Below are 144,179 nucleotides of genomic sequence, written 5' to 3'. Positions count from 1 at the left end.
AACTAACAATACAATTCTAACTTTTAAAACTAGTATAATGAATCAAAACAAAACTAAGCAAAATTCAAACTTTTTCAATTTAATGTAATGAATCAAACCTAGACTAAACAAAAATCAATTTTTTTTCAATCTAATATAATGAATTGAAACTAAAGTTAAACAAATCTCAAGTTTTTTCAAATTGATGTAATGATTTGAAATTACAACTAAAAAAAATTCAAGGTTTTTCAATTTAATACAATAAATCAAAACTAAACAAAACAAATTTTCTAACTTTTCAATCTAATGTAATGAATCAAAATTAAATCTAAACAAAATTTAGTTTTTTTAATTTAATATAATTAATCAAAACTAAACTAAACAGATTTTCTAAATTTTCCATCTAATATAAAGAATCAAAACTAAAAGAAACCAAAATTCTAACTTACCTTTTAAACAATGCGTGTGGGCTATGAGATTAAAAAAATGCAGCCCATTTTGGTGTTCTTTGTCTTCTAGAATGCGGTTGTTGTCGTGTCTCTTGAGAGTGCAACTTGTGTGGTTCCAAAAGGTGCAGCCCATGGGATCCTTTTATGGTGTAGCTATGAAGAGATTCTTCAGTGCGTGGTTGTGAATCCCTTGTCGATGGTGCAGGTTGTTTGTGGTTGAGAGAAAGCTTTCAAGTGGTAGCCGCATGGAAGCTTCTTCGAAAAGGTGATGCCATTTTTAAATTCAATGGAGACTCCCACTTTCCTTTATGCGTGGCTTTGTGATTCTAGGAAAATTTGCATGCGGGTTGTCCTCTATTGAATGTCTTGTGCGTGTTGGGAAAAATTCCTCTTCAAAGGTGCATGCTCCCTTGGAGAATGATCTCCTCCTGAAAGGCAGTTGTGTACATGGCTCCTTTGGAGAGTGATTTCCATATTCAAAGGCGGTTGTGTGTGTGTCTTCTTATGGTGGATAGAATCCTCTCAATGCATGTTGCTGGCCTTTTTAAAAATGCAGCTTGTGTGGAGAATCTCATGCAAAGTGGAGATTTATTCCTTGAAAAATCCCATGCAATAATAATAATAATAATAATAAAATATAAGTTATAAATCATGTAACTGAAAATAAAAAAACAAACTACGCAATTGAAAAAAATAGTAAGCCACTCACAAGCATGTACACAGAAATTAGAATATCAATTCATGCATTATAGGAAATTAGATTTGACTTCATGCAGTTGTTCTAAAATAAATAAATAAATGAAGCACACAAAAATATAAATATAAGTTTCAGACATATATATTCAAAAAAGATTAAAAAAAAATATTGTTCTAATGCAATAGGTAATAATAAAAAAATGAAGCACCGAAGTCTCACCACCAAAGATTGGTATTCTCATGCAATCCTAAAATAAAAAACAAGCCAAATACTCACCTAATATCAAAATCAAGCAATCAAAAATCAAGAAAAAGTCTTGGACTTCATTCATATACCCGATGTTTTTCCACCTGACCACCCCCATACACAAATCTAGGCATGAGAAAAGTATGGGTTTATTTTAACTAAAGGGTTGTTAGGGTTTCTCTCTAAAGGCTCTCTTGAAAAAAAAGATAGACAAAAGTTTAGAACTCTAACACTAAAAGGGGTATTTATAAAGGCTTCCTATAAACTTGAGTGTCTTGAGCCTAAATTGGGTTCAAGTCACCTAATTTAGACTACTTAAGCCTTAATTAATTAATTAGTCCTATTAGGCTCTAATTAACTAATTAGCCTAATCCAAAAAGACAATTCATAAGATCTAGTGCAATATGATGCTTTTACCAAAATAACCTTATGCACACTTATGAACTTGAAACTTAAATCTTTTAAAACAAATGTGTCACCATGAACTATGAGCTCAAGTGGGGATCACAAGGACTCATAGGAAAATATTGGCTCCCTTATAATCCAATTCTAAAGTTGACTTAACATTCCAATAAAGAATATCAATTACAATCCAATATTCTATGTAATTAAAACAAAATGAAGCTCGGGTCCATACCCTACTATGTACTGCATGTAGACTCCCCATAAATTGGTTTTTATAATTGAACAAGATAGTGTTATCAACTTATCAAGATTACTTATCTAATCCTTAAGTTACAAATACACCTATTATGTGATCAAATTGACACACTATAGCTCTAAGGAGCATATGTCAAAATCCCATTAAAGAAAATGCTATAGTCATGGTCATAGTCTTTTTGATCGCATGTCCTTTATATCACCTAAAAGGACACTGTCTCAATCCCATTAGATATCATGATATTGAGAATATCAATTGTAACAAACCTCCATCAACAATAACTCAATCTATAAGGATATATAACCACATCAAGGTTTCACCATTAGGTCAAAGCCTCCTATTGATTTTGGCATAAACTCAATATTCTCTCAAGGTTGAAAATCCATGCGATAAAATAGTATGGTGAATCATGAAAATAGATATCCTTATGTCACGATTCACCATAGGTCATGTCCAATGGGTAAACTATACACACTAATGCTCTCACTATGAGAAACTCATCTTACTGGCGAAGACAAACCATCCTTACAATTAGGAGGCAATATATTACAATACATTACAATCTTTACTAGATTTCCCAAATTTATGAACTGATTATGAAGAACTAATCACCTTGTAAAGAACCCATGACATGTGTCCTCTATACAACTCCTAATATACCTAAGTCATGTACAATGCAAGTGAAATGGGTGTGTATGCTCAAATAACCAATTAATGCAAATGAGATATTAAGGGAAATAAAAACATAAATAAATTAAATTTATTAATGAATCTAAACATGTTACGTTATGTCGTGCTTTCTAGGACTCTATCCCAATAGTTAGAAATTTTCACCGTATGGATTTCTTGGTGCTATTTTAGACAATTGAATCTTTCATTTTCAAGAAACAAATATCAAAACAACTATTTTACAACCCTAAAAATTTCTCTTGAATCTATCTTAAGAAAGAATCCCTATGGGATGATACCTAGTATTCACTAGTCTACAATTGAAATCCTCACACTACAAGATTTGACATATACTCAACCTTCTCAATACACTTATCTTTTAGAGGGACAACATGGTTTTTGGCACTATTATCGAAGTTTTTCCCCTTATTTCTTTGGAGAAATCTTTAATTATCACTTGGAAAACCATCTTTGAATCCTTTTTAATTGTTTTATTTTTATTTTTATTTTTTTACTTGTTTTGTTGTGTGTATGTTGGGTTAACCAAGAGGTCTTAAAGGGAGATTGATAAGAATTCAACATTTTAACTACCTAGCTTCTTTTTAACCCATTGTACAACAAGGTTTACAACAAATAGAAGACATTAATGTACATGAACGAAACATCCCTAGTCCTTAAAAAAGAGGAGTGACCATGATAGAGATGTGAATGAAAATTTCAATGAAGAAGCTCCCCTTGTTAGAACTCCAAGGGATTGCTTTTAAATCCCTAAAGTTAGTGTTCTTTCTTGTATATTATTTCCATAAAATGCTCCAGCTATTAGTATTCAACCTTAAATGATTTAACTTTTACCTCAATTTTATGGAATGAAGGGTTAAAACCCTTATGTCTATTTAACTAAGTTTGAGGAAGTTTGTTAAGCTTTTAAAGAGTTTAACTATAGCTTCAATCACTTGATGTTGAAACTATTTGCATTTTGCTTTGAAAAAATTTATGCATCCTTAGGAGTATGTTTAAGCATAATTAAATGGCTTTCAATGCATCCAAGTAGAGAACACAATGAATAGCTTAAAGCAAGCTCTAACTATATTAAATGTTTGCCGCATTGGTTGTGAAAGGTCGCAATTCAAACAACCTTGGGAACAAGTTTGAGTTGAATGAATGGCTTAGTTTGAGTTAGACATAGTATATTATGGTGCAAAACCTATATTGGATCACAAAGTTGCTATCAATGGTTTAGAAATAGTTTTCCTCAATTGTAAGCCCAAAAAAAAAAAACATTGATATGAAGGCTTGGTAGTTGAAAACTGTGACCTTAGTGGATTTATTACCCTTGATGCTATTTTAGACAATTCCATATTTCATTTTCAAGAAATGTATTTCAAAAAATTTATTTTATATCCTTCAAAAGTTTTCCCAAATCCATCTTAAGTAAGAACATATTTGCAGTGATACTTAGTATGCACCAGCTTGTAATTGAAATCCTTGCACCTGGGGATTTGACACACCCTCAACTTTCTCAATAGACTTATCTTTTAGAGAGATAATTAGTGAGTGGGAGTGATATTGTAATGTTGAGCTCCCATTAAGAATATGGCCAAAAGGCAACTAAGGGTGAGAGCTCCTTTAAGGGTGTACGCAAAACAAATGCAAATCTTTAGCTCTATCGCACTTTTACACATGGAGTCTAGAGTCTCTTTACATTACGGGTTAGTAATAAGATTAGAATGATCACCTTACATGTCCCCTACAAAGCCCTTCATGAATATCTACCAATAAACACAAAATTATCCCAAGTTGAGGGACCATATGTGTGGTCTCATAAATGATCATGTGGGCCCACATTTTTCACGTGTGCCCCCACTCATCTATGAGACTTGCTTTTTAATGGTGAAAACTTAGTTTTAGTAAAATTGGAGTCGCCACCTATTTTATTTTATTTTAAGAGGGAAAATAAAATAAGAAAGAAAACCCTAAAACAAAGTGACTCCAAAGTTTTGGAAAAGCATGTTCTCAAAAAGCCCAAGTTTAGGTCCGGGGATCAGGTTACCTATTAGGAAGGTACCTCAAAGAGATAGCACCCCTTTAAGCTCTAAAAAGGTCTCCACTAGCTAAGTTGAGGAAAGTATGCCAATTAATTAATTGATTGAGGATATCATAGTGGGTTAAGGTGATTACAAAACTAGCATGCCAACCAAGAAATCAAATCACAATCATAAAGAAAAGTTAGGATGTGTACCTGGACTACTTCTCAAGCACTATCACAAGACGTCAAAGTTAGTTAAAAAAAAAATAATAAAGCATGGAACATGCCAAAAATAAATATAGTTCTCACTAATACACATACTCATAGAATTTTGAAATTTGAAGGATATGAAGTGTACTTGGGTAGCAAACAGAGTGCTTACACAAGGTTAATCCATCAATAGGAATAAAAAAATCTCATGTGTATCACAATATAAATCATAGTCAAACAAATATCAAACAAATCGTATTACTTGAATCATTATCTTAAGAAAATATCATGGATGTCAACCCCCACCAAGGCCCAATTTATTTTTTCATGAATTAATATTACGAATCCCGTTATTTTTAGGATCATAAAGTTTATTCATGCTTTAAAAAAAATCAATAAAATAAGAATGTATGCCGAGATGACAAGTGGAGGCTAATTAATTTTGAAAATGGGATTTATTGACCTAAGAGAATTTCTAGGGAGAAGCAAAAAGTTAAGAAATTAAAAGTTATTTGAAAACAAGAATTTTGAGAATCAGATTTTTGAAAGCAAGGAAAAGAACAGGGGATGAGACACATGGGTTTTAAAATGATGCACGGGAGGATGGCCATGCAAGAGTGAGGCTCAGGGTGCAACCGAGATTGCATTGCTAGTGCTAGGTCCTTTAGCTTTGGATGTCCTAAAACAGCATAGCTTGGTAGTCAATGATAGCCTACTGGACTCCAACAGGTGATGATTTCAGCTTCAGATTAAGCCATGTTCTGGAACCCTGTAGGACCTATTTATGTGCACCCACAAATCGTCTTTGACGTCCCAATGGATAAAGCAAACCCGACCCAGCCATATAATCCAGCTCCCCAGACCTGCCATAGCAGAGCTTGATTCACACAGCCTAAGGTGAGGCATATCGTTTCCCGCATTCAACTCTATCATAATTTCCAATAAAATTCCCGTGAATGGTTCGATTTTATCTAACGGTAAGAATCTGCAATTATAACTGATGGCGTGAAGGCTGTTAGAAATCTAGAACGGTCTTTCTTTCCAGTCTGATCACAAAGCACAGACTCTACGTATGCCTTTTTCCAGCATGGATGCAGAGAAGTTCCTTTTGTAATGCATACGCTATACTCAGAAGTGAGGGGCCCAGGATCCTTTGCCATCTCCCTTGCATAAGATGATGCAGGATATTCTCCACCGACATCAGGTATGAATCCGGGTTACTCAGCACTATGATCTTTAAGAATGGCGTTGAACCTCTCTATGTCCTCTGCTTGGTAAATGCAGGATCAAAGGCACTGGGTTCGGTATGAGGGATGTAAATCTTGCAGAATTTATGCTGCGAACTACCGGCAGAACCACCTCCAAAACTACAGGCTTTTCAGATCAGTCATAGGGTAGGATCTCAATCTTTCTAACTGGACTGAGCAGAAGACACAGTGGCAGTGGCCATGCAGAATAAAAATGCATGCATATGGAAAAGGTTGTTGGATAGATAGAACTATATACATATGATAGGGTGAAAGTCTAGGAAGTCCAGATATTTGCATGGGCAACTGAACATGAATTCCATTGCTAAATGATGATAAACTTGACCAGATCATGGGACTCGAAGAGTGAAGCTGAAACGAGATGGAGTTTCCCCATACGCGCACGTGAATAATCCTGAGCCGACATGTAACTATGCAACAAGCTCTGCCAAAGCAATTTGACTACGTTCTTGAAACCTCTCACTAATTTCGTCTGCTACATTATCCCAATATGAGTCTAATACTATTTTTCCTCGAACTAATGCAAGACCCGGATCATCAGTGACCATACTTTGCGCTTGCTTTTCAACATGATAGAAATCAACTCTAGTAATGTTCGCAAAATCAATCAAAGAAACACGTCTTAATTTCATGATTTCCGATGCCATTTCATGCCTTAATTTCTCAAAAGTGATAGTATTCTTTTCCGGAGACGGTGCGGAAAAGGTCGAAGTCAATAATGATTCGAAGCTCGTGGAGTTTCTGGACCATTTGTTCAGATAAACTAATACTCAATGTCACTTGCTGTGCAAACTTCAACTGTCTCTGCAATTCCAGCAATTTTTCGTCCATGATTTTGGATATTTGGTCGGGTTCAGAGACTTACACCGACACAGGAAGATTGTAGAGTTGGTTTTTTTTTTTTTTTTTCCCTTAGTTTTTCTTCCAGAGAGATGATCAGGTCCCATTTCACATGCACCTTTCTCCAAAGAAGTGAGAAAAGCCAAGATAGGGTCAGGTCTTAATCTCTCACCCATGTAGAATGATAGATGAACTCATCATTTTTGGACACAAGAAATTCTCTTGAGAAGGACAAACCTGTTATTCCCACATATTGACCACCAATCATTACGCAGAGTAACTCCAAGCAAACTGGTTCTCTAAACACATCTCCCACAACAAGCTTTTAGCCAGAAAGCTCCTCATTCATCTTCTTTATTTTCATTTCCCTTGCTCTCATCTTTTTCATTTTCAATTATTAAGGATCAGACCCCCGCTACTGCTCCTGAGGCACCACTTTAGAATTTGACTTGGACTTGTTGCTGCTGTAAGCAAACTCTGAATCGGAGTATGACAAGAGTTCAGTCAGGTGAAGGATATCCCAATTCAAAATATCAAGAGTGGGATTTATGGCATCAGCTTCATCAGAACACTTGACATCATCAGCAATGATTCAGAGATAAGGTTTACCCGAGGTTCAAGAAGAAAGCTTCTGATCATCTAGAATAGAACAAACTTTTCGGAGAGCTTTTCTGATCGGGGACCACCAATTAGGACAGGATTCTTTCCAGGTATTATACAGTTTCAAGATGGCACGTGAGGGGTGATTGGTGGGCATGATGATGGGGGACAAATTGATGGCCGTGGGTATGGTGATGATTTTGGTTGTATGAAGGTTAGAGATATGGTCGGCTTGTCCTGAGGTTTTAGGTATGGGGTTGTTTGGCTTGGGATTTGGATTTGATGAAGGAAGGATTTTGCGGGAATGTTTTGCAAAGGCTTTGGGTAACTATGCATGCATGGATCACATGCACATGGGGAGGACCTTCTCGATGAGGGATACTTGTGTCGTGGAAGGAGTCGATGCTGGATTGCCATCAGCTTTGCCATCGTGTTGCTGGCCCTCATCCGGGATCAGATTTTAACTGTGCTTCATATTTAACAGTCTATAACCAGGCTGGAAAACCTGGGTTGCCATCTCCGACATCTCCTTAGTTCAGGAATTCCACCGATCATCTTGGAATTACAAAATCTCTGCGCACATCTGAAACTCAAGTCCTGCATCAAAGTGCATGATTTTAGCACAGAAGGGAACATATTATGATCCGGGTACTTGCCAGAAGTCCGAATGAAGAACGGTAAAGAAAGGAGAAAGAGGCCATGGGAAATGGCAATGGTGAAGATTCTGAACTTGGAGCTCCTGGTGTGTGCCTCTTAGTTGTCTGAAACCAACCATCTTGGTGCTTAAGTTCAGCAAACTCGCTCATCCAAAGTTTGAGATTTTTTTTTGGCTTTAAATCTCTTATTGAAGAGTTATCCTTGAAAAGATGTTCAGTAATGACACCCAACAACGAACAGTAAGCCCAGGGATTGTCACGTGTCTCACAGAAGTTAGAGTGTTATCAATCATCAAGCCGAATCCACAAGAATTTATCAATTTGACCAACACTTGGACCGGTTCCCCAACGATCCAAATCAACTCCTACTTACCGGCATCATTTGGCTCTCCTTCGTTGAACAGTGCATTATGTAACTTTGTTCCTTGCCAGTACGGTTTCATCGTTCAAGACCTTTCCATTATGAATCGATAACTTTTGACCATATAGAAATTTGTCCCTTCCTTACACATCTTCACTGCTTCTTGAATGTTTCTTGACCCAAGTTACGTTCATTCACAGCTTCAAACCTGATAAGAAGATCTTGGCATGAGAAACCCAAACCTACTCCACAAGCTCCTTTGACAAGGGCATTTTCTGTTGCCACATGCAACCCCCAGAGGTCTAGTGGTATTCTGGAATTTTCGTTTAGGATCAATTACATTCAGGTAACTTGAGATCAAATCAAGTGCAATAGCAGCAGACCATTGGCAGTGGTTTTGAACTTGTAATTTCTAGGGGCTAGAGAGGGGCATAGAGAGAGTTTGCATGGGAAACGGTCATCCGATACAAATAGAGTAGGTTGTCAGTCACATCCAAAACCCATAGAACCAGACCCTTCAGACCAATTACCATCGAAAGCAACCATGCCATATATTGCCACCAGACTCAAAACCACATCAGCATTACCTCGGAATCTTTCTTCACTATCAACATATCTGTTCCTCTCGCATGGTAGGTCTCAACTTGAACCGAAAACCCACTGATCCATAGAAACAACATTTATTGCTAAACAAAGGCAACTCTTAGGTATTCAACAGGCTGCAGAAAGCAAAAGACGACTGGAAGACATCCAACTAAAGTCCAACGCGTGAGACAGGTGGAAACTTGGATCGGAACGCCGGTACAAAGGAGAAAAAGCAGAGATAGGAGCAGATAGAACTTGAGGGGAAGAATACATGGGAAAACAAAGCAAATAGTGATTACATAGAGAACCTCATTTCAGGAGACATCCATGAGCTAAGAAAAACAGGTGGGTTTACCAGAGTATAAGAACATGATTTCGGATATCGATTTCAGCAATAAATCCCTGAATTAGTCAGGTACAAGGGGAAAGTGGAAACCAAAGAAACCCAAAACAGAGCCTATATCTACATAAACATATTCAGAAAGATTTACGAACAACTCTTGACGTCCGCACCAAGCAATCAAATAACACTCAGAAATATACCAAAAAACAATGTAGTATCAAATAGAGGCAAGAAGATAAAGATGTCAGGGTAACCATACCTGGAAGAAACTCCCTTCAAGTGATAATCTGCCTGGCTTCAAATATTGTGTTTCCTTCCTCCCTCTGTTGTTCCTCGTTTCTTCCTCCGGAAATCAGAGTCCCCCTCTGCTCCTTTCTTCCTGTCAGAACCCCAAGTGCTTCCCCCTCTCTTAGCTCGCTTCCCTCCTACCCACTTCCCCACCCTAAAGAATCAGCCGAGATCCTTATTCCCAACATGATCCTCTCCTAGTATGGGCGTGGGTTGCTCGTACCTTTCAATGGCTTCAGCAGCTGTCCAGATGCAGCGCCCGCCCCGCTCACCAACCCCCACCCCCCCATCTTTTGACTTTATTTTTCCTTTAAAAAAATTCTAACCTTGATTTTGCTTTCCAAAATATGTAACTCGTTTCCTCATGCAAAATAAATGAGAAAAATCAAAATACAAATATCAAACTCATACAACCAAAATAAAATAAATAAATAAAATAAATAATAATAAATAAAATAAAATAAATCAAAACTCAATTTTAAAATCAATCAATAAAATAAATAAATAAAAACAAGAAAAAAACTCTAAGTGAAACTAAGTCTAGAAAAGTACCTAAGTGCGCCAGATGTGCCTAGGTGGGCCTAGGTGAACCAAACAGGCCTATGTGAACTAGATGGGCCGAGGGCCTAGGTGGTGCCTAAATGGGCTTGAGGGTATTTAAAGAAAAGTGTACCTAGTTATACCTAAGTGACCTGCGGTGATAAAAAAAGTGTCTAAGTAACCTAGAGTGTGTCTAATGGTCCTAGAAATGTATCTAAATAAACTATCCTAAAAAGAAAAAGGGAAACCCTAGATCTAACTTGAGGCTGCCAAAGTCATAGTAAGGATCCAAATGAGTCTTTCAATGAAGGGCCCCTGAAGGTGGCTCAGAAAAAAAAAAAAAAAAAAAAAAAAAAAAAAAAAAAGTTATATAAGTGTCGATGGGCCACCAAGGGATGACTACGAGCCAAAAGAGAAGTATAGGAAGGAACCTAGTGTCACATGTCTTAAGAAGAAAAAATGGAGAGTCTATAGATCACTTATACAATTTCCCATTGATTAAGTTGTAATAAGTAATCTTCTTCTATACCTTGTTTGTTAATTTGCTAGTTCCTTTCATTTTACTAAGAATTAGATATAAGACTCCATATACCCCCTTACATGCATAGTAAACTTCTCAAGTTTCAAATATTCTAGGTTACTCTAGCCATTCTAATAAGATGGATTCTTCTAATAAAGTTTTGGTTAAGGCTCCAATAGTTGAGGTGTCAGGATCTTCATTTTGCTCTCATGGAACTTATGTGAAGGCTATATCTATAAATCTCTTCAACATTCATTGATTTAGATGTAGATATATTTTACATGGCAAGGCTTCACACCTTAAAAGGGCCTAAGATTTCCTGACCACCATATATGAGTGGCTATAAATTCTTAGAGTTCTTGTCCATATTCTTTTTATAAGTCATAATTTAGTTAAGAATGCCTCATGTTTGACCTTGTTATTAGTGGCTTTGATGGCTAGTTTTATGAATTGTTGAAGTTAGACACTATTACATGATGTTAAGACGAGCTCACATCGACTAATATTAAGGTAAAAGATCTAACAACTTAAAATATCCATATAATACCTTGTTCCAAGGTTGATTCATCTAATCCTTACTAGTCTCTAAGGTTAATGAAGTTAGCTAAAAACTCAAATGATTTTTTATGTTATTAAAGCAACAAACTTCCACATCAAACTCATTAAGCTTTACTAATAATTTCACAATTCTAGGAAATGTTTTATTTTCCTAAGGTCAACTTGAGTAGATGTTTAGAGACCACTTTAATCATGTGCACTTGAAAGTGTAGCCATAATCTCTTAGCTACTACCCTAAGCGACAATGCAATTCATTTGGCATAAGGGTACCAAGCTTCAACTTCAACCTAGGCATTGTTGATATAGTAGATCGAATTTTGTACATCTTTTTAGTTATTGCAAACTAAGATGACTTTCTTTTCTATTATGGAAGCTATTAAATGTAGTGACACAAGTCCCCTGGATCTAGTTTAGCCAAAATTAGTGAGGATGAGAAGAACCTTTAAGCTTCAAGAAGGCTTCTTTGCAATGATTAGTCCAACCATGGTTAGATTTCTTTTTGCAAGGAAATGATAGGATAACTATGGTCAAGTAACCTAATGATCAATCCTCTTGGTATTGCAAGTTGTTTTATCAAGCATTATATCTTCTTCAAGTTCTTCAAGGCCTTTATTTCTAGTGTAGTTCAAATATTCCAAGGATTTGCTTCCATTCCATATTGTGTCACTAGGAAACCTAAAAATTTCTTAGATGCTACCCTAAAAGAGTAGTTTCTAAGGTTTAACTTCATATAATTGTTTTTCTTTTTAGCATAAGTTCCTTGGAGCTCTATTTGTATTAATGCTATAATAGATAACGGTAGTTCTAATGGTAGGAATGATGTTAAAAAATTCCTTAAGCTTTCCCTTCTTATCAAAATCATCTAGATGTTTCATCAAATTTCAACATTCTTCTATTCTGTGGTCTCGATCTTAATGGTAATTATGGTGCTTGTGCAAATTTCTCTTAGCTAATCTTGAAGGCAATTATTTTGGGGTTATAAATCCCTTCATCTCATGATTGTTTGCAATATTCTCATAGTACCTTTAAAGTGGTTTAACTAGGTTTAGGTCTAGTTTTCTATCACTACTCATTGTCCATGGTGGTACTTTGTCTGTAATGTCCTTTCTATTTTGGTCTTTTCTTTTTATATATTCTTTTCAAGTCCATCCAAAGATCTCATGGTTAGTGAGTCCACTATTATGGTTGATCACCATAATCACCTTGCCTTAAGATCTTTTTCTAATATAGCGTACTTATGAGCCTTAGCAAGCAAACATTTTACTATAATGGAGGATAACTTATAAAAGGACCCTAATAGTTCCAACTCCTCTAGTAGCTCCTCCTTAAAGGTTATCACTACCACTCAAGTAGTGTATCCTTGTATTTACATCAAGTCAAAGTTGAAATAGCATAAGTATAACCAGAATAATTCCCTTAAGGCCTTACATATTGGAAAGAACATCTCTAGTCCTTAAAACTCACAATTGAATAAGGTGGCAATTGGAGCAATAGAAGGGTTAATCCTTAGAGGCTAAAAAAGAAGACCTTGCATAGAAGTTGGTCAATGTAATGTGCTAACACCATCATCTACCTACTAAGGATCAAATTCTTAAAAAGATTTATATTGAACATGTTGAATTTGAGGGAATAAATCTTGTTAGCCCAAGGGTTCTTCTAATCGTGTTTTGATGATAACAAATCATGGTTAAGTTGCTAATTGGTTTAAATTATAAAGAATTTCAAGTGTTAGTTTGAAAATTCATCAAATGACTCAATGGATGCAAGATCAAGACAATTAGAAGACTCTTTAATCATAGGAAACATATGTAAGATGAATGCATAGGTGCACTTAGGATTTTCATATCTTTTTCATGCATCTATAAAAACTCAGTTTATGCATTAAAATTACATTTTCATCAAAACCTAAGTTTTACCAAATGAATCTTAGGCAAATCATTTCTAAATTGGCATATTAGTTTACCTAAAGACCTTCCCTAAGTGTTAGAAGGAAAAAAAACATAAAAATATAGGTTTTAGGGCAAAAAATGGTGAACCGGTCGAGGCACTGGTCAACCGGCTCAACTGACTAGGGTACCGATTGACTAGTTATACCTCCCCGATCAAGGACTAACAGTTACCTACTATGCATTTATCGCCCAATGGTTAGTCAATCGGTCGACCCCCAACTCGACCGATCGAGACTGTTTTTTGACCTTTTGGCTCTCAATGCTATAAACCTATAAATTGAGAGCTCTACTTCATTTATGAGCAAAAAAACACATGCATTTATTTGTTTACCTACTTATTCTTACCTAAAAAGCTCTCATTCTTTCTTTGGTGCATTAAACCTCCATTTGCATATTCATTATTGCACCCTTGTGATTCATCTTAGCATTTGAGTTGTACTTGAGCTCTTGTTGAGCTAGGTTGAGATATTTGCATTAGTTATTTGAGTGTTAAAACCTTTAAGTGAGTAGAGACTTGAAGAGATTGTGTAAGAGCCCATTGGATCTGGAATCCAAGTGTAAAGGCGATTAGAAACTTGGTTGAAGTTTCAAGTATAGTGGAACCCTTACTCGGTTAGAAGCTTAAGGAGAGTGGACATAGGTAAGAAAATGTCAAACCACTATAAAATCTGAGTTTACTCTCTCTAACTTTATCTCTTCATATTTTTGTTTCATTTGCTTCAATTTGTTGTGTTTGAAAAATATTTTTTAAAACCCAATTCATTCTCTCTCCATTTCCCTTCTTGGGTGTTTTCTCTATTAAAATTAGTCTTTATTTTCTCAAATCCCTTTTAAGCCTCCTCAATAAGATTTTGTTTTTCAAAGGGATAGCCTCACCTCCTCATATAGTATGTAGCGATTCCAGTTTTATTCCTTTGGAACAATGAATTGGGATGTTTCCTCTCATTAGACTTGTTTCTTACTACTATCTTTCTTTTGTGAAGGGCTTAGGGTAGTCTACCACTCTCCATTACTTTGTTTGCCTAGTGTCAATTGAGTTGATGAAATCTTTTTCCTTATCTTACTACTCATTTTCCTATACATGACTTCTCCTTGATTGTGGATGAGCTACTAACTAACATCATTCAACTAGATCAAGTTTTTTTAGCTTCCCTTAGGCTAGTTGTTCCTTTCTCTTTACCAACTCTTCCAATATTTTCATCATCCTCTCCCTGTCATCACTAATCTTGTTTCCATTGTTGTTGTTTGATCTTGTAGTTGTATAAAATATAATGGATTCTTTGTAAATGTTGTCCTCCTTATGCATGTATGCACCATAGTGCATTGATAGCATGTTTTTTCTTAGTTTCCCATGACAACAACAATCTATTGCATTTTAGTCTACTGATAAGGGAATCAAATGTGGGGAATATGAATAGAATGCTTTGGTCTTTCAAAATAATGATTAGATGTTGTCATAATGGAGGTGCCAAAATGGCCTCTACAGCTTTAATGTCCATGCCAGTCACTATCTCTATAGAATAGGCAACAATTAAGAAAGATATAAAGAAAAAAAATCACATTTTGGTTATGTGTGCAATAATGATCAATCTTAAGGAATTTATAGGGGCATGTTGAAAGGTTGGACAATGATAGCCATGTTGATAGACAAGTAATTTCTCTTCACCACTCCTAATTAATGTGTTAGAGTTAATCATTGTTTCCTCCTTGATTTTTGAGTATAGATTTTTTCATGCCATAATTATGAATGGGAGTCTTAGTGCATTTAATGCTAGTCATGTCATAATATATCAATGGGAGGAGACTTTGCTTTGCCATGGAGCAATGGTAAGGAGTTCATCCTCAATGCTCTTAGCCTACAAGCCTAAGGGCAAGTTTATCACGTGTCTAAGTTTTTTCATGTTCTAGGGTGCCGCATGTTAAGGTGATCTCATCCCCACCTAGTTCTAACTCAATCTTGTGATCCTTCTTAATTTTAGTGGGTATTTCTTAAGATGCTTGGGTGGAATTATGTCTTTGAACTATTCAAAGACTCCTATATTTGTGGGTAGCATTTTTTTTCAAGGCATTATTCACTACCTTCTTATTTATAATAGATAAGAATATTTTCTTTATTCAATTACATATCTAGGACTAGGGTACTTTTTGTCTTACCTCTAAAATGTTGAGATAAAAGCTCTTAAAAGCATGACATGATGCAATAAAATAAGATTTTAATAATATATTTATATTATGATTTTAGGTTCCATTGTTATATCCATGATTGACTATTACTTATCTGAGTATTTACACCAACATAACTTGTATTGTACATGAATTTAATGCATTAAGAGTTGTATAGAAGATTATAATTAGATGTTCCTTGCAAGTTGATGATTTTTTCATAGTTGGTTCATGGACTTAGGCAATCCATCTGAGATTGTAGTACACTAAATCCTTATTGAAATGATGACTTATCTTAGTCATCAAGATGGGTTTCACATGGTGAGTATACACTGGATAGAACCTATGATAAGTCGTGACATAAGCTATCAAGTAGTCCTAAGTTCACCAAGCTACTATACTGCATAGGCTCTCAACCTTGAGAGAGTATTGAACAAGTATTGATAAAGTCTTCAATGTCTTTAACCTATGGGTAAGACCTTAAGGCGATCATATATATTTCCTATAAATTAGGTTGATGTTGATTAAGGTAAGTGGTAACAAGTATTTTAAAAAATATACACTATGATATCTCATAAGATCGAGATAATGTGTCTCCTTAGGTGATCCTAAGAACTTGTGTTCATGAAATCTATGGTCATAGTAATTCCTTAATTAGAATTTAACATATATCATTTGTAGACTAAAGAATGTCAATTGATCACAAAATAAGAGAATTTGATAGTCAATGATTATAAAAGTAATCTTAAAAGGCTAACAACTACTACCTCGTTAGATTACAATCACTAGTTTTTATAGGAAGACAACAAACGGTAGATAGTAGGTTACAAATCCAAAAAAAATTATCAAATTGGATGCAATTAATTTTGTCTTAATTTAATATTACAAGTTATTAGAGTACAATTGACTATCTTTAGTAGAATATTGAATTGAATCAAAATTAGATTGTGAGAGAGTTAGTATTTTCCTATGGATCTTAGTGGTCCCACTAAGGCTCATATTCTTTGTTGGTACAAGGTTTTAAGGAAAATTGGACTTAATCATGTGTCTGTGCATAAAGTCGTTTTGGTAAAAATGTAAGGTTGCATAAGAACTTATAATTATTTATTTTAGATTTTTTGGATTAAGTTTAATTAGAGACCATCAAGCTAATTAATTAATTAAGACCTTGTGGGCTAGTTTAAGTAACACAAGTCTATGATGGAACCCCATTAAGCTAATTAATTAATTAAAACCCTTATGTCAATTTAAGTGACACAAACCTATGATGGACCTAAGTCACTTAAGATCATAAGAGAATCTATATAAACCCCTTTAGGGTTTAGGGTTAGACACTCTAGACACTTTGTGTTCTTCCATTTCCAAAAAAGAAAACCCTAGTCTCCCTTATATCTCTATCTCTCTCGGGGTTGTTTAATTACTCTACATTCATGCCAAAGAGCAAGGACAAAGCCATTGGGTGGAAAACACACCTAGTTTTTGAGATCTCTACGGTGAAAGATTAAGAATTTTACCACCTAGATCTAAAATTTTTAAAAATATATATATTTACTTCCTATGTGCTTGGATCTAATAACCCTAATATCTTAGAGAGCATACAACCACTATCCCATCCTCACATGAAGGTCATTGGAACTATGCAAGGTGCCTCATATCCAAATATAGCTATTAAGGAAATATCATGCTATCATCTTCACCTTATTTATGAAATCCATCTCAAGTACCACTTTGGAATCATCTCTCTAATATGGTTAAACTTTCTATGCATACCATGGTTTTAAAAACCGGATCGGACCGGTCGGTCCGACCAGTTGGACCGTTGGTCGGTCACCGTTCCGGTTCGGTCTAGTCATTAGACCAAATGGAGACCAAACCAGGATTGGACCGCTTGAACCGGCGGTCCAACCGGTGAACCGGATGAACCGGCCGATTCTGAGGGAACCAACCGGTTCAAATGATTTTAATTATTTTTTTTAACAACATCAAATGACGTCGTTTTGGTTGCTTATATAAGGAAATTAAAACCAGACTGCAACCTTCAAGCCTCCAACCCTTCCTCCTCCGGCCGCCGTCAACGCGATGCCCACAACAGCCCCGTCGGCAGTCGCGACGCCCACAACAGCCCCGATGGCAACCGTAACGGCAGCCACGACGCCCACAACAGCATCGCCGGCAGCTCGCAACGCCCACAAGCCACAACAGTCCCGTCGGTAGCCCGCCCTCTTCTCTCTTCGCAACCTCCATGGCCTTGCTCCTCGTCAAGCGCTCATTCTCAGTTTGTTTCCATTATACAACAATTGGGGTGTTTGGTTTCTCTCCTATGCTTGATAGATCCGATCGGCGACTGAACTGGTCTCTATATACATAATAATCATTTTTTTGTGGATCTTTGCTTTTTCGTTGGGTTTTTTTGTTAAAATTTTATTTTTAATTTGAATATTAAATGAAGTAACTGTTGTTATTGTTAATTCGTAATGTCATTCCCATTTGGTACCTGAGGTTGATTGAATTCTGACTTTGTGCCAATTTATATATAGAATCATAGATTATCTATCCAGTCTTCATGTTAACTTTCTTCTTGAATTTTGTAATGGTGGATTTTGATTTTACAATTGTAAACAAAATATAAAACCACAAACATTTAAACTTCTCATTTCTTTGGGAGATTGTCCATCTTAAACAAGGTCATCCTAGTTTGTGCATTATGATATTAGATTGCAATTCAACCATAGATTCATGTGCCTAAAATGTGATAATGATTTGATGTTTGATTATCTAAGGGATCATAGGTGAAAAAGTATATTTTTTACTATCATTAATATGTGATATGTGATTGTAAATTGTTGATGACTTGATTATAAATCATTAAATTGTTGATGACTTTCATTCTCTAGATTGATGTGGGATTTTTGTTTCTAATTTGATAGGAAAATAAAAAATGGCATCAAACTTGACTCCATCCTCTAGTCAAGATTCAACTACCCATTCTCAATCAAGTAAAAGTAAGATCGATCCTGCATGGGAGCATGTTTCTGAAGAAAGATATGGAAATGGAAGGAGAGCTCTTATTTGTTTGTATTATAAAAAGATTACAAAATGTGGAGGTATTCATAGAATGAAACTACATCTTGCTGGAGTGAAAGGAGATATTGGTCCATGTAAATCGGTTCCACCTAATGTCAGATTTCGCATGGAAAATTCTTTGCAAGAGTTTGTGAATGCTAAGAAAGCAACCAAAGAAGCAGATAAATATAGAAATCCTTATGGTCCTAATGTGTCACAATTTGAAGGGGATATGGCAGAAGGTGAAGAAGAGGTTCAAGAAATGCAAAGTCCTATGGCAGCTAGTAGTGGAAAAAGGAAAAAATCAACAGTGGGTAAGTATTTTGCACCAAGAAATACTGAAGGAGCTCAACTTTCCATGAGGAGTGTGCTAGTTGGGAAAGAAGCTACTTGGAAAGCGGATATGGAGGTTGGGAGATTCTTTTATGATGCATGCATTCCTACTAATACTGTGAATTCCTTCTACTTCAAGCCAATGTTAGATGTTATATCTGCAATTGGTCCTGGATATAAGGGTCCAAATTACTATCAGTTGCAGATTAATCTTTTAAAGGATGCCAAGAAGGAAGTTCAGTTACTTGTGGACTCTTATCGTGCAATTTGGGCAAAAGTTGGGTGTACAATAATGGGTGATGGTTGGACAGATAATAAACAAAGAACATTCATCAACTTCCTTGTGTATTGTCCTGAAGGAATATCGTTTGTGAAATTTGTTGATGCTTCGGACATTGTCAAGGATGCAACTAATTTGTTTCAGTTATTTGATGAGGTGATTGAATGGGTGGGTCCACTCAATGTAGTTCATGTAGTGACTGATAATGCAGCAAATTATGTGGCCGCGGGGAGATTGATTTCTCAAAGGCATAAACACATTAATTGGTCACCTTGTGTAGCTCATTGTCTTAATTTGATCTTGAAGGATATTGGTAAGATAGACCATGTTGCTGAACTTGTAAGACGTGCATCAAAGGTGACAATTTTTGTGTATAATTATGTTGCTTTGTTAAGTTGGTTGAGAAAAAGGGAATGATGGACAGAGATTCTACGACCTGGTGCAACTCGCTTTCATTGCACTCAAGAGTCTTCATGATCATAAACATGACTTGCAAGCTTTGGTGACTAGTAAGTTCTTTGTGGACTTTAGATATTCAAAGGATTATAAAATCCAAGTTGCAGTTTCCATCATCTTGGATAATAGATTTTGGAATAATTGTTTGATTGTTGTGAATCTTATGTCTCCACTAATACGTTTATTGCGTATTGTTGATTGTGATGAGAGGCCTTCAATGGGATATGTGTATGAAGGCATGTATAGGGTTCGTTTGGGCATCAAGAAATTGTTTAACTACAGCAAAAGACTATACAAGCCTTATACAGAGATCATAAAGCAACGTTGGGATCAACAACTAAAGAAAAGCATTCATTCAGCAGCTTATTGGTTGAATCCATGTTTCTAATATGATCAGGAAAACTTTTGTAATAAGCCAAATGTTATTGGAGGTGTCATGGATGTTATTGATCAAAAAGTTTTGAAAGGCAAGCTTGAAACAATGAATGAAATGAGGTTATTTCGTGATTGATTGGGAAGTTTTGGAAGAGACCTTGCTTATTCTTCACGTGAAGTGCTTTAACCTGGTAAAATATTATTTTCATTTATTAGTGTGTTTGTTCTTTTTTATTAGTTACCTACTTACTATTTAATATTTTAAACTTGCTAATGTGTTTTATTTTTTTTCTTATTTTTAATGTGAAACGGTAACTAGATGAATGGTGGAGGTTACATGGATACAGTGCACCACATTTACAAAAGTTGGCCATTCAAATATTGATCCAAACCGCATCGTCTTCTGGATGTGAGAGGAATTGGAGTGTCTTTGAACGTATACATACCAAAAGAAGGAATAGATTGGAACATCAAAGGCTTAATGATCTTATATACGTTCATTACAATTTGCGGCTAAAAAATCGGTATAAATGCTTTCTTAGTTGTTTTAAATTTAAATTCTTCTATTCACAATTATGAATAATTATATGCTTTTCTTTTTTAGGTTTTATAACAAGAAAAGAATCTATGATCCCATTGACTATGCATGCATTGATGAGACCGATTTTTGGGTAGTTGATGACGATCAGCCAATAGAGCTAGATGTTGAAGAATTGGAAAATCTTCTATATGAAGAAGGGTCAATTCCAATAAATGAAGTGGAAGGTTCAAGTTCTCACATTGGTTAGTAAAATATTTAAACTTATAAAAGTTCAATAATTATATTTTTTTTTTCTTCAAAAATGATTTCTTGTTGATATATATTCAATATTTTTGTAAATGATGAGGATGGTGGTGACATGGCTAGAGGATGATGATGATGAGGATGTGGAGAATTTTGGTTTTCCAAATGCTCATTTTCAATCTCCATATTCCAATTTCCAAAATGAATGAAAACATGAATTTTATATTTATTAGTATGCAAAAATCTTCATGAATATTCAAACATTGACATGTTATGTTTTTATTTTGAGTAATTATTTAAGTGTTGTGGACCTATGGTTGACATTTGTATTATTTGTTATGGACAATGTGTTAAGTTAACAACTCTTTATAATTTGGTTATTATAGGATAGTAATAGTTTGATTATTTGATAAATATTGAGTTTATTGACATTATGAATGTATAACATCTTATATTGTGTTATAAATATCATATATGATAATTGATGACTTCTACAGGTAAAAAATTTTGTGACAAAACTCAAGTTACTCAATAAACAAAGTAGATGTTGTCAAAATTTACATAGAATTTATTAATTTTTTATATTATATAAAATAATAAAATATATATTTATGACGTCAGCGGTTCGACCGATGGTCCAACCAATGAATCGTAAACCAGTAACTTTTCTGGTTCAATGACCGGTCCGGTTTTTAAAACATTGATTCATACTCCAATTAATTAATTCCATTTTCTAGTCATGCGTTGCAACGATTGTTTACCATAGCACATGTAGGCTTCCCCATAGATGAGTGTCCCCAAGCACATGAACACTTTGTTTGAGGTGTTTTTGTCTTTTGTTTAGGCCTTAGGATATTTATTAGTTATATAGACTCTACCTACTCCTCTTTCTCCTTTCCCTCAATCACAACATTGATTTTCTTAGGGGTTAGTTCTATCCCTATGCACCAATCTTATGAGAAGTAATCCTAAGGCTCTAACACCTCTCTTTTGTCTATATTGTTACCCTATCTGTTTGTGGGGCATTTGAGCCTTCTTTCGTGTAGGTGTTGTGTTTCACTCTACAAATGGGGAACTTCTTCTCATCATCACTAATTAATGTGATCATGGGTAACTATTGTTTTTTCGAGATTTGGGTAAAAATGCCCAATTTATTTAAAAAAAGAAAAAAGAAAAAAGAAAAAAAAAATGTAACCACTTTTTAAAACTTATGTTCAAATTGGCCTATTTGGTGCCACGTAGGCGTCATGTCAAAAAAAAAAAATCATCATTTTAATTAAAACCTCAATTGGCAACTAAAACTTCATTTTTTAACAGAAGCTACAGTTACCAACTGAGGCTTCATTTTTAAACTAAAACCACAGTTGTCAACTAAGACTTTAGTTAATTTTTAAAAAAAATTAAAAATTATTAAATTAAAATTTATTATTAAAATTTTAAAAATATACTTAAATAATAAATTATCTATATTTAAACTTAAGAATCTAGTATTATTTCAATAAACATAAATTGATAAATAGAATATATTATAAATGAATATTTTATTAATAAATTAATAATTTTAAATATAATAAATTTATATAACATATAAATAATATATAAAATTGTATAATTTATTAATTTAAGATATTTAATTTGTTATTTTTTAAAATATTAATTTATTTGTATTATGACAAATTTATTTTATCGAAATAATAGTATTTTTTTAAGCCGCAGTTGCTAACTGAGATTTCAATTATAATTGAAATTTCAATTAACAACTACGGCTTAAAAGTATACTATTATTTCGATATTGAAATTTCAGTTAGTAACTGCAACTTAAAAGTATATTATTATTTCGATAAAGATAATTTATCATAATACAAATAAATTAATATATTAAAAAACAAAAAATTAAATATCTTAAATTAATAAATTATACAATTTTATATATTATTTATATGTTATATAAATTTATTATTTTAATATTATTAATTTATTAATAATTAAAATATTCATTTATAATATCTTCTATTTATCAATTTATGTTTGTTGAAATAATACTAGTTCTTAACTTTAAATATAAATAATTTATTATTAAAGTATGTATTTTTAATTTCAATAATAAATTGTAATTTAACAGTTTTTAATTAAATTTAAAAATAAAAAAAAATTATAATTGAAATCTCAATTAGTAACTACGGCTTAAAAGTATACTATTATTTCGATAAAGATAAATTTGTCATAATACAAATAAATTAATATATTAAAAAACAATAAATTAAATATCTTAAATTAATAAATTATACAATTTTATATATTATTTATATGTTATATAAATTTATTATTTTAAGATTATTAATTTATTAATAAATAAAATATTTATTTATAATATTTTCTATTTATCAATTTATATTTGTTGAAGTAATACTAAATTCTTAAGTTTAAATATAACTAATTTATTATTTAAGTATATTTTTTAAATTTCAATCATAAATTGTAATTTAATAATTTTTAATTAAATTTTAAATTTTTAAAAAATTTAATTAAAGTCTCAATTGATAATTGCGACTTTAGTTCAAAAATAAAACTTCAATCGACAACTGAAGTTTCAATGTAAAAATAAAACCTCAATTCACAATTGCGACTTCAAGTATCAGTTATCAATTAAGGCTTTAAAATGATGAAAAAAAATATTTTTTTATTACGCCTACGCTTGTATGTCACCGAATAAGTTTTGGTTATATCTTATATTTTTTTTAATAAATGTATTATTTGGAGTAAAAACTCTATTTTTTCCTTATTAAGGATATGACTTCTTTCGTACCATAGTTATGACTTATGGTCATATCACATTTAATGCTCGTCGTATCTCATTAAATGCACCGGTGGAAACGGATCTACTCTACCGAACAGTCGCAACCAATTGACCCTTTCCAAGGGTGTCGTGCCAATGGGAAGTTCCTTTTCTAGGACAAGTTTGTCTTATACCCTAGTCTTTACCTGTCTTGAGAGCACCACACGTTATGTCTAACTCTACAGGACCCCCTCACCTTTATCATGGTCCCATTTTTTTTGTTATTGGTCACATTTCCTTTCCTCCCAGAGTCAGGTTCCACCCGTCACGACATCCAAGTTCCTTCTCAACTGAATTTCGGCAACTATTCATGAAAGTAAAGAGTCACATACATATTTAAATACACTCGTATAGACTTGGAATCCGCGGTAGTGATCATTGACAGTGTTTCTAACCTCTCATACCTTGTAAAAGGTGGAAATCCATACCTAGCCTTTTGAACCATGAGGAAGTAACACTCCATATGATATAGGTATTCTTAAGCTCCTTAGCATCCCCTTTGCTATCAAAAGCTTTCAGAGTGGGCACCTCCGCCTTTAGGCCTTCCATAGGAGGCACAGCTCCCTATAGTTGCTACATTCTTACTCGTGGCCATGGGTGTCAAATTAAACAAGACGAGGCAGAAAACAGAAAAACATGGGTGCTTATCATTAATATGAATCGTCATCACATTCATGAATTCCAATTAAGGGGACAAATGATATGTTTTCCTTTGATTCTGCACCAAAATTAACCCATATAGCAACAAGCATTCTCTACTTAAGTTGCCTACAATAAAGTATAAATTTTTCTCTTAATTTGTATATTGTTATTTTTTTTTTTTCCCACTCATACAGTAGTTTGATATATCAATTGGGATAGGAAGTTAACATTTACAGATTGTAATTCCAAAATTACGGAGAAGAATCAGCAAAACTCATCATACTAGCCATCTCTACCCTCAAAATGAGCAATTGAAGGAAATACAGATGCCGAATCAACTGAGAATGGAGGCTCAAATCCCAAATGTCTATATAGGAACACCGAGCTCTCATTATCAACTTTGTTTTCAAGCAGCAGTATGGAATTTGAGTCTTGACAATCAGTTCCATCACCACATCAATGGCTATTTGCAATTAACCACCAATATTCTCTTCTTTCCTCTGCTGATAGACTGGTATTCTGCCATTCATCACCTCTCTGCAGAGGAGCAGGGAAATCAGATAGGACGAAGCAATTAACAAAAATGACAAAAAGGCATGTACAAAAATCAAATCATATTCCAATATATGCAAAAATATCTAGGCATATAGTATAGCTACCTTCCTGATTTCTTTATATGTGACATAATCATCTATCCCTATTTATAGAGGTACTTTAAGAGGAGAATATATAATCTAACAAACGGTAGTAGAGATGAATGGCCAATAAGATTCATGTAGCTAACACAAGCAGTTAGAATTTAAGATTTCATTGAAGTGATTTGAATTAAGAAAGACTGTTGAATTATTGGATACTCATTGAGCCTTGGAAGTCTAAAAACGATATAGGCGCGAAGATCTTAAAGACCAAGCCAATGCCCAATCAATGAAAGAAAAACACTCTAGTGCCAATGTTAACAGCTAAAAAAATATTTTGAAAAGCACCAAGTATCTTATTGTCAAACTCATGACTAATACTAAAATGTTTATGGAAGAGATTAAGCAGAGACCAAGATATGAAACCAGTATTTCAGAAACCAATTTAGCTTTGTTACATAGAGACCGATGCAAAGATTTAGAATGAAAATCAGTGTTTATCAAGTAAATATCACCAAATCATACAGTTCCTGAACAGAGAATTTAGTGGATTCTGAAAAAAGAAAGCCGTATGATTTAGATACACCATTGTTACAAGTAACGAGCATTTTCCCCCCTCACTCTCACACTCATACACAAATGAGTATGTTAGAGAGAAGGGGATTATTAGGTGTTAGAATCAATTCAAAACCAGGAAACGAGCATCACATATAGGTAATCAAACAAGGACATTATATGCTATAACCATAAATTGTGAAACCAATGAGCACCTGAGAAAGTTCCATATTGAATCATAATGAAGAATAGCAACAATGCTGCGCTTTCTTTCTTTTTTTGGTTCACCACCACGCTTAACCACAGGCAACTGCTTGATTCCCTTAGCTTCCATTAGCTCCTTTGCACTTGCTAAGTCAGTGTCTGGATAACAAGTTAAAAGTCCACGGGCTCGCCCACGGTAGCTCATCCCTCGAGTACACACAGAGGAAACAAGACTTGCATTTACCTGTAAAAGTTTTGAGGTTTGCAAATCTTTCTATGAGAGACCATAAAGAGGAAGAGTAAAATATCACATTTTAGAACTAGAAACATGAATAAAAAAAAGGAAGGTATCATGAAACTCTGAATAAATAGAACCTTCTCTATCAATGTAAAAATTTTATACCACCGCTAGCAGCATCTCATCATTCCAATAGAAATTCAAATCTGGCTCTAGTAAATTTTTCTCACACAAGCAACCACCAAAAAAGGATGGAGATGAGAAACACACACAGAGGCCTGCCTTGTTGCACCCAAGCGTGTGCACACACACACACACACCATGGGCCCACTTTCTAACTAGATGGTTTCCCAGGCTCCTATTGTAGCACCCAAGCACGCGTGCAGACACACACACACACACACTATGGGCCCACCTTCTAATTAAATGGTTTTCCAGGCTCCCCATTGTAACCCCGTCTTATAAGGTCAGGGTCCAAAGCCTGCTTCAGATTCCTTTGAGCAGAAAAGCTACCATCTTGACTTCTTATAGATCACCTAAAAGAATCTAAAATCCAAGACACATGCATACATTCACACACGTTTTTTTTTTTTGTCAGAGGAACCTTTCATGGTCAAGCCTTTATGATGCACACACACATGTATTATAATTATAAAATAATAATTTGTGACTTTAAAAACAAAAGTTATAACTGTGGTAAATTTTTTAAATATATCAGGAATAAAGATGGTACAGTTCAAACAGTACATACATCAGGAAGTGATGAATCACCCTTAGGAGCCTCCTTGGACTTCTTGGACAGATAACGTTTAATGTCGCCATAAGTTAGGATTCCCTCCAGAAAATCTTCACCATCAACCACAAGCACACAATTCTGCTGCCGGTCATGCATACATTTTGTTGCTTCTTTCAAGGTCATGGTTGATGAAACCTTCACAAAGTTCTTTGACATGGCTTGGGAAACCTGATACAATCAATAGTATGGATAAAGGAACTAGGGCCACAAAGCAAAAACAAATAACGGAAATTATGCTCCAAGCTACTACATGGTAAACTAAAACGATCAAATCATGATCCAGTTGATCAATATTCATTATCAGTTGGGAAAAGAAGAAATTAAACCTTCAAATCTTCCAGAAGTACATCATCATTAATTGCTTCATTGTCGGAAGAATTTCCTATAACAGAGAGTTCTAGACTATCTCCATCACCAGTTTGTCTCCAAATGCCCTCATTTTTATCTTCAACCGGCGAAACAAAGGAATAAGCTCTTGATGGACTCCTTGTATCAGATGCTTCAGTCTCCTTGGCCTGGTTTGCCACAGAAGGAACCCAAATTGCTAATCCAACAGCTCCCTAATTGCAAAATTCACACAACATAAAATCAAACATTAAAATAACAACTTAATCCAAGGTTCTAAAAATCTAGTGTTGTGATGAATAACCAAACCAAGCCAGGATATGTCAGATATTGATTTAAAGCCACCATACTGGGCATATATTTTCCTCAATATAGCTTCTTTCCTTCCTTTTTCTTTTCTTTTTCTTCTTCATTTTATTTATTTATTTATGTATTTGATGGATGAAAATCATCCCGAAATAGGCTATAATATCACTGGGAAATTCTAGTATTTCTAGATTGCTTCAAAACAATAACATATTTCCTTCCCATACATGAGTCACACTGCCAGGCACAAGAAAGGAAAGAAAACAAGCCACGGAGAAAAGGCTGTAATTACTGCTGTTTTTTATCACAGTAATTACTGCTTTTTTGCAAGCAGCAAACTGAAAAGTGGTGTGATAGAATAGAATAAAGCATCTGTTGCTGCAATTATATACTAAACCTTAGGCATGCAGAAAATTTATGTATAAAAAAGAAATTAGATTAAGCTGATAAACAAGGATGTAAGGAAAGAATCTGCTCCAGGGAGCGAAAGCAGCTATGAGCTGCTTCCAAATCTTTAGCCAGTCCAGACAGCTTATGCTATGGAATAAGCCTGAATCATTATCAAGAAAGAACATGGAAGAATTACCATGAGAGGAAGCAATATCCTATAATCTTTTGTCAGCTCAAACAGAAGTAGAACTGATGTCAAGGGTACAGAACAAACTGAAGCTAATGTAGCAGCCATCCCAACCTGCATTAAGAGTTTGAAAAGATATGCATCAAATTCAATTGATCAAAAATCACCTTTACCAACTGGAGAAGAAATAAGACCAGATCCTCGTTCAAGTTAACTTGGCCAATTACAGAGGAAAAACTTTACCAATGCATATGCCTGTGGCTGCGCAACAGCGGCATTTCCCGGAATAGCTGAATTGATAAGTTCTGCTGCTGAACCCCCAAAGACTGCACCAACAGCAGCACCAATCATCAAACTCGGAGCATAGAGGCCACCTACAAGCCCAGATCCCTTGCACAGAGCTGTTGCCACAACTTTGGCTGCTGCTAGTTGAGCTAATAGCCCGATTCCAGGCGCTGAAGCACTCTTCCCAGTATGTAGAATTTCTTCAACATTTGTGAAACCCCAGTAAAGTATTCCAGGATACTTAAGAGCTATTATCCCAGCTCCCAAGCCACCTAGAGCAGGGCATACAACAGCAGGAAGGCCAAATTTTTCTTTGATAAGTTCAAATGATTTAGAGTACCATGCGACCAAGCGGGTGAATGCTACACTAACAACCCCACATAGCATACCTAATATCAGGTACAAAGGTAATTCTGCAAGGCAACATCAATGAATACCAAAATTTAGGCAAACATTCATCCATCAACATAAGTTTATCAAGACTTCATTTGGATCGCAGAAAATATAAGGGAAGGAGAAAGGAAGAAAAAGTGGAGAAGAAAAAAACAAAGTTTAAACTCAATAACTTTTCTATATTATGTTTTTCCAATTTGTTTTCTCTTTTATATAGAGAATGAAGCATATAACATTGTATAAGTTCTTAAATATTTGTATATAATTCTCATTACATTTCACTTTTCTTCATATTTTCCATGATAAACTAAGTGAAAGAATTCAAGATTCCTTCCTCTCCTTTCTTTTTCCTTGGTATTTTCCAAGATCCAAAAGGAGCCCAAGTATTTACATTTGTTTCAGAAAAGGTGCAAATAGGAGTTGATCAAGGCAGTCCAAACAGAGAATATAAAGGAAGGAGAAAAGAAAGAAAATGAGGAGGAAAAAAGGAAAAAAAAGTTTAAACTCAATAATTTTTCTATATCATGTTTTTCCAATTTCTTCTCTCTTTTATATAGAGAATGATGCATATAACATTGTATAGGTTCCTAATGATTTTTAAATAACTCTCATTACATTTCACTTTTCTTCATATTTTCCATGATAAACCAAGTGAAAGAATTCAAGATTCCTTCCTCTCTTTTCTCATTACATTTGTTTCAGAACAAGTGCAAATAGGCGTTGATCTATGCAGGTCCAATCTTAGCACACAGTTATTGCCCCATATTACATTCATACATGCATGAACTTGCATAGCACATGCATACATGCATACACTTCACACCCATACTTTCATACATAAAGACATACAAACAAGGGAAATGCAATATGAAGTGCAAAGTTTCATATTCTACGCATGTGGCCCTATTTGGATCAACTTTTTTGGAAGACAAAAACTCCTTAAACCTAAAAATTGCTTTTGTATACTAAATGCATAGTTGTTAAAGGTGCACTTAAAGTGCGTCTAAGCCAAAGGCGCAACCACTCCTAGTTATAGTGCCTTGCTTATGCACCTTGGTGCACAGGCACGGCCTCATCTACTTTGCTCTTTCTTTTTAAACACTTTTATTTTTGGAATTTGTAATTATATATTGAAATTCATATAATTTTATTATTTTTTTGTTAAATGCTTCTTTTTAAATGTTTGGAATCTTAAATTTTTTGTTACTTGGATTGGATTTTGGATCATATTTTATAAAATTAACATGCATCCTATACCGTGTTTCACTTCGCTCAAGTGTGCATCTTGTATTGCGCCATGCACCTAAGTCTCAAGAGACTTTCATACCTTAGGTGTGGCTTGCGCCTTTTAAAACAACTAAATGAGCTTCTTGCTCAAAAAAGAGGTTTAACATGAAAGTAAAACCAATGTTGTTTCTTCAGAAAATCCTTTTTAGCTTATGCCAGATGCTCTTTCATGTTTAATAAGACTTAAAATGATAAATTCAGCTTCAACTTCATTTTCTAGTGAAAGCCAAAAGCCAAAAGCTATTCCAAAAACAATTCTTGTTTCTGATTAAAATTAATAATAATAAAATTATAAAAATAAAAATAAAATAAAAAAAATTGTTATTCCAAACATGGTTCATATAATCTGTCTTGGCATCAAGCGAGCAAGATTCACAAGGAGGCTGATACAGAGAGACCATGTGGTGGTTGCATCCTTAAAAGCTGATGCCAGTGGATGCAAAAATTTTTTGAAATAGATTCAGGAAAAGCAATATGAAGATTTGAAGCAAGATATAGGAAGAGGCAAAAGCTATTCAAGGTGGTTAAAAGTGAGTAGAAAGATTTGGAGTGATTGCTAAAAGTCCACAAAAGCTGCTACAAGGAAATTGGAAAGCTGTTCTTTGGTGAAATAAAGGAGAAAGGAAAGTGGCTCAAACTAGGGATGTCAATGGGGCAGATTGCCCCTATCCCAACCGTACCCCCACAGCCAAAGTACTTCTCCATTCTCAGACCAAACCAGAGGCAGGGCGAGAACTGTTCCAATCTACTAAGAACATTGGAATGCCGTTAGATTTGATCCCTGTTCAGGCCAGATCAGGTCAAGTTCTGCACTTTTAGATTCAAAAAGCAACCACGTGTGACTAACCTTTGAATGCTTAAAAACAGGGAATTAAGCTTATGGCATCAAGCAAAAGAAAAAAGAAAAGTAAACAAAAGATAAAAAAGGGAAAGATAGGAAAGACTTGGAATTTAAATAAGCCCTTTTGGGAGTCTCTGCTAGAAGAGAGAGAGAGAGAGAGAATCACACCATTGATTCTTTAGCAAAGTAAACAAAAATTGATATCATTCGACATTTTATTTATTGTTCTCTTGGTTTCATCAGGTAACCCTATTTATAGGCTTTGAAAAAATTCAAAAAACCAAACAAGCCACTGAGAACAAAACCTAACCTATAAGGTAACTTATTATCACTCTTAGCTCTTTCCTCAAGTACTAAACTTTTCGAACAATAGGATTAAAAACTAAATAAGTGAATACTTTCAGAAAATAGAAACTTTTTAAAATGTAGAAACTTTTAGAAACTAGAGATTTCCATAATCATCATTTAGAAAACAAAGAAGAGTTTAAAAGTATAAAGACTTATTAGCAAAGAAGACTTTCTAAATTCTAGATAGGACACAAATAACGGATTACCAATAATTCTTTTTTATAAATATTGATTGTATTAAATGGCTCAATGAAAAGTACACAGAAGTATATCTGATGCATACAAGGATGCCAACCAGCCAAAAAACCAAGGCGAGGGATGCATAAAAAACAACAACCACGCCTTACTTAGAGTCGAACAACACCACAAAGGCCATCATGGACAAAGAGCAATCACACCCATTCCTACCAAATATACATGAAAGTTTGTTTAGCAATCCACTTGTAGAAACCTCCCACCAAACTAATAGGCCAAAAGTCTTTCAAGTCCTCTACCTATTCCTTCTTTGGAATCAACACCAACACTCTGGCATTTTAAACTTCTTTCAAAGAACCAAAATCATAGAACTCTTTGAAAGAACTCATCACTTCATGCTTTACAAAATCCCAACAATGTAGCCAAAACACCATACAGAAAGCGTCAAGCCCTAACACCTTATCCACATGCATCGACTAGAGAGCAAACAAAACCTCCTCGAAAAACAGAACCTCCATAGCCTCAACAACATTTCTACTCAAGCTCCCCAATGACAATCCACCAATACTTGGTCTCCAATCACTAGAATTAGATAAAAGTCTACGAAAGGGCTAAGTTAGCCCCTCCTTTATCTCCTCCTCCTCAGAAAGCTAGCAACCATTTAACTTAATCTTGGCTAAAAAATTCCTCCTATGAGCATTTGTCATTTTATGAAAGAATTTAGTGCTATGAGTGTTAGGAGTTTCTGTTTTCATTGTTAGGTAGCATTGGTTTTGGAGAAAAATGGATTGGTCAAATTATGTCTAACATTTCAACAATTCACTTTATTATGCTAGTTAGTGAACTGCAACCAGATTCTTTTGGAGCTGGAGATAGTTGAGGCAAGGGCATCCAGCCTCTAGTTTTCAGGGCAACCGTCTATCAAGTGTTAGGTTTGCTTCTTGGGGCTTCCTTTGAATGCATCGCTGTTTGGGATTCAGTAGAGAAGAGTTTCAAAGAAAACATTGTCTTCATGCAAGAGGTTTAAAACCTTCCAAAAGGAGTCAAGCTTACAATGTTGAAAAGAACTCCATTTACTTTCCTAATTTTCTTATTGTCACCCACACCCACAGTTAGCAATTGTCACGCATAGTTTTTCCTAGGAAAGTTCAACTTAAACTTGAAAAAAGTTCAAGGAGAGTTTCTGTGGAGAAGTGGGCCTTCTGATAGTAAGATCCATATAATCAATGGCAATGTAGTATGCTCTAAAAGTGTAAAGAATAGTTGGCAATTAGAACCTCTCAATGTTGAACAAGGCATTGATTAGGAAAAGGTTGTAGAGATACACTAGTGAGAAGAATAGTTTGTGGAGTGACGCAGGACTATAAAAACTCCAGCACTATAAAAGTTGATTTTTGTTATATTAGTGTTTTCAAAGGTGTGCTTCAGGGGCACACCTTGAAGCACACTTCAGCATGATGTGAACCCAAAACACACAAAAGAAAAGCGAAGAACCCCCAAAGGCGCGTACACCTTAAGAGGTCAGGGCATATGTGGCATGCTTCTGACACAGTCATGTTTCAGAATTTTTTTTTTTTTCATTTAGGTTTTTAAGTCCCACTTCTTCTCAATGCATTCACATAACTTCTCTTCTCACACATGCACCTCAGTCCAACATTTAGGTTTTTTTCTATTACTTCAATTTATATGTTTAGTCTGTTTTTATTGAGGTTGTTAGTTATTTATGTCACTCTCATTGTACATCATTTAGGCAATTTTTTTAACTCCACTGATTTCTGTGTTTTTTTTCATGTAGCAAAAATTTTATACAATTTAATTATTCTTGTTTTTCATATAGCAAAAATTTATGCAATTTATCTTTTTCATGTAACAAAAAACTTACAAAAAAAAAAAAAAAATCATTTTTTTTCATATACTTGTAGCAAAAAGTTTATGCAATTTAATTTTTCCTTTTTTAATGTAAGAAAAAATTTATTTAATTCAATTATTTTATATGTAATTTATATTGACTTATTATGAAGTATATCATATATTTTATTTTAAATTTTTTTATAAACTATTTTTAAATATTTATTAATTATGAAAGTCAAAGTTCCAAGGCTTATGCCTCAAAAGTCTCGAAGCTTACACCTTGCCTCAAGGGCACAAAAACACCTTATTTTATGCTTTTCACCTTTAAAAACTTAGTGTTATATAATGGTATGAGAGTTCAAAGAAGACAAAAGACATATAAAAGAAAAAATGATATATCATTGGCAATCACAATTAAGCAAAAAGGAAAAAAACAAAATAAATCCCTCATAATCATACCAAGGTTCCTAGATATCACACCTTTAAGAAGTTCCATTACTACTAAATCCTCAATTTCTTTTTTTCTTTTTTTTTTTATAGGCAAAACAGGATAATATATTACATGCACCTGAATAAGGGTACACCAAAGTACACATGATTTATATAAATAGCTCCAACAGGTGAGCAAAAAGCAAGAGAGCAAACAAATGCTATTAAATTCTTGAAAAACATATTTATTTAAATTGAAAGACTATGTGGGTTTATATACACTCATGGAACTCATTCTCATAATCAGAACAAGACTATGTTTCCAAATAGGAATATGACTTCCTTTTCTAATCAAACTAGAAATTAAAACAAATAGAAATTCAACAACCTATTTTAATAAAATAAAAAATAGGTCCAATTAAAAAATTGAAATGCTAAAATTGCTAAATTATTGTTGCTGAATGTTATTTTCCATCATAGATGCACATCATTTTGTAAAACTTGGGAGACACAACAAATGTTTGATGATATAGGGTTAGTAGAAAGGCCTTTGGAAACCCATAAGCAAAGAGTGAGATACTTTTGCATGAACAATAGCATTTCCATTGGTAAATGATTCATGGACATAAGTATGGACTACATATGGTGAAATTAGATGTCTTTCAGGGATCATTTTCCAATCTTGTTAAATGTAGCAATGCAAAAAAATGCTAGGGTGGTGGACCCATATAGGGATCAAGAAATAGTTCTTAGAACTCTTACATTCAGTGGTGTAAGTCTGTCCTTAGAAAAAATGTAGGGAAAATGGTGGTGGACCCATTTTCCAATCAAATTTTCTTTGATTGGGAGATGGAGATGGTGGAGCATTTTTTGCAACTTTTACATTCAGTGTCTCTCCATGTTAATTCCAAAAATAAGTTGGTATGGACAGCATCCTAGAAGGGTATCTTTTCAATCAAATCCTACTACAATTATTTGTGTCAGGAAAAAGTCTAGTCTTTTTTGGTCAGAAAGATTTGGACTTCTAAGGTGCTGTCCAATATTTGCTAGCTTCTTCATTTAGAGGAACTTTGAGGGAAAATTCTCACCTAATGAGGAGAGGTTAGAGGATGACAAGTATTGTCTTAGTAAGCAACAAAAAGAGTCAACTGACCATATTTCCTTCAATGTGAATGGTCTTCTATCCTATGGTCGTTCTTGTTTCAGAGTGGCCTAGGTTCTTCCATGGAAAGTTGTTGAAGGTTTAGCTGAGTTGTATGATAGTTCATAGGTCAAAGTATAAAGATGCCATCGAAGATGCCAGTCTTTGTTCATTCTAGACAATTTGAATGGAAAGGAATAGAAGAAACTTTCAAGGAGAGGAACGTACAACGTTTCTTAGAGTTTTCACTTGCATGAAAAATTGTTTTGGGGGGGATACTAATTGCTCCATGATAGATTTTGTTGGTAGTTCATGCAACGGGTAATCCAAGGCAGTTCAGTGAGGCTCTTTCCCTGTTCTCTTTTGTGGCCTTGACAAGCCTTGTATACGTTTCTGAGTACTAGGGTTGCACCCTCATTTTCATTAGATGTTTTTTTAATGAATCTATTCTTATTTCCCTATCAACAAAAAAAATAGGTGCAAAAGCAACTATTTTCTACCCTCAATTCAGTAAGTAGATAAACAAAACTCTGTAAGGGTAACTTGAAAACAATCAAATCAACATGTTTATCAAAGGATAGAGAAAACTAATATTTTATTCAGAGAAACCAGAAATTTTTTGAGAAAAAGGGTAAACTAAGAACAATCAGTTTTATTTTTTTTTATAGTTAAAAGAATCGATAAGATGAGGATCATCAGATGGGGTCAGTTTACATACACACATAGATACAAAACAATAAACAGCACATACGTATATACATATAAATATAAATACATATCTTAACAAACCCAGTTAGAGTAAGATAAATACCAGCTGCAGATTTCAGTTCATACACAGGCACTGTAAAAGCTGGTTTCTCCCCAAGTAAAACATTGGACACAGTAGATGAAATAACAGAGGCCAATATTATCATTGCAGTTGTGAATGGAGGTGAGTTCTCTGCACGAAGAGGCCTTAACACCGTTTCAATGGCAAAGAAACAACCAGCAACAGCTGCATTAAAACCTGAAGGGGAAAAAAGAAAAAAAAAACAATGAAAAATAAATAAATATGGACACAATTGAAGTAAAAGAGAGAAGAAAAAATAATGTAGTTTTTCCTGTTCTCTAAAGATAGAGAATAATGTAGTTTTTCCTGGCAAGGAGATTTGGGGATCCCATGCTCCTCTCAGAACTTGTTTTGCTTGGGAAACTATTTGGGGGAAGATTTGAATTGTAGATATAATGAAGAGGGGATGGCAAATGGTCAACAAATATGATCTTTGTAAAGATGATGAAGAATCAGCAAATCACTTTTTGATTCATTGTGCCAAGACATGAGAACTATGGACCTTTTTGTTAGTCCTTTTTGGATTGGTTTGGGTATTTCCAGACTCAGTGAGAAATCTCCTTCTACAATGGAAAGTTAAGGGGTTTTAAAAGAAAAAAAAAGCAGTTAGGCATTTGGCTCCCATTTGCTTATTTTGGTATATTTGGAAAGAATGCAATCGAAGGACCTTCAAAGATGAAGAGCTTTCTGACCAAAGATTAAAGGATCCCTTCATTCAGACACTTTTTGAGTGATCTAGGGATTCTTTGAAGTTGGAGTTTCCCTCTATGTTGAATTTCCTAGATACTCTTTATTGTGGTTAGCCTTGCTTTCCTTTGTTTGTTAGTGTAGATCATCTTTGTTTGAGGTGTGTCTTGGGATGTTTCTGTGTATACTACTTGTATACGTAAAACGTGCCCCCTCCTTTTTGGCGCTTCTTAATACATGATCTTGTTGTCTATCAAAAAATAAAAAACAAGGGGAGAAAAAAAAAAACATGCTTCTATAAAGAACTAGATATTTTTATGGTCAAGTGAAGGAAGCCAAACATGCTAACAAAGTTGAATATGAATCAGAGAATATCTTTCATTGAATGAAGTGCTAAATTTTCCACACAGAAATACAGAAGTGAGACAGATCTCAAATTAGCCCCAGGCCAAATTATTGTTGCAACAATGCAAGTGGATGTGAAAAGAGGACAGGAGGCATCTCCATGCAACTATTGTAACTCTTCACCCCACTCCTAAGATACACTACCTGCTAAAGCATACTAACAAATTAGAGCATATTCAAGCTCATTCAAAGGTAAAACTTGTGATATTATTAATCACATGCAGAAGTTGCATGGTGAATTACCTACCGCAAGAAAAACTGCAACAACCTCAATCTTTCATCATCAAGATCTTATACCTTTGAAGCAATATATGTCTAGACTTCTATCAATTAATAAATTTTTTAGTATCTTATCATTAGTTATTGGAGCGTTAAGTGTACACAGTTTTGTTGCATTAGGCTATCCTTGAGAAAAATGCCATAAGCTGAATTGCAACACAGGGAAATCCAGAATCGCATTAGAAATCTACTCTTTCTGGGTTTATCTTAACAACCAAAGCACAGACCCAATAAATCATTTTGGAAATGTGCCAATCAACAGAAGAAGAAGAGAGAACTTGTATAATTAAAACAATTTGCAACCAGAGACACATGATACCTGAAGCAATGCCAGCTGCGGCCCCGGCGGCAACGAGAGCTATCTTTCGTTCTCTATTGTTTTCCATCATTACTGAGAATCCATTTGCACATGATTTACCAATATCTACACTAGGGCCTTCAGGACCCAAGGAACAACCAGTGCCTAAGGTCACAGCAGCCTGGATGGCCTTGATTGTAGGGGAGACAGCAGCAAGCAAATCAAAACCTTGCCTTTGAGAAGAACTGGACTGCTTTATTTGGTCTAATATTTCAAGTAAACCATGCATCATGCCAACAACAACTCCTCCAGTGACAGGTATTAAAAGTATCCGATGCCAAGTATCAGCTAGTCTTTGTAACCGGAGCCAAGCAGCACCCTCATTTGGAGTTCCAGCCCAAGCCCATTCATGTATTACATGCACCTAGATAAGTTGCACTTTGGAGTCAGTAAATGTAAAGAAGAAAAGAAAAAGATTTGGAGTGACAACAAAAGGTTTAATATGTAAAGATAACAATAGAGATCAAGCATATTAATATATGATAGAAGGGCCACCATCTGCAAAGAAGAGAAAATGATCTGCATACAAACATAGATGAAGGATAGTGGCATATAAGAAGATTAGAACTTTAATTTATTTTAATCTTCTATCACAAGAGATTTTAAATGATTGTGTTTTGTGTTCTTCCAAATAAGGAAAAAAAAAATGAGCATTGAGACCCATCATGTAAAGATCAATATCCATGATTTACATAGAACATGATCTAATTGGTTTCCACTCTTTTCCCCTTTCATCTGGTTATAAAGCACCATCTATCGTCTATCAAGTATCAATATAAGTGTAATTGCACGATATATTGAGCCTAAGTTACCGAAGAATAAATTGGAGAGAATTAGAAAACAATATCATCTTTCAGAACAAGAAGAGACCACCACAATAAATTGGTTATTAGTTATCTTGACCTCGTTCATCAGAACTAGAAATCCTACAATTGATTCCATTCAAAGACATGTGATAGTCATTCCAGTGAATTCAATCACACATCAAAACTTGATTCAAACCAGCCTCCTAATCAAGTGCTAGCATAACTTTTCTTACTAATTGAACCCAAAGTGCTCTTTAGTCTTCCCCTTCAACCAGAACCACCAACTCACAGCATTGAACTGCCTCTAATCTACTCACTTTGTTGATATGGGATTATGATTCTATGGTGAAGTGCTATCTCTTCCTTTAAACCCTGAACACCAAATTCCAAAATTTTTTTTTTGGGTTTAAAGTCTATTCTTATGTTCTCATAAAAGATATTCATATTTTTCCCAAAAAGACAAGAAACGAATCAGTATTGAGAAAACACGAAATAACAGATCCAGATCAACAAAAATGAAAAAAGGAAGCTAACGAAGAAAAACGGACCCCACGATTGAAGGCTGCAACACAAAGACCGGTGGCGAGGCCGAGAAGACAGCCAATAAGGAGCAAAGCCCATTCGGGAGGGGCGCTGTCGCCGAGGGCATCGCCGAGGTCGGCGTGATCAAAAGAGGAATGGTGATGGTTGTGGAGGTCTCTCTCCCTATTACTCTCCAATCGCTTGAAGCTGAGACGGCGTCCGGAGAATCCTCGATCCAGGTGATGCTTCAGTAGATCCTTAATACCTTTACTCTTGCTGTTGCCCCCTCCTCCTCCTCCAACTTCCACGTCCCCTTCTCCGTTCGATCTCAGGAGATGACTCTGATCGCTCAATTCCCCTCCCGACATTTCCATCCCCTTCCTCCCCTTCTCATATCATCATCACGCGCTTCCACATATATGAAAAACACAACCTTCCTCGACAATCCTAACTGTAGCCTACGCAACAAGCAACACAGGACAAAAGCCCACTCCTCAATTCAGAATCGAAACCCCCGCGTTTGATCTCAAGTTATAAAACAAATCAGCAACGTTTTCACGTGCTGTGTTTTGTGCAAGGACGACAACCGGCTTGTGCACGTAATTCCAAAGCCTCTACCCCTTTCCTTCAATTTCTCGCCAGGCAAACACGTCCTGGGTCAACTCACAAAATTTCCACCGGCTCTGTTAAGGCATCCAAATTACTTTACCATTAAAAAAAATAAATATTCGAACCCAATCATAAAAATGTCAAAATATGGTAAGGGAGTCGCTATGATTTGAAATTTATGATGGAAAAAGACATTGACTGAATTTTGACATCAAGTAACAGATACAAAATAAATAAATAAATTGAATTTTTATTCCTTGTTTCATCAAATGTTTTGGGATTCTTTTTCATATCTACTATATACTCTTGAAATTAACTAATATTTAGAATAAAAAATAAAAATAATATTTTTAAAGATAATTTAAATGTAATTAATACTGTAACACTCTGTACCCGAGACTAAGGGTAATATTACCAATTTTAAATATCCAACATAAAGCTGAAATATATCTAGATGACTAAATAGTAAAAAAGAACAAAAGTTATAGATTCTCCTTTAAAAGTAAGTTCATAAAGTCGAAACTATCTTTTCAGCGTGGAAGTTTCATGTTTTACATAATTATGAAACACTAATTTGATTCAAATTAAACTCGATAATTAAATTTAAAACATAATCAACTCAAACATTTGGTTTAATTTTATTTATATTTGAACGATATATAAACTTAACTTATATGAGTTGAATTTTAAAACTTATGTATCAAATTATTGCTAGAGGTGACAATTTTATATTATTGTTTTCATGTAAGAAAATTCTTGAAAAGCGTAGGGTTAAAAATGCAAATCCAAATTCAATAAAATTAAAAAAAAAAATTATGATATATGTATAATAAAAAAATATATAATAATTTATATTTATCTCAATTTATGCCATGTCACTATAATATATAAATAATAATAAATTATAGCTGCTAAAAGCTCACATTAATGGTGAAAAATAATTGTCACTAAATTTTATTCTTTAATCCAAATTGTGAATTTTTGTGGTAATTATAATTTAAAATTGTAGTAGTAAATAGTGTCACCAAAAAAAACATACTTTAACCTACAAAAAAATATAGTATGGTTAAAGCTATAATATTTAGTGATAATATTTTAGAATGATGGTTATAATATTTAGTGACAGTACTTATAGCACCAATGTTGTGGCAACCAAAATATTATTATTAAATCTTTTAACCGCAATTTTATTTATAGTTAAAAGTCTAATTTCTCGTAGTAGATGATATTTTTTTAGATATAATGAATGCTTATTTATGAGATATAATTCATTTTTTTTTTTAATAAGATCATTTATGAGCAAAATCTTTTAGCTGCAAATAAAATTGTGACTAATAGTTTAAAAATTATCACTAAAAGTATTGTCATAATGTTGTCACTATAAGTACCGTTACTAAATGTTGTAGTTACTACTTTAAAATATTATTGCTAATTATTATAATTTTAGTGCAATATATTTTTGGTGGGTAAAATTTTGTGTCAGGTGACAATACTTATTATCACTATTTCAAATTATAATTGTCACAAAAAGTATAAAGTTGCCGGTAAATAATAAAATTTAGTGACAATCATTTAATGTGCTTTTACTCGTGATAATATTTTATCACTAAAAAATTATGTTTTTAGGGATAAGTTTATATTGCAATTAAAAAAAAAAGTTTCAGTGATAATTATTTATTAGTACTATATATATATATGTTTTATTAGAAATTGTATATGACATTAATGTACACTTTTTGCTACAATTTTATATTGTTTTTAAATATATATAGTTTTAGTCATAATGAAGTATCATTGACACACATGTCCAATTTATTATTAAAATATATTATCATCAATAATTTGTATTTAGCTTCATTTATACAATGTCACTAACCATAATTACTTGTGATCAACAAAAATTTTCATCACTTTTATTGACTACATATGGAGATGAATGAGAATATAAAATTTTACCACAAAATAATTAAAAATATGCATTTTTCATAATCAATTCATGTAATCCTCTTAAATAATTGTTTATATATAAACATCACTATGTTGAATAGTTTAGAGGGATTACAATTAGAAACAAAAAAAAAATATAATGCCATAATTAATAAACTTTTTCACTAGTATAGTATCTTATGTCTCTAATATGCAAGAAAACAAATGAAGAATAATTGAATTGCTATTACAAAAAAAATACTGCATATAATATTTATTCATGATTATATAAAATTAATATATTTGAAGTGAAAGATTAATTTTGATGTATTATAAAATTAAAATTTAAGAAAAAAAAGTGTAATTAAGATTAATTACTATTGATTCATATATTTAAAAAGGTTAAAAACTCGAAACTATCAAATGAAAAAAACGATTAGTATTATTTACAAAAAATACAAAATACAAAATTTTGTAGTATAAAAAAAAGAAAAAAAAAAAAAAGAAAACCTATATACTGCCTTGAGCTTTAAGGTAAGAGATATGAAAAAAATAAATAAATAAATAAATAAATAAAATAATTTGTGTTTGAAAAATTACTTTTAAAATGAAAGAGATAAAACTATAGCAAATCTCTCTATAAAATAATTTTATAATAAAGAAACTTTTTTCAACCTTCCTTCTAATACAACTAAAGTTTTGAAAGGAAATAATTGAAAACTTTGACAAAATCACTTAATATAATAATTTGTTTAAAGAAAGTTTTTTTTGCTTGATATGCTAAATTTCTCAAAAAGACAAAAAAAAAATGGTAAGATATTATAATAAAAGAAAGTTTTTCCTTTTTCTTTTTGTTAATATATGGCTTAGCTAGAGTATCTTCCCACATGTCATAACAGTAGTAATTTCTTATATTTAAAGTGCATAATAAATATACTAAAATATACTATGAATAAGATATAAATTCTTATTTAGTCCTTCATTTAAATTATCTTTATTTAAATATAAATTAATCTTTTAACTCATTACAAATATGATATGTATTCTTACTTTAATTTTAGTCACAATGACTCTTAAAAGGAAATTTGAGAGAATAAAAAAAAATCCAATTAAATATCACAATTATAAATTAAATGTAGAATTAGAAAAATGTTGTCCTAAATGTGAAATTTAATTATATGATAATTTTTGTACAAAATTTATATAAATATAAGGAATATAATATAAATTCTTGTTTGAACTTGCATTCAAATTATTTTTTATTTTTAATAAAATTTTATATAAAAAAAAAAGATTTTATCTAAATATAAAATTTAGTTGATATATTCTACTACTAATTTAAAAAAACATAAACATAGATATAATATATATTATTGATCTCTTTAAGTTTGTATTATGATTGTCTTTTATTTTTTATTTGTAAAAACTCTATAAGTTGTGGTTACAATAGTTGCCATTAAAAAAATAACATTACCAATAATAAATTATAGTTGTCACTAATGCAGGTTCCCTACATTATGTGCATCAACAAATTGATAAATAATTCTTTGTTGGGATATTATGATTGTTAGTAAATAATAATTTTATAGTATTTTTAGTGATAACATTTTTAGTTGTTATTAAAAGCAATAAAGTGAATATAACATATTTAGTGACATTATTATAATCTTGCCACAAAATGTTAATATTTAGTGGCATAGAATATTTTGTTGTTACAAAAAATAATGAATTTTATTTTTAATGGTAGATTATAAGTGACAATAACAAAATAATTGTCATTAAATAATTTTTTCCTCCAAATTAGGTAGCACCAAAAACTAGCATCAAATAATTAGTGACAATATTTTCCTACCACATTTATGTTATCATCCAATATAGTTATTATTATACTTTTAGTGTTGATAATATATTTATGTCATGTAGGGTTTTAGTGGTGAAATTTCAACTACAGCTAAACCTCTTGTCACTAAAAGTCATTTTTTTTATAGTGATATCCTCATTTGGTAGTAGAAGTTGTTAAGTAGACATGTGGCTTGCCATTTTTCTAATACACTTTCAAACCTTTAGTTGACCAACTCATTGTAATGAGTCGATCCTACATCATATCATGAGCCACATTTTCTTGCTTAAGGGATGACATCACAACGATATCTTTTTCCTAGAGGCTTTATTAGTAGATAGTATTCTTGTTGGGATATGAGTTAACCATGGGTATATCATATTCCAACATATGAAATAGTGTTGTGAGAACAAGTCTTTAGTGTTATCATAAAGCATGATCATCACTAAGATCATGTGGGCTTACAATATTAGCTTTAAAAAGTAAGTCTAAGGTAGAGTAGTTGGGGACTATGATACTGTAGAGCCCAAAATTTGTCCCAAACTCTTTTATTTTTGTTTTTGTTCTTATTTATTTATTTATTTTTATCTTAAGACTTTTGGTCAATAATTATTAGACTTATTCCATTTAACTTTTAACCTAATTTCTATTAGAGATTTAATCTTAGCCTTTTTTTTTTCATCAAATCCCCACCATTCATTTCAAGCAAAACCCTAACCTTCTCATTTAGATCCCATTTTCTCACACCCACTTCCCTTTTATTCTCTTTCATTTTTCTTCTATTTGCATTTTCTTTCTTTCTTTACGTTTTCTTTTCTCTTCCTTCCTATTTTCATACACATGATGCTACCCCTCTCAATGCTGGCAACGCCACTATTGGACAGTCCTCTCCAGCCACATCTTTTTCTTTCTTTCTTTCTTTTTTTCTCTTTCTATTTTCCCCATATTTTTTTCCTTTCATTCTCTCATAGTTTCTTATATGAAATCTCGCATCCATGGCTGTTGCCAAGAGCATTCATCCCTTTTTGCTTTCAATCAAGCAACTCATGGCCACTATGCCCCTCAACTCCATTGCTATCATTTCTACTATCATTGTTTCTTGTCTATGGGTATCAAGGTGGGATTAATGGTAAGAAGGAGGTTTCCATCTTGATTTACATAGTAACTGTTTTAGGTTTGAATTCAAGTTCGAGCTTACTTTCAATATTATTTAGGCTTTGGATTTATTGGCATTTAGATTCCATTTTGAGTTGGGATTGTTTTCTTAATTGGACTTGAATTTTTATTTGAGATATTAGGCTTGCATAGTTATTGATTTAGGTTGCTAACTTATGTGATTTGGGCTTGATTAAAATATTTTAAATGGGTTGTGACATTTTTTTTTATTTCTTCATGTTTTGGTTGTTGCTGAGAGTAGAAAAAACGATATGGGAGCAATTGGGGTGGTTGAAACAGGGTATGGGCATGGCCATAAAGTGGGTTGAATCTGATTTGGGATAAGAAGATCATTGGCAGCAAGGAAAATGGGAGGAATGAGGAGGACGAGCTCTCTCTTGGTGTATTTTTCTATGAGTGTTTTGTGAAGGTTGAAAGTTTGGATATGTTTGAGCTTCATTTTGGAAGCTGTGGGAGAGTCATTATTGATCCTAGGATTGCATTGTAAGAGTATACATATTCATTTGTTCTTTCCTCTTATTTATATTTATTTCTATACATACTTGTATTTGTTTTTGTACATATTTGGGTATATGTTTTGCTCATTTTTATTATTTGTCTTGTAGCTATGTAATTGTTGTAAATATATTGTAATTATTCTATTATAAATTTTGCTTATTATTTATTTATTTTGTTATAAAATATATATATACATGTAATAGGTATTTGAATGAATAAGGATTGTGGGTTTGTTGGTTCACCTTTTCAAGATATTATAATAAATAATAATTATATTTTTCTTTCTCTTTCTCTTGTTTGAATAAAGTCTTAAAGTTGATTTTTTTTTTTTTTAATAAACTAAAGTAATGGCTAATGAATTTGGGAGACATTGTTTCTAAATTGTAAACTTAAAATCCTTTTGTTTAAAATAAATAAAGTGAAACCTTTTTTTTTTAAATAAAAAAATTAAAATAATTTTTATTAAAGAAAATAATGTCTTTTTATTTTTTTTGTATAGTTTGGAAAACTTTTTTTTTTTTTTTCATAAAATAGATTTTCTTTTCTTTAGTAAACATTTTTAATGCTAATGAAAAACCATTACTTCTAATGAAATCAGAAACATTTTTATTTTATTTTATTTATCTATATTTTTTAACAATATAGAAGGTTTTTTTAATAAAATCTTTTCCAATAAAATTGGGTAAGTTTCTTTTAAATAAAATTTGAATTGAAATTTCCTTTTAACTAAAATTTGTAAAAAGAAAAAGTTAAATATATTTTTTAAAATAAAAATTGAATGTACCATTTTGGAATAAAAACTATTTTGGAATATCTACATGAATTTGTAAAAATTTATTTTTAAAATAAAACTAAAAAAAATCATTTTTTTTTTCATAAAAGTTCGGTTGAAATATCATTTCTAAATAATTCTTAAAATTCAATTTTCTAAATAAAGGTTATAAAAAGTCTTTTTTTTTTTTTTAATATAAGTAAAAATCCATTTTCTAAATAAAAATTGTAAAAAAAATTGTTTTTAGGGAAAGTTGTGTTTGCAGCGGCCCATTTAAAGGTAATATGAAAATCAAACCCAAAGAAACTGGAATATGGGCTTTGACCGTTAATGACAAAACTATTATTATTCTTGTGCACTATATACTGTTTCGGTAAGCTATTCCAAAATTGCCCTTTAGTTTTCCCTGTCAGTAGCCACCGGTCTCCATGTCAGCAGGCCGATGCGCAATTTTAGAAACACTAAAATGTGAAACTTGAAGTTATGAAGCCTGAAACCCACAAAGCACCCAACCCAAGAAACATTTGAAACTTGAAGTTATCTCTATCACTTTATCTCGTTTTGCCCTAACCCGATCTCAGAAAATTTCCATTTTCATAGCTCATTTGATACAATCGATCTATTTATTGAGGTCTTGAGCAGGCGATGGATACCCATCTTCCGAAAGTCGGCTTCGTCTGATTTTGCCCTAACCCTAGCGTGTTTTTTCACAAGTTGACGACCCAAACCCGATAGGTTTCTTCCAAAAACCTTCAAGGAAGCCAAAGTCGAGGCAGATCTTCATATTTCTTCATCAAAGGTTGATTTTTTAAAGGTTTCTAGAAACCGAAGTGGAGCTTCCTCAATCAATCATAGGTGAGTTTTCCATTTAAGCATTTGTTTGGGTGTTGAGAACATATTAGGGCCGAAGGTGTTATCATGAGCATCAGAAGAGAAACTAGTCTATTAACAAATTGAAACTAAATATTATTTTTTGTGATGATTAAATCTCAACTTGTTTACTGTCTACATCTATTATCCCTATGATTCTATATTCATATACACCTTCAAGGAAGAAAGACTTCCTTCTTAACTTTTATGAGAAATTTCTATGAACTTGATAATTGCACGTTCTAGTTTAGCAATATCCAGAAATTTCACTTATAAAATGAAGCCTAATTCACAAATTTTATAAATTTTTTGAGGCAACTATGAATGGTCTTAGGGGTTGGGGTTAGATAGGTAATATGTTCAGTTCCCATGGCCAGGCACACTCCATTTGCAATTTTTTTTTCTTGAATGATGACTGGAAAGAGGGGTCATTAGCCTGCATTCTTCCTTCAATAGCTTAATATATCAAAGTATTTACCTCTACATAGTATGCATGTTCCATAAGTCGTGGAGTTGCCATAAGGAATGCAGAGTAGGCCACTCGTTGACACCTTTGTATGTACCATGTATGCCCTAGTACACCCTTATGTTTAGATGTTGTTTTTATAATGAAAAAAATGATTATTTGCCTATCAAAGAAAAAGATAAATTCTCTTTCTAAATAATTTGTAAGCATATTTCAATTCTCTTACTTTTAAAGGATCAAAGGGGTAATTGTTGATGACTTTCTAACCCAACCCAACCCAAACCAAATCCTTGTCACTTGAACCAAACCCTAAGAGCTTTTTGGTTTTAATTTTTTGGTTCTGCTTTTGGATTTAATGTTTTGCATGATGGTGTAATTTCAATACTATTAACATGCAAATCTACATATGGATGCAGATATTGATGTTTCTATTGAACCCAAATTCAAGCACAAAGAGAAAAATGGAGAAACTTTAAAGATTATTGTTATTATTGTTATTATAAGGAGGTATTGTTTTCATTAAGTGTTTGAACATCTTTTAAAGGATTCTTTTTTAACATTATAGATTGTTGATTGGTTCAACATTTTTTCTTCTTCTCTAAAATTCCCAATCAATTCAGGATAAATATATTCCTTCAGATCTTACTCAAGTTCTTATAGTTAGAAAAAAAAATTTAAATAGCTTGGTATTGTACGTATTCCAACTAACATTATGGTTCTAATTCAAATGCCTTTTGATCACATAGCAGAAAAGGTCTGAGAACTTTTCAAATTTCTTGCAACCATTTCATTTTTCATCTTTAAAGTTTAATTTTTTTTCTTTTATACTATTCTCTATTCTTTGTTTTCGTACAAATTCTAACTTGCTTCAACTCTTCCAATGAGCCCTGAAGTTTAACCACTAAATAAACACTTCATGAAGCCACCACATGAGGAAGAAGAAACTTTACATTTAGAGTACAATCAACACAAGGGCATTTTATCCCCCTCTTACTTTTCATGATACATTAGCTAAACTAAGGAAAAAACAAAAAAGAAATAGAATGGAAATATATATTTATTGACCACTTAGAATTGGTTTAAGTCATTTTTTTTAAAACAATGTGAGTGCTTCTAAGAATACGAACCAATCAATTCTTTTGCATTCCCATGAATATGTGGGTGTTTTTAATAATGAAAACAATGAATATGTTTTTTTTTTCAAAAAAAAAAAAAAACACATCAATTATTAGATTGCTTTTCTTTTTCCCCAATTTTCCTTTTTGAAGGTTAGGTTCCAAAGCATGTTTCCTATGTTTCTCATTTGATTTATTTTAGAAAATGAAAAATAATTCTACCTAATAAGTCATATACATATATGTTTAAAACTGAATTTGGATTACCCACTTTGGTTTGAGTTGCAATGATTCCATTAATAATCTCCTCATATTTTGAGTTAAAATGTGGGTCACAAGTAAAATTATTGATGACATTTAATTTTATTTTATTATTATTCTATGAAATAGCTAATCAATATTTTTGAAGTTTTTTACATAACCTTAATAGCAGTCTTTAGTTAATCTTTTCCACTAAGGATGTTATTTTATTTTTGTATAAGTTAGTTGTATTTTATTAATTAAATTATTAGAAATTGGCTTTGCAATAATTGCAATATTATTTACTCTAAATTAGTATTATTTATATATTATTGGATGACACTTGAGAAGGATAGGATATATGATTTTTTGAGGAAGTTTAATTAACTAATTCTAATATTGATTATGTGTTGTGTTGTGTTTATGGTTTGTTTATCCAGAGATTTCAACACCAACTACATGACTCTCATTACGAGTGGAATAGACTTGAGGTACGTAGCTAAAATTAAATTCTTATTTAAGTGAAATTTGGATGTCTCTTGCATTTATTATAATAATGATAAATCATGACATTGTTTTGATATAATTCTTTTTACTAAAGATGTTTTAATTTCCTAATATTAGGCTATATAATCTTATATTATTCATTATTGTTATATTTACCATGGAATGGTTGATCAATACGACAAGATGTTTGAGCATATAATAAACAATTCAAAAAAACTATTTCCCATAGCAATAAATAAATAAAAACATGCAAACCTTGTTTTAAAAAAAAACATATTTTCCAAATAAGTTCTTTAAAAATTATTTTTTATGGTAAATTATTTTATAAAAAAACATATTTTGAATTATATATATTTGTTCTAAATGATATATAAGGCTCTTTTCAACTTTAAACCTTGCTCCCACCATTCTACTTAGCTTACCTATTCTATTTTATTTTCTTTTCTCGAAACTAATATTTTATATATACATGTGTGTGTGTTTATATATATATATATATTCAAATTAATTGGTTAAAATGGATGAAATAATCCCCATATTTGTGAATTTGACCCATCTCATATTTTTGTTTGAAGAGTAACCTATTTTTTTTATATATAAATGTCATTGATTATTTCAAGCATTTACATGTATGTTTTAAAAGAAAACATTCTTTTATAAGAAAATTTTGAGGGCATTTTTGTCAAAATCAAGCAAAAAAATTATGAAGGGTTAGATTTCCAAAATTAAGTTTTCAATTACCCTTTTAATTAAATAAACCTATTTTTTAAAAATATTTTAATTTACCTTTCTTCCTTCTTTATGCGTTTATTTTCCATTTTTATTTTTAATTTTTTTGTCCTACAACAAGAGGAAGGGAATCTAATTAACAATTATAACAAGCAACATTGTCGTGCTTAGGAATTCATGGTACCTAGATTTTGTATATGCTTTACTTTCATCCAAATGGACCCCGCATTTTGGCTCATGCGTTTCCCACTCGATGGCGAGCTCGATTTTTATTTGAAAAATTGATTTTATTTATTGTTTGAAAAATGACTTGGAGTCGCCACTTATTTTTGTTTTATTTTTAAAGGGTAAACAAAATAAAAAAGAAAACCCTAAGTGTGACTCCTTATTTTGGAAAAGGTGGTCTGTGAAAAACCGGATTGGGTTCGGGGGCCAAGTTACTTATTGGGAAGGTACGGTAAAGACCGTAGCACCCCTCTAAGTCCCTAAAGTCGGGTCTCTACTAATGAGATGAAGCAATTCTGGCAATGATGAGGAAAATAATGAATACTCGAATCGATCATGCACATATGAGTATCAAAATATGCATAGAGAATAACCAAAGTGGAAGTGGATGCATACTTGATCAGCAAACGGCAACGTGCTATCACAAAATGGGGTTAGTGCATAGTAATGAACATAAAGTGTATCACTCATATCACCCAACCAGATAAAGAAGCACCAATATCATGCATGGTATTATTTCAAATTCACTTTTATTTTGATGAAAATTTATTTGATGTGGGGCCCCCACCAAAGCCCGTTTATTTTTGTATGAATTAATTTCGTAAATTCTATCACCAAGAATTACGAAAAATAAATTCACACTTATTTTAAAACATTTTGAAAATCAAAGAAAATTTGAAAGTGGCTCGCCAAAAAGAAAAAGACGACCAAATTTTATTAAAAATGAGATGTTGGTATCTAAAAACCCTAAGGATGGAAAATTTGATGACTTGAAAACATTTTAAAAACCAAAAGTTGGAAACTCATTTCAAAACGGGGTTGGAAATTATTATTTTGAAATCAAAGGGAAAGAGTTTGAGGGATGGCACGTGGCCTAGAAAGTGGCCATGCTAAAGGTGGCCATGCAGTGAGTGTCCTCTCCTGTAGCTCCTCTTTGCATCTTTCTCCTATTTGGCTTGCAAACCTCTTAAGAATTTCTTGGATTTCAAGCATTGTTTCTTCAAACCTCTAGCGACTTAAACAGATGCAAAACCTCAGTCTGGTCCACCTCCAAAAGCGTGCCTGTCACTTTAACTGCCATCTCATGCTCTCACTGATCCAAGAGAGGGTACAAACTTTCACCCATCATTGTTCTTTGCTGATCAGATGCTATATTTGCGTGAGTTGAAGCCAAAGATGAAATGGGTATTGGCTGTCCAGTTGCAGCATCACGGAGTGGCATGCCACCCATGTCATAAGGAATTGAAAGCGTGCCTCCAGCCACATCTGGCATTGGAACATCAGGCATATTGAGGCCAGGAGAATGGGGGTAGGCTCGTCCCCCCCTTAGAAGCATCTGCTGCTGTGTTTAGGGCATTGGCTGCTGATCCTGCTACCCAGAACTTGCTCCACGTCTGCCCTCTTGGTGTTAACCCTGCTGACCTTGCTGAAATCTACCAGGTTGCTGATTTTGGCCCTGGAAGTTGTAGTATGTATTTACTAGAATAGCAGACATTGTTCGGGAACCAGGCCCATGAACCCACATTGCTGAGTTCTCATTCTGCTGCTGAAGAGAGATCAAGTGATTGCCATTCTTGTATACACCCACAACATGAAACGAACCCATGAGGATGCCACCAGACTTGATGGTTTCAAGGAATTGGACATCTTTGAAACTGAATGGGATTGATAATGCTACTCCTTCACGTACAACTTTGTCAAAAGATTCAGTATGTCGGCACAAAATACCCTCTCTAAATCCCATCACATGTGGCCAATCAAGCTTTAGGCGCATCAAACATCTCCATGTCTTTTGTACTCCAACTGTTACAGAAATAGTGATGAGAAAGCCACTAACAACGCAGTGTAGATCGCCATTGACATCACTCTACAGAATTATCTCCAAAACAAGCAGTCCCCGCAACACCAATAATTCCTTCCTCTTCTCCTTCAAGATCGCTAGCATGCTTTCCTCTTTTCCTTCATGTCTGCCTCGTGCCAAGCCCGCTTATTATCATCAAAACTAAGAGATGGATTTCCAAGGCATGGTGACATGGGTATGGTAACAGAGGGTGATAATTGGGGAGAGAGGTATAATTATGGGCATGCAAGGGCAAAGACATGCATGGACGAGTGGCAGAATGTAGAGATATAACGGGTATGACAATGTGTATATGCAAGAATTGGTGATATGCATGGTATGGAATGGTAGTGGGCATGAGGACATGAGGGAAATGGGCGTGATGAGGTAGGCAGTGGGCATGAAACAATAATTTGGATGGAGGTTAGCGTGAGCGGAAGGTGAAGGGTGAGGTGGATTTGACGGTGGATACAAGGGCACGGCGAACTCATACATTGAGGAGGTCATATTTCAGTCATACTGACGAACCATGGCTGCAATATTATCTTGTAATGGTCCTCAAATGATAACTGAAATGCAGCAATCAAGACTGATGGCATGATGATGAAACCCTGCAACTTGATTTGTTATTGGGCCCACATCAAGGCTAGACATCAGAAACTCCACAACAGCAAGGCCCATGGATGACACGAGGTTTAACCGGTCCTATTTCACAAGCTTTCCTTCATAGAAGGTTTCTTTCCAAAGCAAAGGATGGCACCAGTTCTCACAATCTTCTCTAATTTGACACCATTCTTCATTGAGGCAAAATATGCAAACATTTTTCACTAACAATTTCTTCATAGCGAACAGTAGTCGTCCTTACCTTGTGGGCAGGACTGTTAAGGTCTTTGTTCTCCTCAATAACTCTCCAGATTTGCTGAGCATCAAATGAAGAACCTGAAGTAGATACATCAGCTGACCGATCTCCAGCAGATTGCATTGAGAGAGATGATAAGTTTATGCCATGAGCACACCTTTCACGACACCTCAATGTATTCTCACTGTTATTGCCTCGGGTTCATGAAAAGGCTATAATGGTCCTGCAGGATCTAAAGCAAACAAGAAGGATGAGGATACAAGCTGTTCAGTCGACATCTAGGTGTTGCTATCCACACCAATGGGCAATCCAGTGCTCTATAATGATGTCGTTTAGTGAGGAAGCCAACTGAGCGTTTCTTCAAACCATGATCTATTCTCATCATATCGGCTGCCTTCAAAAATAATCACTGAAGAGGCCAAAGTGTCGAATCATCTTAAGGATTTTCTAATCGATTATGTTCTTCCATGTCATCTAAACCTTGAGAACATGTACCCTTGCAGGAGTTTGCAGTCAAACCCAGATCTCCTCTCTCACAGTCCATGCATTGAACACGGTCCAGGAACAAGGAGTCTATCATTTACTGTACAAAGTTCTTCTATTGTGAGTCCATTTCGTTCTCACCAATGTTTGCCACAATCTCAAGCAAAGACTCCTGGAATACCAAAAGCTACGGATACCCCCTTCAGACATTTTCATATTTAGATTCAGTAGCTGCCAACCTCCTCTTCATATCATCATCATTCTCAATCAGCCAATCCCCCCAGATTTCTAGTCTTAAGGCTTGAAAGTCTCTTTCAAAGGAAAACAGAGGAACAAGAGAAAAGGAAGCAGGAACAGAGCATGGAATATTTAACAAATATGTAGAAACCATTCCATTATTTTATCCATGGAAATAACAATTAGTGGGTCAAGATGGAAGAGGTTTGCTGGGTGTAAGACATTAAAAACGCAGCGAACTCTTCAAATATTAAACTAATAAACATCAAAGCACAGCAACCCAACAAATAGAGTAGCAATCACAGAGAATGAGACATAAGAGATATGAAAAAATGAAAGTACACGGGGAAGCCATAACAACCATACCTGAAAGCCTCTTCTTCAACCTGGTCTCCGGCTGCCACTCGCTGCCCTCTCTCTCAAAAACTCTTTCTGAAGCCTCCTCAAAAATCTCCCCCTCACAGCTCCCATGAATCCCCTTTTCCAGCTTGCTTCCTCCCTAGCTCTAGAAATCCCTTTGAAAAAAATATCTCCTCTTCCCTCCTTGAAAAGCACCTCCCCTGCCTCACACTTAGCATCCTCTTCTTAGCTAGAGAACCGCAGCCCCCCAAAAACCCCCTCTGCAGGAGACGCTCCCCCTCTAACAGAACGTACCCATCTCTGAATATTTCCCTCCAGGTGTCAACCATTCAATGGCTCCTTCAACTCCACTACCTGATTCACTGAAGGCCAATTACGAGGTGACACGTGGTTCCTTGAGATTGTGACACCTGTCCAAAATTAACTGTAGAAAGTGAACCCCAAATGGGGGTCTACAAATATGCCCCTCTTCGGTAGAGTTCACGAGTGTAAGGAATATGAACACTGGAGTGAAAAGCAAGTGTGAATAATGAGTGGAATGAAGTGAACTCTACCAAAGAACCAAGGAGACCCCCATAGGGACACTAGTGAAACGCAAACTCACTCAGGCTAGCAAACGAAAATAGAGGCTCTAATCCTAAAAGAAAATGTGGGTGTCTCAAAATGTCTCTGAAGCCACACTAAGGATCCAGACTCCCTCTAAGATATCTCCAAAAATGACTCGAAAAACCAAATGCTAGAGGTGAGTAACGGTCGAACCACCCTGGAGTACGAACAAGAATGCGTCTAAAGGAGACTGCCCTATGTGAACTACGTGATGAATATGCGATAAGTACAGGGTAATGAAGTGAGGAAAACCGAGGACGAATGCAAAACCGTGAAGGTGAGATGTGCAATGCCAGTGAATATGAACGTCAGGAGCTGTGACTCTGAATGACAAGACTAACTCTAAACGCTAAACTGAGAAAAATAATGGCTCTGGAAGCCAAACCAAAAAAACTAACTCTAAACACTAAACTAGAAGAATAATGGCTCTAGAAACCAAACCAAAAAACTAACTCTAAATGCTAAACTAAGAAAATAATAGCTCTGGAAGCCAAACCAAAAAACTAACTCTAAATGCCAAACTAAGAAAATAATAGCTCTGGAAGCCAAACCAAAAAGCTAACTCTAAACGCTAAACTAGAAGGCCCATAGGTGAAGACCTATAGTGGTGATACGATAAAAAAATGCCCATAGATGCCAATCCATGGTGGTGAAACTCTCAAATGCCCACATATAAAAATCTATGGTGGTGATAATCTCAAAAGCCCAAAGATGAAAATCCATGGTGGTGAAAACTGAAATGCCCATAGATGAAAATCTATGGTGGTGATAATCTCGAAAGCCCAAGGATGAAAATCCATGGTGGTGAAAACTGAAATGCCCATAGATGTCTGATCTATGGTGGTGATAATCTCGAAAGCCCAAGGATGAAAATCCATGGTGGTGAAAACTGAAATACCCATAGATGTCTGATCTATGATGGTGATAATCTCGAAATCCCAAGGATGAAAATCCATGGTGGTGAAAACTGAAATACTCATAGATGTCTGATCCATGGTGGTGAAATCTGAAATGCCCATCGATGTCTGATCTATGGTGGTGATAATCTCGAAAGCCCCAAGGATGAAAATCCCTGGTGGTGAAAACTGAAATGCCCATAGATGTCTGATCCATGGTGGTGATAATCTCGAAAGCCCAAGGATGAAAATTCATGGTGGTGAAAACTGAAATGCTCATAGATGTCTGATCCATGGTGGTGAAATCTGAAATGCCCATAGATGCCCGATCTATGGTAGTGAAATTACAAAAGTACCCATAGATGAAAATCTATGGTGGTGAAAACTGATCAAACCCCATAGACGAAAATCTATGGTGGTGAATCCGAAATGCCCATATATAGCTGATCCATGGTGGTGATACCGAAATAAGGGGAATGCCCTAAATAGACTGATAGTAGGGGGATGCCCGAAACAAGATGATAGTAGGGGGATGCCCTAAACAAGATGACAATAGGGGGATGCCCTAGACAAGATGACAGTAGGGGGATGCCCTAAACAAGATGACAATAAGGGGATGCCCTAAACAAACTGATGGTAGGGGAATGCCCTAAGCAAATTGATGGTAGGGGGATGCCCTAAGTGATAACTCGTAAAGATCAACAAATGGGTCTGACAACCATGAAATCAACACGAGACACGGTAAACCCAAAGAGAGGGGGTATGCCCCAGTAGAAAAGCGCTAAAGAGGTATGCCCCAGTATAACGACTAGCAAAGATCAAGAAATATATCGAGCAGTGAGAAAAAACCGCAAAAGATCTGGTGAACTCAAGGATGGGGGTATGCCCCAGTGTGACGACCCATAAAAATCAAGAAATAGATCAAGTAGTGAGAAGAATCTGCAAAACATCTGATGAACTCAAAGATGGGGTATGCCTCAGTGTAGGACCCACAAAGATCAAGAAATAGATCGAACAGTGAGAAAGTCCGCAAAATATCTAATGAACTGAAGGATGGGGGTATGCCCCAGTGTAAGATAGTAACCAACATAAGACATAGAATGTCACCAAACAAGACACTCTGGGATATGCTCAATGACGATGCAATGAAAAACATGTACAGAGCCTCAATGAACAAAGGCTAAAACAAGATTAAACATCACCAAAACTATGCTGACAAAGCAAAACCAAAATAATGGATCAAACAAATGCTGACCAAGACTCAAAGTCTGAAATGTAAGCAAATCAAGACACGACATGTCAACTATCAATAATGAGTACGTCATCCCAAATGCATCAACAATCTAACAGGCCCTACTATCATGGGAGATGTTGAACCTAATGTCCAAAGGCATGTGAAAACTCGACCAAAAAGCCCGAGACTGATCTGCATCCTCCTCTGATCACAAGAGAAATGGATAAGGTCATGTAAAACGATGAAATATGTGGGCTCAAAAGATGTAAGGCTCTGATAAGATGGGTGCAGGTATAATAGTGTCCAATGTAGGATGAATGGGTGTGTAACAAAGATAAGTGAATATCCAAATCAAACTAGGTACGCTAAGAAGACTGAGCCCAAGGTGTCAATGACTCTATGATCCATCGAAAGCAACAATCATAAACAAGAGATGGAGTCTCAATGTCAAAATCAGCAAGGTGGCTATGCCCCAGTATGAATGCATCATCTCGAAATGGGTAAACTCTCAGTGCAAGATAATCTCTGGAAAGTGTGTGTCTGGCATAAACTGTCATCTCACAAAATCATCATCGATGAGTGGGCTATGCCCCAGTGTAAGCATCTCCGAATCAAACATCAATGAGTGGAGTACAACTAATCACACATCAATCTCCGCTCCTCGAAGTCACCATGGTAGTGTGAAGAGAATATCTGACCTCCTCTAAAGAAAAAAAAACATGTCCCAATGTGAATTGGTATCTCTAAGATCAACCGCCAATGAAAGGGTTATGCCCCAGTATAGGGCAAACCCTGAAATGACTAAACTCCGCTGCATGCTCTAATAAGTGTCTGTGTCCTGATCCAATCATCTAAAAAATCTGTCAACAATGATGAGAAGGCTACGCTCCTGTAATCACATCAAAGAAATCACCCAATCATATACTCCAATGTGAAATGAATCTAATCACCTCCAAGGAACAGGTATGCCTCAAAAACCATCATCAACCGAAAGGGGTATGCCCCTGTGTAAAATACACTGGATGAAATACGTCAATCATGTCTCATGCTCCAATGTGAAAAAGGACATCTGATATCCTCTGAGGAATGAACATGGCTCAAAAATCTATCATTGACTGAGAAGAATATGCCTCGACATAATGGTCATCCGATAGAAAAAAAAACTCTCTGAGATGGCTATGCCCCAGTGTAAGGTCATACCATAACTCCTGGTCCATCACAAACAGAATGCTCCCGAATCAATCCTAAATATCGCTCACATAAGAGTTATCAAACACAATGTGTGATGTCATGGCCTCAGGGTGGTCTTAAGACTCAGGACGTAACGAAGGTTAGGGTGATAGGGTGATAGAAATGAATGGAAACTAGGCCCAAATACCCAATGATCAAAACCCATGCCCTCATGTATAAAATGCAACATATATAGAAAATATCGTGAGCCATGGACCTGAAGATGTCTACTGTGAACATGGTAACAATGATGATGCAATGAAGAAAAACCGAACTAATGACGAGATGTATAATGATGGTGCGAAGAGAGTATCAAACCCGAAAATGAGGTCACTGTAAGAACAAAATAAGAGGTGAAATGAAAATGATGAATCAGAAGTGAAAACGAGGATAATGGTGAAGCATAGAATACGAGAATGAGTGATGATCCGCTCAAATCAAATATGAAAGGGGGTCACGTCAATAACGTACACAATGATGGAATGGACAATGAGCCAGAGCTCCTAAGAGAAGGCCACTCATCTCGCTCTCAAAACATACAACAAAATGAATACGAAGAATGAAAGGTCTCGGGGAGCTCACATACGAACTCTCATCAATAGACATATCCAACAAAGCGACCCTCAAACACTAATATACACACTCAATGATAGAGAATATCATACACCCATGCACCTATTTATTTTTCATTCATTTTTTTTTTTAATCATTTTTTTTTTACATATATACAACTATACATGCTCTGAACGCAAACCAAGAAGCCACAAAGATGAGATCAAAAATGGATAAACATGCTCTCAAATGTCAATGTAACATAAACTCTCTCTGATGAAGTGACCCTCTCAAGCTAAGGATCTCTGGATCAACGTCCGTATGATAGATAGTGGAAATGACGTGACTACCCTCCATGTAATGAACCGAGGGGGATCACCACTCGGGGTGGAGAAAGTGATGCAAAACGAGCAACATATAGGATAAAGGGCATAATCGATGAAGTGTGATGAAATGCAATGATGTAATGATAGGAAAAGATAATGAGAAAGATGCGTCCCTAGGTCCAAGGCTCATGAAACTCCTAAACAATGCATGCATACACTGAAAGGGCCCCTATCCCAGTGTAGAAGGTGAGTAGGGATATAAGAAATAAAAGGCTATGACGCTCTTGTGAGGCTCAAAGGGCTAACAATGGTCTAGATGTCAATAAAGGTAATAAGGTGTGAACTAACCGAAATGAAGGCCACCCATCCTGCAACCACGGTCTCAAACATCGTGCTCTCAAGCCCTCAAATGATCAATACTAGAGATCGATGTCCATCTGATATAACCACGTCAACCCTATAGAATCATGCACCAACTGTGCTCCAAATGCTCTATGATAATCTCAAAGATGATCATCTCAAGGCAAAGTAAGCGGTGATCTCATCAGACACGACTGCCCATCACGAGCCATCTTTCATCATACAATATCAATCTCTATACTCATGACAAAATAAGTGACAGTCTCATCAAGTAATCGACCAATCCTCATATCGTAAACCATCCAAAGATCATAAGCCAACCCTTGTCATGCGAGATCAACCCCGGACTCAAACTTCTCACACTCTACCCGGTCGGATCAGAGAGGGGATGTGCAAAACTAGAAAAACCAAGGATGGAAATGTCATATAATGGTCTCAAGGGTGATGTTGTGCAAAGCTCATAATGGATGGATGTAGGTCAAAACAAAGTTAAGGTGCGGGAAGTGAGCAAGGTACTACTCTGATCATAAGAAGATGTGTCACAATCTCGAACTCCCTACGTCAAATCTTTGATCCTAGGCTAATAGGCTCAATATCCTCCATGATAGGTCAAGCCTCAAGACTACAATGTGCAAGTGAAGAGATGCCCTAAGTCAAAAGTATAACACATCATATCACAAAAACACAAACACATGTCCATAAAGGAAAATGCATCCAATGGGATAATCCGATGAGTACATCATGCAAAAGAAGGATAACAAAGACGATACTTAAGAATCACGTTATAGTCTCTAAAAGTCAAAAGTAAAACAAGAATAAACAAACAAAAACAAAAACAGTGACTGGTCCTGTCATCATGTCTCTGGCCATAGAAGGAACAAAATCTGAGCACCACTGTACCAAGGTAAGCCAATCATGAGTCAATCGCCCAAATCAATAAGATCAGGGACTGCTGGTGAAAGGGCGTCTGCATGCATGGCCTGAGCTGAGGTAGGAATAGGAAACATATCAGACTGAGGATGCCCAAATGTCCAAGAATCAATAATGTCCTGTATGGCATGTCGTAGAGCAGTGCAACGATCAGTGTGATGTCCTGCTGACTGATGGTACGTACAATATAAATCAAGCCGAAACTGTGAAGGCACGGGATCCGGAAGTGCCCTAGGAGCCAAAGGAGCCAAAAATCCCATGGCCTGGAACGTCTCAAAAACTCTGCTCAAGGGTATGCTCAAATCTGAAAAGTGTCTCCGACATCGTCGACGAGAGTGAAGTCGCTCCTGAGGAACTGTAATGACCGGAGGACCGCGAACCCAGGATGGAGGTCGTGTCGACGTAGCCAATGAAATGGATTAGGAATGCTGTTGGAGCATTGAATGTGGGCGAGGTTGTGGATACGAGGCACCCAAAGTAACAGATGTCGATGAAGTCAAATGTGGCAATGAAGGCATCGCTACTCCTGGAGCTCCTCTCGATGACGATGGATACTCTGACAAAATAAGCTCAATCCTCTCAACCCTTCATGTCAAATCCACCATCATCTCGTAAAGAGTAGTGAGAGTAATGGGTGTGATCTCGTCCGACATGGTGAACCTCAACTAAAGAAGTCTAATCTCAATGTACTCTGAAAATATCATAACCATCATGCCATCAATCTCTGCTCGAGGACTAGTCACGACATTAAAACTGTCCAAGACTCTAAAACAAACACATGCAAGAGACAAAAGCAAAGCAACACACAATGCTACTCAAAATAACAACACATAAAATGCATGATACGAAACAATGATAATAATAAAAAGAAGATAGAAACACATACCCAAGAAAGCAACAATGTCACTAAGTGAAATGAGAGTACATCATGCAAAATGATAAGACAATAAGGTCTACCCTCGAAACACAGGGTACGAACTCGAATCACTAAGTACAAAAAAAGACTCAAATATAAAGTAAAAGAGAACAAAAACCCAAACGACTAACTAACAATGTTGTCCCAAAATACACCAACAAGGTATCAAAGTGTCCTGTGAATATCAGTGCCCTGGGTGTCCAAAACGTGATGGTATAAGCCCAAAGGAGGAGGAATTGCATGTGTGGACTAGGCTGGAAAGGAATCAACAGTCATATCTGAACCGAGATCAGTATCTGTGGTCGATACGAGAAAGCTAACTGCACCACTATCAATAAGATCCTGTATGGTATGACGTAGAGAAGCACAATAATCAGTACAGTGGCCTACCATATGGTGAAATGCACAGAACTCATGAGCACGAAAACGCGGAGGTAAGGTACTCGGGGGTGGCCTAAGGGCCAATGGTACTAAAAAACCAGTAGATCTAAGTCGCTCAAAAGCTCTATCCAAAGGCATTCCCAAATCTGAATAAGTCATCTGATGTCGCCGATGGGGACGAGACTGCTCATGTCGTGGGATACTAGTCTATGGACGCTGAAACTGAAATGAAGGTCGTACGGTGACAGTATGAGGATGCATAGAAGGGTACTGCTGAACTAATTGAGGATGACGATGTTGTAAAGGTGGGAGATCACTCCTGGGTATTTGCAATGATCTCGCATAGGGATGATAACTAGGTCGTCGATGCTGAAAGTCCACAGAACATATGTCTCCATAGCCCTCAGATGATCCACTAACTCCCTTCCCCTCAGTATCTAGGGAAGGAGTAATATCTGACCATAATCCTCTAGATATGCCATCATCTACATCGAACAAAGCCTGAACCAACGATCTAAAATCCTGGAATGGGACTCCTGTCAAATGCCGAGCAAACCTAGGATGCAAACTCCTCAAAAACATGTTCATCCGATCTCTCTCAGTAGGTCGCTCAATCATCTCCATGGCCTTCTCCCTCCAACGGGAGATAAAAGAAGAAACAGGCTCATCTGATCTCTGTCTAAGAAACTCAAGCTCTCTACGTGTAAAGCTCGTATCACCACTGAATGAATACTGTCTCAGAAACTCCTGTGCTAAGTCCTCCCAAGTTCTCTGACGAGATGACTCTAATGAAGCGTACCATCTCTGTGTCGTGCCGCTCAATGACAATGGGAACAAAGTGAGCAACTGTGCCTCATCTAGACCAAGGGCCCTCATAACTATGCTATAAAGTCTGAGATGAATACGAGGACATCCAACACTTGTATATCTCTCTATATCAGGCATCCTAAAACCGATCGGCAAAGTGGCCACTGGCACATCGTCAGGGTCATCCCACGAAATCATCTCATCAGGATCTCTCATCTGTCTAATCCTCTGCTCGAGTTTGTCCATACGAGAACGAAGATCCTCAATAATGGTAACTGGTGTGACAATGGGTGGAATGACAGCAGCCTGATCATGTGAAATAGTATGCAAAGTCTGTGTAGCTGGCATCTGAACAGGTAACATAGGTGGTGGCACTGAATCAGATGGCGTGTCCCCGAGCACTACATGCCTACTCTACTGAGTATCCATCCTCTAACTCAAACTGGTCAATGCCTCCTGAATCGAAACCACAAAAGCGATAAGCTAACCAATCAAAACTGACTATGAATCCGTCTATAGCAGCCCAATGATACGAATCAACCTCTCTCTCACTCAACCCAGGGCACTGAACTAAGACTGAGACTACAAACAGACCCCTACAAAAGAACCCGAGCAAAACGACTCAAACACGACTCATGCAACGACACGAGATGTAACGAACAATGACCAATGCATGATACAATACAACCCAATACATGACAGGGTGCGATACACAATCATATGGTGACAATAAAAAATTTGGATATACGATAGAATCTCTAGAGTCATAGGAGTGTCCAACATGAGATGACTACAAATATGACTAAAGAATTTCTATCGATGATCCAGAAAATGATCGAGGTGTGATGAAAATGAATGGGGTGTGAAGAACAACACTATCACAAGATCGATACTCAATCTATAACAAAACATCCTTGATTCGACCTTCAACTCGAGCTTTATAAGAGAAAAAAGAATTATAAGGTGATCCAGACGAATCTCTCGAAAAATGTGTAAATATGAAAATATGCCTTTCACCTTTCTGTAATGAAAATATGAGCATCAAGTCGAAAATCGAACTAAGGATCAAACAAAGAATGAGGTACTGAGCCCGTGATAGGTGTGTAGTGTAAAAAGATGATCAATGAACATATCCCAAAGTATCGAGTGAGTGACAACAAAGTGAAGGGGTGTGTCGAGCCAAGAAATGAGAACGAAAACCCTAGGGAGAAAACATGCTAAACTCATCAAGTGAAAAACACAAACTAAGGCGACAAGACGAAAGGTGATCCAACCGATACTCAAACTCATACCGATCTCCGAGCACTCTCAACTGGAGACTAAAAAGAAGGAATATTGGATCCGAACTGTAACTAAAGAGGCTCTGAAGGCCCTCAAATGCACCCACGTGTAGGGAGAGAGTCCTAATAGAAGGATTTACGGCTCAACCTACGAGATCAAGGTGGCTCTAAATGGATATGGGTGGACTTTAAAGGATCCCTAGCAGAAGCGATCGTACCCTCCGACGGTACACAACCCTCTGCACGCCTCCGAAGAGACGGGGTGCTTCCATGCAAGGTGGTCATCACCTCCACACATGCACTACCTCGCATCCTAGGGGGCTCCTATGGTGAAACCTCTCAAACTCTCAACGCTCAATGGTTAACTAGAGTGCACAGTGAATGGTGTGGGTGCATATGAAAATCCTAGGAAGCTAAAACGGGAAAGGAAATACACTGGCCACACAAATATCCATGAAACCTAGCTCCGAGCTATACAGGTCTTCAATGATCGGACTCCAATCGACATCAGTGTGTCAGTCACCTCCAGGATGCTCCCGTACATCAATATAGCCCGTCGCTAGACCCTACTCCTAATCTCTGGCTCAGTCAGAGAATAAGCACACAGAATGCCTCACACTTGCAAAAGTGAGAATCGAAATGAAGAAAATGACCGAGACCAAGAGATTTGGAGGTAAGGGGATAGAAGTGCGGCCCACATGGACAAGTGACATGTAATCAAGCAAAAGAAGGGCAGTCATGCGACATGCAGTCAAGTAGAGTACAAGATATATCACTCATGCACGCATACAAGCTATGACAATCAGGATGAATAGTGATAAGAACACCATGCTCAAAGACGATCAAAATGATATATAAGCCAGAGAATCGTCATGTCAAATCAAACCAACAACGAATCCATACATGCAAGGCGATCAGAATAATCATGGCAAATATCAGAATCACTATACTAAGCGAAATAAGATAGGCAATCAATACAATCAGCATGTCAATACCTCAAACGAACATGACAATGAAGCACAGAGAAAATAGCTATCTCAGAATCCTCTATTAATACGAATCAAACATCATAATCAGCATGTCAAATATCTCAAACAAATATATCAATGAAGCACAAAGAAAATCATTATGTCAGAATCCCCAATCAAGATAATTGACCAATACAATCAATCATGTCATTGTCCCAAGTGAAAACTCGAGAACCCTCAATGTGCAATCAAGAAGTGAGTACCCACTGACAGACTCATCAAACACCACATTTGCTTCATCTTAAGTTCATGCTTGACCCTCTAAATGATCCCAAGTGGAGTCGCCATTTTGTGGACCCCGTATTTCGGCTCAATGCGTTTCCCACTCGATGGCGAACTCGATTTTTATTCAAAAAAATGATTTTTATTGATTATTTGAAAATGACTTGGAGTCGCCACTTATTTTTGTTTTATTTTTTAAAGGGTAAACAAAATAAGAAAGAAAAACCCTAAGTGTGACTCCTTATTTTGGTAAAGGTGGTCTGTGAAAAACAGGATCGGGTTCGGGGGTCAGGTTACTTATCGGGAAGGAACGGTAAAGACCGTAGCACCCCTCTAAGTCCCTAAAGTCGGGTCTCTACTAATAAAATGAAGCTGATGCGGCAATGATGAGGAAATCAATGAGTACTCAGAGCGATCATGCACATATGGGAATTGAAACACTTAATAAAGAACGACCAAAGTGAGAACGGGGCATACCTTGGTGTCAAACGATCAATGCGCTATCAAGAAAGAGGGTTAGCACACAATTAAAGAATAATCTCAAGCATGTCATAGAGCAGAATGAATCAAGCATGTAGAGGTGGATATTTGGGGTTCACTCTTTGGCACCTCTATATGATATTTTTTCTTTGCAGGTGGAGGGCTCTCAAGGAGCCACGTGTCACCCCGTAATTGGCCTTCAGTGAATCAAGTAGTGGAGTTGAAGGAGCCAATGAATGGTTGACACCTGGAAGGATCTTCAAAGAGGGCAACATTTTTTCTATTATGGGGAGTGTATGAGAGAGAGGAAGGAGGCTGGCAGCTGCAAGAAAACTGTGGTGCTTTTCAGAGGGGCTTTTGGGGGGCTGCTGGTTGCTGGAGAGAATAGAGGGAGATATCTTTTCTTTTCGAGAGGTAGCAGAGTGGAGAAGAAAGAAGTTTGGAGGTAAGCATCTCGGGAGTAAAAGGACTTCCTCAGGTATGATTGCTACAGTTTTATTGTTTGTTTTTGGCTGTTTATCACTCTCCCATGTCTCTTATTGATATGTGAATATTTTTTTATTTGCTTGGGGTGGATAATGAAGGCCACTTATTGCTTGTTGAAACATAATCCTGTCTACATGTTTACCACTGTTAATCGTAGTATGTTTTGCTCCTATTATGAAAATGCCCATAGTTGCCTTTGAAATGATTTTTCTCACCTAATCAGAGGGTTCACGGATGACTCATGAAGTGAAACCTCTGAAAATCACCTTTACTCATTTTATTTTGTGTTCTTTTCAATGGATTTTTCTTTGTTGTGACCAATACTTTGCTTCTGGGCCTCGTTCAATGTAATGGCTGCAAGAAAGTAGATCTGGGTCTGGCTGTGCACTCATTCAGAGATCAAGTATGATGGGAAGGGACTATGATTTGGGTGATGAGATTTTATTATGAAGTTCAAGGGAGTTGCAAGCTGCTTGAGAGATGGTGATTCTTGTGGCTGGTTGCTTGAGAGGAAAGGCAACTGAAAGCTGTAACCGAGGAAAGAAAGGGAACGTTCTCAGATTGGGTGCAAATGTTAATCACTTGGCAGTTGTGGCAGTCTCCAGGCCTCAAGAAGAGCTTGACAAAGATGGTAGTGAATCATCTGCTACATTCAAAGTGATGCAGGGAAAATCTCTTTCTAGAAAAGTAGCCATTGTGAAATCCTCAGAAAAAAGAAAAGAAAAAGAAAAGTGCTCTGGCTATATTCTGTGTAGACCTTACTGCTCGTGCTACTGATGGACTCATTGATCCTGTAATTGGCCGAGACATTGGAAGTTCAGAGGGTTGTTCAAATACTTTGCCGAAGAACTAAAAATAATCCCGTTCTTCTAGGTGAAAGCGGAGTTGGGAAAACAGCTATTGCCGAAGGATTAGCAATTAGTATTGCAAAGGCAGATGTTCTCTCTTTTCTCTTGACAAAACGCATAATGTCTTTGGATATAGGTTTGTTATTGGCAAGAAATTAAGGCTGTTAAGGCCATGCATGAAATGGTCATGGCTAGTAAACTGAAAAATGGTAATATTGCTTCTTGCATGGAAAACGGTAGCACTGTCCATTTTGAATCCCCTTTGCCTTCAATGTCAGATGATAATGAACCTATAGTGGTGGGGCCCAATGAAGTAGCAGTAGTTGCATCACTCTAGTTAGGGATACCAGTTCAGTAGGTCACTGCTGCTGAAAGAATGCTCTTGGTGGGTCTTCATGAGCAGCTTAGGAAACGAGTGGTTGGTCCAGATAATGCTATTGCTTCCATTTCTTGTGCTGTAAAGAGATCCCGGGTTGGCTTGAAAGACCCTAACAGACCCATTGTAACAATGTTTTTTTTTGTGGCCCAACTGGGGTTGGTAAAACTGAATTGGCAAAAGCTTTAGCGGCATGCTATTTTGGATCAGAGGCACAGCTATATGCAGCACATGAACTGCATGCTAGAGGATGGTTCTACCATAAGGAGGAGCAGCAGGTTTTTGAAGAAGCATCTCTTTGAGAATTTGTTAAAGCATCCAGAGTCCATGACAAATACTAAATTGGCTATAAGTGAAACATATCAACAAGCTGACATGATTTTGTCTGGATACTGAAAGAGTTACTTACCAAGATGATGGTTTTACTGCTCCCATATTAGTGCTTGTTGGTGACCATCTCTATGTTGCCAATGTTGAAGATTTGAGGGGTATAGTTGGACGTACCAAAGTGTTTCAATAATGCCGTTTTGACTGATTCATCATATTCTTGAATGAGAGCTCACTCGGACCCTCTAAAGCCCTGATTTGCCCTAACAGCCTTCAAAGATTGCCAGAAAAGACTATCTTAGTGATGGCGAACAACAAGGCTTTATCATTTCCAAAACCATGACCCAGAATCCTAAAGTTCAAACGCGCTTCAGTACGACAGAGACTCCATACTTCACTCCATATCTCTCCCTCCATTTATCATCCTTTGCTACCATACCCATGTCACCATGCCTTAGAAATCCACTCCATTTCTCCACCACCTTCTCAATATCCACTAATCCATTTCTCTCGTTATTCACTCCCCCATGATACCCACTGAATTCAATCACCCATACCCATCATCACTTTATTTCAATACCCATCACCCTCCATTCGTTTCCTACACCCTCCATAACCATATCATACTTACCATTCACCATCATTCCATTGGCATGACCACTTTTCTCTCACCACCTTTCTAACTGTTCATACCCATATTCCCTTCAATATAACATGGTTGGAATGCCATCCCGTGATGCTGTAGTCTCACAATCCATACCGATTGAGGGCACTGGCTACTGCCCTTACAAAATGCACCACCTGATCAACAGGGAATGATTGTTGGGTGAGAATTTGTACTCACTTGTGGATCAGTTGGAACATATTGTCTTTATGCATTATAAGGAGACAAAGAAATTTTCAAATAACACAATAGAGACATGAACAACTCAACTCCCAGCTACTATCTCCCAGATTTCAGTTAGGTGCAGGGTAGTAATTCACCCTGGGTTGTACATCTCTGAGATTTGATGTTCTCAAAAGAAGCTTCTCCCTCCGAGCTCGCTGGGTTGTATCAACTACAAGGTGTAAATCTCAATGTAAAGCATCTTGCCAGGGCACGTCTAGACCTCATACATGGAGTCTTGTCATTGTGGTTGCAGTTAAAGGTTCGTCAGCTTACCTTATGCCTTCAACGCACTGGAAGAAGGCTCATTTGAAAGTACGCCAGCAGCCAAAGTATTCATAGGCGGAACTTTGTATTCATGATGGAGAAGTGGTTAGAATTGTCAGTGATTGAAATAAAGATGTTTCAATAATAAGTGTGGGACGTCATCAGACATAAATGTTCGAAGATTTCTAAGGTGGTGGGATAAAATACAGATAGAAAATTGGTTGCGCTGTGGTGAGGAATATTCACCATCGTTCAAAGGGTCTTTAAACTACTACAACTGATGACTTGGTGAGTTGATTGTTTGAGGTCATGACGTCGAGAATAGTTTAGGAAGTTGAGGGTCACGTGCATCGTGTTACCAGCCAGTGTTTCATTGAAAATGGAAAATGGTTTTTGACGTTCAGCATGGATGAAGATGATGCGAGCATTGAGCCGAAGTTAGGTGGAGGCTCGAGCTCAATCAAAGAGTCAGTATTTCTGGGAAAGTAAAAAGGCCTGATGAAGCCATTGACATCTTCCATTTGATGAGTGGTGACTGTCATATATGTACCCAGACACTGCCACATACCTCCTCCACATATGAATGATCTTAAATCCTCAGCACAAGAATAGTTTGAGCACATGCTAATTGAAGATGATGATGTCCCTCTACTGATGACTGATGATGAGATAAAATTTGAAGTATGGTGTACTGGTAACAGAGACTTAGAAATATGCTATGAAGCGGGGTACAGTTGACTGTGGAGCTTAACATATGACTGATTCGAGAGTTGATGGGCTTGGTGTTTCATTTTGCATTGAGGGCAGCCTTGAAGATGCTAATGTCACTCGTCCTATTCCAGCTGAGCAAGCAGTGCTGAATGCTAATTCATCATCACATGGAGAATTGGCGTCCCCCAATGGCTCCTTGATAGCTGCAGGCATTGAAGGGCGAGCAGGGTCCTCATAACATGTGACTATTCAAGCACCCATTCCCACTGCATGGCCACCTTAGTATGGGCACCTTTTGGCCACGTGACTTTCTTCCACTTCCTCGTCCATTAATTTTGAAAATAATTTTTCTGAACTCCATCTTGTAAATAACCTTTTTTTTTTTTTTTAAATTTGGTTTTCAAATAATTCCAACCCTCTCATTTTTTATCCTTAGGGTTTTTAGGTTCCAAAATCTCATTTTTAATAAAATTTGGTTGCTATTTCCTCTTCGGCAGGCCATTGTCACATTTTCTATTTTTTTAAATGTTTTAAAATAAGTGTGAATTAAATTCCGTAATTCTGAATAATGGAATTTATGGAATTAATTCATGCAAAAATAAACGGGTTTTGGTGGGGGCCCTACATAAGTGATTTTATGATTGATTAATTGATTGATTTGATTAACACACTATATTGATTCATTCTACTCTATGACATGCTTGAGATTATTCTTTAATTGTGTGCTAACCCTCTTTCTTGATAGCGCATTAATCGTTTGACACCAAGGTATGCCCCGTTCTCACTTTGGTCGTTCTTTATTAAGTGTTTCAATTCCCATATGTGCATGATCGCTCTGAGTACTCATTGATTTCCTCATCATTGCCGCATCAGCTTCATTTTATTAGTAGAGACCCGACTTTAGGGACTTAGAGGGGTGCTATGGTCTTTACTGTACCTTTCCGATAAGTAACTTGACCCTCGAACCCGATCCGGTTTTTCACAGACCACCTTTTCCAAAATAAGGAGTCACACTTAGGGTTTTTCTTTCTTATTTTGTTTACCCTTTAAAAAATAAAACAAAAATAAGTGGCGACTCCAAGTCATTTTCAAATAATCAATAAAAATCATTTTTTCGAATAAAAATCGAGTTCGCCATCGAGTGGGAAACGCATTGAGCCGAAATGCGGGGTCCATAATATTATCATTAATTTTTTTTAAAATACATGATTTGTATTTTATTATTAATGTTACTATTTACAAAATTAATATTTATTTCTTATAATTTATTATTCTATTAAAAAAAATTAAATGTTATTATTCATTTTTAAGGAGAAATATAATTTAATTTAGATATTCATTTTAAAATTTCACAATTTAGTTTTTTTCCAAAAGATTAAAAAAAAAACCTAGGAGAAAAACATAATAATGGATCAATTTGTAAAGTAGGTGAGGAGCATAAAAATTCACTTTATGCAAAAATAGGAATGGGATGGAAAAAGATTGAATTTTGATTTTTGGTTTCTATTTCTAATAATGAATATAAAAAAATCAGTGATCCAAACAGGCGCAATTGGAAGATTAGAAAAAGCAATACCATCAAAACCCAACTTTGTAAATGGTTGGTATTGAGTGGGGGACTTTTCTTACTACACACGAAATCTGCCACCGGCTAAAAGTAGGAAAAGTTTGAGAAGATATTTTAATAACTTCAAAGCTGTTAGGCTCCTACCCATTAAAAGTAATGGAAGTTGATTAGACGATAAACATTTTGTTTTTAAATCAAAAGAGACTAAGAAACCAATGGTGTAGGGGTGGCGGATCCACATACATACCTTTCCATACAACGTCGAGCAACAAGCATGGGACGTAGAGCAGCGTGAACAAGGCATGGAGTGATTGTAGTTGCGTTCGAGAGCTCCCAACGGTGTCTTAGGCGTGCTCTCTTCACATTATCATGTCATGGTCATGACACGGGTGGTGGCACGTATCACATGTCTTGGCACGAGTTATGGTATGTGTCATGACATGATGAGTCTTGATACTTTTCAAAATCAAGCTTTGTAACATTTTATTTTTGAAAAAATTGACTTCTAAATGATTGACTTTATTTTTTTTTAAAAAAATTTAACTAAATATTTTGTTATTCTATTTGTCTTTTTATAAATAGGATGATAATTGTAAATATTTAAATTTTAAAATAATTTTTAAATATTCTACAATAATAATAATAGAATTAGAAATATTAATCTTACTATGATAACAATCTATTACCATTTTTGAGTCATCTTCAATTTTGATGTTTAAGAACTCATTACTCTCGATAGTTAATATGTTATATCTTAAAGTCACATACCTAGTAATAATTATTAAAACATTACTTATCTTAGTAGTTAATATATTATTTAAAGTCATATATTTTGAAATATTGTCTATTTGTCTATTTATAGTCATTTTTATAATTTTATTAGATAATAAATATTTAAATAAAGAAAGAAAAGTTTTTTTTTGGATAAAAATTAGTTTTTTAAAAATACAATACTTCTTAAAAGTGTTTTTATAATTATTTTAATTTTTAAGGATATTTTTAAATATATAATTATATAAAAATAAAAATATTACATATAAAAGTTACTAAAATAGGTTATGAATATTTCAAATTTTTAATAAATTTTTATTTAAAAAAATTTTTAAAATATTTTTGAAAACTATTCTAGAAAAACTGTTTTCAAAAACAGTTTTGGGGAGGTTTCAAAACAGATTAGGACATATAGTAGAGCCAGCAGGTATGACGTGGCTGATATTGTGATAACCTTATACTAGTATAATATAATGATGAGATAAAAGGCCTAATGGGAGCGAGGCACAAATACCATATGGTCCATATATATTGCAAATGGGCCGAGTGTGAGCGGAGGGCATAGGCCTTACGGGGGCGGTGGATTCGGATTGAGACAGACCAACCGCGTATGATCTGACTACAACCACCATCGTCGTGGGAATAGGGAGAGAAAGTGAGAAAGTATCCCCAATTGTCGTGCTAATTGCTATACTCGCGAAAATAATTTTCCCTCATTCCAAACAGGCGCCATCTGGCTGTTGTCAATTTTGACCAAAAATCGAAAAAAGCTTCATTTCTAATCATTGAGCTTGTTTTTTTTTTCTTCTTTTGTTGGTGGTGATCAAGGATGGGGTTGATTGAGGTATTCTGTATGGGAAATCCTAGAACGGCATGAGGTAAACCCGAGATCTCTATCTCAGAATTTTAGGTTCTTTGTGATTTGATCTTGCTGCTGATAATAAGGACTAAAGATTCAATCTTGATTTTTCAGTTAAATAGCCAAAGCAGTAGGGGTGACAGGTTGGGTTGGGGATTTCGTTTTCCTAATGGTGATTGGGGATAATTAGTTGGAAAACCCAAGGAATTATCGAAATCTTTTACTTTTGTTTTTTCGGAGGAATTGGGGGAAACCAGTTGAGTTGATATTGGTGTGTTTGTTTGGAAACATGCATGCTAGGCATCGAAGTCCTGGAAATGGATATAGGCTCAGTTCTATGGGAATGGGCCTGGCTGCCTCTCGGATCTCACCCGAAGGCTCAATTAGAGGACATGGCTTCCATAACTCTGAGTACCGAAACTTTAATCGTGGTTTTGGGCGGGGTCAATCAAAACCCTATCAACAGCCTCACTTGTCCCGGAAAGGTGACATTTTCATGGAAGCCGGTAGACTAGCAACCGAGTATTTGATTTCTACGGGGTTGCTTCCTCCTAGTGCGCTTCCTGTGAAATGGCAGAATGGTAGTTTGAAGAAGCAGGTGGGGGATTTCCAGGATGGAGAAAATTTGCAGCTTCCTGCAGAGGGTCGGACATCAGCGCTTGCCCGCTTGGGAAATGCTGTTTCTGATTCGGGTTCTGGTAGGAGAAGGTTCTCTGATGAATATAACCCAACGGGGTCGAGAAATCATACCAGAGGAAGGAGGAGAATGGGATCCTTTCGGAGTTATGGCTCTGATTGGAATGGAAGAAGTGGGTCGTGGGATAAGGCTAGGGCTTCCCCTGATACAGAGGGTGATGAAGATTCTACTTGTGGGTACCCTGAGGAGCAGCTTGTTGGTAAAGATGTAGGTAGTGGGGTTCAGAAGTCCAGACCGAGTGAATTACCCCCAATAAGTGATGATGTGGGTGATGATTCAGAAGCTGAGCCAGAGAACACCCGGGATGATATGAGCTCAAAAGCAGGTTCTTCTCGAGTTGGGAGAGATATCCCACTTGAGACAGATGGGGAACTCAATAAGAGGCCTGATGATTCCAGAGTATTAGATGTGGCACCTGGGGAAATGAAGGACGGTACCAGTAATGATAGTAATGATGAAACTGAGAAACAGACTGCCTCAGAGGATTTAACCATCCAGGATAGTGCAGTGGATGATGATATCGCTGGCAAGAGTGGTACTGATTTGCTAAGATTGTGCAACTTTGCCAAGGTGCCCACCAAAACTCGTTCTTCATTGATGTATAAGGCCTTAAAGATTGATCTAACTCCAACTACTGAAAAGGGAAATACTTCTGATATTGGACCCCTAAGGGGATCTAGCTATTCCAGTGAAGACAATCCTGTTGAGGAGTCCTTGGGTGGGGCACTGTCAGATCAAATTCAAAAATCACAATGTCTCAACTTGGATGTTTCTAGAGCTCTTACTGTAGAGTCCTTGGAGGATGCTGAAGAATTGGATTCTAAACATGTTGTGGAGCAGGGTAAATGTGTGAGGTCTCAGTCTTTCCCAGACAGAGCTTTCATGTATGAGCAGGAAGCAAGTCAGGGACCCCCTGGGTTTGGAAGGTGCAGCTCCATGGTTAAGGAGAGAGGCGAGAAACGGGCTGGACAACAGAGCGACACAATGGAGGGAATCAAGAAACTTAAAGAATGGCTTCCCTCCTTGGTTAGTAGGAGTGAGGAGTGCTTCACTCTCTCTAACTTGAGCAAAATGCAAACAAGTTCACAGGAGAGGGCTTCACCTGTTGATGAGGTGGTTTCAGCTGCCAATGAAAAGAACTCTATGGATATTTCCCTGTTTCCAAAAAGTGGAGGTGAGCAATGTATTGAGTTTGCAGAAGAGAAGCAGCTTCTCCCAAGTTCATTTAAGATATGTGACCTTAATCTCATGGGAACTTCTGATATGAATGAGAATCATGATACTGATCCGATTCTTTTGTTTCCCTCTATTCTGGAAACCAAAAAAGAAGCAGCACCAGTTGATATTGATTTGTCAATCAGTAATTGCTGCAATTTGTCAGATGAATGTGGTGGGCGTCCTGCTGATGGCAAGGAGGTTGAAGTAATTGATTTGGAAAATGACTCTGGACCAGAAGACAATGCCTTACCTAATTCAGAGAGAAAGTACGTTTCTTTTATCAATTTGTTTTCAATATTAATCTATTCATTTAGTCTTCCACTATTTATGACTATGGTTGTATCATCTTATGCAACCATTAATTCTGGTTTGAATTTTCTTTTCTTTCTCTTTTAAGGCACTTTGTTAGTCTTCCAAGTGTTGGCTACAGGTAATAGTGTCTATAGATTCTATATTTCTTTGCCCATGTGGTTGTTCTCTCCTATAACTGAATTTCTAAAACCTACAGGACAGAAAGTGTATTCATGGAGCTGGAGACCTTTCCCAACCATGCGCAGAATACCAGTGATGTGCCTGATGCGCAGGATGGTTATGGTCTTATGATCTCAGAGTTGCTTGGAAATGATATGTCAAATTGTTCTTCAGTACCTACAGATATTAATTCTCTGGATCATGAGATGAACCTTCATAATGGAGAGGTATTGCAACAAACTGTTAAACATATGCTAACCATCTTTTGCATACATTGACTTGATAGCTGAATGGTTACTCAATTTGATCCTAACGCTTATTCATATGTATCTGATACTTCAAAGTTTGATGGCTTTTTTGGATCTTAATGCATAGTCATAGAATGATCAAATGCACTTCTAGTATACCTCCATTACAACTGACTGTTTCTAATTATTTCAAGGACTGATGAAATGCACTTCTAATATTCCTTCAATACAACTGACTGTTTCTGATTATTTCAGGGAATGCTTGGTGGTGATGATGATTCAATATATATGTCGCTGGGAGAAATACCAATAAGTATGCCAGATATTTAGTTTAATGGTATTATTGTTTTCTTTAATTTCTACAGTTACTATGGTTGATCCCCCTAAGGTGGTTTTGTATGACATATGGACATGTGATGATTCATTTTATGCATTGAATCAAAATTAGTTTACCATAAGTGACACACAGCATGCATTTCCATCAATCCTTTGTTGTGTCATTATGATAGGAAAAAAAAAAAATCCACAAAATGCATTTAATTATTGAGATAATGTGTCCCTTCCTCATTGAAGCCTTGTGTTTGTTTCATGCATATCTTTACAAGGGAATGGGCAAGATTAAGAATATTATTTTTGGGGTACAAATAATTGTGGAAAATTTTGTTTCCTTGGATATGAGATGCTAACTTAGATCTGGTTTTTATTTTTTTATTTTTATTCTCATTTCTAGAGAATGAAAATAATAGGGGATAATCCATTTTTTTTATCCTTGTCTTTATTTATGAATAAATCTGTGAAAACAAGCTAATTCAAACCTAGTTAAACACCCAAGAGGGGAGGGGAAAGAAGGGGATGGGGGAGGTGGGAGGGGATTAGGTGTTGGCCCTTTTTAAAAAATATAATGAAATGCAACTAATTAACAATAGAAATGCTATAGATTATACCTATAAAAAAAACAATGGATATGCTAGATTATGCACGAAAGTAAAGAAAATAGAGAAAAGAGATTGCAAATTATAGTGGTTCATTGATCGCCTATGTCCACTCTCCTCCAGGTCCTAATTGAGCAAGGGTTCCACTAATCTCCAAGGCTTTAAACCAAAAGCCTTCAATGAATACATTTGGATTCCAAGGTTCTAAGGGACCTTCACAAATACCTTAAGTCATCTACCTCACTTGAAAACACTTTTTATAAGGAGAAGATGATGATAAGCTAAGTAGTCTAAATCTTAGTGAAGCAAAATATCCTCATAATACAATGGAAACTAGGATTTACATGCACTTAAAAAAACTTTGAATGAGAGAAATAAGTTGGTGAACAATTGAAATCTATGGGTCTCTTGTTTATAAATGCACTTAAACACCTCAATATATAGGTAAGCAACTTGGAATTCCCAAAACCTATAATTTAGGTTCGACTAGCTCAGCTGCAGGTTCTCTAGCCGTTGTGCGTTAAATGCATAGGTGATCGTTGGGATTCTGGACCTCAACTTATTGAGCAGTTGGTTCAAATTGGTCCTTGACTGGTCGAGGCTCCTACCTCAACTAGTTAAAACATCCTATTGGAAGTCTAAGATGCACAAAATGCACATCGAACGGCTGAATCTAACTACTTCAATCGGTTGAGCCTAACTAGCTCAATTGGTTCCTCCTTACCTCAATCGGTTGTACTAACCATAGAAAAAGGCCAGATTGAGGTCGGAAGCCTTCAATAAAGCATCCTTAACACCATTTTAAACCTTTTAAAGCATATTTTGAACAAATTAAAGCTAGGTTAAAAACATGAAATTATCCAATTTTATGAAGATGTGATCAAATTAAGTTCAAGAAATGATTTTTAAAAGTTTAAGAGCATGCTGAAATTTTAATGACAAGTTTTGCCAACAAATACAAACTTACATTGGTACGTAGGTCTTCTTAAGTCTTCAATAAGCTCAAGTCTCCATTAACAAGAATCTTTATTTGAGTTGCTTGAACTTTTCTTTAATTTTTCAAGAAAACCTAAAATGTTCAACTTGATTTCATTAGTAACTTTAACTTTGTTTTGTTATCATCAAAACTTGATTAGGAAAAACCTTGGGCTGACAAAATCTAATTTTAATAAACGCTAGAATAAGAATAAATTTGACTAAAATCTCGAGTTCCTAATCAGCCAAACGTTAGAATGAGGATCTCATATCTGTTGCATTCTTGGGGTTCATTTCTGAAAATTTGCTTTCCATTCATGAGTTTTAGGTGCTGGCAAGCCAACCACACTTGTTGCATTTAATCACATTGTATACATTGTTACATGTGCGCACCAAAGAAAAAAAACACAAAAACTTTCCTCCTATTGGCAACCTAACCAATTGATAAAATCAATCATAGAGAAGGATTCTTGCCCTAGACCCCTGGTCCTTTTTACAAAGTTACATAGAAAAGAGAATTTTAGCTCTTGATCTGATGGTTCAACATTATCAAAAGCTCTTCTATTCCCCTCTTTCCAAATAGTCCAAAACAAACAAAGAGGAGCTACATTCCTTGCCTTCTTTCTCCTCTTTCCAATGGATCGGCTATGCCAACTAAGTAGCGCTGCTTGGACTGAGGTATGCAACATCCAAACCATCATTGATCAATGCTGAAAGTAATTTTTTTTTGGTAGGCAAAAGAGCAATAGATATATTAAAGAGCCAGAAAAGGCTACACCAAGTACACATGAAGTATACATGTGCGCACCAAAGAAAAAAAACACAAAAACTTTCGTCCTATTGGCAACCTAACCAATTGATAAAATCAATTATAGAGAAGGATTCTTGCCCTAGACCCTTGGTCCTTTTTACAAAGTTACATAGAAAAGAGAATTTTAGCTCTTGATCTAATGGTTCAACATTATCAAAAGCTCTTCGATTCCCCTCTTTCCAAATAGTCCAAAACAAACAAAGAGGAGCAACATTCCTTGCCTTCTTTCTCCTCTTTCCAATGGATCGGCTATGCCAACTAAGGTAGCGCTGCTTGGACTGAGGTATGCAACACCCAAGCCACTCTAAACAAGGAGAAGACCAACCACCATAACAAACTTGCCTTAAAATAATGAAGAAGGATGTGATTGCAAAATTCCTTGCCTTTGCATAGAAAACATCTGTTCGCCAAAGTCCAACCCCTCCTCTTTAAGTTGTCTATAGTTGGAATCCCTTTCCAAGTTGCTTCCCAAACAAAAAACCTCACTTTTATTGGAGCCCAAGAATTCCAAATAAGTCTTGCCGGGAAAGAATCTGAACCCCTCTGAACCTTCCCATCATAGAAAGATTAAACTGAAAACTGACCCCCCTTAGTATCCATCCACACCACCTTGTCATCCACCTCCCTACTCTGATTTTACCATGCAACCGTCAAAAGGAGTGCTTCAACACAACTTAACTCTCAATCTTGGAAATTCCTCACAAAACGGGGGTTCCAACACCCCCCACATTCAGCCTGCTCCCAAGCATCACATATTTAAGCCTCCTTTGAAGTGGCTATAGCGAACAAAGAGGGGAAAAAGGTCCTCAAAGGGGTGTCCCTACACCAAATGTCCTTCCTAAATTTTACCCTTATTCCGTTGCTCAAAACATAAAAAATCTTGCTTTTGAAAGCATCTCATCCTTTCCTTATAGCCTTCCATAATCCTACGCCATTACCCTCCCTCACCTCCATAGAGCACCAACCCCCTTCTTCTACCTCACACTTACTAAAGATTACTTTCTTCCACAAGGGCTCTCCCTCTGACATGAACCTCCAACTCCATTTGCCTAATAGAGTCTTGTTCAAAATAGAAAGATTCCGAATGCCTAGCTCCCCTTCCGCCTTTGGCTTACAAATTTTGTGCCAACTCACTAAGTGAGGCTTATTTTCAAGGGGCCTCCCTCCCCAAAGAAAGTCCCTTTGAAGTTTTTCCAATCTACAACATATCCTTCTTGGAATAACAAAAAATGGACATAAAATAAATGGGTAGGCTAGACAAGGTACTTTTGAAAAGAGTTTAGTGTCCCCCCTTGGACAGGAATTGTCTCTTCCATCTTGCGAGCTTTCTTTGCATCATCTCTTCCACCAAGTCCCACATTGTCGTTGATTTAAAGGTAGCCCCCAAAGGAAGCCCAAGATACTTGGAGGGTAATGACCCCACTTTACACCCTAGAATATCCACCAAATCCTCCATTATAGGAACCTTTCCAATAGAGATTAGCTCACTTTTTTCAAGGTTGATCTTAAGCCTAGAAATTACTTCAAACCACATCAAGACCCAAAGAAGATGCAATAGTTGGTCCTTAGAAGCCTTACAAAAAAATCAATGTGTCATTCGCAAACAAAATATGAGACACCTCCACTCCTTCGCCACCTTTGCCTCCCACCTTAAATCCTAACATAAAACCCCTGATGTAGTACAGGAAATAAAATGAAAGGAGAGTATAATTGAAAGGACCTTAGGAATCACTCCTAGAAACCTTAGGCTTCGCACCCAAGTACTCTTTGCATCTCACAAAGGAAAAACTGGCTGCTGAAAATTCATTATTGATTGATTCCTTCCATCCAAAAGACTAATCAACTACTATATAAGACTTTTCTAGGGACTTATAACTCCTTGGAACTAGACACAATAAATGCAACTTGAAAATGACAAACTTGGACTAATTACTGACCACATTAAAGACTGTTGGAAAATGACAACAATAATGACTGAAAATGGTAACTTTAACCCTTGACTAAGCCCATAACTTAAGCTGAACCCATATTGACTTATATAAGATCCCAACTAAGCCCATTATCATCTAGAGAGTGCCAAATTAAAGCTTGGGCCTTGGAGCCCACTCCTTTGCACCTTTGATAAACTTTTAAAGGTGGCTGCCACTAGTCTTTATCAACCCCCCTCCCTAGCTTTCTTAAGATGAAAGCTAGGAGCCTCCATAACCAAAACAAATAAATAAGGAGACAAAGGATCTCTCCTTGCCTCAACCCTCTTGAACTATGAAAAAAACCAGCAAGGGTCTTATTGATCAAAACGGAAAATTTGGTTGTAAAAATACACCAATTAATCCACCTAATCCACTTATGACCAAAATCCATCTTCTCCAGAATTGCCAGTAAGAAGTTTCAATTTACATGATTGCATGCCTTTTATATGTCTAACTTACATAGAATGCCATTATAATCACTCTTTAACCTTGAATCAATGACTACCCTTCTTTTAATAAAATTTTCTGTGTTTATCTATCAAAAAAAAAAACCTTGAATCAATGACTTCATTGGCAATAAGGATTGTATCAAGAATTTGTCTCCCTTTGATAAAAGCATTCTGAGAAGAAGAGACTACCTTTACCACCACTTTTTTTAAGTCTATTTGCTAGAACCCTGGCCAAGAATTTGTACAAGCTCCTAACCAAGCTAATAGGCTTAAAATCCTTTAGATTATATGCTCCATCATTTTTTGGGATTAAGACCAAAACGGTAGTATTCAAAATTCTTTCAAACTGCCCTAGGTAAAAGGATTCCTTAAAGAAGCCCAACACTTCACTCTTGACAAAGTCCCAACAAAGATGCCAGAAAGCCATAGTAAGCTCGTCAGTGCCCGGAGCTTTATCCTCATTCAAAGCTGATAGAGCTGAGAAGACTTCCTCCTCAAAGAAAGGACACTCCAAACTCCTCGCCTCCTCCCAAGTCAAGGACTCCAAAGACAACCCATTTATGTTGGGTCTCTAGTCACTGTTTTCAGTAAAGAGATGACTAAAAGTATTGATCACCTCCTCCTTAATCTCCTCCTCACCAGACAACCAGTTCCCAGCTACACTTACACTAGCTAAAAATTCCTTCTACAATGAACATTTGCCATTCTGTGAAAGAATTTTGTATTTCTATCTCCCTCCTTCAGCCATAACTCTCTAGATGTCCAAGAAATCTCTTTAAACAGTGTCCACTTCTTAAATTCTTCTGTAGCCAATCTTTTAGCCACAATCTCATCCCCTACCAACGGAGCTTCCCTCTCCTTGCCCTCCCAAAAACCTAGCCAATTGAGGGCATTTGCCTTCTTGTTTGTCACACACCCAAAAACCTCTTGATTCCAAATCTTCAAGTCCTTTAGGGCTTTCAATTTGGAAGCTAAGACAAAACTATTGGTGCCCCAGAAATTGTAAACCATTCACCAGCTTTTAATTAAGTCTTTGAGACCATCCACTTCAATCCATATATTCTCAAATCTGAAGGGAGTTTTTCCCCTTCTTTCACCACCCCCATCTAACAGAATAGGTGAATGATCAGAGACCAGCCTTGGCAAGACACTCTGTAGAAGCCCGAAAAAATGATTCTCCCACCCTTCTAACACGAGGAAGCGATCCAACCCAGACATGGATTGGTCATTTAAGCCTCCCCACTAAGTAAAAGACCCTCCATTCATCAACTTCAACTCCTCAATCTCTGAGAATCTCTGCATAGTCGCAAACAACCTGAAACAATTCCTCGTTTCCCTTGGATATATGATTATGTTGAAGTCCCCTCTGATGCACCATGGATCTCCCCACAAGCCTCTAATGTCTCCCAATTCTGCTAAAAAGTCATCCCATTCACCCCTTAGCATCAATCCATAAACCCTCGTAAACACCCAAACAAACACATCCTCACAGTTTTTAACATGGCAAGAAACAGTAAAGCACCTACCCTCCATCTCTAATAACTAACACCCTGTTATCCCAAAAATCACAAGGCCACCAGGTGATCCCCTTGCTTCCACTGCTCCCCAATCCAAAAAACGACCCACACCAAGACTTCTAACCAAATGCCCCAACATCTCCTACACCCTGGTCTCTTGCAAGCAAACCAAATCAACTTTCTGCATTCTGATTACAGATTTGATAACCTTTTGTTTCTCTCTATTGTTAACCACTCTAACATTCCAAGACCAAATTCTAATCTTCATGAGGAAACGGAAACTAAATCCCACCCCTTCTTTCCTCCACACCTTTCTTTCCTTGGAATTATCATTGTAAAAGAATTATTTGAGCTCTGTCATGCTTCTGTGCTAAATGCCGCTTACAGGATGAGGATTCAGCAGTGGCAGTTGTCCATTGATCAATGAATTGAGTTCAGTAAGTGGCATGTTTTGAGAACATAAAGCTTAGAATCCATGTAGTGAAAATTTATTATGGCCAATTGGTGCCTGTAAGGAATGTCATGTCATATTGCCTGTGAGGTTCAGAAGATTCAGGATTTGTGATTTGAATGGGTAAGAAGTAAGAACTAAGTATCTGGTAGATAGAGGAGATATAGCCTCTGGATGGAACCAGGAATTATCTGAAAGAGAAAGGTGTTAAGTTATGAAATCCATGCCATGTGAGCTCTAAGCCCAGAAGTTATCAGAAAAATGTTGGTGAAAAGAATTGCTGGAGGATTGACTCAAATAATAATTGAAGTTTCCAAATCTGAGAGGTTGGGGTCTCTCCCTCTAGAATATAGCATGCAGACTGTTCAGGTCAAGCAGGGATTAAGAACCCTAGTGCTAGTTTTATTCTTGCAGTTGTGCTACGTCTTGGTTGTGAACTCATGTTGCATTTGCAATATAGCATCTAGTTGTGGGTGTTTACATACAAAGCAAACCATAAAACTTTTGTTGCATTTTCTCTATTTCTCTTATGACCTTTTTCAGTATTGTTGAAACATCATCCAATAAAAAAATTTGTTCATTTGTACATCAAAATTTTTGTCCCTTCTTTTTTATTTTTTATTTTTATCCTTGTTCCCTAAGTGCTTTGGATTGTTCTGCTGCAGGCCTTTTGCGGGTTTGGGAGCAGCCAACACAAGAATATGAGAAGCCCTTCTGATATGTGGTTTGGTATGCATAGTATCAGTCACTGGGGTTCTTTTGCTGCAATCACCAGCTCTATCCAAATGCAAGTCTCTTTTGGTTTCTTACTCTGATTTTGCTTAAAACAAATGCTAGTAAGTGTGCTTCTCCTAGGAGCTTCTAGAGGTGTCAAATGTTCCTTTTCTTCCTTCTTTTAGCTGTTGCATCTCATTTTCATATGAGAAAAGTTTGTTAGTTGATTAGCAGAAGTGGTTAAAGGATACCTATGTGACCTATTTGCACTTGCTGATCTTACATCAGAAAATGATAATAAAGCAGCGTTGTTGAAAGAAATGGCATGGCAAGAAACCATTTGACCATGAATATATTATCAGAAATAACAAGAGCTGCAGTGAATGTGGGATGAGAAATGATTACAATTAACTCATGATTTCAAAGTGACTGTTAGCTTACCTCTTATGCCTCATTTGCAGCTAGATAATTGTTCCTATGATTACTGGACAGTTACCTTTCAATTGTTAGTTCTTGAACTTTTAAAAGGTTCAATCTTTGTTATTGCAGACTATTTGAAGTAATATACATTGAGGTATTTTTGGCACTTCTGTCCTGTTATGGTGATTAAGGTGAGTTGCGGTGATATGGCTTGTTCAGCTTTGTTGCATTGTACAGGTTCTGCATGTATACTACCCCATAAAATACATAATTTTTCTGTTTCATATTTCATATACCATTCAAGTGGGAGTCTCGGTAAGCTCCTTGCCCTTTCAATTGAGAGAAGGGACAGGAAATCTTAAATTTATTTATTGGTTTCTAGCTTTCTGGCTGGCATATGAAGAGGGAAAAGGGTGGAGCCCATCGGGAATGTTTTCACGTCATAAAAGGTTGGAATTGAAGGAATATTTTTACTCTGGAGTGCGGTTAGCCCAATTTGTAAGTTTAGAAAAAAGATGGGTAATCTTCTTTTACAGTTACACAGAAGGAAAGTCCTTGTCTTGTCTCCTCTCCTCCCTTTCTTTTTAGAATTTGTGATAATTAAATGAGGAAAATGGAAGTGGGCTTTTGGCTTTTCACTTAGGACCATTTCTTTATGCCAGATTTTTGAGATCAAGTTTCATTTTCATTGGGATTTATGTGAATCTTAGTGATATAGAGAGATCATCAAACCTGTCAGCGCGCTGGCTGGGGTAGCTAGAAAATGAGAAGAAATGGAAACAAGTGAAACTTTGGGAATGGGATGGGTGTTGGTGTTTTTCCTGGTTATCTTATCTTAATTTCTATTTATTTTTATTTGGATCTGAGCAAACCCTTTTCTTTCTTCTAGATTTGGGAATGACACTGCCCAATAACCTTAAATATGGCAGAGAATCTCAGCTGGGCAATTCTAAGAGGTAGCTGAGTCATATTTCCTTGTTTGCAGGAGGATGGGACACAGTTGCCATATCTTAGACATTGTCAATTCAAAAGCGTGGTGTGAACTGTGAAGTGTGAACTTCAAGTACTATTATGCAACTCCATCATTTCATTACATTTACACACTAAATAAGTGAAGGGAATAATAAAGTTGGGGGCGGGGGGAGGAGATAGGAATTAGGATGGATGACGTAGTCTGAAAAACTTACTGGTATTGTTATCATAGGATACTGTTTTCTTTGTGGTAATAGTAGGATACATCACGTCACTGTCTGTCACTAAACATCACCCTACTACTCCACCCTTGACCCTCCTTCATAATCAAGTTTCTAGACTCTTTTGTTTTTTAGTTGGGGCCTTTGCCCTTTTATTAGTCTTGGTCTCTAACCCAAACCCAATTAAGGAGGCATATCTACTTGTTTATGGTGCATTGAGGCGTGTGTTCTGGTTCTGAGACCCATGGGTGATTTACTAAAGCCCAGAGCGAAAACCCAAGGCGTCAAGGGGTGTAGTGAGATGCAATAAGTTAATAACTAATGACCACATCTCTCTCTATCAAACACGCACAATGAGAGAGAGAGAGAGAGAACGTCTTGTGTTGGGGGAAGGGGAGGAGAGGGGGAGGGGACCCTCGGCCTCTGAGAGCCTCAGACCCTCAGACGGAGACATGTAACCGTCATATCCCTATCACCATTTGCTTGCAAATGCTAGCTGTACTACCCAACCCCCCCTCCCTCCACCGTGTTCTGGACGTTGACAATCCTCACTTCCATTCTCTTTCATTCTTTAACTCCTACAATTTCCCAACGTCTCTTATTATAATTATTTATATGATCATTGCCAAAGATGGAGGATAGTCCCATTTCCTTTTATGTTAACGTATTTTGAACTCTATGATTTGGAGTATTGTCACCTCTTGGCCACTGGATTCATGACCCACCCATGTAAATTTTTATTTATTTTCTGTTTTTCTTGAAGAGAAATAAAATAAGGAATGGAGGTAACATGTGTGACATATTATAAAACATGATACATTGATTGATGTTTTGAATTGATGAGTGTTGGCGTGGCTTTAATGCCTAGTGGGGTCTGTCTATGTTCCCTCTTAGTTACTAAAGAAGTGCATACACAGATAAAGTATGAGCAAAAGTACTCACAACAATGTGCCCAATTATCAGAATCTGGACTTGTTGTGCAACCAAAGCTATTCATCTCTATTTTATATTGCATACCCACCTATTTTAAAAACCAGAAGTCCATAGCCAAAATATATATATGCTTGGTGGGGCTTTACCAATACTCCTTCCCTTTTTGCCCATCTGCAAAATTCCCCATTCCCCATTCCCCATCTCAAATTTGCGTTCACCTTCAAAGAAGCAGTGCCCCCATACATGGCTTACGGGCCTATGGCTGCCTTTTCGATATTTGAATTCATGGGATCAACACTGCAGATCAGTAAAGGCGTTGAATAAGCAATGGGTCAAACACTATGAAAGCAAGTCAGCCTTGTCAAACGACTAGAATGGTCCATACCCCAGGCAGCACTCAAAAATGGAGTTGATTTTCTAAGATTGCTTAGAAAGGAGGGAGTGTGAGAGTTTGAAAAAAGAGGGAGAAGAGGAAGAAAGATAATGGAGAAGCAAAGCCCATTTCAGACACCGACATGCAGAGGAGGCGTACCTGGTTGTTTTCCAACGTTTTTCAGGGTTGATGCATGAATGTTTGTGTTGGTAGAATAGGGGCAGCAGATTGAACCCATCCACTATTCAAGGATGCGACTGTAAACTAAGCAAGCAAGAATTATGGAGCCCTCTCTAACCTTTTTTTTTTTTTTTATTTCACTTCAACAACAACTCATTCCCTATTCCAACCATTCAAGTTCCACCATGTAGCGCTTAACCACCCCAAAGGGAAGTGTGGATCAGGAAATTCTACTGGAAAAATCACCCAACAAACCAGCCTTTGTCGGTATTCATCATAAATCAATGATTCAACTTGAAGGAGGAGATTATTTTGTTCCTTGCGGTGGCTGCAGTTTGGACTTTTTACAACTAGAGGAAATTTTACCTTTCTTCATTTTGTCATCATGTGGTGAAGGTAGAGACTTCCTGTATTATTAATACACCACACCTCGTACTAGTAATAGTAGGGGGAGAAGGAGGAGGAAGAGGAAGAGGAAGAGGAAGAGGAACCATACATACATACATACAGAAAAGCTCAAGAGGCAGGCAGGTTCAAATCTTCAGGATGGGAGTGGTAGGGAAAGTGATTCCAAGCCCTCCCCATATTTTGACTTTGGACGTTAAGAAATTGAACCGAGTTGTTGTCTGGTGATATTTTCCTCCCTCTGGCTCATAATGATGATGTTTGGATAATTTTTTTGACTAATTTTTTCATCCCCACCTTTATGTAGGGAGTAAAAGACGGTTTCTTTGGTATGTGACAAAAGAGAAGTACTGCTAAAACCTTGCTCATTCAAAAGCTTATTTGTTATCTCTCTATTTTTCTTTTTCATTTCTTCTGCACACAGATGGTGGTGGGCCTGTAAAATTGTTATTAGATGGTGGCAAAGGGTAAAGTTTTTTAATCCATCCCCTCCCTAATTTTGTGGTGAGTGAAATTATATGTGTGTATGTGTGTGATTCCTGTATTGCATGTACAAACAAAAGCAAGGATGTGTTATGTTTTGAATCCATTTTTCATTGTGAAATCTAGGCATGAATTGTCATGTCCAATGGATGATGATGGCTACCACCCCCCACATCAATTATAAGAATAAAGCCCATTCAATCACTTCCCAAATTATAGTAAGCTCATCAATTTTGTACTCCACTCAATCCCCTTATTCTATGGACTAATCAATATATTTCTTTAACCCACTTGGTTGGTTGATGGAATTTTATAGTGTCCTGTTCGAACTAATATTTATGATAAATTATAGATATTTTGTTTTACTGGATGTTTGATAAAACTTATTACTTATTATTTAATTATTTAAGTTGACTTTAAGTTAAATTATATTTATATTGTTGACTTAAAACTTATTACTTAATTCTTACTTTAAGTATTAAGGTTATTTGATAAAATTAATTTAAAATTTATTTTAAATCTTCAAATTGATATATTTATCTTTATAAATTCCAATTATGATAAAGGAAGTCAAGTAATAATAAAGTTTGTAGAATAGTAAAAAAAAATCATAAAGATAATTAAGACATATAAAAATAAAAATGTGATCTTAATAATAAGTTAATTATTTTTACTTATTACTTTAAGTTGTACCATTAAATTATTTTATCAAATATACTTAATTTACTTAATAACTTAAATTAAGTTATTTAGTACTTACTTTAAGTTGTTGAGTTGATTTATCAAATACCCACTAAATTTGATTCTTAAACTTTTTTTAATGTACTAATTATATTTAAAAGCCAAATATACCATTTTATTACAATTTTTTTTCTCAAAAAAAAAAAAAAATTGATGAAAAAACCCATGTGGCAAATAAATGGATATTGACATGAGCTTGTACATATAGGATATATCTAACATCTTCACATGTTTGTCATAGGGATTTCTCTATGGTAAAAAAAAAAAAAAAAATCTTAATAAAGACATGTATTTGATGTTTAGATATAGTTTAGAATTTGGACCATACTTAAAAATTTAAAATAAAAGTTCGAAAATATATGGATAATTTTTATCATATGAATGATTCAATGGAAATGAACATTTATTTTCAAGAGCACATTTTGTCTTTGGGTGATTAATATGGCTCAACCATTTCCTAATAAAAAGGGAATGAAAGATAATGGCATAGAAACTAATAGATGGAATAGTTAGTGATAATGGAGAGGCTAAGACTAAATGTAGGAGAGGGGAATCATTCATAGGTGATTTCCATCTACTACTACCTTCTTCTTTATTTCCTTACATTTGGTTTTAGTTTGGTGGTTGTGGGGAGGGACTAATTTTATTACTTTGCATCTAAATACATATAATGATGTAATTCCAATCATTAAAATTTAAAATCAAATTTATTAGAGTTTGTGCATTTTGGAGGGATCGAATTCTTAATTTTTGATATTACCCATTAACTCTTATTAGCTCATTCTAATTATTATTTTAATACGTATTTTTTAAAAATGGAAAACAATAATAAGAGTATGTTTTACAATGATTTTAGAAAATGTTTTTAACTTAAAAAGTATTTTTTAAAAGAAAAAAAAAAAGAGATTTTAGACAAAATTTAAGAAACATTTTAAAAAAATTTTAAAATCGTTTATAGTATTTTATATAAAAAAAAACACTTATATCTTATAAATACTTTCATCAAAACACCACTAAACACATTCTAAATTTTATATAAAAAATAGAACTTTGAAACCATAATTTTTTTTTTTTTGGTTTATTACACTTTACCCCTCTAATTTATAACGTGTTTTATACATTGTTCCATTAAGTTTAAAATCAAGCAATGTACCCTCCAAGTTTTATAATTGCATGCAATGTGCATTTTTGGAGTGACGGTATTACATTTTTGGATGGAAAATGTATGTGCTCCCCACGTGACCTATTTGAGTGAGGGCAAAAGGGTAATTTTACAATCAAAACAAAACCCCTTCTGCTATTCTCTTTTCCTCGTTCATTCTCCTTTTCTTGTTGTTCTTCTTGCTGAATCTCCAAATTGTAGTTGATGCCCTAAAATGTCATGCAAGTATTGAAAAACCGACATTGAAGAAAAGACATGGAGTTCAACGATATGTTTTTTTGTCTTGTAATCTCTTTAGTGGCTAGAAAAATCTTGGCAAAGAGGGTTAGGGTTAGAGTTAGAGTTTCATTTTGATGTTTCAAAAAATTTGAAGAACAATTAGGGATTTTTTTAAAAAAAAAAAACTTGGGGAAGAAGATAGATGAAATACTTAAGTTTGTTGTTTTAGAATTTTGATGTTTCAAAAAAGTTTGGGCAAATGTGGGGGAAATTTGGTGAAACTTATTTGTAGTTTGTTATGACATTTTTTTTCGGTGTTGACGTTGAACATCTTTGTTTTTCATTCTATTGCTTCCACGATTTATTACAATTTTGATTTCTTTTGATTTCATTTGGATTTGTACTTATTTTGATAGAAAATGTTTTTGGACATATATTTCAGGGATTTTTTTTTTCTTTTTGGTTAGGGTCCTAATTCTGGATTGTGAAAGGTTTTCGGAAAAAAGTATTTTGGTTAAGCTTGTTTGGTTGTCAAGAAAATGTGGTTTTGGAAATCGAATGAAGGAAGAAGAAGGGTTGGGTTAGGGTTTTGGGGTTTTAAAATGAAATGACTTTTTACTTTCACTTATTAAAAAAATGATCATTTTGTCCTCGATCACACAAAGAGCACATGTCATTCCATAAAAAAATGTAATGTCGTGACTAAAAAAAGCACATTGCATGCAATTTTAAAACTTGTAGGGTACATTGCTCAATTTTTAACTCGATAGGGCAATGTGTAAAACATAGTATAGGTTGGAGGGGTAAAATGTAATAAACCAATTTTTTTATACCTTAATTTTTTAGCATAGTTTTTAAAATTATTATTATTATTCAATATAAGATGAGTAATATTTTATGTTAAAATTGTTACTATTTTTAATTTTAAAAATGCAAAAACAAAAAAATCCCAAGAACATTAAATTTTCAAAAAAAAAAATTCTTTAACAAACATGAACTTTTTGTTAAAAAAAAAAAAGAAGAAAAGAAAATAACAAGAAAGATGACTTTCAAAGGGAAACTTATTTTCTCATTTGATCATTTTCAAGGAGGATGACTTTTATGAATTTGAAAAATGTTAGTCTTTGTCAAAAATCTTTATGGAATTGCTTTCTCAAAAGAATCAACTAGAAAAAGAACAATTTAGTCATGTATTTGCTTGAAAAACTTATTCAACAAACCCATTTATGATAATTAGCGCAAGGTTTTGGATACGATGACTAGTCTTTTTTTCAAATTTACCACAAAAGAAAAAAAACAAATAAAAATATGATATGAAAATGAATTATTATAGAAATCCAAAATATGGTCGTATTGAAATCGTATTTTAAAAAGTCGATTAAAAAAAAAAAAAGACTATATTTTTAATAAAGTTTTTAGAACACGCTTAAGATGGATGTTTTGTTCGGAGGAAAGGCCATTTTGAAGGACGACTTGGATTTAGAGGTTGGATTTCATTTATAATAATATTATTAAAAAAATATTCAAAATTAAAGTTGGAATGGTTGAATTTATAAGAATAAAACTACAAGTATGTGTAGGATATTAGTATTAAAATAAAAAGAGATCCCACTTGGCACGCCATGCAATTAAAAAAAGGGAGAATAGTAATATAAGATAACATTAATTGGAAGTAAATGATGATGTAATTTGGAAGGAAAGGTGGGGAATAATGGGAAAATTTAAAGAGTAATAATTGGGGAGAACCCAAGGCAATGATGGTAAATAGAAGTTAGAGAAAGGTTATAATGGTCATATCAGAAAGGGGGAGGAGGAAAAGGGGAAGTGGACATAATTGTCAACATGGGAAGATTGTCGTCTAGTGTCAGGGTCTGTAAAATCATGAAAAGGGAGGGGTAATGAGGACATTTGGGGAATGGGTGGTGAACAAAAAAATATTAATAAAGAGGAAAATCAAAAGAATAAAAGAATGGAGAAAATGAGGGGATGTAGGGTAGGTATAGGATAGGACAGCTTTGAAGAGGAGAGAAACCACATTTCTTTTTCTTTTTTATTTTTAATTTTATTTTCTTTAAGAATTAAAGAAAAATTTTAAATTAATTTTCTCTCTCTTGGATGGAGACTTGAACGCATATTCAGAATGGGATTGGGGATGTGAATCGTGGTGAGGTGTTTGATGGTACAAACCTGCTTTTTGGTGGAAGAACCTGATGCCCTTGATGTGTGAGTGGGTGGTGCTGTTTTCTCTAACTCTAGATCTCTCAATCTCTCCCTCCTCCTCCCTCTCCACCTTCTCTACCTTCTCCTCCTTTTCTCTTTCTCTCTCTTCTTCTTGCCCTTGCTTTGTATTTTAGTCTGCTAAATCCCCTTGTTTTTTATGTTTTTTTGGGCTGTTTAAGTCTCCGTTATCTCTCTCTCTCTTTTTTTTTTTCTTCTTTTTTATTTCTTCTGTCCTGCCCATCCGGAAAAAGCTTCCAAAGGGGAAGGTTTGTAAGATAGCAGCCTTTTTTCTTCTCCGTTTTGTTCTGCCATTTTTATTTCATTTGTGGGTTTTGTTTTTTCTGCCAATTGCATCCTGGGGTTCTCTCCCCTCTTTCGGTTTTGCACTGTTGTTGAGCTGAGAGCATACCGGGCAAGTTTGAATGGTGAAGCTTCGTTTGATTTCATGATTTATTGTCTACGATTCTTTGCTTTCTAGGCTGCCTTAAATGTTTTCACGGACTTTCTCTGGTCCTCTTCTTTTCTTTTCTGCTCTTCCCGATTTTGGAAGAGGAACAAAGATATAGATTTAGTTCTGGTCGTCTTCAACTATTCACCAGACGACCTGGGATGGGATTTGGGCTTCTGGGGTTTCAGGGTTTCTGGGTTTCTTCCCACTGTTGAGAATCCTAATCTCTCTACATCTGGTGATTTTGATTCTGACCATCTTTTCTCTTTTGTGACTCTCTTTTATCATTTCCTCCACTTAGTGGTAAACTCGTTGGGGGTGCGAGATTTGTTGTTTGTAGGCCTTTGAAACTTTCTTCTGTATCTATTATTATATTCCCCTTGCTTTAGTTAATCCCTTATATGGTATTTTTGTGTGGTGTTTAGAGATTTGATTTAGCAAGTATCCAAGTGCATAGTGGTTTCCCAAATCTCATGTTTTGATGCTTGTGAAATTCGTATACCTTTTTTTCTTTCTGGGTATGCTCACATAAAATAACGCTCCTCACAACTTTGATCCTTTAGTGAGTGCGATGTTTGCTTGTGGGTTTCGTTCTTTTGCCCATTTTGTTCTTTGCTTCATCAATCGGGCTCCTAGAGTTTGATGATTTGACGTAGATACTTCAAATTTACTCGTCCAAACCACATAAAATAACGTTCTAGAGAGGGCTAGAATCAGCGACTGTGTATTGTTTTGGTGGGTAGGTCCTCAAACTGGTGATCTCATGTTCATCTTGTTGTATGTTGCAGGCTGATGGATGAAGATTCTAGTGGGGTTGTCTGATCTTGTTGCTACTGTTGGGTGGTGGTGAAGCTGAAACTTAAATTTGTGAGAAGTGGAGGTCGGAGTAGAGAGAGAGAGAGAGAGAGAGAGAGAGAGAGAGAGAAAGAGAGAGAGAGGGCTATTGTTATGCGGGAGGCTAGGGTGAAGACAAGGCACAATAGCAGGAGAAATAGTAGAAGAGCTTGTGACTGTTGCAAAAACAGCACAAGAAGAGAGAAGCTGTTTTGCAGATGTTATCCGTTGAAAACCCTCCACCAGATCCCCCATGTCCTTGCGAAATTTCCCAACTGAAAGGTAGTGATGAGAGGGCTTCTGATAAACTTGCCTTGCCAGAGGTAGATCTGTTCAACTCAGGCCTTGATGATACCCAGCTACCCAAATTCTCCATAAGGTAATCAAATTTTCTCTTCTCCCTTCTCTCTTCTCTCTTCTCTTCTGCTCCCTTCTCCTCCCACGGATGCAGCAACCATCACTGTTTCTATTACTACTACGACCACCACGACGATTACTATTTCCCATGTAGATCTCAAGTGATCTAAGGGATATTTTTGGGTCAGATCCGGAGCTCCATGATAGGGTGTTATGGCTCAGTCCAACATGACGAAACCCAGCTTTGGTCTCTCTTTCTTTTGGGTCCTTATGTGGGGGGAGGGGGTTCTGCCTGGTTCGCTGATCAACCCATTCACGCATCCTATTCCAGCAGGCACGCTCTTCTATATGGGTTTCAGTACTTAATCCAGCCTCTTAATTTGCGTGTATTCACCTAAATTTAGTCAAATTCGTACCCATCTCCTCACCATTGACCTTCCTTCTATGATTTCATGTCGTTTTTGTACACGAGATATCTGCCCTTTGGGCTTTGATTGTTGCAGCTCCTCTTCAATCCCTACTACTTGGTTCTCCTTTGGTTGATATATACATGTATATGTATGTATTTATGCCAGCTACCCAAGTGACTGTCTACTTGAAAAAGGAATGGGTTCATTAGATCATAGAATCCCGCTGCTATCTTGGTATTCATGCCGGCCTTTAGCGTTTTTATGTTTGGATTTCATAGTCAATATGTTCCTTTTCATGGGTTAACATACAATATGGGGGGGTCTGACAGTTTTCAAAGTTTCAGTTTTGGTGGGCTCTCGTCTGAAGGGAGTTTGGCTGTGTAAGGGCCGTCCATGATTTGGGCTTTATAGGATTTAGTGTAAATTGATCAAAATATCTGATAAAAAGTTTTATGGTTTTGTACTGCAGAGATTATGTTTTTGGTGCCCGGGGCAAGGATATCAAGAAGAATTGGCCTTTTTCTCAGAAAAATTTGCAACTTTGCTTGAAACATGGCGTGAAGGATGTGTTGCCACCATTTCAGTCTCTTGATTCAGTAAGGGAGGGGTCCTTCAAAGGATGTGTGGCCGAGACTTGTCTGCCTGACAAGGAGGATATCTGCGATTTGGATAGTTTCAGGAACTTGAATGGGGAGCCTTCTGGGTGGGTGCCTAGCTCTTCGGATAGTGCTCAACCGAACCTGAGGATAGCTGCAGATTGCATAGACATAAATTCATCTGGATCTGGAGGAGAAAAAGATTTTCCTTCATCCACAACCAGTAACTCTCAATCTGATATAGGGTCAGTTCATACTCACAGGCTATCTAGCTCAGCAGTAGAAACTGATACTTTACTGGAAGCCTCAGCTGAACTTGAAGCTGCAGGAGATCTCGCACCCCATAAGACTGAGAGCAAGACTCAACCCTCTGCGAAGAAGTGCAGGCTGATAGTGAAATTGCGGGCGGTCTCTGATCCTAGCTCAACCGAAGATATTGCATCGAATTGTACAACCCTCTCAGAAGCAATGGCTTCTAAAATATGCCCTGTTTGCAAAACCTTCTCATCCTCTTCTAACACCACATTGAATGCTCATATAGATCAGTGCCTTTCTGTGGAATCAACCTCCAGGTGGATGGAGGATTCTAGACAGACTAGACATAGAATAAAGCCAAGGAAAACAAGATTGATGGTGGACATCTGCGCAACAGCACCACGGTGCACGCTTGAGGAGCTTGACAGAAGAAATGGTTCAAACTGGGCCACGGATTTAAGCTTACCTACTCAAAATACTGAGGTGTGTGCCCATGAGAAAAGACAAAGACTTTCACCTGTTCATCCTGAGGAGACTGGCGATGAAGGTGCAGTCTATATTGATGCAAGTGGCACAAAAGTTCGAATTTTGTCAAAGCTTAACGTTCCATCATCTGTGTCAAAAGTAGGAGAGGATCCCCGGACAAGCAAACCATTAAGAGGAAGTAAAGGAAGCAAATTCTTCTCAACCAACAAGAGAAAGCGGCATGTGAACAAATATCATAACTACCTGAAAGTTGCTATTCAGAGCAAAAAAGATTGTTCTCCAAAGCCTCATAATTCTGAGGTACGTTCTACCTATGCGTCTTTCCATTTGGCCGACTGTTTATGCATGCTTCTCTTCTCTTTTAACTGCTTCTTATTTTTGAGGCTAGGGTTAGTTTCTGGCCTATAAGGAAAACATTGCAAATTGAAGCATATAACCACCAACCTATTGGCATTATGTCTTTCAATGCCGTAAAAGCTTTGGTGCATTATACCTTGGAGTGATTTAGCTTGGCTCCGTACTCCTTGTGCCTTTCTTTTTCTTCATTTTTTGCCCCTTTTGTTGATGATTGGGCTCATTTGGATCCCATGTTATTTAGTTGCTGTGCTTGCTTAGAATTTCCTTTTGTTAAGCGATATTTTGAGGCTGTGATTCTTGTATCCTAGTGTTCACCTTGAATCACAAGTTTTTAAATGCATCTTGCTTGCAAATTGGTAGTATGAGATTTCAGCTATATGGGTGTGAATTGTTGGCAAACAGATTCATGGGACTCGGGAAGAAAACTGTGGGGCAGAAGATCATGAGGAGGAACATCGGGCACATAATTTTAAAGCTCAAGAGCAGATCAAACCCAGTGATTCGGGAACTTTGAGACAGTGGGTATGCTCCAAGCGAACTGGTCTCTCAAAGAAGGTTAATGGTAAAGATGGCCATCGGCGGCCAGCATATAAGTTGCGTACAACACAAGACTTGGCAATTGAGAGTGATCAGTCATGTTTGGGTGATTCTTATGTGGAGAAAAATACTCGAAGATCTCCAAACTTGATGGAGAATGTTATTTCCTCTGAAAGCAAGAAGAAAGTGGAGAATTCTTTGAATGAATCCCGAGGCTATGATGATGGGGAGCAGTCTCCTGGAAGAAAGAGATTGGGAAGTTCCTTGTTTGGAGCCAGAATTAGTGACAATGTGGAGAGGTTTCAGGAACCACTGAAGCAAAATGCAAATCAATTAAGCAAAGAAAATACTTCTGTTTGTGATAGAATTATGCTTAAACGAACAAACACCATAGGAAATCATGTATCTCCACTGAGCAATAAGACATCCGACATTCTTGCAGGTCCTGTCAGAAGCCCTGATAGTTCTACCAGTGCAAACCCAAAACCATACCGGAGTAAATCATTGTCATCAAAAACCATGAAATTCTCCACTTTGAGGAAGAATGTTTTGTCAGTTCATCAATCATTTTTAAACAAGAAATATTCAGCCTTAAAGAAGCCTTGGGTGCTGCATTCTGAAGTAGAAATAGATGAGGAGTCACCTTCTGAAGGGGATCAACATTATGATATGATGCATGATCATATTGAAAATCAATCTGGAGTAGAAGAGATTAATGACAGTGTGTGTCTTGATAGAAGCAGTGTGCTGGAAATCAGGCAAGAAAGAGGGGCTATGGGTGTGTCCCAGGGGGAGGATGCCATGGTTTTGAAGAGGTCACAAGCATCTTGGAGTCCTGGCCATGATGTAGGGGAAAATATAGATTCTTCTGTCAGAGTCTCTGATGATATGACTGATAAATGTGATGGCCTAGAATCTGCAAGAAAATTGGTTCAAATGCATGCAGCTGACATTGTTATTGAATCCTCCAAAATGTGTCCTGACAGGAATATTACAACTTTGAACAAATCATTAGGTCCCAAATTCAACAAGCTGGCTAATCCTCCGGAAAATGGATCCAGCTCACTGCAACCTATGGAAGAATATAAAGGGCCTCTATGTGAAGATGAAGCATCATGCCGTTTAACTGATCCAAGTCTGGGAGATGAGCAAGGGATGTTTTGTCTAGATGAAGTTGGCAATGGCATAATTGGGCAAAACTCCTTTTTGGGGGCTGATATGGAGTCTAAAATTGGGCAAGGGAACGCCTTTCCTGAGGTTGACCCAATACCTATTCCAGGACCCCCAGGTTCATTTTTGCCAAGTCCTAGGGATATGGGCTCTGAAGATTTTCAAGGGCACTCATCATTAACAACAAGCCTGGTTCAATCATCCTCCCAAGATCAACATGATTTGGTTGATGGTGATTCATCTGATTCTCCTATTTCTGCAACATCAACCATCTCAAACTCCACTGTAGCAAGACCTGATTTAAAACGTTTAGAACAGTTATTATCTGTCAGAGTTCATTCAGTTCAAGAGAGGATCAGGTCAGATTTCTCAGGTACTAGCATTTGGCCTGTACTGGAAAATGATGTCACGGTTCCTGAGAAGGTTAGTGTTGGAGCAGAAAGAATCCTTTTGGATGGAGGAAATTTGAAAGTCAAAGTGACCTCTTCCATAAAGGGACCTCTCAGTTTCCAAGATGATGATCAGCCATGCTGTTGCTCACGGAAGGAGAGGACCTCTCAAGGTGTTGCTTTAAATTATCAAGAATCACAGCTTCTAAGGCGAAGGACTATGGCTTCAGTAATGCTGCCTGCTATTGGGAAGCAAACAGGCTGCAATATGAATACTAGACTGAACAATTTGAATGTGAGTCCTGAAATGATTTCTATCAGCAACTGTCCTAGTTCAGGATCTGAAAAGGTGGTTTTCCCTGTCATGAAGGCGTCTACTGATTCAATTCCTATAAATGGTTCTACTGATGCTGCACTAAAAATCCCAAGTCATAGTGACTGTGATTCTGCCAGTCCATCTGGTTCTAATCCGATTCTCAGGCTGATGGGAAAAAATTTGATGGTAGTCAACAAAGAGGAAGTTGCACCTATGCAGCTCGGAGAAACCCAACCAGTTCCACTGAGTAACTGTCCGAATCCACAGTTTCTGAACTTTTCTGGGGTCTCTCATGGCAATGCTCAAAATCCTGACTATCATTACTTTCATCATATGATCCCTCCAGGTTCTTTCAGATATATCCAGGATCCACATAACACAGTAGGGCAGTGTTCTGGCATCAGGTTGCCAAACAGTTTTGAAGGCCACTGTAATCCTAAGACACCACAGGCACTGGAGGGCATGTTTCCTAACAAGCATATGGGTGGTGCTTTTGCAGCTTCCTTGGGACCGCATGACTACAAAGGTGACTACAATTTGGTGACTCAACAGAACAGACCAACAACCAGACTGGGTGCAACACCGGTATATCATATGGAGAAAGCAACAAATTCTCCTCACCCCCAATACAGGAATTCATCTTCCATGGGAAGTTCTATTAAAGAAGTCATCATCATTGATGATAGTCCTGAAAGTGAAGCTGATTCAACCACTGATGATGCCAAATACACTAAATGCTTGAGAGAAAGCCAGGTACCTTTAGCTGACAATTTAATTCCAGCACCTCCCAATTATAATTTAAGGCATTTGAATCCCCTCTCCCGATACCAGCCGCAAGATCCTTCTCCCCTAGGCGAATCACCGACGGCGCACAGCAACTGCTTTATTGTGCCCCCCTCTAGGCGAACAAATACAAGTCCTGTTAAATGGGGTTGTACTTCAGAAAGTTCTGGTATCATTCAGCGGAATCCTTTTATGGCTTCATCGTCCTCAACTGGTCATCTGAGATCCGACTTGTATTATTCTTCAAGCTTGTCATAGTCAGGGAGTTTTTCTTGGGATAGCCATTTTCAAGTGGTCTGTCCATTACCAGTTTTCACAAAAATCCAGCTTGTGTTGAAACCTTGCACCGTTTCTGCAAAACTAATTGCTAGAAACTTTTGGGTTTTCAAATGACTTCCAATGGCAAACATACTGGCGGTGATCAAGACGGAACCTGCAAGAATCCAGCAGATGAGCTCTCGGACACAGTTGCTTTTTTATTTTGAATGTACTAAAAGTGAGTCGGATTTAAGCAGTTTTTCTGGCTTCTGAATAGGCAAATCTCAGTGCTTTCCCAGACTAGACAGTGTATAAGCAATCTTGGAATAATAGGTGACCCAGAGGAACCTTAGCTTTGAGTTAATGGAGTTAAAAGTTTCATATATATGACATGTTTATCTTGTTCACACATTGGACTAGAGCAGCTTTTCCTTTAACAAGTTGTCACCTGTTATATTTGAGTCGTGAAAGACTTTTAGTTTGATCATGGTTGGTTGTTTTCTCTCTTCAGCCTGTTTTTGATAGCATAATCTGCACATATTGGTATGGATTATGTGACGTTGCACCAAACCGAATTATGTCAACTCAAAGTAGTATTGATTTGATCACCAGGATAAGTGATTTTTCTTTTCTGCATTCAGCTTGGGCATGGTGATGGTGATTTGGGTGGGATTTGTCTGGTTGATGTTATCCTGTTATCCTGTTATCCAGGTGTTGCTTAGTTTGCATGGTTGACATATTGACACCATGACCATGCTGCTAGGCCTGTCGGCCCTCACTAGAGAGCCCCCTCAATTTAACTCTCCACTATGGTGATATCCCTACAATTCCATTTTTGTTCAAAAACACGATGACCCTCAAGAAATCAATGAATGAAGGAGCATCTCCCAATCTCTGTTTAAAAAAAATGTTTCTTTTCCCCCTTCAGATTGTGCTTACAGTTTTTCTACTTCAGTTAGGCTGCATAAATTCATACTTTAGTGTTGGCATTTTTGTTTGAGAAAGAGCTTAGTTGTATCCCAATTTTGAGAGTGGTTTTGCTTCTCTCTCTCTTTCCTTTTTGGCAGAAAATCCAAAGGTTGGAATCTTCACTACTTAGTCTATAGTTTTGGTAGCATTAATCAACTGAAACATCATCAATGACATCAACTCTTTTGGTTAATTGTGTCTATAATTACATAAAATAATTGAATCTGAAGAAGAAATGTTAACATCTTAAGTATATGTATCAACATAATAGAAGTAGTGGGATTTGGGTCCTCCAAATCAACCTCAAATAAAGTTGGAAGTTGGAACCACATCATTGTCAGAAAGGAGTGGATCAAGGGATGTAGGCTCCAGAATTACAATGCCAATGTCAATATTTTTTGTTGGTTGATTCATGGAATGCAACCTATTTTCATTAAGAGAAGACGATGCTGGGGCATTGAATCCACACAGATCTAGAAGCGACTCTGAATTTAGACGTGGGTTAGTAGTCCACAGAAGGACCCATCAGCGTGGGCATCTGCATCTGCATCTGCAACATTTAACTTCAAAATCAGCTCCAAAAGAGAGTCACTGTAGCGTGTGGTTTTGTTCATTTGCGTGGGTAGTTTGGTCACCCTGTCCCCCAACTTTTGTGGTACGAAGAATAAGAACTGGGAGAATTAGGTAGGCCATGTTCCAAAGGTTTACGGAGCATGCATGCAAGTTTGGCAGACCCACGAAATATAACCGTTACAAACAGTAGGGTTAGGAGGAGGGAGAGGCGTGGCAATGGAAAGAAAGAGAAAGGTGGTCAAAACTCAGCACCCAAAAGAAAATTGTGAGAGTAGAAAACTACAGAAGAGATGGAATGGGGAATAGCTTTTTATTGGGGGTGGTGTGTACATTAAAAAGTGAATGAATTTGGGTACTTGTTTTTATTGGAGATGGGTGATGGCTATTGGCAAGTTCCACACCTTAATTAACTACGTTCTCTCCCTCTCTCTCTCTCTCCCTCTCCCTTTCTTTGTGGGCCTCTTTTCTCTGTCTTTTCACGTCACCACTCCCCCACCATTCCGCCATATTACCATTATTATTATTATTATTCTTTCTTCGTTTTTCCTTTATCAAATTCCTCCCAATCCACCCATGTTCACCACCACCCACGAGCCCACGAGCCCCATGTGTGGGTAGTGGGTAGTGGGTAGTGGTTGCTGCTTCACTTCACTCCTCTCTTGTCTTTTGACGGCGCTCCTCATGCAACATGCAAGCACTACTCTGAAACCATTTTTGTATTAAGACCATACATTAATTGTAATATGATAAATTCTTATATTAAGATTTTAGGTTTTCCTTAAAGTTTTGGAGTTCGAAAAGGCAAGTCAGTGGCTGGAATAGCGAAAGTGTACGTGGGCAATCTCGGGGGGAGGTTGAATGATTTCAAAACTTTGAAAAACAAAACACAGACATTGAGAGAGAGAGAAAGAGAGATGCGTCATCAAACTAATGGGATGCCGTTAGAAAGGTGAACCCATCACGTGATGCTTGCATTTGGCCTCTGTCTTCAATGGTATACGTGGACCTATTCTACAGCCGGCACGTTTGTTTTTACAATAAACTCCCCCAAGTCTCGTCATATTTTACTTTAAACCTTCCCTGGGTTTTAGTTGGCTAATTTCATTCACCTCTTCTCGAATTTCGACCCAATATATTTACCCCCAAGAAATGAATAAATGAAATTAATCATTTTATATAAAGAATTTGAAGAACAATTTCAAAGGAATTAAGATTCTTCTTCTCTCAAAATAATAGAAAATAAATTTAAAATCAATAAATTATTTTAATTTTTTTAATACAAATATACAAATTTCTTAATTATTTTAATTTTATTTTACTTTTTTTTTTATCATTTTTTTCCTTTCTTAATTCTTTTCAAGAATCAAATGTAACCAAGGAAAATAGTTTTTTTATATGGATTCTATTATGAAAAATAAAATCAAATATAATCAAAATTAAAAATTTATACAATTTAAAATTATTTAATTTTAATATAATAGAGAAAAATAAATTAAATAAATTTTAAAAAATATATAAAAATAATTTATTATTATTATTTTTTCTTTTTATTTATTTATTTATTTTCACTTTAACCCTCTATTTTATTTTCTTCCTATTTTCCCTCAAATATTCCAAAACCCAACATATTTATTTTATTTTATTTTATTTTTCTTAAAAAAAAAAGCCTTATTTACATTCATCAACTTTTGTTACAATTTACAGTTACGTTCAACAAAATAAGTTAAATGTCTTCGCTAGGTCAAACTTTGAATGGTAGTTGGGTCAAACCCCAAAATGTCCACTCCCGCTGCCACTCCGGCCACCTACACTTCCATTCCGATCTCCGGCGCTGACGTCATTTCCCGATCTTTCCACAACCTCTCCGCTGCTGTATCATCTCGTCGCCCATGGCCGGAGTTCGTTGCGGCCGACGTGTTCCACCGCCCGGATTCGTTAACCGTTGCCGGCGAGCGAGTCCGCAAGAATGCGAGCTACTTTCGCATCAACTACGGCATATTGGTACTTGGCAGTGCGATGATTTCCCTCGTCGGCACCCCAATATCGCTGATGGTATGGGTTTTGACGTTGGGGATGTGGTTGATCTTCTACTTCTTCAGGGAAGATCCGCTGTTCGTTGGCGGCCGGCAAGTGAGCGACCGGCTGGTTCTGCTGTGCTTGGTTTTGGCTTCGGTTATGGCGGTTTGGTTCACTGGTGTGCTTGAGAATCTGGTGGTGGGAGTTGGGATTGGGCTTCTTGTATGTTGTGTTCATGGGGTTTTCAGGAACCCATTGGAAGATGACGAAGCAGGACTACGGGAGAGCGCTCTCACTCATTAACCAATCCTTTTTTGCCTGTGAATTTCCTTTTGACTTGTGAGGGTTGAGATTCATGAATTGCAGCTTTGATGGGATGTGAGAATTTGGTTTTGTGGACTTGGGGTAGAGGTGTTGAGTGATTCAATTGTGTAAGTGAAAGCCCGAATGGTGGTGGCAGGCCGTTGTTGCTTTGAGGTATTCAAGTTTGGCTACATAGGAGATTTTCAGTGGATGATTGTGAGCTGTTTTGATGCCTGTGATGAGGGTTTGTGAAGCTTTAGTCATTGTTGTTTTTATGTTGTCAAGGGGTTTGTTGATTTGTATTTCCCACTCTTTTTATTCCAGACTGAATTCTTTGCCCTTAACTTCCTTGATCAATAGGATTAGTTGAGTAGATCTCAGTGAAGAATTAATCCAACACCTAAAACCAAAAGCAAGTTCTGATCACCTCTCTGTGTTTTAGCCACATGTCATAGTAAAGCAGGTACCATTCATTGAAATGGGGCCTTACATCAACCCAGAAGGAGAAATGAAGTGTGCTTGATTTTCTTTCTTTGAATGGATTTGTCTAGTTTTCTCCCTTTCTCCTAACTTGGCTGCATGGATAGACTGGTTCTTCACCTAAGCACATTTATTAGGAGAAAGGGACTTTCTAACTGAAAGTCTGAAACCACTGTGATTCAAATGTCTGATTAACTTGATTAATGTCAAATTATTCAAGTCTAGTGCTGTGTTGAGTAAAAGAGAAAGCTGCACAACTGATTGTTAATTGATAATTATATAATGATTACAGTGTGAGCAAAACTGAGCCCCCCATGTATAAGACTGATTGTTCAGTGAGAAGCGAAAATCATATTTTACTCCGTAATCTTACTAACTTTGCCAATGTTTCCTGAGCAGCCAAGGTTAGGGCATGGTTATGGCCCAGCATTACTGTCCTGATACTGATACAAGTTCTGCAGAGATCCTCCCCGCTATCAAAATGTCCACCTCTCAACAGCAACTTTGCTCTGGTCTCCAGCAATGTAGCCTTCAACAGTGTCACATCCTGCCATACATACTCATCCACCCTTTGACTAGACTGTACTTTTTTCTTCCAGCAAAGTGAGCCATGGCACCAGTCCTGTATCTGAGACACAAATGATTTCTCTACTTCCTCAAGCACATTTGTGCATACCTTCAGGAGCTCCAAAGCTGAGTTGCACCGGGAGAAAGTGGTGAAGGCCCTAATTGCTAGAGGGAGAGCAGTCTTCTTGATGAATAACACCATGTCAATTGCCTTTAGTTGGACCAGTGGAGGCTCGGATTTAAAGCCAAATACAAGGAAGGCAGAAGCCCATAGGTGGTCTGAATTTACCAAAGGGTTTCCAATTTTCCTTACACCTAAGACTGTTGCCCTGGCTGCAGGTAGACCCTCTTTCCTTCTGGCAAATATCTGAGTTATGGAGTGGAACTCAATCCAAATTCCAGGCTGTCTGTTAGCTCTTCGGGCCAATCCTAGTTTAACGAGAAGAAGGGCTGAATCCTCTTCGCTTTTCCAAGTTTGTGATGAGAAGGAACAACCAGAGCAGCAACGGAGTGCCAAACTCAGGCACTTGGTCCACTTCCTCAACCGGTTTCCAGTGGTTGGTATATGATTTGCTGCAGTGGCAAGTAAATTCGCTGAAACGGGTGCAGTGGCAAACCAAGCACCAACAAGAAGCATTCTAGAGGCAAGGAGGTTCCTTTTCCCATTTGTTTGTTGTAAAACAGAGAAGCAAAATCCCAGAACTTTCATTAGAAAAGGATTGTTTCTGCAGAATTGTTGGTCAAGAATGCTTAAATTAGAGCAATTAGAACCTTCATTCAATGGGACCTGGTTCACAGCTTCAAAGAGAACAGATGGGGAAATTGCTAGTTCAGAAAGCAGTGATCCAATCACCCACAAACCAAAGCTAGACCTTCCCAATTTCTCATCGAATTTCATGAGAAAATCTAGCTCCTCAGCTGGATAGTCTTTCTTCCTTTTCCCTCTAATCAAAATCATTGCATCAGACAAGGACAATGGTGGAAGATGCATAATGTCAAAATTCATTACCTTGGAAAGCCTGGTGGTGACAATCACATGGGACCCTCCGGTGTTCCTGGGGATTAGATCATGTAGATCCTTCCCTTCCCACCATTCTTTCTCGGTCTCAAGGTTGTCGATAATCAGCAAATAAGGCATGTCCCGGAACAGCTCCCTCTTAACTCTCTTGAATGCTTCAAATTCCTGCTCCTCAAAACTTCTGATCCTCCCTCTTTCCTTCTCAGCATCAGCACTGACATCCAATCCCAGATTTAGTGATAGGTTCAATATACTCTGCCTAAAATACCGAGCTTCTCCTCCAACCCACAAAACCATCTTGTATCTTTGGGAATACCTGTAAGCAAACTCCAATGCAAGCTCCGTTTTTCCAACACCAGGACCTCCATTAATGCAGATCACGCTGCTACCAAAGCTCTTATAGTTTCCACTTTTTGATTTCTTGTATTTTGGCCTCTTCAATGAGCTTCTTCCAACTACTGGTTCAACCCAAGCCTCTAAAGTTGGTTCCTTGCACTTACCCACCTCTAAATTAATATACTTCTCTCCTCTAGTTGTGCCTGCATCGCTTTCCTCATCTGCAAAACCATCACATTGCCCAGTTGCTCCTCCTTTAACAATCGGCACAGAACCATCTTGCTCCAGACAATCCCCACTTTCAAAGAAGGCAGTTTCCATTTCCATCATCTCCTTCTCTCTTCCTACAAAAAATCTGTTTCTTGGGAAAGGTAACTCCTCAAATCCTTCCACCTCCTTCTCGGCGACACTTCTCCTTCCAAGCTTTGCCCTTAAAATCCCAGCAGCTTTAGATACACAGCTTCTCCAGTTCCCCTCGCTGGCTTCCAGCTTGAATTCATGAGACTTCATCAATCTTTCAATTGCTTCTTTGCATTCTTTGTCAATTGAATTGTGGTTGAGAAGACTCATGATCTCAGCAGGGTCTGTGCCAAAGAAGAAGGGGATCAAGTTCTTCTTCTGAGCAAAGAATCTGATTTCCTCTAGGCTGTGATGGTTGAGGAAGGTAGAACTAGTGACAACCACAATGCCATGCGTCACTGAGCAGATGACACGATCAGCAATCTCATGACTTTGATTATCTGAATACTTTGCTCTATCTGCAATAAAGCAAGCAATTCCCTGGAGCTCGAGCTCTGATTTAAGCCACTTACAAATGCGCACCAAGTTGGGATTCTGGCCATGGAAGCCTATGTAAACGTCACAGCTCCTGAGTTTTGCATTAGAAGCCGGAGAAACAGAGCCTTTTGCAAAGGAAATTCGAGGGACTGGGAATGAGAAGGAGATTCTAGGAGGAGCCGGGTCTGGAACTGGGACGCAGGTCACAAATTTGAGTTTTGGGTCAGTTGGGTCATCAGAAAAATCATTTCTCTCTGGCGGGGGAGTGTAGGAACAGCTTGGGATGTCATCAGACTGGGAACCACAGTATGATATGGGCGGAGACGGGTGGGTAACTGGAGTTGGGTTCTCCTGGAGATTGGGGATTTGAGCTCTTGGAGATATGTATGGTGACTGCAGAGCAGAAACAAATGCTGATGATGGTGGAGAGATGAGTGATGGAGAGTTGTATGGTGATGGTTCAGCTGAGGTTTTTATGTTTGGAGATATGAGGGGAGCTAGAAACTCCTTACCTGGTTTGCAGCTAGAGCTTGCTATCTTGATGGTGAGGGACTTGGTTGGATCACCAGAATCAGAGAAATCAACAGCTGGGAGTTTCTTAGGAAGTTCAGCAGATAGTGGTGCTTCTTCATCCATGACCATCAATGAATCCACCAAGCCTGGTGAAGATCTCAATATGTATTTTCGTTCTAGAAAATGCAGAAGAAATTCAAATTTTACAAAGGTTCTCTAGTACAAAATTCCCCCTCGGTTATACTTCACTGCTATCAAAGACTGGAAGTTGATAAAGCCCATCCATTATCTGTCTAAGATGTCTTTGACAACAACTATTTTTGACAGAGGGGATCAGAAAATTAGCCAGAGCTCACTGCGGATTCTTTGCTCTAATCCATGCTGCCAGATACAATTAAGTGGTTGACACTGACAAAGGACTGCCCATAAGATGAATGCAACAGTGAGGCTAAAACAGAAATGTGCATGTGATACTTATCAATCATCTCCATTTTGTGGGCCTCTCTCAGTCAAAAGCAGACCTGGTTTTACTTCTGCCGCTGGAGTTGATGCAGACCAGGGATGGAAGAGCAACATAAGATGACAAACTTAGTGTTTATAATCTTCTTGGCGCATTAAAGAATCAAATCAATCATCAAGCTTTGTACCTGAAACAATGGAGGATATAAATCCAACTTAGATATAAAATTACCCAAAAGAAAAAAAAAAAAAAAAATCTTTGTTCTTTGATCTACTACGAATCAAAGACAAACAAAGGTGCCACTGATCATTATAGAAACAACCCAAGGCACATGGTGTGAATCAACAGTTACTCAGAATGATTCAGTTTACTTACCCTAACTTGGTTTCATTTGGGGCAAAGAAGAAGAGGGAGAGGGCTTCTGTAGCTGCAACCCCCAGACAATTCATATTTCTCTCTCTTGCTCTAATAAACAAGCTGTACAGAGGGGGGAATCTGAATGGATGGGTTGGATCTGTAAGGTTTTGAACATAAAATATTGAACTAGTGCTTAAAAAGAAGTTGCAGAGAGTGAATGGTGTAATATTCTATAGTTTTAATTTAGCATTTTGTCTGGGGTTAGGACTATATCTTTTTGTTTTATGTGCTGTACATTTTAATGCCTCTATTCTTAATCTAACATGGGGGTTCTCTCTCACTTGTTACAGAAGCCAAGATTGGTCAGAAGAACTCAGAGAAAAGGGGCATTGGGAGGGGAACCATAACTCAGACCTGTTGGTAATGGGCATGTTAGGCCTTCACATTGCATTGCATGTAAAAACAAAGACTATTATATATTGCAATGGCGGGGTTGCTCTCTGAATGTGTACTCATCTGACAGGGTTGAAACTATTTGCACTGGAAATTGGACCATAGACCAGTCCAACTGAGGACTGAAACAATAATTATTCATCTCCCGAGGAAAGACCAACTAAAATGGCAACTTCACCCACTACAACCCCTTTCAAATTTTGGAGAAAGTATCCCACTTGGCAACTCTTTCATATTGGTGCCACCCCCCCTCCCAAGTAATTTAATTTAATGCCTTGGTGGTGGGTTTTTCTCTGCTTACGTGCATACATGCTCAATTCTAAGTTGAGCTGACCCAGCAATCCTTTTAATTGGAGATTCCTGAGTCAGCATGAGCTCTTGTCAATTGTTTAAGTCTTGATATGCTGCAAATGACTTGAGTGGTCCGCTGAGCTGTTGGGTGTTTGTACAATACAATTACAAAGGTACTAGTCAATGGGCTCAGCACCCTCCACCTTATTGCTTCTGGCCGGCAGCATCGTGGCTTGTCTGATGAAAATGGGGTATGTTTTAATGGTTTGCATAACACCCAATTTAATGACATTGTCCCTCATCCAAAGCCCTTCAAAGTCTTTTAAGTACTATCATAGGCTCCCTTTGAATGCACTTCCACCAGTGTCTGGACATGGCAAACGGTGTGGCGCTGTGTTTAGTGATCCCATACTAATGCCCAAGATACCCTTACAGTTCACCATGGACCCATAAGATCATTTGCACTGAATCATGGATCCCATGCTATATATATGCATATATTTATCACCTCTATCTGTACTAGTATAGTATCTTTTTCTCTATATGATTAGGCCAAGCTGGAAAGCCGTGCTGACTCATTTAATGTGTCAGCAGGAGGAGGCTTTGAGCCCTGAGTTCACTTTCCTAGCTCCTTTTTATTAGCATTCTAACAAGGTCTCCTTTCTTCTCTTTCCTTTAGTCTTCCTTTTTTGGGCATTATATTAATTTTCCTCCTTTCTACCTGGCTGTCTGCAGATGGGTAGATTTTGCAGCTGAATTCAACTGATTTTAATTTTGAATTCAGCTTGTATCATGTTAGGCTGGAGTCCTATATCTACGGCTTTTAAGCCAAAAAGGAACTGTGGTCCTTTCTGAGGTTGTTGATTTATTTATAAGAGATGCATGTTCTAAATCTCCTTTTTTAATGCAACATCATTGGTAGGAGAGAAGTTTATTTTATAGCTCTGAGGTCTCAAGTCCCTCCCACTGCCATTCTATTCTTAAAATAATGAAGGTAATGAGATGAGTCTAAGCTTCTTTATTTGCCATCCAATTACACCCCCACCCCAACATTACAACAAATTTAGATCCCATGTGCTCTAGTTTTCCTATTATCCAAACAAGTAAGTGCCAATTCCACCTTCATGATGATGCACCATTCCCTGCAACTTGAATAATAAGGAGTGGTATTTCCACTATAATAACCTATTATTCATCCAAAAATTAACAACAAGATGATTGCCCGGGACCATGTGCATGTTGGATAGTAACTTAGTGGGTCCATTATTTATGAATATTATACCTACATGCAGTATTAGAACATATGTTTTATTCTTAAGCAAGGTTGAAAATATTTATATTAGCAGAACTTTGTATAAAATTTAGAAAAATGGTAAGAATTGATTAGAAAAATGGTAAAAATTGATTGAAAAACATAAATATTTTAGATAGATCGAGTTCTATTTATACGTTTATAATCATTTGATCCTATTTGTTAAAAATTGATCTAACCACTTTCCTAAAGCTTATGTTTATAGAAGAATTTTGGTGAAACATCTTTGGTTTGATCACTTTTAATATATTCTCCTTTGATTTGTATGATATATATAGAGTTGTTTTCATGTAATACCATTAGATTGCCTTTAATAGAGAACAATTTACATGACTCAAATATACTTGATCATAGATTTTAATCATACATATTCATGACTTGCTTAATGAATTACAAGTATTTTTTAATTATTTAAGATAGCTACCATTGTTGGTTGATCAATCTTCGTAGTATCATAGTATTTTCACAAGCAAATATATATCTTATCCGAGATGAAGTCTTTTGGGGATTTGAAAGATATACAATATTTGCATATCCAAACATCTACTATTCTAATTCTTTTAAATAAAACAAACTCATGTCAATTGTTCGGTAAAGATTTTGTAATATATGTTTAATTTTATTTCATTATTTTCAAGATAGAGTAGAATTGTCTCTTGCTAATAAAATTAATAAAAGGTATTATTTTTTGTTATGTGCAATTTGTAAGATACATAACTTTAATTACATTGAGATAATACTTTTTGGACCAAACATTTTTTCATTTTCTTCTTTAAGATGAAACATCTTTTTGTTTAATTCTAGTAAAACAAGGAGAGTTCACTAGTTTCAATTTGTCCATATCACACACACACACACAGGTATATATATATATATATATATATATATATATATATATATATATATATATATATATATATAACAAGACTACAATAATTACAAATCTCTACTTTAATTTAGACAAGAACATGATTTAATCAAGTGTATTGTCATCATGGTTCAATCTAAGGTGTGATATGTGTGGGGGGCTTCCCTCCACTTGTCATTTCCAGACTCAAGACCCTTTGACTGTCCAGGACAAACATATAACCCGTTTGGGGTCATTCCGTCTGGACCAAGATAAACTCCGTCTGGCACCAAAAGTGAGAAGTTTTCCCTTCTTCCACAATGCTAGACGAAATAAACAGACCAAGCCGACTAACATTTCAGACTGGCCTGTAATGCCATACAGAATGGAAAAATCGAGTCGAATGGACCTATCAAACGGACAAATCCATCCAGTCAAGTCCTTAGAATTTCTAGCATGTGTGGTCTACTACGCCTCTGAGAAAGACATTCTAATATAGGTGAATAGGGATGGTCCTGCCCTTGGGTTTTGGACCCTAAAGACACGAAGTTGGTCTTGTCCTTGGGTTGTAGTCTCAAAAGATACGTGGTTGGTCCTGTCCTTTGAGACGAGTCCAAAAAGACTTGGGATATGATTTGTCCTTGGGTGGTAGTCCTAGAATAGTTTTTATTTATGGTCGAGCATCTTTTGGAGCATTAATTGATTATATGTACATTAGTGGGAATTAACAACTTATCATTTGTAAGAGAATAGACAAGGTAGAGTAGAGATGAAACCATCAACAACTTGCATGCTTATTTGGCATTATTTCATATTTGTTAATGATTATAAAATGTTTATCATATATGTTTCTATATATCTAATTTAAGGGTTTTTTTTTTTTTTTTTTTTTTTTTAAGAATATACATAGGATGAAGCTTTTCTATTGAGTTGTGAACTCACCTTATTTATTCCACTTTTAGATGCAAGTTAGAAGACACTTGTTGGGGTTAATACTTGAACTTTGCATGTGCTATCAATTGAATATTGTTTTGCGCATATTGAGAGTCTTTTAAACTTTTCCCTTTGTATCTTAAGAAGACTAAATCATTTTTGAAGAAATGGGCACCCATTCTAGATAATAAAAAAGAGTGGAAAGAGACAATTATTCATCAAGGTGAAACAACTTAAACACGCATAAGACTTATGTTTATTTTTGTACACTTGTAGTATATAGGCTACCCTTAGTAAACCATGGAGTTTTGGTGTATACAAAGTAATATTGTACAAGTTTTCTTTACATGAAACAAGTTATATTTTATTAATTAATGGTTTCAAAGGTTTATAATAGGTTACATATATACTTCTTTATAACAAGTTTTCATATCCTCATTTTGCACAAAAATCTGCCTCAAACTCGATATTTAGTATTGTCTCCAAAGTTTTGGGAACACTAATTTTGTATTTTGAGTATTAACTAGTAAGTCTAAAATCCAAGATGTGACATATGACCTATAAATAAATGATTATATACTACATTGAAAATAACTTACCAATTAAAGGGATTTGAAAGAAAATAATAACTTAAAATAATATTAGACAAACATAATTAAAAGGTATGATTTACACTCAGCAAAGTATAATTTAGGAATTAGAAAATAAAAATGTGTTTTTTAAGTTATAGTTAAAGAATATAAAGTATAGATATCATTCTCACTTAGACAAATAAACATAATCAATATTACATTAATATTTAGACAACATATTAAAATAGTAAATTTAAACCGACATGAACAAAGTGATTTTACATAACTTTTTTCTAATTAGTCCAATAGAAGAAATAGTATCCATGCACGTATGAGATGACCCTACAACAACCAAACGTATAACATGTTATATATCACATTAAGATATATTATGAATCATTTTTTAAACCAAATGAAATACTAATTTTAATTTACGAGACTTGTAGTTACAGATATATATATATATTATTAAACAATTTTAATGCATTGAGTGAATGATATCAATATACTGATATGATGTGTTAATACTAATGTCAATAGGACATAAATAAGTATTTCTAGAATTATTACTTTTGTCATAAAATATAGGTACAACATAAATGCATTATACTTACAATATAAATATGCTAATGTTATAATATATTACAAAATAATTTAATTTATTTTAAAAAAAAAAATCACGTATTATATTACCAAACGAATGATTATGTATTATTGAATTGATAGGTGCTCGTGAAAAATAATTCTTCATTTTATTAGAATAACAAAGTTTTTAATTATATGTTACATATATAAAGCGACATAATAACATTAGAGTGTGGTTTTTATTTAAGAGATATAGAAAATTAATTTTTTTTACTAGTTCGGTAAAAAAATCTCAAATTTTTTTTTAAAAAAAAAAAGAAAAAGAAAAAGAACTTGAAAAAATAAATATTTCAAATAATTTAATTTCTTATAATAAAATAAGAAAAAATGATATAATTTTTATTTTAATCTTTTATTATTTTTTCTTTGATATATATATATATATATATATTATTTTATTTTATTTTCACTTTTCCCAAATTGTCAACCCCACGTAAGCAAAGAGTAACAAAAAAATGACAAATTTATTAAATGTACCAAATTGATGTGATAATATAAAATAATTTATGATGTATGCAAAATAATAAACTAGATTAATAATGCCCAATTTATTAGATTATTTTTATGGAAATTCTAGCATTTCAATAAATAATAATATTATCTTTATCTTTGACTTTTGTAAATAAAACTATGTTAAATATCATGTTCATTTTTCAAAAGTAAAAAACAATTTTTTAAGATACAAGATATGCGTTATTGATTAACTATACTTATCATCATGGATAATATAGAAAACCATATCTAAAGGAAAAATTTGTCATATGATAAATTTTATTAAGAATTTTTTAGATAAGTGACCTTTTTTAAATTATTATCATCCTCGCCACCCACCATTTTTTTTATAACTTTCCCTTATATGAAAACTAGTCACAAGGACAAGATTTATATTATAAGAAATAATAAAATAAAGTCTTATGAATCCTCATGGGACAAGTTTGCATGATTTGAGAACCAAAAAATAAGAAATTTATTGTAATAAAATTGAATAAATATTGTGATGATTGCAAAATAAAAATGATAAATATCAAGATAAATTCAAAAAATAAAAATAAACGGCTTGGATTTGATAACATAATTATCATGTGAAAAGGCAAAAAAAAAAAAAAAAAGGAGATATTTTGTTGATCTAATGATGATCACTTTTGTTCAATAATAAATTAGAAAAAAAAACATTGAATCTTATAATGAGAGCTTTTAGTATCTTTTGATAATTTTGCTAAGAGGACTTATGACTTCAAAAAAGAGCTTCTTATGAAAGGAAAATGATATTAATAAAAAATATTTAAACATCTCAAAATTCAAAATCAATAAGAACCCACCATTAAAAAAATAATTTAATAAATTATCAAATACAAAATTGTAAAACTTTCAATTTATTTAAAAAAATTATAAAAATGAAAATTGTATACAAAAAAATGAAAGTTCGAATAAGTTAAATTTAATACAATGATGGGATGAAAAATATATTAGGATAAAAATGAAATTATTTAAATTTATGAAATTTTTTATTTAAATCTTACTATATATTTGGATCATTTTTAAAAACACTTCTTAAAAATTGCTTTGTATGTTTTTTTTTTTTAATTAAAATATTTTTAATTTTTACAAACTCATAATCATATATGTGCTAAAATAATATTTTCATATTCTAAAAATCAACTATTACCCATGAGGACATATGGGAAGATTCTTAGTCCTATGCAAAGGGGCATTGAGTTGTACTTTAACATTATGTATGCTTTACTTGTGAGAAGACTAATCAATTGAAAGATAAAGTTGTCTTCATATTTCACAATCTCACAATTTTTGTACATCTTATGAGACAATTGCAACCCATCTAAAGCAAATTCTGATAATGGTGCCTCCCCATGTCCTTTTTTGTTCTACCTTATTAGTCATGCCCATGCATATCAACTTTTAACCCCAATTAGTCCAGCATCAATTGGTTCCCAATTCTTAATGATAATAAGTCTAGTGATGATGATGATGATGCTTTGAATCTTCCAAAAGATGGGTCATAAAGAAACATTCTTCCTCTATGTTTAAAGTATGAAAACATATCCAAGTGAAATGAAGCATATATTCTCTTGGTTTAGTTATGTATAGCAAGTGAATTAAAACATGAGGATAAGCACCACTTGGGGAGCTACATGGGTATCAACTTATCTAGGTTCTTTAGGTAGAATTTAGCACCATTGGAGCTTGCATTGCCACTTCAAAAGAGATACATATGAGACCCCCTTAATTTTGATAATTTGACAAAGGAATCAAAAACTCGAAAGTCACTTTCTTTGTTTTCTTAGACTTGTTTGATAATTGTTTTCAGAAACGGTTCTGAAGAACAATTTTTTTAGAACAGTTTTTTAAAATTGTTCTTTAATATTTTATAAAACAAAAGTCTGTCTAGAAACATAAAATATTTTTAACTTGTTTACAAATTATTCTATATATTATATGATTATTTTTTAAAACAACCCTTAGATAAACAAGTGAAAATAATTAAAAGATGTCATATGAAAATGTTTTCTATTTTTAAGAAGAAAAAATAAAAAAAAATAGTTTTTGAGTATCAAACTGTTTTATTGATATTTTGTTCTAAATAATAAAAAATTATTTTTAAAAACAATTGTAAAACAAGTCGTCTCTTCCTTATCACTCAATTCATTACCCAAAAACGTTAAATAAGTTATTTTAGTATGAATGGGTTGAAAAAATAAAAAAGAAAGAAAAGAATAATGCATCCAAAAGAATCATTTGACAATTGAAGTTGTCTTTTAAAATATATATATATATATATATATATATATTAATCCCCTAATAACTTAGTAGTGCACCAAAAAGTTAAGTGACACATACACAACTCCATCAAAGGCAACTCAAATTAATTATAACAGGTGGTGACCTAAATAAAAGGAATCAACTGCTTTATTTTTAACACCTCCATCTCAATAGTAACCAAAATCTTGTCCTAATCCCCTTTATTTTTGGCTCATTTATATCAATAACAATTTACTAAAATCAAACATATTAAAATTGATGGAATCTAAAAACTTATATAGGTATAAAGAGAACACATAACTATAGGACATAGAATGACAAGACGACATAAAATGACGAGACACATAATAGGAGGACATACCGATAATATTAAGGATCCATTTTAATCAACATTTTCGTAAATTTAAAGCAATCAAATATTAATAATATTTGATTCTCTTAATTTAGGAAATAATATTTATATTCTTAATTTTAGGATATTTATTATTTATTTTTTCAATAATTCTCAATGCATGCTTGTACAAATTTCTAAAAATAAAATAAAAGACACTCACTAATTAATTAGAAATTGCAATGATAACAATTTATTTAAATTAATCTAGTGCATTCATAGTAAACAATGATTAAATTTGTTGAACACTATATTAGTGTGAATAAGATCTCCATAACAAAATGAAGCAAGTAATAACTCATACAATAGTGTGAACACTTCAAATAGAATAGTAAAATATTTCCACACTTCAAATGTAGTAAAGGAATATCTAAAATACAAGGTGCAAAGCAAAACAACTAAGAACATAAAAAATTGCAATAGGCGAAGGAATAACAATTTTAAATTGTTCTACAAGATGCTAAATTCTTTGAGCATGATATAAAGTTGAAAAAAATATCATCTTCAAGCATCAAATTCAAAATTTGGAAAAGAAAATCCTCGTCAAATTCCCTTCTAACAATGTTTCCAAATCTTAACAATTGGGTGAAGATGATCATCATAAGATTAATGAAAACTAATTTCTTCTCTTTGAAATATATATTGGTTGCTCAAGCAGTTGATGTTCTATCTCCCACAGTCACCTTTAATTCTCTAACGTGTAATGGTAGTGGAGTAGTCAATTATCAAATCAATTGATTGAACTATAACTTGAATATGACATACCAGTTTTAGCTTCAAACTCCTACTTAGAGTTTTTGAAAGTTCTAGAGATGTTTACGATTGTTGAAAATCACTCATCTCTTTTGAGAAAAGTGCTTTTATTTTGCTCTTTGAGTGCATTTGCTTCAAATGCAAAATCCATATGGTGCACGTCGACCTTAGTTGTATTGTGTCTTGCATTCCACTCAAAGCTATGCATTAAATTATTGAGAGAGAATTTCTTGAAGTGAAAAAGAGTGTTTTGAGTATGGGAGAATACTCTCAATCTTATAAAGTTCAATTATAATATTGAATTCAACTATATTAAGTGCTTATTTGATAATAGTTTTTTTGTTCTTTAGAACAAAAACACAGAAAACATGTTCCACAATAAAAGATTATTTTTTATTTTTTTATTCTTAAGAAAAAAAAAATGATTGGTTTTAAAAAATATCTTTTAACGGTTTCTGTTATTTTCACTTATTTTTTCGAGGGTTGTTTTTAAACCGACCCTAAAATCCTATAATTAAGAAAGTACTAAGATTAGTAAAAAAGTCTAAAAGATGTTAGAAGAAATAGGCATAGATGGTCATCAAACTACCATAAAAACTATATTTGTATCCCGCACTATTTAATTTTATTGTTTTTACATTTATCAAAATTTAACACCCAATTCTACTCCTTTGGATTTATAACTAGGATTGGATTAGCCTTAATCTCATATCCTTTGGAAAACCAAAAAATTCAATCAAAATAATAAATAAATTTTAATTTTTTAATCATATTTAAATTTCATTAAAGTACATATTGCACATATAAAAATTATCGTAATAATATCCTCATAAAGTTCCCATTTATGTTTTAATTTCGAGTTTAAACTTGTGAACATAATTACAAATATTTTTAAAAGATATTAAATAAAAAAGAAAAAAAAATTGTTTGTAATTTAAAAAAAAAATTAGATTTTTTTTTTTATATTATTACACAACATTACAAAATTTATTTACATATATTTGTTTTCTCAATATATATATTACTAATTATTTTATAATTTTTTTTCAATATTTTCATTTTATTAAAAAAATTTCTCCAATTTTCATCTAATATTTATGATATTTTCATAACGTCTAATCATGGAAATTATGTGAATTTATATTATTTTTATTCTTATTTTAGGGTAAGAATTTAATTCTTTAAAAAAATTAATAAAAAAACAAAAAAAGGAAATTAAAAAAATGGGGGGTGAGGGCATTTACGTCATGAAGTGAGCTGTGCGCAGGGGTAGAAAGGTAAAAGGGGAATGATTCTTGGAGTGGGGTGTCAGCCAGATGGGCAGCAGAAGCCACCTGTATACGTGTGGGCATGTGGCCCCATCTGCACCCTCCCACGTTCTAACACTCCTTTTCTCTTTTCTTTCTTTTATTTATTTATTTTAATATTTGTAAAAGAAAATAGAATTAAATTTTGATGGCTATAAATTTCCAAATCCAATCCGAGTTTAGGGTTTCCGTGTTCTTCATAGCTCTTCTCATGTCCCCAGCTTGCTTCATTTATGGAGGAAAAGGTCAGTTTTTCCATTTCAATTTTGGGTCTTAATTCCTCTAATTTATTTATTTATTTATTATTTATTATTTATTATTTATTTTTTGTTTTTGCAATTGAGGTTTGTTACTTTTGTTGGATCTTGCTTGTATCTGTATTCAATTCAACAACAATTCTGTGTTTTGATTGTCTCAGATGGTTGCTATCTCGATTTCATGTAGTCATGAGCTGGAATGATTATGATTAGTTGATCTTGATCTGAAATATGCGGTGAGGGTATTCCAGGGAAGATTTTTAATTGAGGGTTTACCTAGAATTGTGTGATGGATTTAGGAAGAGAATGTCTTGGACATGAAGAATCCGAATCCATCGAGGATAATGAGCTAAACCCTGATAGAATTTCACTTGTTGAGGACACTAAGATCAATAATAATGGGTCTTGTGCAATTGAGAAGGTGAGCTCTGGTGGGGAATTTGTGGATGCTAATGTTTTGGCACCTGATGCAAAAGGGAAGGATGATCAGCAGATTGATGAGCCTCTAGATTCGCCATCAACGGTCCCAACCAAATCTTCTGGGCTTTCCGGAGGCTCCAATCCAACCACAAAAGGGTACGGGTTGAAGAAGTGGAGGCGGATTAGAAGAGACTTTGTTAAGGATTCAAGTGTGAGTGTGGATTCCAGTAAAATGTTGAAACGGGGTTTGTCGGGTTCATTAAATCAAGCCAAACCTCCACATCTATCCGAGACTAAGCAAAATAGTGAGGGATCTATTGGATCCGCAAATATCTTGGTAAAAAATTCAGGTGTCAATGATTATTTAGCTGCTCATGCCTCTAGTTCGGATTCCAGGTTTGCAGTTGGGTCCACTTTTACTGCTGGTACAGACTCTGAGAACAGTGAGGATCGAAGTAGCAAGTCTTCCACTGCAGCCAGCGCTCCAAAGGCAAGGCATGATATGAATGCAGTACTGGGGCATGCACGGGATAAAAATAGGATGAAGAATCTGAGTGGGAAAAGCTCAGGTAATTCAATTCAGCGGGTTCAACAGGGAAAGCCTCGCACTGAAACCAGCAAGAAGCCTAGAGGAGAGAGGGTCAAAATTGAGAAGGAAAACTCTCATTCCAGCATGGAGTCTGACTCAAGAAGCTCAAACTTTGTCTTTATGCAGGGAAATTTTTCTGCCAATAGTAATGGAAAACAAAGTGGAACATTGACAAATTATGATGGGGAAAATAGTGATGAAGCTCAGGCAGGTGAAAAACAGTTTGGTGAGGAACTTCAAACTGGCTACAGCAAAGAAACTGTAGGGGAAGTTGAAGATCTTTCACTAGATGATTTAGCTGCTGACTTGCCTTGGGAGGTTAAAGAAGAAAAAGGTGAAACTGATCAGCCCTTGATAGATCAAGACCCATTGGTCGACTCCATCCTTGCACTCCAGTCTGTTCAAGAAGCACTAGAAAGAGGTGTGTATGCCCTCCACTGCCAACCTTGATAACCACCCTTAGGATGTTTCTATATTTATTATTAATTCATAATCATAACATTAATTCCTTTCTTTGCAATTATAGCATGCCTCTAATGTGTTTGTGTGTTTCTATATGGACATTTTGTGAAATCAAATGAACAGAATTCCTTATTTTCACTGTAATTATCATGACAAAGGAGTATTGAAAACTATAAAAGTATGGCAAAATATCGGACTGAATTTATACAAACTAACTCACCTATTCAATTAGCATGGTCACCCTCTTTTCTTTTCATTTCAAATATTGTTCCCGTACATGCAGAAAGACTTGATTATTTAGTTATGAAGATTTACATCATTCTATAAAGGCTATGGGCTAGTTCTCCTCCGCTGAGTTCCACACATCAAACCAGTTGTGAAACAGCAAAGGTGGATAAAAAGGTGTTCTGGAAACAAGGTGGAGGTGGAGGACAGAGTGCTAGGATGTAGACAAATCTATATGGATTGTCCTTCCAATTTCCAATTAGGAGCTCCTTTCAGTGGTTTTTTCCCTTCTAACATTTTTTTAAGTGGTGATGATTTCTAAAAGAATTTTCTATTCATGCTAAATGTGCAAAATTTGAAATGATTTGTGATTATTGGGCCTGTACTACCCAAGTGATCAAAGTCTTGGTTATGATTTGTCGTGGGAATTTAAGGGGTGAGTGAATTTTGTCTGGTACTTTGGCTTTTAGGGGTCTAGGCTGTTATTCTGCTTTAACTCTGGATCCCATTGGTTTCAATTGAAATGAAAGATTTTCTCTAAACTAGAAAATGGTGAAGAAAGGATCCATCAACATGATGGGCTCTCTTATGGGGAGGAAAATACGGATGAACTGAACTGCCTCAACCATGAGAAAGTTCATAGGATTTGTGGTAGTATTATGAATTGATGGACTTTAGATTTTCTTGAGCTTCCTTAACCTAGTCAAAGATCAGATGGATTTTGTTCTTTCTAGATTGGATGGGTTTCTCCTCTCTCCAATTTGGGGTAAGCACTTTCAAGGGGTTGCCCGGTTTGTTCTTTTAATGTCGATGTCAATCACTTGTGTGATCCTTCTAGTGGTGGGCTTGCAACATATCATCTTAGGTGTAAAAGCTGCAGATATCTGATGCAGATAGGGAAAACCATCAACAGGATGTCATCATAGCTATAGTTGTTCTGTCCATGGCATTTTGTTGGCTTATGTATCTGTTCCCTGGTTATCATGATGGTGCTTTATGGAAAGGCATCATGAAGCTTAAGTTGGATTTTCAGTAAGGAATTAACTATGTTGTTCCTGGTTAGGATTTTGTTTGGATATATGATGTAAAGAGACCCCTTGTTTAATGTCTTGTTTGAAGGATTTTGCTTACATCACTTTTGACATTTTAGTTCATGAATTACTGGCTCTTTGTCTGATTTTTGGGCTTTGGCTTTATTAGTCTGGTTTACATCTTGTACGTCCTCTTTTGATAGAACTTGTATGAAAAGGGAAGATGGAAAATAGCAGTGAAATGGTGATTTTGTTATATTTATAGAAAGAATACTTTAGAAATAAAATGAAGATTTGTAATGTTGATGAAAAGAATGCTTTCTCTCTCTGCCTAATTTTTAGGCCTTCACTATTTCATCCTCTTTTTGTTAACAGCTTGCGCATCAGCTTTCCATAGAATTTCTTTTATGAAAATTGAGAAAGGAAAATAGAAATAAAATCTTTATTCTGCAATGCTTTATGAAAAGAATACTCTCTGTGGCCAAAATTGTTTGAAGAGCTTGTGGTTAAGTTCCTTGTTTGCTTTTATCATATGCTAGTTTCACTCCTGTGGTTTGATGTTTTATGTTTTATGTGTAATCTCTATTTTAAAGGTGGTGAACATTACCTTAGTATGCTATCAACTAATTTGGGCTAGCAAAACTTGTTTCTAGAGCTTGTGACAAGTGCTTATTTTCTTTTATGTGATTTTTTTCATATATTATATAGATTTTAGTAGTCTTACTAAATATTATCATCTCTTCTCATTAATACTGGAGTTAATAATTTTCTCATATATTCTGCTTCTGTCATCTTTTGTTCATATTGATGAGGGGAAGTTTGGTGGCATGTGGTTGCCTCACAGGGGTGAGATCACTATTGACTTACAACATTTTTTACTTGATTTAATAGGGCTGGGAAAAAGGAGGACATTAGGTGTTCACTTTCAAATTGTTGCTCACTAATTAATTTGGAGTTGATTGTTTGTAGTCAGTCACCTGAAGATAGTTGTCCATTCTTTGGTGAATTTCAACTTACATATTCCTTTTCATGTTGATATTCCTCATCTGCACTTTTGTGATGTGAATTAGTAAAATGTGGGCCTATGAGTGTGTCGTTTCTAATTATATATGGTTGTTCATTAAGATATATAGTTAACAGGCTATGCATAACTCTTGCAGAAGTTCAGAAATTTGGAGAGATTGCCAAGGAACCTATTTCAGTATGTAACAGTTCAATTAAGGATAGCAGTTCTGCAGATTTTGCTTCCATGGGTCCAGAAATCCATGAAGCGAGTTCATCATGTCAGTTGAGTTCTGAAGAGACTAGACAAAGTGATTCATGTTTCATGGAAACCCAGATGCATAGTTTAAAACAAAATATAAGTTCTCTGGAGAGCAAATTGGAGGAAGCAACGGCTATGCTCAAGGTCAAGGAATCCAGGATTGTTGAACTTGAAGAATCGGGAAGTGCCATAGAGTTGCAGCAGAAACAGTGTAGAGAGATGGAGACCGAGCTCGAGGACCTCTTTAAACAAAAGATTGAAGCTGAGGTCGAGTATCTGACACTAACCAGGACAATCCAGAAGTTGAGAGCCGGGGACCAAATCATGATGTATGAAGAACAAAAAGCTCTGGCTGGGGAGCAAGTGCAGATGCTGAACAAGCTTGGAGAAGCAGAAGGCAAGGCTGCAATGCTAAAGAAACAAGCTGAGAAGTTGGAGACATATTGTGGTGATATTTTGGGCTCAGAAGAGGTTATGAAGATGGAGAAAAGGCTGTGTAAGGTTACTTTGTGTTTTCTTATACAGTTATTATTGCTGTTGGCTTTTGGATTGTTTGTGTTTCAGTTACCTCCCCATTCTTCAGTGGTTGTACCCACATAAGTCTGGGAACTTGAGGGTCCCCCCCACCCTTCTTTTTTTTTGCTGTATTTTTAACAAAAATCTGGGAACTTTAGGTCCTTTTTCTTGTGTATTCTTAACATATCTCAGAGAAATATCCGAATGTTAATTTTCATTTTCTAGTATTTTCATAGTGTTAATAGAGAACTTATTTTGTCCTGGTTGAGTGGTTACTACTTCTTCCCTCAATAGTTTGGGGGGCACTGTCAAGCAGTTTGATTTATTTGCTAAAATTGGCCTCATCTGTTTCTCCCACAAATTTTTCTTTCAACAATTGTTTCCCCTTTCGAGTGGTAAGATTAGAAGGTTGTGCAATTAATAACGAGTGATGATGAATGAAAAAAGTGAAGGCAGCAAAATTTGGCAGGTGGTTGCAGGGTTATGGCTGTCTTGGCTTGGTCATACTGAGGTTTATTTATTATTAGTAGAAATCAGTTTCATGGGGAGGGGAGGGTATGATCATTTGCAGCCTCCAAAGTGGTATAAATTTAAGAGGGTGGGCTGTGGTCCAGTTGTTGGGCCAATGATTTGATTTGAATCTTCCTGCACCCTCAATCTACCTTCCACCCTTTCACTGGTGGGGCGCCTATTTTGGAATCTCTGTTCAGCGTATCAAATACAATATGAGAAAGGTGGACCCAGCCGCACCCAACTTCCGAGCTCAGGCAAGAGCTACACATCTTCCGATTTAAAAATATAAATATATTATATTGAGTTAAGAGTCATTTTAGAAACGTTTTCAAATCTTTTATCAAAATATAGGGTATGTCAGTGTTGTCATAAAGTGTTTTTAAGAGAATGATTTATTAATTAACTGTTTCTTTTATATATATATATACATTATTAAGTCATTTTTTAATATTATAAGTGATTATTTATTTATTTTTTAAATGTTTCTTAAAATTTTTCAAACCTTATTCTAAAAACACTTTTTAGGTTAAAAACACTTTTTAAAATCACTATCAAACAGTTTAATAGTGTGTTTGGCATTGATTCTATGAAGCGTTTCTATTCTTTCTAGCACTTAATTTTTTATTTTATTTTTTAAGTATTAAAAAAACTAAAAATACTTCATAAAATCATTATTAAATACACTCTATTTAACAGTAATTTTAAGAAGTATTATAATATTTCTAATACTTAAAAAATGAAAATTTTCAAGTATTAGAAATGATAGAAATATTTTCTAAAATCACTGTCAAACACGTTATAAGAGTTCGTTTAACAGTGATTTTAGAAAACATTTTTAATCTTTCTAACACTTAAAATTTTTTTATCATTTAAATATTAGGAATGATGGAAACGTTTTTTAAAATCACTCTCAAACGCACTCTTAAATGCGTTTGACAGTGATTTTAGAAAGTATTTTTAATCTTTTTAACACTTAAAAATTTTTATTTTTCAAGTGTTAAAAATGATATAAATGCTTATCAGAATCACTGTAAAAAATGTTAAAGGCATTTCTTAAAATCATTTTCAAATGGCTCTAATAATCTCGAATATCTTTTAAAATAAATTCATATGTACCCTATTATTTTTTAAGAAAGTATAGGAAAATAACTATAAATAATTAAGACATGTAAAAAAATCATTTTTTATTATTAAGAATAAAAACATAATTTATATTTGCTAAACATGTTTTCATTTTCTTAAAACCAAAAATCGTTTTACAGGAACAATTAGCAAGTCAAGCCCCTTATTTTCTTATATATATTTTATTTTATTATAAAAAAATATATATTAATTATATATTTTAAATTATTTAATCTTTATATAGAAAAATAAAAATAAAATATTTGAATTAAAGTTATGTTAAAAATAATTTATTAATTTTAGATTTTTTTTTTCAACTTTTTTTCATTTTTCCTTATATTTTCATCTTTATTTTATTTTGAGAACCAAAATAGCCTTTATAATTGGTTTAGAGGAGTTAATTTTCTTTAATATATCTAAGAACCATCTTCCCCATTTCCATTTCTACGTCTCAATAACAAAACTTCCTAACAATCCCATAACTACACAAACCCCTAAACCTACGTCTACACTCCTAAACTCCTATATTTAACGGTAAACCGCCAACCACTGCAACTCCTAGACCTCTTGAACATAACGGATAAGTGGATAACTGCTAACTACAAGCTCAAGCACCAAAATCCTGGAACTCTAACCTAAGGGTAAAGTGGGCAACTCTTGGTGACATGCTTGTATATAAATTCCAAGAAATTGTGAATGCAGGGTACGTAGGAAGTCAAAAGTGACGGGGGCAGTGCTACGTCCTCCACCACCCCACCCCTCACTCCACAAAAAGTAAGGTGGGGTGCGGGCCTTACTCTACGGGCCCCCCACACTCTGGGGGTCGTCAACTACCATTTCCCAACTCCCTCCCAGTTTTGCTTACACCGCAACACTTCCCCTACCTTTTCTTCCTATTCAACCAATCTGTCCATATCGCAATGGAGCCCCTCTTTTTAAAAGACATCTTCAAAGTCTACTAACCCCATTTGCATCCACCAAGATTAACAGGGTCCCATGAAATAACAGGTTCTAATACTAGTCTTTCTGATGATGTTAACATCCCTAGTAGTATATGAAGAGGAGAAGGAATAAATTTTTCAATAAAAGACTTAACCCCCAATGCACCTTGGTGGTCAGCATCTTCTTGTTCTCATGGGTGTCTTTTGTGAACAAACTTTTAAGATCCCACCCTTTGTCCTTGGGGGTATTTTAAAGGTATATATGAGATAAATGGTGAGATACTCCATGCCATGCCTATATATGAAAGAGATCTTGACTAGCATCTTGCAGTTTGAAAACTTAACTTCCTATCATTAATGGAAAAGGATGAAGTTTCAAATTGAAAGATGTTAGGCCACTGAAAGAAACAACGAACTGATAAACATGATTAGGAATCTACATGTCATTATGGTAGTACCTACTCCCTAGTCCCCACAAGGGTAATGAGGTCTAAGAGGGTCCAATGTAGTCTTGGATTCTTAAGAGTTGGAAACAATTGCAGTGTCCATGCAATAAATTGAAAACAGCTAGTGGAAATATTTCTTTTGATGCAAGCTAGAAGTGAGAAGCAAATGCATTCAGAGTCTTAACAACTAGTTATGTTGTACAGAACAGATCTAGGCAAATTTTCACAAGGAAGCATGAATAATCAACTATGGATGAAAGAAGGATAGGTTTCAACTGTGATCATGAATTCAAGGATCGATCCCCTTTAAAAATTGGCTGATTTTATAGTTGATGGATAGGCCATCTACCCCAGCTGAACAATCATGACAATTATTCATTTGAATAATTAAGAAAAGACACAATTGTGGATTGATAGCTCATATATATTAAAGGCACAGGTTTAGTCTCAAGCAACCAATGTCATTTGGAGATCACAGTCATCCCCATTTTGTTAAACCCACATGCCAAACAATCACCATTATTGAATAAATTCTATGGTAAATACAGCTTCAGTCATGGAAGTGGACACCCTAGCTGGTTATGGATGAAGAGACAAAACAAAAATCAGCATATCATAGAGCATGGTCCAAGAGTGGTACCTCAGAAATGCAAGCATACAACACGTTAAAAGACAAGAATGTTGAATGCATATTCCTGCAGGAATCTCTCAAAAAATAAACAAATAAATAAATAAAAATTTGCAAAAAAGAACTTTTGGATGGTTCGGAGAAATTGAGCCATCTTGTCTTTGAAAGGGGACATGAAGTGAGTCACATTTCATAGCACTTGCTATGCAACAAGGGCATTGCATATTTCAATCAGTGATTCCATTTCTATATTTGCCTGGCAATCATAGTCATGGCCCCCCCATGTTACAGTGACCAATTGTCTACCCAAATGCTGCGAAAATCACAATGTACCAAATGAATTTCAAGGCAGCATGTCAGGACTTTCTTCACAAGTTTTTTGTTTCTAGATTAGGGATGTGAATTTTTTGCTGAATGTGAAGAAAATAAATGAATTATGGATATGAAAATACAATAACGCGTCAAATCATTAGAGGGTTAGAGGGTAGTTTCTGGTTGGCATGTTGCGAGACGTGCACATGAAAACATTAGAGTAATCCACAAAAGATCGAATACCTACATACGCTTTAGAATGTAAGTTTTTGTTCAATCATGTAATTTGATTTTTTCTAGTCTTTGTCCTACTGTGCCTCGTGAAATGAAAGGCAATTTTGGTAATGAACTAAGCTAAATTTAACATCAAAGTAGAAAAGGTTAGTAGATAGGGAGATTGGGACTTCTAATTTGAAGGAGCTAGCTAGGAGTATATATATATATATGTGACAATGTAAATGAGCGTAGACACATAAAGGTGAGTAAGTCTAGTACTATTCCAAAGTTAAGAATAAGGCGTGAGAAAGGTGGCAATGTATATATAAAGTCAAAAATGATTCGTATAAAAAGTGTTGCTTTCATAGGGTCACGAGAATGTGTCAAGAAAACAGTTGAGCCTTCTCTTTCTCTGATAAGCTAAAGATATAAGATGTGCCTACTGTGCACTACCCTTCTCTTGCCCCACCCTCATAACATTTACACCCCCCACCACAGCCAATTAACTGCTCTCTCTATCTGCCTTCCTCTTTCTCTGTCTACTGTTCTGATTCATTCAAATATATGAACATCATACATACAAGCAATTCATTTGCAGACCTAATAATAATTGAATGTTAAAAGCCTCTCTATGACTCACTTGTGTGCCTTGCTTTTGCTTCTGACTTGGTCACAAGTTGCCATAGCAAAGAGACGAGAACGATGTATGGAGCGCGAAATGGACAGGAAACCGAAAGCTCCACAGTTGAGATCAAGAGCAGATTAAACAATAGAGCCATGTGTAATTGTTTATTTGAGGTAAGCTCAAAAGTTTGAACTGGTATTTTTTTTTCTCCTAATATGATAATAATAATAGTGCATAGGAAGATAATTGTACATCTTTGTCATGAGTACAACAAGACCCCTTCAAATGACCCCACAAGTAGGAAGTTCCAAGCACCTCCTAAGTAACTTTGAGCAAGTTCCATGTTCTTCCCAAATCAACCCTCTTTTATTTTATTTAAAAAAATGCACTAAAGAAAAAAAGTTGATCCTTGCAAGGAAAGTTAATAGAGGGTGAGGTTTCTCCTGATGGAGAGTTGCTTCTTGACTTTTGCACTGCTCTTTCATATTTTGGACCTCCACCACTTAGTGCTGCTTTCTTGGCCTCACATACTAGAATAAATAAATCATGAGTCAGATAAATTCTACCTAATTCAAATACTTATTTGGCATCCAAGATTAAAAGAAAAAAAATCCTCATTGGAACCTGAAATTTTTACCAAGAAAGGGCAAGGAAAGATGAAACTGATCATCTGAATAAAATAAGCAGAGTCATTAAACACCAAAGAGAAGGAGATTAAAATATGAGGAATATATATAGGATCTAAATAACCAAAAAGAAACATATGTATAATATGGAGCTGCTTTACATCGTCTTCTTCGTCCCAAAGAAAGAAACAAAAGGTCCTTTTGGATCTTTCCATGAGAAAGCCTGCTGGATCATCATGCTTTGGTTGAAGAAATAGACACAAAAAGACAAGCCCCAAAAGACCCATTAGAGATATAACAAGAAAGAACCAAGAGGTTTCCTCTGCAATAATGTTTTGACTGCTGCAACCAAGGGCAAAAACAATACTAACCGAAACTATCAGAAACCATCAGAAGCCAAAGTTTGAGCTACTCAACTCTATAACCAAGTTGTTTGGATTGAGAAATTCTACTGATTAGTTAACGGAATTGTGAGAGGAAGATGCATCACCAGCTGCAAGAGTGACAGACTCAGTACCTTCATCCTCCTCGTCCATGGCGGGGAGCTCGTTGAGATCAAAACCTAGGAGGAGTTTAGGACCAGTCTGACTGGCTTCTCCTGGGGATGTGACTTGGCTGGATGGAGCTTCAGATGGACCATTCCAGTGACACCTCATGTGGCCTCCAAGAGCCTGACCAGTTGGGAAGGTCTTGTTGCAGCACTTGCATTGGTGTGTAGTACTGAGCATGGAAGCTAAGGCAGCAGCTGCATCGTTGCATCCTTGAGCTTCATGAGCTTGGGTGGTGAGGTTGACATTGGGTGTAAATCCATAATGTTCATAATCAGCCGGTGGGGCATCCGCACATGCAGAATCATCCATTGTTTGACTGTTCTTAAATTTGTTATGGCTGGACCTGTGACCCCCCAAGGCCTGGTGAGTTGGAAAAGATTTATTGCAAGTACTGCATCTGTATCTATCAGGAGTAGTAGGAACCTGCTTCTGATGAATTTGATTTACCGGCACAATATCTCCTGCTGCTCCTCCTCCTGTTGCTTCCAATTCTGTCAGCTTCATTTTCCTCCTCTTCTTCTTCTTCGTTTTCATGCTAATCTCCTGGTTGGAGTTTGAGTTGGAGTTGAGCTGATCCCCAAGTGCGCTGCCATAGGTGTTCTTGCTATCAGATTCCTCTTCCACAGCTTCCTCTCTAGGCCAGTAAGCCTCCGCCCACAGGCCATTCATGTCCCCAGGCTGGTCCACAGAGAGACCTGTTTCCATCACAGCCTTACCTTTGCCTTTCCCGTTCCCACCATTCATCTTTTTCAACGACATTAAGGCACCGCCATTCCTAGCCTCAGTGGAACCTTTTTCTCCGATTCTCAACTTCTTTGACGGAGAATTCTTCATGTTGCCGAAGAGTGACGCCTCAATTCCTCTCTTCTTCGACCCAGCTGTGCATTCAAAATATTGGTTATTCTCCTCGGTTTCGGCCTTGTTAGTTGGGGAATTGCTCTCACATTCCTCCTTCACTCTTTGCTGTTGCTGATAAGAGTGTGGAGGGTGCCCAAGATAGAGGAAATCCCCATGGCCTAGCATCAAGAGATTATAAGCTGCATCAGCATCAGCATCTGAGTCAGCATCAGGAAGAAAGCTTTTCCGGCCTCTCCTATCAGTGACTGACCATCCGGATCCTGACAGAGACTGCTGCAAATCAGTAACACACTTGGTAACAGTAGTAGCCGAATCAAACTGATCATCCATTATTCGGGGAAGAAGCTCAGACAAGGTCGAAGATGAACTGTTTTTGGCGGTGGGCGGTGGCTGAATTCCCCTCCATTCCCTCTCGGGGTGGCATCTCATGTGCCCAAAGAGCGACTTCCTAGACGGAAAATTCTTGCCGCAAAGGGAACAAGTGGTGTCATCGGCATTGTTCGTTGTGGAACCAGGACCATTCACGGATTGTTTCTTGAGCTTGGCGGTCTTCTTGTTAACAAGCTCGTCCTCTTTCTTGCTGGCCTGAATGTGAACTCTCATATGACCCCCCAAAGCCTTACCGGAGCTAAACTCCCTTTTGCAGACGCTGCAGATCCGAGGTTCCCGGACGTTATCTTCTCCACTCAACTCCCAGGAGCTCTGATGCTTGAGCTTCATCATTGGCCCTCCGTTGCCCGCCGCTGGCTTCTCTTTCAGCGCGCCCTCTTCTAAAGCGACGTGATCCTCCCGTCCACCTCCTTCCAGTATTTTACAGTAATCTTTCTTTTGATCATCGTCCATGGAAGCGAAACCAGAAGAAGAATCCCAGCTGAGAACAAGGTAGAAGCCAATTAGCGTGACTTACAGCACAGACTCACGACCCGACTTTCCAACACCTAAGGATAAAACTGACGGGAACACAGACTCAAGATTCAGATCAATCCATCAGAAAAGGTAGCTTAGCTGAAAAGAAACCAAAAAAAAGATTTTTCAAAATTTTTCAAAAAATAAAAAATAAAAAATTCTTAAGCACTGATCATGATCACCTAAAATTGCAGTATACCCAGCTAGAAAAAACAGCTCCTTAATCCGAAAAAACGAAGCTATCTATCAGAGAAGACAAATCTAGAAATGGGTAAAGAGAAAAACCAAAGAAGAAGAGCTGATGAAGATGGAGAAGAAGAAGAGAATGAATACACTGTACATACTCAAGGGTCATTCTTTAACTGCTCACGAAGGATATTGACTGTCACGTTCTTCGCCCCTTTGCCTCTTATTCCGTTTTTTCAGTATCCCCTCTCCCCACCCCCCCTCTATCTCTCTCCTCAACTCCCCAAAAATACACCACCAACTTTTGAATTCAATCACCAAATCCCAAACGTAGTAATTCTGTAATTCAGGAATGTCAAAAGATTTTTGTTTTTATTTATTTTTTAATTTTCAATCCAATATTTTCTTCACTTAAATTACGGGTCACTTCCTCTCTGGATATGCTCACTCGCCAACAATCTCTCTTTCCATTAATAAAAAAAAGAAAATAAATAAAATCAACACAATAAAGGTAATTTATTAAAGTTTTTAAGGAAAATGAAACCTTCCAAACCAGAAACTCTTGGTTTTAAAATCCGTGCTTATCGCTATCTCCCGTCATTACTATTCTTTCTCTCTCTCTTTCTCTCTTGTATTCTACCACACTCTACTTATTCTTCCCCTTGCCATCTTGCTCCTTCTTCCTCTTCCACGCGGTTTCATTCTCATTCCTCTTTTGCCCTTTCTCTCTTCTTTCCCAAATACCGTCTCTCTAATTCTATTATAATTTATACAAGCGGTCATATCATATCATATCATTACTAATGAATTTTATACACATGGGTATAGCTTAATTAATTTTTATTTTTTTTTATTTTTTTATTTAAAGGATTTTGCATGACACCCATCCCATAAAGCAAAAAGAAAAATGAAAAGGCGAAAAGGCCACCATCCAATTTGATTCAATTGAGTAATGATTTACAAACCCTTAACCTTGTATTCACAATCAGCCTTTACTTCTCATGGGCATGGGCATGGGCACGGGTCAAAGGTGCATTTAAGGGAGCGTGATTTCTTAAATCATCCAGATTCGGTAACAATCTTACTACCAAAATCTCATCAAATCTAAATTATCAAAATTTTAAATTTCAAATTTTCAAATTTTTGGGTCATCTATACGACCCAAATAACCAACCTTTTCTTCCTTTTGAATCTCTCTTTGAGATTTTATCAGATTATCTTTGGGGTGAAAAGGTCTTTCAAATTCACTCAATTCACAAAAAGAAGGTACTTATCACTTTATTTATTTATTTATTTTTTTTATCATATCTTTTATTTTGATATTGTAAAATAGGAAGAAGAAAAGGGGTTTTAGCATTTAAAGATATTACATCACTAATAGCATTAAATAATAATTTGATAATTATAATTAAAAATAGTAGAGTGTATTAGAAATTAAATTGGTTACTCTGATGAAAGATTTTCCTATTTCATTTTTCTAAAAAAAAATGTTAATTTTATTACCATTTTATTTATTATTTTTATTGTCTTATTGGATGAAAGATGATAATTAGAAAAAATATATATATTTAATAAATAAAAATTATTATTTTTAAATAAATTTTATTTATTCTATTATTATCATTTAAACAAATGACAAAAATATTGATAAGATTGGTAGTATCATCTTTTATTTTTATTTTTTTGATTAAATATTTTCAATAATTAACTAAATTACTTCTTACCCAACATAATATTTTACAAGCAACATTTGACAAGAATTTTAACTCTTGCTTTTAACACCAAAGGGAGAAAAGCCAAATTGGCACTAATAAATATTTTATCCCATTGTAAAATAAAATTTATTTTATTTTATTTTTTAAAAAAAGGTGGGTAACCCTATGACTAAAAGAAAAAACCTAATACAAAATCAAGCAAAAACCCACCTCTTAGATGAGGAAAAATGCTCATTTCTATAGTGGACTATGATTTATAGTAGTAATTCTCTCAATAAAAATAACAAATAAGATGAATTGTGATAAATATTTTTTTAAAAAAATCAAACCTCAAAGAATCTCACCTTATTTATGGACATTTTCTTCCCTTCTTATCAAATGACTCTTTCTTCCTTTCATTTCCATTGATAGTTCATAAAATTTAATTACAACCCACCATTTTTTTCATGTAAACAAAAAAGGAGAAAAAAAAACCCAATTTGAAATAAAACAAATGCATCTTTATTTCATTATTATTATTATTATTTATTAATAACTAGAATGAATTTAATAAATAAATAAATAAATAAATGAAAAAAGAACCTTTTTAAAAGCTAATGGTTGCATACACATTTAAAAGGTATAGTTTTGTAACATTCCTCTGTTTATGGAATTTAATAACAAGCCACTCACATATATGGTATACTATGCATCATCTGTCCTTACACCTTGCCTAATATCTTCAATCAAAAATCTCTATTCAATATTTCATTAACATATAAGCATATAGGGTTCTAAAAAGTCCTTACACATTGCCTAATATCTTCAATAAAATATCAGCATTCAATATTTCATTGACTTATAGTATAAGCATATAGGGTACCAAAAAGGAAAATTTGGGTCTTCTTCCATAAATCTTTTCCACAGGACTTTTCCTCTTTGAAGTCTCTAAATCACACCATTGTTTCATGGGTAGGGGGAAGCTGTTCTCATCTTCATTTGGGGCCAGTTGATTCTGAAAGTTACTTGGACTAGCCCCATTGATTATTTCATTTCATACTCAAAGTGAACACAAGTCTGCTTACCCAAAAATCAACTCAAGCTTGAACCTTGGGTTTAAAACACCATCTTTATCAGACTGGGAAGTTCCTTCACAATATCATCCAAAGACCAGGTACCCACTTTAATGTTTCATAGACTGATGATACTGTTGTAGAGGTCACCCAAAAGGCCAAAAGGAAAAATGTTCACATAGATGAATTTGATTCAGCTGATGCAGGAAGGTATTGGGTCTTATTTGGTAGGACAGACAACAAAACAAAGTCAGGGTGACCTAACATGTGATGGCACCATCACAAATTTTCTCCTTTTTCTCTTCCTCTCCTGTCAACCCTTTGACCTGACTTTTGATGTACTGAATCTTAGTTAATGGCTACGTCAATAGTTATCTACCATATATTAAATAGAAACTTACATATGCCCAGGAAATGGACTTCTTCAAAGTTGTAGGAAAAGATTTTGAGACCAATTTTTTGTTAGCTTGAAAATTTTCAGCATGTAGGATAGAATATGAATGGCTGCAATAGCTTTGTTAATTATTGTGATGTGATAATTTTGTTATCTGATTCAGTTGACTAGTTGAATTCCTTCCCTGGCTCTGTTAGTTGTTTCAGGCCCCTTCACCTGCCCAGAGCGCGTATTTAAAAATTGATCATCAGCATGACGATTTCACGACAATTGCATATCTTGCAACTGCATGCAGAAGAAGCATTAAAAGAGGATATGGTGGATGGAAAACAGAGGAAGTTAGAAGTGGAGGATGAGTAGTCCTATGCTTTTCATGTAAAGAAAGTTTCTAATGGCTGCTATGTAATCCAATGGAGTAAGCATCCATGCGATATCCCGAGAAAAAGTTCCAAAAGCTACTATGGACACCGCTTAAATTTGTATGTGTTTTAAAACCATATGAATCTCTTGGATTCAAAGCAAACAATATCTACACAGTTGAAAGGGATTGTGAAAGGAAGATGCATATGGATGGATTTCAAGGATGCAAATAAGCTTGAAACCTAGCTTCTTGTAAGTTAAAACTAGGACTCCATGGATGAAAAGCTCATTAATATTGATGGGGTAGGTGGAGCTACAATTTTACCAGTCCGGTGGCAACCCATGTGGCCCCCCAAGAGTATGACCAGTCCAAAAGTCTTGTAGCAGATTTTACATTTGTGTGTACTTGCAGCCTCTGGGCCACCTTGTCAAACTCTGTTGAATTTAGAGCCTCAGTTGAATTCATTCTTCTCAAACCCCAACCAAAGGCATGGTAAGAAGGGGCAGATTTATGACGAGCGATGCACTGGTATTTACCAGAAGTTGGCAAATTGTGGTGATGAGTGTTGTTGCTCGTTGCTACGAGATGCCTCCTGTTTCTTCTGTTTCTTGTGTTGTGTGGATGCATTTATAATCACCACTCGGGTAATCCATGTCTTCCACTGTTGTTGCCGGATCTATACAGTTAGTAGAGGCCCCACTTCCCTCAATTCCTCACTTGTTTGCTGCAACTGACATCTTAGCTCGCCTCTTGGCTGGTGGGGCCTGGATGGGAGCCCAGGCTCCAATACTAGTGTCTCATCATGTCTTCCAGACAGCAGCATCCTATATCGTAGTTGACCAAGAATTGTTCTCAGGCAGTGGGGGTTGAAACTTGAGTCTCCTTCACCATCCAGGGGCTTTGGTGATTAGTATTTCTTACCACAAATTGAAAACTATTAGCTATGGGATTGGCCGACATCCTTTTGTTCAAAGCCCTGCCTCCTGATTTCTCCCATATTAAACTCCCTTCTGGACAAAACCTGTCCCACCATCATGCTTCTTCACTTGAACCTCCTGGTAATTCATGAACCCATCTCCAATACTAGGACAACTCTGAAAGACTGCTCCTCTGCCTCCAATATGAATAAAACCCTTCTTGGGAAAAATCAAAGAAGGATGGCCAGAGACCACTTTTAGGAGGGAAAATCTGAAATACTGATTCAGTCATAGAATAGTAGCACCTTTCCATATCGAGATGAGACAAGCTCACATACAACAGTTCAATCCTTGAATTCCTCTGTGCTTTAACAGTGTACCAAATCAAGTTATGCAGCTTTTAAGCATTTTCAATAGTACCCACATAAAGACAAATGAAAGAGGGCGATGCTGAAAGAGTAGCCTCGTTTCCAACGTAATTTACTCCCTATTTGACCCCATATCAGGAACCACTCTAATACTGTGTTGTGGAACCAACAAGAAGGTTCTGCACCAAATCCCAGCAATGGCCAAGGATGCCCAACGTGACAACATCCAGGAATTCGGATGGAAGGGGGTCAGAGCTCACTTAGAATACGATTAACCCGTGCATCCATCATCACAAACAATTCAGACATTTTGTTTCTAAATATTGGACGACAAAAAACAAGTTGCATTTTTGGCCAACAGAGGTTGATAATTAGGACAAAAAAAAACGACAACAAAGGGAACCAGATCGACTTCTCTGATTCTAGCAGTGTATATAAGCTGAGCTAATTTTCCACTGATCCAGATTGAATCTAAAATTCCCTAGACCATTTACAGATTCCAAGACCAATAGTTTTGGCATAGGAATCATGTTATCGGGTAATCTTTGTAAAGAACATAATGGAGACAACACAACAGTAGCAGCAACAACAACAACAAAATGGAGAGAGATGAGGTCCTGAATGGGTAACCCCACAAGATGGAGACTATTGAGGTTTTGAATCATATGCGGATCTGTACTCCAACATTTCAGTCTTGTATCTCTCCTTGTCTATCATGCCTTTTTCTTGATAGACCTGCAGTGCAGCAATGAAATGTAAAAAATTTGTCATAAAGACTGTTGACAGAAATCAAGATCCTCAAACTATCAATCTCATGAAGATGCTCCATTTTATTCTTTAACAAACAATTTTATCTAAAGTTCCACTACAAAATAATTTTGACCATTTTCAAATGCAAGCTTCTTGTTATAAGGGCAGAAAACAGAATATAATAATAATTTGAAATTGTTAATAATAATACAATCTTATCAAATTTCACAAAATATTCTTATATCATCCTTTATTTATTTAAAGTGTGTTTGGCATCATTTCTACTCGAAGCGTTTTTAGTGGAAGTATTTTCTTTTTAAGTGTTTTTTAGGAGAATCACTCATAAGTATTTCTCTGAAAAACACTACAAGTAATTTTTCAACACTACAAATGATTTTTCATATTTTTAAAAGTGTTTCCTAAATTTTGCCAAACACCTATTTTTTTTTTTTCAATAACACTTTTTAGGATAAAAGTGCTTCTTAGAATCGCTGCCAAACGGACTCTTATTCTGTACATTATCAAATCTTTCCTTCCTATTTTCTGCAGGATGAGAGTTTATCACACTGGATCCTCTTGATATAATGTGGTACTTCGAGGCCCCCATATCAACACAGCAGCGATATGCTTTTTGCTATGTGCAAATAAAACACTTGCAGAAGGATATGCACCACCATTTTTTATCAATTTGGCCAAAAAACAACAAAAAAGCGTGTGAATCCAGAATATAGGGAAAAAAAGGTACACAGATATAGCTTTGGAAATTGAGAATTTAAATTCGGGTTAAAACGAATCAGCCTGGTAATGCACAAGTTGAAAACTATTATTTGACCTGTCAGCTATCCCCTCGTTAGCATTTGACTCACTAGTCATTGGTTCCAAGAAACTCTCTCCAGGTAAAGTTTGATTATTTATGATTAATATATAAATATGGAAGAAGACATAATCATTATCATTGTAGCCACACACAATATAAGAATAGTAAATAGCACAATTAACGAAAATGCAAGAACATGAAACTAAAAGCAAACATAACATAGCATGAAGCAATGAACACAATCTCTATATAAATGAAGAATCATGATCCAGACAATCAAGGTTTGTAAGGCAGTATCACCTGACAATGAAATAATGTGGTGCAGTACTATATTACCTAAGTATTAAAAGATTTCAAATCATATGATGAGTACATTACCAAGAATACAATTTAGTTAAGATTTCAAAGGGCAGGAATTTTCTATCATGAAAATTTCATATATGCTTTTAATTTTTGAGATGGACTACATGATGGTTGGATATTAATTTGCTCATGTTACCAACATTAACAAAATATCAACTTACTTAAAGATTAATATAGCATGGACTTTGAGAATAATTTGGAAAGAAGCTATGGCAAACAACAAACTCATAACAATGCCAAGGGCAAAGATAAGTTGTAAATAAGTAAAAAATCAAACTTTATTGCCAGGCCCACTCCAAAGCATGTAAACCCAAAGGTATCCAACAAAGGAAGAATACAAATCGAACATTTCAATGCTCAGCCATGACTATCAGCCGAGGGGCCAAAGAATGCAGGTCTTGAGTCTAAAATTTTAAAATTGTGAAAGCATAAATACCATATATCAGCCTAGGCACCTGATATAATCAGGTGTTTGTGCTTGACAAAAGGATGAAGTCAGTCAAAAGTTTTATAATTGGAAAAGGACTTCTTGAGTTATGTTGTCTTCACAATGATCACATGATTATATTCTATCAGTCTAGGGACCAGATAACATAGCTCAATGTTCTTGCCTATGCATCTAGCTGTACCCCTAACTAGTAGAAGACATCAACTTCTTCAGGACATACAGAATGATCTTTGGTCAGGCCCACAAATGATCACCTTGTTTGAATCACAAGTCATAAACAACATTCTTAAAGTGGGAATGATCTGTAAATTTCATAACATCATGAAATATATTTTCACTTTGAGACATATTAAGGCCCTATTTGGATTGGATTCTTGGAAACCAAAAGTTCTTTTTTAAGGTCACTAGGAGCTTCTAGATGTGTCTGGCTAATTTCAATAAAAGAGCTTTTGGCTTAAAAAAGAGCTTAATAGAGAAGTAAGGACAATTTCGCTTTTCATGGAAGCCCTTTGTTTGGCTTATGCAGAAAGGTGTTATACATTTAATGGAAGTTTTATAATACCATAATCACCCCCTTCAAAATTCATGACTTCAGTTTCGGTTTCAACTTTAACAAAAGCCAAAAGGAAGCAGTTATCACAAACAAGGCTTAAGTTTAGGACTTTCAGTAAGTCAGATGAGTATAGAAAATTCTAATCAGAAAACCATGGGAGAAAAATGAAGAGGATAAAAAACGCTCCATAATACCTGTTTTTCAGCATCTGTGAGTTTGTTCCATAGGAAACCAATCTTCTTACTGATGGCCCTCTCTTGACCAGAGTACAAAGGCTTCAACCTGGCATAGTTCTCTGCAAAGAAGAAGTTGTAACCACTCTGGCTTCGCTTGGGCCGAGAGGGATCCCGTAGTGCCAGCTGGGATCTCTTCCAGTTACGGGGAGGAGGTACAGCTGAAGCGTTAGAACTCCGAGACATGTGTGACTCATTATTAGGAATATGATACAGGACACCTTTCAGCACATCAGAACCCAAATTCACAGAAACTAGATATCCGTTATCAAATTTTCCATCTATAGTTCCAGTCACCAAACAGCCAGGCTGCAATCTAGGGCTCACTGCATGCAACATAGACAACAAAATCCTTATCGCAGCTGAAACGCTAAAGCATATTCAATAAGACAAAAAGAGACACTAAATGCACAAATGAGAAAACAGGAACAAGTGATAAGTATTAAATAATATACAAAGGCAAATTTTCTAAAGCAAGCAGATCAATATCATAAACAATCAGCCCTATAGTTCTAATGTTGTTCTTTCTTTCCCAAATTGTAGTTTAAGGATATTCATCCAAAAGAGAGAAGGGCATTGCATGAGCTTGGTCACTAAAGTACTTCCAAATTTCATGTAATTCTACGAGTGGCATACAAAAGGAAGTTTAGTAAAGTCAAGGTCCTGTGCCTGAACTTGCATAAAAATTTTAAATGAGCAATAAGAAATTGGGAGTGACTTGCACTAAATGAAGTACACGATAATGTAAGTTGCACTTGGGATTGTTGAGGCCAAGCTTCAACAAAATTAACTGATTGACCATTTAATTTGTGATTTCCTCTGGTCAGAAAAAATTCTCCACCATCTAAAATAATATACTGAATAAAATGATCATCTAATCACTGTAAAAAATCAACATAAAGATATTGTAGCTACAGCTCATTTTATGTAAGGTTCTGATCTTTTATTTGCAAATAAGGTGCCAAAATGATGGAGTGCCCATAGAGGTCTGAATGCTCAGATAGAAGATGCTCTCTAAAAATGAGGGATTGAAGAGCTCCTTTCAAGAATACTCAAGTGCAGCTATCCTTCACAATACTGAAAAACTATAGATAAAAGCACCAAAATAATAATACTCATAATAATGAAGGCAGATGCAGGAGTATAGTATATATAAATGAGGCCTTAGTTTATAGAACCATTATATCAAAATGATAGCAACACCTAGCCTGACCTGGCAAATCATTCGTAGTGGCACTGTCCTGAAAAACAGGTGTAGTAGCTGACCCATTGATGGGGCTGCTGTTTAGAGGATCTGTAGAACAAAATGAAAAATCATGTATATTTTAACCAACAGAAAATTCTAAACAATATAACAAAACCAAGGATCATACTTACCAGCCATTGAGATTGGAAAGGATTGCTTGCGGAAGTAATAAACTTGCTCATAGTGATGAAGTAATGATAAATAGTACTTCCGTAAAACAAATGATGCACTGGTGATTGTTGTTGGGAATTTGAAAACTGTAGTCACTTCCTTCCATTTGCGATCTCGAATAACCTGCCACCAGTTCAAGAGATTACCTTGTAGAAATGCGTTGTGCACCTGTATATATTAATAAATAATACACACAGCACAAACTGATAAATACACACCAAAAGGGAAAAGGAAGCTTGACCAAGTTTATTGGTTCAGAAGCTTTCAGATAAAGCTCCCTAAGTTGCTTCCAGTCATCAATTTCTAGCAAAAAAAAATGAGGATACAAAATGCTTTGTGCACCTGTTTACATTAATAAATAATATACACAGGCGCACAATGATAAATGCACATCTAAAGGGAAAAGGAAGCTTGACTGAGTCTATTGATTCAGATGCTTTCAGATAAAGTTCATGCCCTAAAGTTGCTTAGTCATCAATCTCTCGCAATAAAATGAGGATAAAATCTGTATTTTATACAGAAAGCACATTTAGAATATCCAGTGCATTTAAGAGCTCAATATTTGAAGCTGACCAAAATGGGTTGGTTGTGTTTTGGGAACATACTGCAGACTAGAACCTTACTACTTTGGTTTCCTTTTTGAGATACAATGGACCAAGAAATTTGTCACACTGCTGAGAGCAGCAGGAAACGTGATTTGAAAGAGTTATCAAGTTGGTTTAGAGGAATCCCTGTGCAAAATGTTTTCAATTGTTTTCCTGAATATACCCGTCAAAGATAAAAAAGAGAGAGAAAGTTATCCTGAATACAACATATCAATTCTTTCAAAAATTTGCAGACTAATTTGGAACCTAATCAAGACAACTTATGGCCCCTGAGAACTTTAGGATAGCAGGGTTTGAATTATCCTCATATTACGATGACCTGTGAACTAATTCCCCTTCATCACCATTAGATTTAAATTAGTCACGTCACCAGCCAATAAAGGATTAGCAGGGAATTGATTTGTAACATTTTTATAGTTTTGGTTTTCAGAGCCTCATCATATCATGCAAGGTGTCCTAAATATGCCAGAAAAAAACATAATAACTCATACCTTTTCTAGGCCACCACGAGATGTAACCTCCACAAAAAGGCGGTGTAGATCTAGAGCCTTTCCTCCTGTAGTGGGAACCCTATAAACCCAAAGCATAAAGAATATTAACAAAATCCTTATTAATTTTTCTTCTTTGTGCTTGACAAATATTTTCTCCATACATTGTTGAAGAGTTTGCCGATAAAAGGTGGTCAGTCAAATATAGGATCAAATCTTGGCAACAAGAACATAATGAAACTAGTAAGTAGATTCATTACTATGTTCACCAGTAGACCACCACTCTCTTGAGGCAGCAAGTTTTTATAGGATGACAAACCCAACAACTTTCTTCTATTGTCACTAGAGGAATTTAATTTCAACTTTGAGCAGGGATCATTAGAAAAGAAATAGAGAGATATAACTGATTTCAGTTTACAAGTTGAATCAAACAGTAATGCCGAAACATACAAGGAAAACACCTGTTCCCCAAGCATCATCCTGGTCCCCTTCCCCACAACCACCTGGCAACACCCACAATCAACTCCAACTCCCCAATACCTCCCAAGAACCCACACACTTCCTGAAAGCACAGATAAAGAAAAAGAGGATAGAAAACTCATAACTGGACCTGATTCACTCAATTTTACAAGCTGAAGTAAATCATACATACATAACACAAACTGAATCCCCACCCAAATCCCACGCAGACAGAGGAAGGAGAATAGGAAAAGAAAATGCCCCAATGAGCATTTACCATGAGTCTGACATTGGACACTTATGGAACCAAACCAGAAAAAGGGAATAGAAAACTCGTAACTCAATCTGATTCACTTAATTTTACAAGCTGAAGCAAATTATACATAAGTAAGACAAACTGAACCCCCTTCCAAATCCCACACATACACAGAGGAAGGAGAAAAGGAAAAGAAAATGCCCCTATGAGCATTTACCATGAATCTGACATTGGACACATATGGAACCAAACCAGATTAAAAAATCAATCGCTTAACAATGACAGAGTATAGAAATAGGATAGATCAAGTTACATGATAACTAATTACTGCCATCTATTTTAGGCAAATAAATGAGGTAAACTTTACTTAAGAGTTCCAATTTAAGATAATTGAAAAAACAGCTACTGGAGGAGTTACTTTTATAGCGGATTTACAATGAATGAAGAATTCAAATTAAATTGAGCAATAGCTAGCAAGAAGTACAACCTCCAACCCCGGTTTTCTCCCCTTCCTAGTGCAATTCAGTTCGTACATGTTTCAAAAATTAACAGAGCATCAAACTACAGGTCATATCAATTAGGGATCTTAAGACAAATGAATCTGAAATTATTTTGAAAAATCAAATCTTTCCATGTGGAAGCAGCAGAGGGAAACAAAAGATAATGATGTCTTGAGTGAAAACAACATTCTTCTTAAAAGGAATCAAATGCTGTTAATGATGAAAAAGATTGAATTTTAGCAAAGAGGCAACTTTTCTTAGTGATTCTTTGAGATGTTCGTTCCTCATAGGAGAACAATACAGCATAATAAAATGAGAGACACACAAAGTCACAAACTTGGAAGGTATTCATAAATCAACCGTCATTCCAATCATAGCAATAATGCTACAACGAAACCCAGAAACTTAAGATAATGAAAATAGTGGGGATATCATGCTGGCCTCAAGACTTCTTTGGAAATCTCCGTTTCCACCTATAAAAGTTGCCTCTTTTTCAGATGAAATTTTTAAACACTGACACAGCTATTAAACTCCAGAAACTGGTGGAAACCCTTACCAAGTGCATCCTTTGCAAAAGGCATCTTAAAACGAACCCTGGGTTCTGCTCATAAGATTTCACAGAACTTTATCCATTTATTTGATGTGGAAGCCAACCCACTGTACTTCCCATCGTCCATGAGCAAAAGAAGAAAAACAAAAAAACAACGATTTCACAGAATAAGAGAGACCAAGCAGTGAAAGAAATAACCAGCTAGTGGGTCTGCTATCTGGGTATTCCATTATCCACATGGAAACCAGCCCTCTTGGGTGCTATGACAATGGGTCGTGCGTTTATGGTTCTTTTGAGCAAATACCATCGAAAAATACACCAAGAATTACAAAACAAGCAAGGAAAGAAACATGGGTATATTAGAAGAGGAAGAAGAGAGAGACACATACATGAACTTGGTACCAAAAGATCTGTGAAAATCCTTGAGGGTCTGCCAGAAAAGATCAGCACTCTGAACAACATCCTGGTACTGGGCAGTAGCCTCAGGATAGGGCCTGTGGGCGGAGACATGTGTGGGCGTGGCGGCCTCACTCTGAGGCTGTTGTTGCGCTGAATATACTGTGGGAGTTGTTGGGTCCTCCTCACTCAGATGATGATGAGTCGACATTGTTTTTGTAGTCAAGAGGGTAAAACAACGAGGAGAATGTTATTAGACCTTGTAGATGAGATTCAGATACAACAAAAAAAACAAAAAAAAAGGGCAAATACTGTTTTTTTGGTGTCTAAACAATTTGGAATATGAGTACAAAAAGATCTGAATTTGACAGAGATGAAAAATCAAAAATTTTGATGTTGTGCCTTGTGTGGGATGGTATGAAAAAAATAAAGGAAGATGAAAGAGGGAGATTTTGGATTAGATTTTAGGTTAAGGCTGAGGGTAAAGTACTACTCCCCCTTCTCCTCTTTATTACCATCTGCAGTTGCCCGAAAGAAACACTCCCCCACCTCAAAAATTGAATTTAGGGCTTCATTTAGGTCGGTGGGTCAAAGGGTAAAAAGCTTAAACTTTATCTTAAAGCCCAAATTCGTTCCTTTTGGGTCCAAAAATTAAATTAAATGTGTGACAAAGATGGATGAAGGTTGGGTTTGAATTTTTTTTTTTTTTTTGTTTTTTTAAATGTGAAGGAATGAAATTAAATTTCTTCAGATTTAAAGATTAGTTGGAAGGGCATACTTTTTTAACCGTTGAATCCAATAGAAATCAGTTATATAACCCACTAATTTGGTTTTTTTTAAATAAAAAATAAAAATAAAATAAAATGTATTCGAAAACCGTTGGCAATTAGATTTGGAAGCTGTCAAGAAACTCCCATTGGTAGCATGTTAAAAATCCCTTCTTCCCTGCTTGCATGGGGTTCAATGTAAACAATACGGGCCCAATGGATGCAAGAGCTTTTGGGAAAAGGGGATTCCATTTTAAAAATATTATTTTTAAACAAATTATTAAGAAAACAATAATTTGAAAATTAAATATTAAAATATGATGCTTCATACTAAAGTTAGAATGTAGGTGGATTATATAAAATCGGGTTTAGAATTAACCTCTTCAATCTCATCCAAATTAAAAAACAATCAAGTCAAACTTAACTTCATTTAAACCTAAGGTATTTAACTCGAGGTATTCAACCCAAGTCTAACGGGTTTAGAATTAACCTCTTCAACCTCATCCAAATTAAAAAACAATCAAGTCAAACTTAACTCGACTCAAACCTGAGGTATTTAACTTGAGGTATTCAACCCAAGTCTAACCTAACTTTTTTTTTTTTCTAAATTTGGATTGAGTTTAAATTAATATAGTTAGATTCGATTAGTTAAATTAGACTTGAATTCCTCATGTTGTATAATTCAAATTCATCTACAATATTTTTAAAAACCCTTTTTTATATATATTTATATTATAATTTAAATAGTAAATAAAAGAAAACTTCAAGATAATAACAAAAAAGTAAAAATAAATTTATATCTTTCTAAAAAAATGAAAAATATACTATTTAATTATAACTTAATATATTCCTTTAAATTTAAAAAAAAAGATAAATATTATTATATAACATAATATACATTATAAAAATATTAAATTGGTTTGAATTAGTCTTAGGTTATATCCAACCTTAACCCAATTCAATTTATACATTAAAAAGAAATATTTGATTAAAAATGATGAAATAATCCTTAAATTGTAAATCTAATCATTTTCATATTTTTTTTTAAAGTAATTTATCTTTTACATAAATGTCCTTTGTCATTTCAATTATTTATATATATATATATATATATAAAATAACAAGGCATTTTTGTCAAAATAAGACCAAAAAAATGACAAAATGATAAATTTCAAAATTTAGGTTTTCACTAATCCCGTTAATCAAATAAACCTATTAAAAATTATTACTTAAACTTGCCCAAACATTGAACTATGTCATATTAACCCAACGAAATTTTTTGTTGTAACTACAATTTCAAACATGCGTCCCTGGAATACACACATATGAAAATCCATTCAATTTTTAATTACGTTTTTTTGGGTTCTTAATACGAATTGCTTAGCAACAAGGTCTCAATGTTTTAAATGATGAGACCTAAACATTATTACATGTCATGCCTGTTAATCAAACTGAATTGAGAATGACTTGTTTCTAAGTTTGTGAAACAACATAAGTGCACCTTAGTAATTGATGAATTTGTTGATGTATCCATAAACATTGTAAACAATACATTTCTTAAGGAGAATGGCTACTTATGTTTAGTGGTAGCTAACACATTTCAATTTCAATACAGAACACTATCCATAGACCATCACTATATTAGACAACCACGTGAATG

General features: G+C 35.7%; 10 protein-coding genes across 20 annotated transcripts; 5 read left to right on the top strand and 5 right to left on the bottom strand.

Annotated features, from left to right (window-relative positions):
* Positions 1–18,723: 18,723 nt before the first annotated feature.
* Positions 18,724–19,701, top strand: LOC117908190. Its single transcript, XM_034821840.1, has one exon. It carries the CDS (start codon positions 18,724–18,726, stop codon positions 19,699–19,701), a length of 978 nt encoding a protein of 325 aa, XP_034677731.1.
* A 4,658-nt stretch (positions 19,702–24,359) lies between these two features.
* On the bottom strand, positions 24,360–39,382 carry LOC117909032 (chloride channel protein CLC-f). Its single transcript, XM_034822934.1, has 9 exons — positions 38,716–39,382; positions 37,323–37,725; positions 35,615–35,809; positions 28,277–28,731; positions 28,043–28,147; positions 27,132–27,365; positions 26,761–26,973; positions 25,783–26,015; positions 24,360–24,914 (listed from the first exon to the last, which is right to left on the bottom strand). The coding sequence occupies exons 1-9, from the start codon at positions 39,061–39,063 to the stop codon at positions 24,851–24,853; spliced, it is 2,250 nt and encodes a 749-aa protein (XP_034678825.1). The 5' UTR covers positions 39,064–39,382; the 3' UTR covers positions 24,360–24,850.
* Positions 39,383–61,079: 21,697 nt separating this feature from the next.
* On the bottom strand, positions 61,080–62,042 carry LOC117908189. The gene has a single exon (XM_034821839.1). The coding sequence runs from the start codon at positions 62,040–62,042 to the stop codon at positions 61,080–61,082; it is 963 nt and encodes a 320-aa protein (XP_034677730.1).
* Positions 62,043–71,489: 9,447 nt separating this feature from the next.
* LOC117908716 (uncharacterized protein At4g26450) lies at positions 71,490–83,302 on the top strand. 4 transcript variants are annotated; one of them, XR_004650239.1, is made up of 6 exons: positions 71,493–71,806; positions 71,902–73,968; positions 74,211–74,400; positions 74,677–74,734; positions 82,192–82,851; positions 83,043–83,302. XR_004650239.1 is itself a non-coding variant. In XM_034822400.1 (4 exons), exons 1-4 carry the CDS (start codon positions 72,077–72,079, stop codon positions 82,242–82,244), a joined length of 2,193 nt encoding a protein of 730 aa, XP_034678291.1. In that variant the 5' UTR covers positions 71,493–72,076; the 3' UTR covers positions 82,245–83,302. The 4 variants fall into 4 exon arrangements, 2 of the variants coding, with proteins under 2 accessions (XP_034678292.1, XP_034678291.1); XR_004650240.1 differs by having other exon boundaries at positions 71,492–73,968; positions 74,677–74,758; XM_034822400.1 differs by having other exon boundaries at positions 71,493–73,968; positions 82,192–83,302.
* A 7,183-nt stretch (positions 83,303–90,485) lies between these two features.
* Positions 90,486–98,250, top strand: LOC117908491. Of its 5 annotated transcripts, none has more exons than XM_034822101.1 (4): positions 90,486–90,572; positions 91,806–92,230; positions 93,088–94,255; positions 94,715–98,250. In XM_034822101.1, the coding sequence occupies exons 2-4, from the start codon at positions 92,070–92,072 to the stop codon at positions 97,763–97,765; spliced, it is 4,380 nt and encodes a 1,459-aa protein (XP_034677992.1). In that variant the 5' UTR covers positions 90,486–90,572; positions 91,806–92,069; the 3' UTR covers positions 97,766–98,250. The 5 variants fall into 5 exon arrangements, with proteins under 5 accessions (XP_034677992.1, XP_034677991.1, XP_034677989.1 ...); XM_034822100.1 differs by lacking the exon at positions 90,486–90,572 and adding an exon at positions 90,599–90,835; XM_034822098.1 differs by lacking the exon at positions 90,486–90,572 and adding an exon at positions 90,599–90,994.
* A 2,760-nt stretch (positions 98,251–101,010) lies between these two features.
* Positions 101,011–102,164, top strand: LOC117909527 (PRA1 family protein G2-like). Its single transcript, XM_034823568.1, has one exon. It carries the CDS (start codon positions 101,060–101,062, stop codon positions 101,624–101,626), a length of 567 nt encoding a protein of 188 aa, XP_034679459.1. The 5' UTR covers positions 101,011–101,059; the 3' UTR covers positions 101,627–102,164.
* Positions 102,165–102,343: 179 nt separating this feature from the next.
* LOC117909525 lies at positions 102,344–106,259 on the bottom strand. 2 transcript variants are annotated; one of them, XM_034823567.1, is made up of 3 exons: positions 106,153–106,259; positions 105,839–105,964; positions 102,344–105,736 (listed from the first exon to the last, which is right to left on the bottom strand). In XM_034823567.1, the coding sequence occupies exon 3, from the start codon at positions 105,444–105,446 to the stop codon at positions 102,456–102,458; it is 2,991 nt and encodes a 996-aa protein (XP_034679458.1). In that variant the 5' UTR covers positions 105,447–105,736; positions 105,839–105,964; positions 106,153–106,259; the 3' UTR covers positions 102,344–102,455. The 2 variants fall into 2 exon arrangements, with proteins under 2 accessions (XP_034679458.1, XP_034679457.1); XM_034823566.1 differs by having other exon boundaries at positions 102,344–105,964.
* A 10,293-nt stretch (positions 106,260–116,552) lies between these two features.
* LOC117909205 (WPP domain-interacting protein 2-like) lies at positions 116,553–121,441 on the top strand. The gene is made up of 3 exons (XM_034823133.1): positions 116,553–116,661; positions 116,835–118,103; positions 120,561–121,441. The coding sequence occupies exons 2-3, from the start codon at positions 116,963–116,965 to the stop codon at positions 121,262–121,264; spliced, it is 1,845 nt and encodes a 614-aa protein (XP_034679024.1). The 5' UTR covers positions 116,553–116,661; positions 116,835–116,962; the 3' UTR covers positions 121,265–121,441.
* A 5,241-nt stretch (positions 121,442–126,682) lies between these two features.
* On the bottom strand, positions 126,683–129,336 carry LOC117908741. The gene is made up of 2 exons (XM_034822434.1): positions 129,269–129,336; positions 126,683–128,889 (listed from the first exon to the last, which is right to left on the bottom strand). Exons 1-2 carry the CDS (start codon positions 129,277–129,279, stop codon positions 127,065–127,067), a joined length of 1,836 nt encoding a protein of 611 aa, XP_034678325.1. The 5' UTR covers positions 129,280–129,336; the 3' UTR covers positions 126,683–127,064.
* A 3,571-nt stretch (positions 129,337–132,907) lies between these two features.
* LOC117909259 (high mobility group B protein 10) lies at positions 132,908–142,252 on the bottom strand. Of its 3 annotated transcripts, XM_034823215.1 has the most exons (7): positions 141,746–141,816; positions 140,042–140,153; positions 139,595–139,673; positions 138,459–138,666; positions 138,295–138,375; positions 137,043–137,407; positions 132,908–134,652 (listed from the first exon to the last, which is right to left on the bottom strand). In XM_034823215.1, the coding sequence occupies exons 2-7, from the start codon at positions 140,068–140,070 to the stop codon at positions 134,563–134,565; spliced, it is 852 nt and encodes a 283-aa protein (XP_034679106.1). In that variant the 5' UTR covers positions 140,071–140,153; positions 141,746–141,816; the 3' UTR covers positions 132,908–134,562. The 3 variants fall into 3 exon arrangements, with proteins under 3 accessions (XP_034679106.1, XP_034679104.1, XP_034679105.1); XM_034823213.1 differs by lacking the exon at positions 140,042–140,153 and having other exon boundaries at positions 141,746–142,252; XM_034823214.1 differs by lacking the exon at positions 140,042–140,153 and having other exon boundaries at positions 138,459–138,621; positions 141,746–142,247.
* Positions 142,253–144,179: the final 1,927 nt, after the last annotated feature.

This window comes from Vitis riparia, chromosome 19 (genome assembly GCF_004353265.1).
Source record: "Vitis riparia cultivar Riparia Gloire de Montpellier isolate 1030 chromosome 19, EGFV_Vit.rip_1.0, whole genome shotgun sequence".
Lineage (NCBI taxonomy): Eukaryota > Viridiplantae > Streptophyta > Magnoliopsida > Vitales > Vitaceae > Vitis > Vitis riparia.
Note: the sequence above shows the minus strand (reverse complement) of the source record. Positions and strands in the feature narration are given on the sequence as shown.

Excerpts from the sequence above, each read along its gene's own strand:
- LOC117908716 (XM_034822400.1), top strand. The coding sequence starts at position 72,077 with ATGCATGCTAGGCATCGAAGTCCTGGAAATGGATATAGGCTCAGTTCT. Across the intron at positions 74,401-74,676 it reads TGAACCTTCATAATGGAGAG|GGAATGCTTGGTGGTGATGA; the intron begins GTATTGCAACAA and ends TGATTATTTCAG. Across the intron at positions 74,735-82,191 it reads GCTGGGAGAAATACCAATAA|GCCTTTTGCGGGTTTGGGAG; the intron begins GTATGCCAGATA and ends GTTCTGCTGCAG.
- LOC117909032 (XM_034822934.1), bottom strand. The coding sequence starts at position 39,063 with ATGGAAATGTCGGGAGGGGAATTGAGCGATCAGAGTCATCTCCTGAGA. Across the intron at positions 35,810-37,322 it reads CGCAGCTGGCATTGCTTCAG|GTTTTAATGCAGCTGTTGCT; the intron begins GTATCATGTGTC and ends TTTCCCCTTCAG. Across the intron at positions 28,148-28,276 it reads AGCCACAGGCATATGCATTG|GTTGGGATGGCTGCTACATT; the intron begins GTAAAGTTTTTC and ends CTCTTAATGCAG.
- LOC117908189 (XM_034821839.1), bottom strand. The coding sequence starts at position 62,042 with ATGTTACCTGTTCAGATGCCAGCTACACAGACTTTGCATACTATTTCA.
- LOC117908190 (XM_034821840.1), top strand. The coding sequence starts at position 18,724 with ATGAAACTACATCTTGCTGGAGTGAAAGGAGATATTGGTCCATGTAAA.
- LOC117909259 (XM_034823213.1), bottom strand. The coding sequence starts at position 141,963 with ATGTCGACTCATCATCATCTGAGTGAGGAGGACCCAACAACTCCCACA. Across the intron at positions 138,376-138,458 it reads CTTTCCAATCTCAATGGCTG|ATCCTCTAAACAGCAGCCCC; the intron begins GTAAGTATGATC and ends TTTGTTCTACAG. Across the intron at positions 134,653-137,042 it reads TCACAGATGCTGAAAAACAG|GTCTATCAAGAAAAAGGCAT; the intron begins GTATTATGGAGC and ends GCTGCACTGCAG.
- LOC117909527 (XM_034823568.1), top strand. The coding sequence starts at position 101,060 with ATGGTAGTTGGGTCAAACCCCAAAATGTCCACTCCCGCTGCCACTCCG.
- LOC117908491 (XM_034822101.1), top strand. The coding sequence starts at position 92,070 with ATGTTATCCGTTGAAAACCCTCCACCAGATCCCCCATGTCCTTGCGAA. Across the intron at positions 92,231-93,087 it reads CTACCCAAATTCTCCATAAG|AGATTATGTTTTTGGTGCCC; the intron begins GTAATCAAATTT and ends TTTGTACTGCAG. Across the intron at positions 94,256-94,714 it reads CAAAGCCTCATAATTCTGAG|ATTCATGGGACTCGGGAAGA; the intron begins GTACGTTCTACC and ends GTTGGCAAACAG.
- LOC117909525 (XM_034823566.1), bottom strand. The coding sequence starts at position 105,446 with ATGGTCATGGATGAAGAAGCACCACTATCTGCTGAACTTCCTAAGAAA.
- LOC117909205 (XM_034823133.1), top strand. The coding sequence starts at position 116,963 with ATGGATTTAGGAAGAGAATGTCTTGGACATGAAGAATCCGAATCCATC. Across the intron at positions 118,104-120,560 it reads TCAAGAAGCACTAGAAAGAG|AAGTTCAGAAATTTGGAGAG; the intron begins GTGTGTATGCCC and ends TAACTCTTGCAG.